The following is a 144,179-nucleotide window of genomic DNA, read 5'->3' as shown; positions in this document are numbered from 1 at the left end:
ATAGTTGACCTAAAGAAAACCTTAGCCTAGTTATAAAAAGAAACATCTGGTCAACTACCCAGTTCTTTGCTTGAAATACGATAGATGGATGGATGGATGGAAGGATAGATAGATAGATAGATAGATAGACAGACAAATAGAAAAGGATAGATCGATAACAAAAATAGATAGATAGCAACATTATCCATAGTTCTTATCGTTCTGATATGGTGAACAAACAATGTGAGAGTCTATTTTTCTGATAGAGGTCCAGAACCCAGTGAGTGTTTTTCCAGAATATGTATCTTCCTCTTCCTGCAAATAATCTCCCCTTTCTCTTCAGCAATTGTTTTTAAGTCTCTGCAGAAGATGACAATAGTGCCATTCACAACTCTATATGATTTCCCTCCTTTTCTGCTTGAAAGCACTTCCTACTGAAGGGAAGACTTTGAAGTATTCCCTTTGTTCCTCTGGGCTGGTTATTTTTAGTCTAAAAAGCTTGAAAGTCACACTTTAATATATGCAAAAGGACAAAAAAAAATGCATAGTTGAAAAGGGCACCATCAAAAAATAATATATAGGAAACAATTATTCCATTTGGTTGGATATAAAGAGATGGATATTATTCAACATTTCCAGTTGGCATATTTTCATTTTTGGTGTTCAGCAAGTAAATCCAAGCAAGTTTATATTTATCCCCTTTTGTGAGCTGTACAGAAAAATAAGAAAGCCTGGACTTTTATCTCCTTTTGACAATAGCCTCCTTCATAAATTGATCAAATGAAGAAGCCTCTGCATAATCATTTGAAAGTGGAGTCATACCCTTGACTCTACAGCCTGGTTTTGGACATACTACTGACTCCATAGACTGGACATCCATATTTTCAGGATGATATCTGAAAATGAAATTATGTGAGTGAGGAGCTGATTGTGCATATGCTTGCAATGGCTGCAAACATAATACTGGATCTGAGGAATCTATAAACATTTTGTCTAGGGCTTCTGCTCAAAGCAATGTCATATCAAGAAAAAAGAACTGTTCAGAGTCAGATGATTCCACATCTGGTAATTGACTAGGGCAGAATGTTTAGTTCAGTCAGACCACAGACACCAGCAAATCATCAAAAGTTCTTCCTGTGGTTTGATGCTAATCCTTTAATGAAATATTACTGCATTAGCCATGTTTTTTATTTATTTTTTTCCACCGATTAATATTCCTTCTCACTAGGCTGCAATTGAAGAAGTTAATGGCCTTAAATTATTGTTATACCCCAATAAGAATTCCTCTGCCTGAATTTGAGCATGTGAAAAAGCAAATATAAATATCACATTGATACCTCATCCTGAGTCCAACCAAGTCACCCCAAAGAAAACCTAACCTCTTTCTTTCACACACAAACATGTAAACAGGCTTTAGTTAAATGATTTTAAAGACAAAGATAAACATAAATGATGTGGATTTTTTTTCAACTCTTAGTTTTCAACTCTTGCTCAGATCAAGATTTTGTTGCACAATTTACATGCTTGGGTTAGGATTCTTAGGTGAGAACATAATTGTGTGTCCTATTTTGTAAATTATAACAAGTCTCAGGTATGGGGAAAGGTTCTGATATAAATACAATTAAACATAATACAGTATTTTTATATTTGTATTTCTTCATGGCATGCTTTTCAGCCATGTAGTTTAATGGACAGTAACACATGATACTGTTTTAACTACAGTTTCTCCAGCTACTGGTCCATTACCATGCATAAATCAAATGCTAAAGTCATGACCCATAAAACATTAGATGTACAAGGGAACTCTAAAATGTGATGCCCACAAAATACACATTGCCAAATGCACAATGCAGCACAGATTTAAGAGTATACCACACATTAAAGAAAGTGGCAGGAAATTCTGAATGCAGCCTTTTAATGCATTGCACTAGATTCCAGTGTATCCCAGATCCCAGGGTGAAACTGGCTCCACATTGCATTGTAGACATTCACCTCTACTGAAGCATTTTGCAGAATTCAGAATGAGGGGGCAAAGAGCCTGCTGAAAGAAGCCCCAATGGCATGGCTGACTAGCAGGCTGCTAATTGACCGTAACTGATGATTGCCACTTCTGTCACACTTACTCCCTATGTCTCTGGAGCACTGATGTGCCTCTCTCTTGGAAGTGGTTGAAAAATCCTTGCAGAGTAGTTTGAGGCCAGGTTCCATGGTTATCACCTACCTGGCCTCAAAGCAGCCCCAGACCTATCAGTGAAATTCTGTCCTATCTGCTTGAAAGACATCTAAACCCATTGCAAAAGGCCTTCTTGGGGGTTGCTCTAAACTGTGGACTCCCTCCCATAAGAGACTAGCCTGGTGTCACCTCTCCTCCCCTTCTGCCTACACAAAAAAATCTCCACCTTTTTATTTATATAGGCTTTACCTGTTAATTGGTTGCTGAGTAAAGCAACCGGTTTTAATGCTACATGCTGTACTTTCTTTTAATGACACATGCTGTAGTTTTTTAATGTATGTCTCATGTTTGAATGTGATTTTCTTGCTTATTGGCAGGGGGTTGGACTGGATGGCCTGTGAGGTCTCTTCCAACTCTATGATTCTATGAAATGCCTTTAAATTGTTTCTAGTTCAGTACATTTTTAAGATAATAGCTGAGATTGTAAATCATGCTTTCATGATGTATAGATTCAAATAGTTAAGTGATAGTGGGGCTACACTCTCCTTCTGTCACTGACTATGCAACCAACTGTATGTATATGCAGTTTTCATGTGGACTGGGGATTGAATAGGGGTGTTGCAACATAGAAATAATAATAATAATAATAATAATAATAATAATAATAATAATAACAATTATTATTATTATTATTATTATTTTGATACAAAATCCAGCATATAGATCTCATTTTCTGTAACATACTGTGTTTTTGTGTCAGCAAAATACTAATAATAATAATTCCTCTGGGACTTCCAAGTTCAGACAGACAGAGTTTTGGAGCACAATACTCCTGACCTCATAATTGTGTTAAAAAACAAAGTAAGGATTGTTGATGTTGCAATGCCAGGTGACAGCAGGATTGAAGAGAAACAGAAGGAAAAGCTTACACTATATGAGGATTTAAAGATTGAACTGCAAAGACTCTGGCACAAGCAAGTGAAGGTGGTCCCATGGTGATTGGCACATTGGGTGCAGTAACTAAAGACCTTGGCCTACACTTAAAAACAATCGGTGCTAACAAGATTACCATCTGCTAGCCACCTTACTGGGATCTGCACGCATTATTCACCGATAATCACACAGTCCTAGATGCCTGGGAAGTGTCCGACATGTGATCCAGTACAACAGCCAGCAGAGTGATCTTGTATGCTGTGGACTCAACCTAATGTGTTTCAAATAATAATAACATCAACAAACACAATTGCACGCACAATTGTGTTTCTCCGGCTTTATGAAAGGAGTGGTTTTGCCCTTTGTAAACCATTGACCAAATGTCATGCCAGGGTATACTGTTCCACTGCCATTGTACAGGACTGTGCTTCATTATTTAAAATGGCACTGCCATTGCTCCCTGCCTGTCCATCTCTATAATATCAGTGGCAGGCCCGTAGCCAGGATTTTTTTTTGGGGGGGGGGGGAGTCTGAGTAAAATAGGGTCTACTCTAGCAAACCTTTTGTATCATTACCCCAATACCCCCATGCATATGGGATATATTTAGCATGGTGATCAGATCATAATATGAATAAACATAACAGTTTAAATAATGTACCAGTAAGGCCTTCTCGTGGACCACCATGAGAATTTGGGGGGGGGGTGAAGCCCCCCAACCCCCCCTCCCTCCGGCTACATGCCTGATCAGTGTTTCTCCACCTCTGGGTCCCCAGATGTTTTAGCCTTCAACTCCCAGAAATCCCAACAGCTGGTAAAGTGGCTGGGATTTCTGGGAGTTGTAGGCCAAAACACCCGGGGGACCCACAGGTTGTGAACCACTGCTTTATATCACAGAAATTTCCAATCACATTTTTGGACCAGATTCGGAAATTTTCTGCTGAGCCTTGTTTGTTTGCTTCTATGGGTTTTTTTTAACTTGCACCATGCCATATAATGTTAGAGCCTATTGGCTACAGTTTGCAATTTGGCTAAATGGTTGAGTGTTGCTTATATGTCGCATCTGGTGGGCTGTGAGCATTTTTTTCCTATTGGCTCACTTTAAAGGCAATACAAAGAGAAAGAATTCACGCATTTCCCTATCTCTGCCCATCACCTAAAGGACAGATACATAGTGGGTTCATGTCCCCAGATGAATTTCATCTAGGCAAGTCTCTTGGAACTCTCTGATCTCTTCATGGGAGATCTTCATGTGGGCTCTACAACTTGGGTTTTGATCCCAGAAATCTCTGGGTGGGAGATGGAGTTCATACATCCCATTACTTGCAGCTTTGCAACTACTTAAAGTTAATAAAGTTGTCATCTTATTTCACCAGTTCTATGTCTGCCATTATTATTAGGATTGGGAGGGCAAGCAAACGTATGCTTGAGAAAAACACCAATAGGATGATTCTTTATCTAATTGCTTTAATTTTCACTTAGTGCTCTGATTTATAATTGTATTTTCTTTCAATCTAATCTCTGCCTTGCTTTTAATCTTGCCCTGGAAGAAAGGTGGAAAATAAATAAAGGCAGGTCTCTGCCTTAGGATACTAACACTAAGGGAATGTTATCCTATGGGAGGCAATTATCTTGGTTTTTGCTGAATCTTATTCTTTTGTAACAATACTTAGAATTTAATTTGATATTTGAAAATATATTTATGATTTCAGTACAAATCTTAAAAAAAAAACACCCACAAGTAAATCCCTGTGACTTCAGTTGTTTTGCAAGTATGTGCATTGAAAATCACACACAAGTTTGCTTTAGATGTTCCCATGAATGACTAATGGCCTGTAGAAGGACAAAGACCTGGAAAAAGAATATACATCTGTCTATTTGCATGTTGTTTTTAGGTAGCAGCAAAACTGCAACTTGGTTGGTATGGTAACAAAATGTTTTAAGAGTCAATCTATTTAAAGTTCAGAAGAATATTGGCTAATTTCTGTCTTTTGAATCTAAAAAAGAAGTTTCACTGACAAAGCTTTTTCTCTTTCCACTGTGCAGCAGACACAACTATTTACAAACTGTCATGGAAACTAACAGAAATCAAAAATATTTTAATAAATTGTAATGATTTCTTTTATCCTTGTAATTATTCTTTTAAAAAGGCAGTTACAAAAATCAACATTTCATAATTGTTTTTGCCAAAAAAACAACAACCCTGCAACACACTTCTGTTTTCAAAATTCTATCTGAAATGATGGGAGTCTAAAGCTTTTTATGAGATGAATGACTTAATTGTGCCCTCAAAATATATTATTCCCAAAGATCCACTTTTTAAATTTTTCAGATTTGTCAACACAATGAAAGGCAGTGCAGTGTGAACCTGTCACACTTGATCACATTCCAGTACCAAGTTTAGGAATTTCAGACCATTAGTTCGTATGCTGCAGGACTGCCCAACCTGAATGGTAGCAGTGAATTTCTGATGTTTGGGGCAAGAGTCTTCCCTAACGTTGCCTGGAGATTTTTCTTCCTAAGTACTGGAAAGACTCAACACTGCTCAGCTTCCAAAATCAAATGGGACTGGGAAAGGTTTATGCCTAGATAAAACTAGCTAGTCTTTAGTTAGAGTAGTCTACCCATAATGACACTAGCCATCATAATTCTTGGAAACACATTATTCAGTAGGTTCCATGTCCACCACCAGAAAGGAAATATGCTCTCAAACTAAGCAAAATGAGAATATATGTAATCAAAATGCACAAGATTACAAAGCAACATCAAGCTAAAATCCCAAATTAAAACCATTCTGAGTTGGGTCTCCCTCCCTTTATCTTTCTAGCATGGACATACACTTGTATTTCAAAGGACATATTTTAGAATACATACTTCAGATTATAGTTTTTTTCTTCAAAAATGCTTATTGTTTGTATCAAGTGGCTAAAATCTTTTTATGCAGATTTTGGACACATGCCCATGTTTCCAGCTAAACGTTTCAAAATGTGCACATCTTTTTGGAGTACTGTTCCATTATCTGAGTGAAAGCGAGCACTAGAGAGAGTAAGATAGTCCATTTCATGGGGGTGGAGGGGGGGGCAAAGGAGGAAAACCATTTCTCTGCGTTTTCCTTGTATATGAAATAGTAAGGGGGGGGGGGCACCGAAAATGGAGGAAATGGTTTTCCTCCTTCAACTCTCCCTCCTCCCCCCCAAAAAATAAAGTGGACTATCATTCTTTCTCTAGTGCCCCCTAGTTTCAATCATTTAAAAATCGTTATGTTGCAGGAAAACATCCTTAATTTAACATGGAAGATAAATGCACTCTATGTGGGGTTGCCTTTGAAGACTTCTCAGAAGCTTCAAATAGTCCAGCGAGAGGCAGCCAGGTTACTAACTGGAGCGGCATACAGGGAGCATACAACTCCCATGTTACACCAACTTCATCAGCTGACAGTTTGCTACTGAGCACAATTCAAAGTGTTGGCTTTGGCCTATAAAGCCCTAAACAGTCCTGACCCAATTTACCTGTCTGAACGCATCTTCCTCTATGAACAATCACAGAGATCAAGATCTTCTGGGGAGGCCCTGCTCTCTGTCTCACCACTTCCTCAGGTATGACTGGTAGGGACAAGAGAGAGGGCCTTCTCAGTGATTGCCCCTCGGCTATGGACCTCCCTTCCTAATGAGATTAGGTCAGCCCCCTCCTTCCTGTCCTTTAGAAGGACGACTGTGGAACCGAGCCTTTGGGACTGTGTAATGAGGCAGCGATAGGCACTCTTAGTATGCCAACCAGATTCGATATGGTTGTTTGAGACAGTTCTAAACAGAGGATTTTAACATCAAGATAAGTGATTTTAATGTTTTTGTATGTGTATAGTCTAGTATGTTTCGGCATTGAATGTTTGCCATTTATATGTTGTGCTCTGCCTTGAGTCCCCTTCGAGATGAGAAGAGTGGACTATAAATGCTTTAAATAAATAAATAAATAAATAAATAGATAGATAGATTATGGTACCTATGGATGGGAGTGACTTGTGATATTCTGGGAAATGGGGCATTTGTTCTAGGGTTCTAAGCACCCCATATTTTGAATTCATAGAAAAAGCAGAATGAAGTGTTCTTTGCAATGCAGATTTTTGGCAGATGACTTACATGATCAGAGCATGCGATTATATGTCACATTCCTGTACCTGCTGCACAGAGTTTGGAAAGGTTCCTTTCTTGAATTTCTTAGCCAGCATGCTAGTGCAGGGATTCCAATGCCTGTCATGCAAAAAGGACCTTTTCCAAATTCTACCATTCCATTTAATACATCCATACTGAGGCCTATGCAAAATTAAATGTCTGGCTACTATTTGCCTGACTGCTTCATTTGCTTGTCTGCTATAGATTTTGTGCTGTCCTTTTTTTCCTCTACAAGAAACGATTGCTGTGTGTGAAGAATGGTCCAAATCAAACCTGGGCTCACAAACATGTCAGTGTTTTTACTTGGCTCATGGCATAAACTTAAAAAATTCTGTTAGCATAGGGTTTAGGTTTGTTTATTTTTTTGCCAGCTGCAACATGCTACCCTCTTAGGGGATCACCTAAAACCATGAAGGATTTAGGCTGGAGTGGCACGTCAAACCCAAGCTGTGGTCTCAGCCCCTTGCCATGAATTACGACCTTGTCAGAAACCAAGATTTTTCTAAAAAAAACAAAATCAAGGCAAGTTTTCTATCAAATCAAATGTGTGCACACTAAATTATATTTCTGGTGCCAGTCTGACACACATACACATAAAGTAACTCCCTCTCTCTCCCTCACACATACCTCTACCTCTTCATATTTTCCTCTCTTTCTTCCGTGTTATAAGGCAGACCACTTTTGTTCCTGGGAAGCTAATTTCAAATAAAAATTCCAATTGAGTTATATAATAAAAACAATAATAACACTATTTATATTCCATCCTATCTCCCTGAGGAGATTATTTTGTTTCCGTGCTTCCTTGACATGTTAGGCACAGGCACAGAGATACAAATAGATCTTTATCAAATAGGGCATAAGAGCTGGGTATGGAAGAAAGCAGAATGAAACAGTATGTTAGTGCATCGACAGGACTGGAATATTTAGGACAAATGATTTAGGTCAGAGGATATGACTGTGGAGACTCTGTGGGCACTCTAGTTCAATTCCTTTATACATTTTTCCTGGTTTTGGGAAGCCACTTATCTTTGTTTTCTTATTTTGTGGTTCCTTACCTTGCAAAAATATTGCAAGAAAAAAGGTAATGTTTTGGAAGAAATGATGTGTAGATGAAGGAAAATGCTTATACAGGCAGTTCCAGAGTTACTAACGACACATAGTTAAGAATGGAGGTGAGACAACAGAAAGTCAGAGACAGCTACTCCTCAGAAGGGAGATTCACTCTTGGAAGAGTTATCATTGGGGGAAGGTGTCTCCACTGAAGCTTTCTCGCTTATCCTTGTTTCCACAACAGGCCACATTTTTCAAAATCCAATTATCACATTAGAATGAGGTGAAATCTTCTGGGCAGGGGCACAGACAGTAAAACTAAGACCACGAGGGTGTTAACCCTTCCCTATGCTATCAATAATAATAATAATAATAATAATAATAATAATAATAATAATAGGCTGGAGTTACACTTTAAAAAATGTACCTGTTCCTACTTATATGCAAATTTAATTTTAGAACAAACCTACAGAGCCTATCTTGTGCGTAACTTGGGGACTGCCTGTATAGAGAAATAAATTTCATTCAGATTTTGGATCAGTCATGAGGTTGCAGAGCCTGAGGTTAAATCTACACTGGGCAGGTTAGTTGAGTGTAAATCTGGCATGGAACAGCCTTGGATCTAATATGTATGTTCAGACCTGTCAGAACCATATTAAAGCTTCTTGGCTGTTACCTTGTCCTTTGTGTCACAATCACCACTTTCCATTAGCCATGGAGCTCACTGTGAGTACCTGGCAATTGGTTTTTACATCTTCTGAAGTCAGAACAAGGCACTAGAAAGAAGTGAGGGGGGGGGGTAATCTATACAGAGGAAAAGTGACAGTAATTATGGCTGTCTGGATGGGGATAGGTACATATAAAATGGACACAGTCCAGCTGTCCAAGTTGCTGTGGATGCTCTATTGTTTCCACAAATTCTGGAGTATTTAATCAACTTTGCTTGAAATGAAGCAAAGCTGAATTAAAGCAAACACACACAAACCCTAGGATACTCACTGGAAATCACTGTGTGTTTTGGCAAAAGAGAACAGTGGATTCACAGTGAATCCAGTGTGGATGAGCCCAGGGACACTACAAATCTTCCACAACTTGTGTTCACATTCACATGCCTCCCCTTTTTTGATGATTAAACAGTACAGCAAAATGCTTAATAGAGTTTTAAAGTATTGCAATGCTAGAAATTTATAGGGGGCAGAAGTATTTTTTGGTGGGGCAATGCCACATTTTGCCCAAAGATTGGTTGTTTGATGAGGCATTTGGCAGAGAGGACTATAAACCTTGTAAAATACAACTCCCATGATCCTGGAGCTTTAAGCCTCGGTGGTTAAAGTGGTATCAAACTGAATTAATTATACAGTGTAGGTGCACCTTGTATTAATCTTCGAGTGGAAGAGTAATTTCTTAAAAACAGTGGCTCAGGTTATCCCATGCAGTATGCATTTTAAATTTGGCCTGAAATTTAGGGGACTGGTTCTCCCAGAATTTAAGGCACTTCTAAAAATGCTTTTAGTCCTTGCCAACTGACCACTACAAAAAAATCCTAAGTTGCCTGTGCTTGATATGGTAACAGGAGCAGTAATATCCTGACTGAGGTTCTGGGAGGGCATTTGGCATGGCTGACTGATGTTTGAATCACTTCGGCTCATATCTTAGGATTCTGGCCTTATTTCTATAATGTTTTAAAGATGTGTATATGAGGAACACACGCTTTGCCCTCAGTATTATTCCATTAAAGCCGACATTAATATGAGCCAATATGTTTCCCCTTATAATGCTCCCCCCATCCCTTAGAAGTGAACAATAGAGCAACTATATAAGCAGCTAGCTTAAACAGAAATATAAAATCCTCAAAACAACTAAATAGGATTTGTAAGTAAAAGCACTTTGTAAAGAAAGAAAAGTTTAGGAATCAGTGTTTATAGAAACAGTAAATAAAAATAGCTGAGTGGAAATGTGAAAAGGAGCATTTTCATTCTGTAACATTATTCCACATGGCTGATAAGGACCCTTGAGTTGGAAGGAACTATTTTAGACCTAAAGTATCTTGAACTCAAAGCAAACTGAAAAGACAAACCTATACACACACATAAACGCACACATAGTTTCCATGCTGGGGAAGGCGACATATTGGCTTGCCAAAAATCTGAACATAGTGAGCAATTTGCATAATCAGGTACATAAATTTACATAACATCCACATCAAAAAATAAAAACCAGGCCAACTCAGTGTTTTGCTCTACCTTTATTTAATAAAGGGATATAATACAATTAAGCATAATGTGTACAATGGTCTCTATTTTCAAACTACATTTCAGTAACAAATGATGAGTCTGGAGGGGTCCATCTAACCCACAACAGTAAATGTGTATTTTTATGTGTATGCATGCTTTTAAAGTGAAAGGTCAAATTTCCTATCAGATATTATTCCATTGTTTTGTGTTTTCAGTTCCAGAAGTGGGGGAATCCTGTGAGATTTAATATTTCTTAAAGAAGATCTCTTTTTAATAGCTATCACTCACCTGCTGATCTACTAATAATAATAAATTAACTTGGAAGGGTGCAGTCAGCATACGGACCTTAGTTTGGGGTCCTCTGATCTACTATCTATCTTAAAATCTTTTAATCATGGTTTCATATGAAATGCAATTCCTAAATCCATCTAGACTATTCCAGTTGAATCAATGGCACTTAAATGAGTTCCCAGTTGCATTTGGAATTAACAGTAAGATTCAGAACATCGAATTGGGTGATCCAAGTGAATCTTCGGGGTATTTGGATTTTTTCGCACAAAAACCTGAGGCTATTACATTCATTTGAAAATTATAGTACATGTGGATTCACAAATTCATATTATAGTAGATCTATTCATTTTATAAAGGTGCCACAAGACACATTTTTAAAGTGGCTGAGGTCACCCAATCAGCCTGGTCCTCCCTAGTCCTAATCCAATTCTCCTCCTCCTCCTTTTTATTTATATCTCACTTTTATATCTTTGATTGAGATGCAAAGTGGCTCACAGCATTAAGAAACTTGTAATAATTCTCTTTTGCAAAGTTGTGCTATTTCCACATTAACTTGCATTATGTGTGCAACACAGATTGAAAGATTATTAGATTGAGAATGAAATGTAACCTCGTTTCATTCAATTTATTAATGTTATGAATGCTCTATTTCTTTGTACCTCATTTTCTTCAGGAACTCATCTTTGTTCCTTGAACTGAAGAGAATAAAAGAATACATTCCTCTTTCAGATTTTTTGGGGTGATTTTGCATAACAAAGAGTCAGCCTTGGCTTCATCTTTGATTTTCCTTCTGGGACTACAAGACAAGTAAAGTTTAGAAAGGTATGGGAGTGTACCTTGTTAGGAATACTGTTGACCTGACACTTGAAATTACTTTATCTGTCATTTCTTTTTTCTTTATGAATTATGGGAGTAAAAACATGGACTAAAAAGTTTGTATCATTAGCTAGAATGCAGCTTAGATCTCTCATTAACAGATTAATGATTCAAGCCCCTTGCACAATGGTTGATAATTATTTTCTCACACAACATCATAAAAATATGGAGTAATATTGACCCGAGCATACATTTAACTGATTTCAGTCCTTTGAATTATTTCTGCACAGGGATAGACGGCTTGAGATAAAACATCTGGATCTCAATTGTGCCCCAGTGGACAAGGAGTTATAGTTCTATAGAATATATATTGTGTATAATGCATGCTTGCTATTCTTACCTTAGCATTGCTTCTGCAAGAGCTGGCTGTTAGCATGTCATTCTCTTGACACATCATTAATAAACAGGTAATTTCATAGCTGATTTCCACCGAGCATAATGCTGAAAACCACCTGGGTTTCAGTTTTCATCAACATAGAAAAAAGACACAGACTGAAAGTGTGGTGGTTGTTATTGAGCCAGGACTGGCTTAATTGAATAATGGATCAATCAAGCTGAGACAAGCACATATGGAAAGAAGAAATAAAAGAAACCCACAAACCATCTCTCTGAACCCACTTTTTGCTACAGGAGAGCAACATAATGACGATAAATAGGGCATTGACACCATGGCTGGAGAAAATAGGCCCACTCATGGTACTAATGGTACCAATTTTCTAGTCCATGATTTCACTCCCATGATTCATAAAGAGTGCAGAAGGTTCTAGATGCTGTTTAGCATAACAAACACAGCGGCCAGCAGGATTTTCTGAGCAAACCATATCATATAGGAACTGAGGCTTATGTTCAAAATCTTCCCAACTTGCCAATGCTCCCTCACCAATTGCCCTAAGTCTATGGGTTTGTCATAGCACTACTAGGGCAAATCAAGTTCCTATCAATGTCTTTCTGTTTTGCTCCTATGTGCATATTAGGGCTGTCCAACCACGGAAAAATTTGTTTCTAAACTCGATTCGTTTTTAGGGGGTTTTTGCGTTTCGTTTTTTAAAAGAATTCCGAAATTTTTCTTTAAAAAAGTTTGATATTTACAAAATTTTGGAAATTACGAAACAATTTCGAAACAATAACAAATCGATTCGTTAATGGCGGACGCGATTGCGTAATACGCTAAAAAAAAACCTCCAAATGGGACAGGGGGAACTTCTGAAGCTTCCCTCTCCCTCTGTTGTTGACTGTTGGTGTGATAATTTATTTTTTTCACTGATAAAACAAACAACAACCATAAAACTTGCACCAGACATATGGAAATAATAACGAAATAATAACGAAACAATTTTGAAACAATTATGAAACAATTACGAAACAATTACGAAATAAATTTTAAAAATTCGTTTTGATTTTTAGTTGCTCCTGAATGGTTCAATATCGCTTCGTTATCAAAAAATAACGAATTAATAACGAATTACGAAATTAACGAACGAAACCACCCAGCCCTAGTGCATATATATTTCAAAGTAAGTTCCACTGAAAACCAATGACTGTTTTTGAAAGATCTGACCAGGGCTGTTCACAACAGTCTCCTGGAAGTCATTCATTCACATCGCCTTTATCAGTTGAAGCTGATGACTGCACACAACAGCTCAATACTTCTCAGTACTTCTGAAGAAACCCACACAAGATAGTTCTGTATCTCCTCTCCTCTATTTCACATTTGCAGGCTATAATTTTTGGGTAACGCATAATACTTAAGAGTTGGGCCTATCCCTGAAGAAACATAGAATGGAAAGAAAAAGTATTGTGATGTTTTCATCCACAGCAGTGATGTTAAATGAGACAATGGGGATTTCAGGAGAGGGAGTGAGGAGAGGAGGAGGTGATCCCCCCTTTCCTCTTCCCCAGTCACCCCATCACCCAGCCAACATCACTGCAGGCAACGGTAGACAGATAAAACCCATGCTGTGGCTTGAGAACTTCACAGCATTTTTCCCTTTCCATTCCATGTTTCCTCAGACACTGGCTGAACTCTTAGGTGTTCTGCTTTACCCAAAATTTATGGCACATGGATGTAAAATAGAGGAAAGGAGATGTAGAACAAACTTGTCTGGGTTTCTTTTAGTCCTTGCCAACTGACCACTACAAAAAAAGTTGTCTGTGTTTGATATGGTAACTGGTTCCTTGCACCTTCTCCTTCTTACTCCCTTTCATTTTTGCCTTTATTTCAACTCCTTCTGAGCACAGAATAACTCTCAGTCAAACAAATTGCAGTGTTTTAAACTGCAGCTACAGGGCTGGGAATGCAGGCAGGGAGAGGAAATCACAGCCATCCACCCTGTAGTAGAATAACCATGGTAATGGTAATATGAGCAGCAATATCCTGACTGAGGGCCTGTCCAGACAGTACCTTTATCCCAGGAGCTTCCACAGCAAACAAGAGAGTGGACAGACGTCATGCCCTGTAAAGGTGAAAGCAATAACTACAAAAGGCAAAAAACACGAACTTCCTGGTGGAGGAATATCATGGTTTTGAGCCAAATATGCGGATCTTCACATGTCTGTATGTCCCTACAATCAGATATCACAGAATTTTTAATCTGGGTTTGTTCCCAGGTTTTAGATGTGTGTTCCTGATTGGTCAGTTCATAAAAAGAAAATGACACATCAGCAAAAGGCAAAAACTTTGTTTGTGTGCCAGAAATTTCATGAAACTTATGGAGGGCACGTTTTCTCTGACCAGGACAAAGTTGTAGTTCCCTATTCAATTGTATCATAGATATCTGGAGAGCCTCCAAATCTCACAACAAAGCATCAAGTCTGGACAATGGAGGCAGAAATCCCGGGACCAACAGATCTGTATGTGGACCTCTTCTGAAGTCTCGGGATTTTTGCCACACATGATTTAGTGCTGTCTGGAAGTACCCTGAGGTTCTGGGAGGGCATTTGGCACAACTGACTTATGTTTGATTCACTTCAGCTCATACCTTAGGATTCTGGGGACAGTAAGGATTTCTGTCCAGTGGTCCAGTGGTTGCATACCATGCTTCTGGAACATGGCCACACAGCCTAGAAAATGCATAACAACCCAGAATGCATACCATGTTCATTCAGTGCTTCTGAGCAGTGAGAACTATCTCCTGACCCTACAGCAGCCAGAGGAGTGCCTATCTGACCAATACCCGAGCCAACCTGGTGTATGTGATCCTGAATCAGCTCCTGTATATCAGTAATTTTAGGTTCATCACAGGTCTACTTCCTCAGATGCATGGAACGAAGTGCCTATGAACAGAGCTTTATACGCAGAATGTGTATGTGACCAGTTTTAGCAATGGTAATCGAGGAGAAAAGATAGGAAGAAATATACTCCTTAATACACTTAGGAGATTCATATTTACTCCAGAAGTTGCCTTTCCTAGGAAGGGACATTGCTGCTGTGGACACTATATGATAGGTATGTGAAATATATTTTCAGATTTCCTCATTATGCTTCTGATGATGTTTCTTTCTACCCTGCTTTTTCTCTCTCCAAAGGAGACTCAAAGAGGCTTAATAATAAAGTGAGAGTTGATATATCATGAAATGTTATGATACTTTTTGCATAACTGCAGCTATAATATTAAAATTATGATATGAAAATAAAATTAAGCAAATCACAATTTTCTAATACAGTTGACTTAATAAGCAGAGTATTAGACTTATATAGATGTGCAATCTCAGAGAACAGATTAGGTTAGGAATTTTCTCTGATCAGTGGTAGGAACAATAAGCTAAGAAACTGAGACCCTTAATGTGATTGATTTTTTTCTTTTAATGTTGTGATGCAGCAAAAAAAAATCACATGGATGCCTCTGGCTACATTGGCTCATGCAATAAAGCATGAGCAGACATTGCAATTATTGTATAATGAAATATTGTGTAAATGCCACAAAAGCATAACAGACAAGAAAATCCTTGATTTATAAAATCCATGCTTGACTACCAAGTATGGTGAAACATTGTTCTGTTGTGTAGATAATGGTCAGCTAATGACCCATTGTCAAAGCTTTTACTTAAATGTGAGCTTTTTATTGCACCCTCTGCGAAAGCTTCAAATTTGTATTGCTTTAAATTTCCAAGGAAGTGATATCCCTAAAGCATTGGATGAAATGTAAATTTCTTAAAATATTTATCCATCCATAAGTGGCTACATTTTTGACATTATTATAGAGTTTCTCGGTGTTCCATTTTATTAAAAAATATTTATTTGGTTTCTAAGATTACTGCTTCTCTAACCACAGAAAATTCAATTACCGAAAACTGCAGCTATCAAATTGGTCAAAATAAATAGCCTTTTATCCAAACCTGGCAGAAGCAGGTTTACTTTTAATACATAGCCATAAAAAAGAAGCCCTTTCCACAGAGCACTGCTTGGTTACAGTACAAGAAGCCAAGGTATACTTTGCATCATCAGCTTTTATTTTTTTTAAAAAAGGTAGGAAGGAGGTTTTCAAAAAGGAATCATTATGAGACTAATTAACTCTTGTTTTTGTTCTTTTGTTTTAACAAGCGATAACATATTACCCAGCTTTGTGCCAAGGAAATTCTGCCTCTTACTGCAGTTAGGAAGACACAATGAATGTAATGTACACAGGTAGAAAATCCAATGGCTATAGCCAAGCTGTATTAATATTCCACAATACAATGGTGCTATGCATCATTTGATATCTGCACTTGCCATGTACAAACAAAGAGCCGAACTAACTTAATACGGCTGCCAAACAGGATTTTTTAGGTCAAGGAAGTTTGTCCTTATCTAATTTGTTCCAAACTATGAAAGGAAGAATGGAATAAAAATGTTGTAAATTGTGCATAGGGTAATAGAGGAAAGGCAGCAGATTTCATCTACAGGCACAATTTGGCTACTCATTATCTTCCTGCAGTCCTGTAGCTACTAGGCATGGATAGAGCTGCATTGGATTACTCGTTACTCGTAATCATTTCATTAAGTTACCTTTTTGAAGCAATTTCAAAGCATTTTCAAAACCTGGAAATCCCTTGGCCCTTCCGAAGCTTTCTCCGCCATGTTTGTTATGGCTCAGGAAGTGAGTCGGAAATGATTCTGTGTATTTCCAGCCATCTAGTCTGCTGGGAGGCTGGGAGGCTCCTTGCCTCCCTTCCCAATCAATCAGGGGAGAGGTTTTGGGGAGGGGAGGGGTGTCGGCACTGGCTGCCATTGCTGTATATAAAGGGGAGCACATGGCTCAAAGGCTCATTCGGAGCCGGGAAGGGAAGGGGGAAGGGGGGAAGGGAAAGGGGAAGGGGAGAAGACAAAGACAAAGATTAAGGGAAGGGAGGTTGGAAGAAGAGCACAGTGGGCAAGCAAGCAAGCAGAAAGGAAGAAGGGCTGGAAGAAGGGCTGTTGCCAGCCATGCCTGGCTGCCTGCCTGTTTCTTTTTTTCTATGTTTGTTTGCTGTGAGTTACCTAAGAAGACACTATGAATCCCATAGTTTCTTTCCTGCTTATACTTCCCTAACTGGCAAAATCTGTTCAAAAGCCCCATAAAGCTCTCAGGACTGTTCTTTTTTTTCTTTGTTTGTTTGCTGTGAGTTACCTAAGAAGACACTAGAAATCCCATAGTTTCCTGCCTAGTGCCTATACTTCCCTAGCTGGTGAAATCCGATCAAAAGGCCCATAAAGCTCTCGGGGCTTTTTATTTAATCACCATTAATGAAGCGATTGGGAAATTTTGGAAAGTTCCAAAAAATTTTTTGGAAAAATTCACAATTCAATTCCAAATCGAACCACCAGTACCCACTACATCCAAAACGAGTTTTGAACCCCCCCTTTTTTTGAACCCCTCCCAGGATCTGATTCCAGGTTTTCTGCTTTAATTGTATGTGTCTCCATTGCCAGATAATCTGGGATAACAGAAAACTTGGGATCAAAACCTGCGTTATAGGGACTGTCTGGAAGGCCCCATGGTGATGTGACACAACAGCCAGTTTATATATTTGTATTTGACTAAATGCCATTATAAACCAAAAACAATTATTATAAAATAAATATGGCGAATCCCTTGCACAGTCTGCTGCAATCATATCCAAAGGCATTGAACAAATGTTTTTTGTTTAACAAACAGAGCTGCTAAGTATGAATCACAATCCAACAATAATCAACATGCCTTCACAAGAGTATCTCAAGATATGGCTCAGAGATCTCTTCCTGGGATTTTAATATAGATAACAATATAGCAAGTGATCTGAGATAACTCCTACCTCCCCCACACCACAAATACATAACCATAAATTTCATGCAATATGTCTATAACTTCACCTAGACATTATTTTGGCATAGCTGAAAATTTTAATTCTAAAAAGGTTTGCAAGTACTGATATTATTTTTTTTTGTGATTTATGTTTGGCATGCTAAACCAGGTCAGAGAAAGATTTAATTAGTTCTAAACCCAGATCCATTGTGAATATCTAATCTATCGATTTGTTTGTGTTGTGGCACTAGCCAATGGTATCTCTGCAAGGGGGGGCAACAATGGCCAACATTAGTCAGCGGTGAGGAAAGGGTTTAGGAACAGGGTTGTTGCTATTGTTATTGTTATGAGCCTTCAAGGTGCTTCTGATTTAAGGTGACTTTAAGGGAAACCTGTCACAAGATTTTCTGGGGTTAGTGTGTGTAAGTTACCCAAAGTCACCTAGTGAGTTTTCACAGATGACTGAAAAATTGAACCACATTCTCCAGAGATGTAGTCCAAGGTTCTAACCAATACGCCATATTAACTCCCTAGGAAGAGGTCAGACAAGTTATAATCTTATAGATTGAAGTTGAGAAAGGAGGCCTGTTTATTTAATTACTTCATTTATATACCGCTTTTCTCAGCCCTTAGGTGACTCAAAGCGGTTAACAACAGCAAAACTTCAATGCTAAACATCATAAAAACAATTCAGGGACAGTTAAAACAGTAGCATAATAAACAATTAAGCATCAATATAACAAATCATTAGCGTCTCATCAGTAGAATCAAAATCCAATCTCATCATCCATTATTCCGTGTTCCTATATTCATTACACTGCCTAATCAAATGCCTGCTCGAACAACCAGGTCTTCACTTTCCTCCGAAATGCCAGTAGGGAGGGGGCCGATCTAATATCTGTAGGAAGGGCGTTCCACAGCCGAGGGGCCACCACTGAGAAGGCCCTGTGATGCAGGCGGAACCGAGAGCAGGGCCTCCCCGGATGATCTTAATGTCCTAGCTGGTTCATAGGAGGAGATGCGTCCCGACAGGTAAGTTAGGCCAGAACCATTTAGGGCTTTATAGGCTAATGCCAGCACTTTGAATTGTGCCCGGTAGCAAACTGGCAGCCAGTGGAGCTGGCGCAACAGAGGAGTTGTACGCTCCCTGAGTGCCACTCCTGTTAGCATCCTGGCTGCCGAGTGTTGGACCATTTGAAGCTTCCAAGCAGTCTTCAAAGGCAACCCCATGTAGAGAGCATTGCAGTAGTCTATATGGGATGTAGCCAGAGCTTGGACTACCATGGCCAAGTCAGACTTCCCAAGGTATGGGCGCAGCTGGTGCACAAGTTTAACTGTGAGAATGCTCCCCTGGTCACCACTGAAACCTGAGGTTCCAGGCTCAGCGATGAGTCCAAGATCACACCCAAGCTGCGAACCTGCGTCTTCAGGGGGAGTGTGACCCCGTCCAACACAGGCTGTAACCCTATACCCTGTTTGGCCTTGCAACTGACCAGGAGTACCTCTGTCTTGTCTGGATTCAATTTCAATTTGTTCGCCCTTATCCAGACCATTACAGCGGCCAAGCACCGGTTCAGGACCTGAACAGCCTCCTTAGTAGCAGGTGGAAAGGAGTGACAGAGTTGGACATCATCCGCGTACAGATGACATTGTACCCCGAAACTCCGGATGATCTCCCCCAGCGGCTTCATGTAGATGTTAAACAACATGGGAGGCATATTGAGCCCTGAGGAACCCCACAAGACAATGGTTGTGGAGTTGAACAGGTGTCTCCCAATAACACTTTCTGAGAACGGCCCTCCAGGAAGGACTGGAGCCACTGCAAAACAGTACCTCCAAGGCCCATTCCCGTGAGGCGTCCCAGAAGGATACTGTGGTCGATGGCATTGAAGGCCACTGAGAGGTCCAGCAGAACCAACAGGTACACACTCCCCCTGTCTAGCTCCCAGCATAGATCATCCACTAAGGCGACCAAGACTGTCTCAGTTCCATGTCCCGGTATAAAACCAGACTGTGCCAAATCCAGATAATCCGTGTCTTCCAAGAATACCTGGGGTTGTGAAGCAACCACGCATTCCAATACTTTGCCCAAAAAGGGGAGATTGGAAACTGCCTGATAGTTGTCGAATTGAGTGGGGTCCACTGATGGTTTTTTCAACAGCGGTTTTATTATAGCTTGTTTTAAGCTCGCTGGAATAATGGCTTCCTGAAGGGAGGCATTAACCACCATCTTTACCCACTCGGCCAATCCCCCTCTGGCTTCCTTTAAAAGCCAGGATGGGCAGGAGTCTAGGATGCATGTGGTAGGCCTCATTCCTCCAAGTATCTTGTCCACATCCTCGGGTTTCACCAATTGAAATGAATCCATCAAAACCGGACAAGCAGATGCTCCAGTTACATCCTCAGAGACTGCTGTTAATATCAGTGATGAGAAAATGGGAGGGCAAGATCACCTAAGGATCCAGCAGATGGCAGCACCCTGCTTAGATGTAAACAGCAAACAAAACACACTTCCAAATCCTACCATAACATGGAAGATGGGAAAGAGGGCAAAAGTAATTCCAGACCTTAGAAATGGTAGATTGCACATGGTATAAGAAGGAAATCCTGATAGAAGAGTCCAAACCAATAGGTCGCCTGCCTCTTACAATGCTGAGATATTTCCCCATTTTTTCTCAAGTATGATCCCAAGGAAAGGCAATATTTGGGTAGTTTCCTTATGTGCTTTGTTGTAACACATCATGCAAGTCCAGCACACAATGAATAAAACTAACTCCAAACATCACCATTGTGTGTCAACTATCTTTCCCAGGGAGTACCAGTGGATGTGCTGTACCTCCCTAGTAAGGAGATACACACACACACACATTCACACATGCACATTAAGTAATAATTTTAATTATGTTCTGGGCAGGCTATTTACAAGAATTTAAGAAGAAATTTGGATTATTTATTTCTCTTTGTATTAATAATTTTTAAAAGGAATAAAATATGACTATTTTGAAAAACATGCTTAAAGACAGTTTAAAATATTTAAAGTAGTTTCTCATATAGTTTTATTATTTGTTTTTTTTTCTCATAATTGTGTAAAAAAATGAAAAATATATTCCATTCGTCTACCTCAGTTTTGTTTTGCAGTGCTTTTCACCCTATTACAAATAATCTCTGGGTGACAAAGAAGTGACAATTTCTTTTATCTGAAGACCCCTAGAATATCAAAGGCAGGAATGTTGAACATCTTTACCATCCAGCACACCTACAGTTTATTGTTAACAGGTTCTGTTAGCAGACCTACTGAATTAGAGCCCTCTGCCTGGATAGATCAAGGGCTTGTGTTGAGAGATGATTTGATGGGGAATGTTTGGTTCCCAGAAGGCAATGATGGGCCTTTTCCAACTGGCAGAGGGATGAATAGCTTGGAGATCAAAGCTAAGAACTGCACAAGATAAGGGTGCAACACTGTTGACAAGGTAGGAACTCTTAAGGGGAAATCATTCCATTTGCTTGGCAGCAGTTGAATATCAAAGATGGAGACAAAATCTGAAATCCAAGGTAATGTACATGAAGTAGCTGTTCACAACAATAACTATTTGCTAATGAAATAAAGATATTTCAGAAATATCAATCCAAAGAATGATGCTATTGGACCATCTGTGTGATCCCCTAACTAAATCAAATTTGATTCAGGTGAAAAGTTGTCAGATGCTTTTCTCCCAATCCCACAGATATTCTTGTCCTGCCCATGTCCCAGTTTAATACAACATTGTAAGCCTTCTCTGCTTCTTGTATGAATATTTGTGTGTATTTAGCTACAAATTTCTCCTAGAATATGTGTTTGTTTGCAATTTTCCACATGAACAAAGTATATTTATGTGACCCCCTCCCCCCTAAGTATTTTATTTATTTATTTACAGTATTTCTATACCGCTTTTCTCACCCCTAGGGGGACTCAAAGAGGTTTATGCATAACTGGCAAAGCTTCAATGCCATACATTGGACATTGACATGATGCCAATCCATAACAACCACAATAATAAAACCACAGTTAAACATAAATCATAATTAGACAGTACATAAGCAATCATTAAAACAATAAATAATAAAAACAGTCTCACCATTTGTGGGCATGCACAGGTTTGTGTGCATTTTTCTATGCTGAAATTTCTATAGGTCCTGGGAATATGCTGATTTCTGAGGTGAGACACAATTTGCCTAATTTTCAGTCTCAGGAGATGTGAAATTGATACTTTTGAAATAAAATGTGAACCCAATGCATTTCATTTCTATCCCAGTTTAAAGCAATATAAATTTGCTTTGATCTCTCAACCTGGAACTCACTTTTCTTTCAGATTTATAATTATGGGTTATCTTCGCAGTAGCGTTCACAGAGACAATGATGGAGCATTACAGTTGCCATTTAATTTCAGTTGAATATTGAAGCAAAAATGAAAGTACCTGATAGTTTGCCAACCTATTTAAAGAAATCAGAAGAAAACCAAAAAGTGTACCTAGCAGCATAGAAATGTATTGATGCAGGAGCAGTAAATTTTGACATACCCCTGTTTTCTCAGTCATATAATAAAATAAAATAGGCTGTTTAGACTGGTGAAGAAAAGACTAAGGATTGAACACATTCTATAAATATCTAAAGGTTTATCGCAGTGAGTGGAGTATAGGTTTTTTGTGCTCCCCAGATGATAGGACCAGGTCTTTAAATAATAAGAAGGTAGATTCTGATAGAACAGTGGTTCTCAACCTGTGGGTCCCCAGATGCTTTGGCCTTCAAATCCCAGAAATCCTAACAGCTGGTAAACTGGCTGGGATTTCTGGGATTTGTAGACCAAAACACCTGGAGACCCACAGGTTGAGAACCACTGCGATAGAACATTTGAAGTGACTTCTTAACAGTAAGATGGAGGAGGCAGTGTAGTAGGGTAGATAAACTCCCAAGCCATTTAGACAATGGCCCTGGATCCAGCATGAACAGTGTCAGTGGGATGTTGGGAGGAAGTATTTTCAAAAACTTTGTATCCTCCCACTATGTCCACTAAAGAAATTACAAGGTAATTCAACCACCTTCACCTCGCTTTACACCTCTCCATTAAGATATATATTTTGAAGACAGTTATGTTTAATTTAAACAATCACCTCATGGAATTGATGTCCCAGCACATTGCATCTCACCCCGACTATTGTTATGACTAGACAGAAGATCATGCTGAATACATTAGCCAGCCAATGACTCTGGACACCTACTGCTTGGAATGTCATTGCATTCTGAAAGGAGAGGAATAAAAATGTCTCCCCTCTAGCGCTCAGTCCCCAAGTATACAGTAATATTTCTGACTCAAAAAATACTTTGCTGTCAATTCCAGCAAAGCAGGGCTGGAAAACGGTGGTGGTTTGTTGTCAAAATGAAAAATGGTTCAGTGCAAAAGGTCTCATGGTTGGGATGCTAACAATCAAGGAGCACTAACTCAAGCATTTGACAAGGAACTTTGGTCTTGCTGTTAAATACCACTTAATATTGTCCTGCCTGATAATCCCCGCTGTTTAACAACTGTGCAATCCGAGGCTCAGCCATGGCTTTATGTTTTCTTCTAAAGGGAAAACCTGGACCATATGTCATATGTTTGCCTCTATCAAGAAAGGAAAATAAGGGGCCCTTTTAACTTGCAGGGGAAAATAGAAATCATGAAAAGTATGTTTTAAGTGAATTGCAGACATATTTGCAAATTAATTTGTCCATAATGTCCATGGCAAGGATTAGGTTTCTAGGAATGTCACATGCAAGGACTTTTAGGGCCAAACATACTTTCATTCAGTATATTATAGTCATGATATGCTAAAATCTTTCCATTATATATTGTGAGAGTGGGGTCTTTTAGGCAGCTGATTGGGTGATCTTATGTTAAATCTTTGGAAGTGACAGCAAAGCAATGAATCAGAATCTACTCTGATGTATTATAAACTGTCTTTGAATTAAATCCTGTCATGGGACAAAGAAGGATATGCTTTGGGTGGTGATGGCATGACAGATAGTATCTGAGTGCTCCTAACCCATTATGTTTCACCATGTCCTGAAAAAGAATGATATCTGGCCCTATGAAAAGACATAGCTACATCTCCTAAGCAACTCATCTTACTAGCCATTACCTACATGCCAACATAACACATACAAGTGGGTATTCAGTAGCATATATAATTTGTTAGTCACATATGAATTGGATCTTTGAACTTGGAGGATGTAAGCCATGTCATAATTTCTTGTGCTGTGGTTGTATATCTTCAAGTTATTTCCAACACAAAAGTGAAACTATTATTGGGTAGGATTTATTTAGAGCCAGTTTCCCTTTGACTTCTTCTGAGGCTCAGAGAGTATGACCTGCTTGGTAGAGCAGAGATTCAAACCCTGGTTTCAAGAGTTATAGTTCAACACTCAAACTACTACATCATGCTGACTTTCTATGGTATAGGTTAGGGAGGGCATTTAAGACTGTCAGAAAACTCCTCTAGTCGTAGGTTCTATAATTATGTAATGGAAATGGCTCTTGGTGTGCTGAATTTATTACTTGCATGACAAATATCTACAGTACAAGTTATCTCAAGTATGTGAACATGGCATTGACTCATTGCTTACAGCTAGTAAGCCGCCTTGAGTCCCCTGTGGGGTTGAGAAAGGCAGGGTATAAATAGGGTAAATAAACAAGTAAATACTACAAAAAACAAAGATACCATATCTCAAATTTTGAATATTCAGTTTGTCACACTGCTTCCCACAATAGCTCAGAAAAGGGGGGGGGGGAGTGATGGTGGCATATCATCAGCTGTCAGCCTAGCCTTTTACCCAAGTTGACACTTCGTCATTGCCATATTCTGCAGGTGATTCATGTAATTCAGATCATAGAATGTCATTCCTAGATTGGGGATCAGGCAGTCATACTACAATTCAACTTCAACATTCACCAGAACATAGATGTCTGGTAAGGGACACAATAATGAAAGAATAAGTGTGTGAGAAAGAGGGAGGGGGTAGAGGGAGGGAGAGATTAGAATGGGAAAAAACTTATGAAGCTCTGATTTATTTAACCATTTTTTGTCGTGTCATGAGCGACAAGGAACTGCAAGTCACTTCTGGTGTGAGAGAATTGGCCGTCTGCAAGGACGTTGCCCAGGGGACGCCTGGATGATTTGATGTTTTATCATCCTTGTAGAAGGCTTCTCTCATGTCCCCACATGAGGAACTGGAGCTGATAGAGAGAGCTCATCCATGCTCTCCCCAGATTTGAACCTGCGACCTGTTGGTCTTCAGTCTTGCCGGCACAGGGGTTTAACCCACTGTGCCACCGTTAACCATTGATCTATATGAAAACCTGTATAGTTATTATTATTTTTTTAAAAAAAATTACATTGCCTAATATATAATGTTCTGAATAATATCAAAGGACAATCTTTGATAACACCAATCAATGGTTTTTTATGATGCTTCAATTCAGATCAAGAAAAATATTCTCAAATAAAATTTTAAATAAATCAAAATAGCAACATTTTTACTGCTCACTCAGTTCTAAGTGGCCTTTCTTAATTCTGTTTGGAAAAAAAAAAATGAAATGAAACTATTTTCCCCTTGAAAGAGAAACTCATTTTAAAGCTGAAGCTCAATTGTATTAGGCATTCAATAAAAGATTATAAATGGATTTTGAAAGCAAACCTTTAAAAAGAATTCTTGAAGCCCTCCCTGGTAACCTTCAGTTTCATGTGGTGAGCGTCTTATTTCAGAAAGGTATCGAATAATGCTGGAGAGAGGATGATGTGCAATTGGATGATTCTGTCAAACATAGCCCTCCTCTCCCTTCCCCCCCCCCCTCATTCTTCCAGAATTTGAGTCTACTGACTTCAGCCAGCTCTTGTTTCTGTTTCAAGCGTGCACCCCTTGATGAGCAAATCATCATTTTGGTCGTCCAATAGCCCCAGTGGGAATTACTTAAAATGGTCCTACAGATTTATTACCGAACTACGCAGAGAAGTGATATCTTCCAGACTGGACAAAAGAGCAAGATGTCAAATGCCACAACTACTAGAGGGATGTGTTTCTTTACTGTGGATATAGAATGATTGTTGGTTCATATTCTACTTCAGATGGAATAAAAGAAATGGAAAAAACATTGTCTAGCAATTTTCCTGTTAAGTAGCAATCTCTACTCTCTCATTTGTGTGTCAAAGCAGCCATTTTCTGGGAGGCTAGAATCCCATTTTGTAAATACTAATTCCGTTCTGAGATACCTACCTTGACTTAATAATTTGAATTATACATAAAACTCCTCCTGCCCATGCCTTCTGACTTTGAATCACTCTTTCTCTTCTTTCTGTACACATTGCCTTTATACTGTTTGGCCTATCTGTCATGCTCTCGAAATTCTCTTTGTGCGTTTTGTGAGAAACTACATAATGACAGGCCATGGAACCAAGAAATAATATGTGGACATGATTTGCTGGTTAAATATGTAAAAGCATTCAGTGTAAATGCCGCTGTTGTTTTAACTGCTGATATTCTGGTATAGTGAAAGGAAATATGTTTAAGTAATTCTATAGCTACACTGATAATCACACTGCGTGCCTGAAGATATAAATATAGAGACCAGGTACAGCTATCTGAGCCAACATTCTAACAATAAATTGTTCAGGGATTACTCCACTGGATATTCTCATTGCTAATTACAGTCCACTAAGGACTTCTGTATATACTAGAGGAGACCTCCAATAAAGCAACAAACAAAATGATTAATTAATAGAATCTGGCATCTTACCAAAGTAAACTGCATCAGCCTGATGAATATGAGGTTTGGAAATTCAGCATAGTGGCTTATGGAGGAAGACATCACTCAAGATGAATCTTTTTGCAGAAAGTCAGGGCAGAGGTTAAGAAAGAGCCAAGTCAAAGATCTGAGGGACTGAGGAGGGCTATGGTGTTATTTCTATTTAACAGAGCTGCAAGCCAGAGCTTGATGATAGGAACATGGCTACTGAAAGGAAATCATCTGTGGAAAAGCTTGACTCTGGCTCTGGAGTGGAAGCAAGTAACTTAATTTTTAAGAAGAGCTTGGACATGCCCATGAAGGTGCTCTTGAATCCTGCTCTTGGGCCTATCCCTGGGAATTTGGTTTGAGACATCCTCATTCACCATGCATTTGATAGTACAGTAGGCAAAGGTGAAGGTTTCCCCTGACATTAAGTCTAGTCGTATCCAACTCTGGAGGGTGGTGCTCATCTCCATTTCTAGGCCAAAGAGCTGGCGTTGTCCGTAGACACCTCCAAGGTCATGTGGCCAGCGTGAGTGCATGGAGTGACATTACCTTCCCACCAAGGCGGTACCCATTGATCTATTCACATTTGCATGTCTTCAAACCGCTAGGTTGGCAGAAGCTGGGGCTAATAGAGGGGGCTAATAGTGGGAGCTCACCCCACTCCCCAAATTCAAATCACCAACCCTTCAATCAGCAAGTTCAGCAGCTCAGCAGTTTAACCCACTGCACAACCAAGGGTCCTTTTTGGTAGTGCAAGGTGCTCACAAATTTCTCCAGCATTTTGTTAGGCAACAGAATCCCTGTCTATTCTTACCTTTAGGAATCTATTGACAGCCAAAAAACATGTAGATCTATGCAGTGTAAGTGGAAAAGAAACACTCCTGTCCTATGCCCAGCCTTTAAAGCAGTTTCCCACTTTACCCTTTTAGCAGTCATAGCATTTGTCCATCTGACCCAGTTCTTTCACTTTCATAGATTGAACATAGATTTATTTATGTATCTATTACATATATTTCTATCCCACCCTTCTCCCCACAAGGGGACTCAGAGTGGCCTTACATAAGCATGCAATGGTGCAATCTACATATACAATAAATACAATTAAAACACTAAAATACATTTAAAAACATTATCCAGTTTCAACAATCAATTCATCAACAACAAATTACCAAAACCAATCTGGAAAAATCAATATCGGGATGTCCAAAGGCCAAAGAATGATAAAGATGTTGTGATCACTGGGACAGATTATAAACAATTCTGTATTTTAAAGTACCACGAGTTCAACAAAGAGCCAGAAGTATAGGTTGTATGGCAAAAGCTTTTTTCTCTTAGTGGTGTTGGTCTTTTTAGCGGCAGCAGGAAGATGCCTTCTTCCCTCCGCTCGCTAGGTGGCGATGTGAAGCGATGCCACGACGTTTTTCTTGGCAGCCACTCTGGCCTGAGCCGATTTCTAGCTTCGTTCCTGGCATCCTTTGCAAATTTCTTACTAATTCATGAAACTCAACAAAGCATGACTTGCCTCAATGGTTTGTAGTAGTGATGTTATTGATTAGCCTTTAGGCCATATCACAATATCAAACAAAACAACAAGGCTTGATAAGACTTGATTGCACTCTATGCAGTAAGTTAAAATAAGACATTTGTAACAATACAGTAAATAAATATAAGATGTGATAAAACTGATAAAACTGAGTATGTACATCATATTTCCTTATCACCCCTACAATTTACCCTGAACAACCCCACATATGTGGTTCTCAGATGTATTATTTTGCTTAAATATAGAGCTGTTTTATATGTTATTTTTGGGTCTTGGCCACACACAAAATATGTTGTTCAGATGTGAGATTCCCAATACATTGTCCATTTGATATATGGACCAAGGTAGAAGTCTCTTACCTTCTGATACAATTTACAATCAAATAATATGTTTGCTATGTCCTCAATTTCAGGTGTCCCACAAATACAACTCTGCTCATTATAAGGGATGCTGTTAAGAATGGTTTGTTGTAATAATAAAAAAAATACTCAAGGTACCATGTGTTACTCTCATTCTGTCCATTTTATTATTACAATGGTTTGTTGTAATAATAAAATGGACAGGATGAGAGTAACACATGGTACCTTGAGTTCTTTGAAGCATAGGCAGGATACAGACTAATTTAGAAAGAAATGAACCAGCAGACGTATTTGGTACACATACACTCCTCAGGAAATATTTTTCATCTCCCTGAAAGTTAGAAATCACCTCTTTTCACCCACTGAAACATTACTTCCCTTTGCCTTACATGGGTTTATCACTACAGTTAGCTCCTTGTTTATCATCCTTTCATTTATCTGAAACCTCATGTTATCTGATGTTGCTGTAATCCCGATGCAATTTCTGCCATATTAAAGTAGAAGAGCTCACCTAGATAAATGATAGCGGTGTAGATCCAAACCTCTGATTATCTGCAAGCATTTTTTTTTCTACTATCTTTACAGGCACAAATAACACAGTATTAAGTTAATGAAATTTGACTGAGTGAAGCAACTGACATACTGAGTTAGAAATTGATGTAATCTAAGGTCACATAAAGTTAGAACTGATTTCTTGGTTTCTTATCATGGATCTTACATCCAAACTAATGAGTAGAGATGGAAACATTACTGGTTCTTTTGTTTGGCAATACCAAGGATGTGGAACTCCTTGGCTCTTTCCTCATGTAAGCTTCCTGGTAGCCTTTCTTCTGTCATGAAACTGCAGCTGAAATTTAATATTACTACTGTATCAGAACACTTCCTATGTTCTCACATAATTGTACAGTTTTATGCAAAATTGCCATATTTTTATAGTTGTATCCCAGTGAAAACTGCTTTGGATAGGTTTAAGATGTTCATACATTTGTCCCATCACTACCATCATTTCCTTCTACAAGTTCAGTATCCTATATCTGAAATTCTTAGGACCAGAAGCATTTTGGATTTCAGATTTTGTTGGAATTTAGAATACTTGTATTTGAACATCAATCCATGATGATATATTTTGGAGATGGGACTCAAGTCTAAATATGTTCTTTTACTGTATTTTCCATTTACAACTATTATACATAGCCATAATTTTATATACAATATTTCAAATTGTTGTATGCAATCTTTTTGGTGTCAGAAGCAACTTGAGCAACTACGAGTCACTTCTGGTGTGAGAGAATTGGCCATCTGCAAGGGCCTTGTTTTGTTCATGAATCAACATTTGAGCATACTGAACCATTAAAAAGCAAATTTCAGCCACCCATGTGAACAATTTTTCAGTATTTTATATTTCAGCCTGTGTTGGATATCAACATTTCTGAGAAAGTAATTTTTGAGAAAAATCATCTTCAATTTGTCTTCATTTAAGGACTCTGAATCACAAGGGGATTTCAGTTCCCCACTCCTGGAGAATATTTGGCATGAGAAATAATGGGAAACAGGACCACCATATTCTTGGCTTAAAAATTAGCTCCTTTCAGTTATCATCTGGTGATAGACATGGTTTAGAAAAAGTGAGTTATAGCAGTTTGATGCCAATTTTAACTGCCATGATTCCATCCTATGGATTCTTGAGGTAAATATTTTGTTGAAGTAATTACTTAACTGTGGCAGAAGGTGGCTTTCATGTTAATGGAGCTGTGAATTTTTAGGGAATTTATTATCCAATTCAAAGGAACTATCCCCAGTGTTAAGTGTGCTTTGTGGCAGGGATAACCTCTGAATAATTCTTCTATGATTAAAACTGAAACCTGGAGCATAGTCACCCACAGAACAGATATGGAAATCACCTACTAGTTAGAATTTTCTGCTAGTGAGTTCTGACCAAACGTCTCTTAAAAATACAGGAGATAATTTCAAATTCCTCACCAAATCACAGGTTTTCCTAGGACTGAGATGTAAGAGTTAAAGGAGTATCAACATGCTACGACAGACATTCCTGGGAACTCCAAGGCAGCAAAGCCAGTGGTAAAAAATTGAGCTGCATATTGCATCCTGAAAGGAAAAAAAGAGAAGGAAAGCCAGCCCACATTGTGAACTCAACTAAGAAACTAGCAGTTTTTGGCTCATTCTTTCTTAAAGTTTTGTTTTCCTATTCCACTTGCCATGTCCAAGTGGAATTCTAGCCTAAATAAATATACCATTCTGTTTAATATTTCTTTTCTCCAAATCCTGAATTCTAAGAGTAATATGATAAAACAAGATCTTTGTCATTCTTTTCTATACATATAAAGAGAAAAAGGAAAGTACATGACAACTGATGTTGGAATAGTTATTTTTCTGCCAAATATTTTACAGTATATACTCATGTATAAGTCAACCTCAGAAGTCAAGGACAGCCCTTGGAGCTAAAAGTATGGATTTTTATGTGACTCATGGATAAATTAGGGGTCATTCTGTGAGGAGGGAAGTCGACAATGTTGCCTTGGGGATCATCTGAGCCTGTCCACTAGGCATGGATAGAGTCATGTCAGATAAACCGTTGCTCGTAATAATTTCATTAAAATTACCTTTTTGAAGCGATATTGAAGCTTTTTAAAAAAACCAGAAGTCCATTTGCCCTTCCAAAGCTTTTTCTACCATTTTTGTTATGACTCAGAAAGTGAGTCGGAAATTATTCAGCTTTTCCTGCTTCTGGTCCCTGGTCTTAGCTCAAGCCAGAGAAGCCAGTTTTAAACCAGAGAAGGAAGGAATTACCTCCGCTTGCTTTTCCTCGCTTCTGGAGTAAAACAACTACTTTCAAAGTAAAGACCACCCAATGAAACAGGAAATAACACTTTCAAATAATTAACAAAAGGATTTGGAAGTCTTGGAAGTTTTGAAAAGTTTTGAAAATTCTTTTCTGTGAAAATCAGAATTGACTTTGAAATTGAACCACCAGTGCCCCCTACAGCCGAAATCTTTTTTTGATCAACCAACCCTACTGTCCTCTGCTGCCATTTTCCCATCTAGGCATTCGAAAAGCCAGGAGCATCACCATAGCAGAGAAAGTTGAGGGGATCATTACTTTTTTTAGGTTCTCCTGGGATCAGCTAAGGTCTCACTTTTGATCTTTCTACACTTTTTAATATCAAAGTTAAGGTACAGCATTTACACTGATTCAAGGATAAGTCAACCCAGGGTTTTGAGGTGAAATACCTGTTTGTACATTTGAAATAGAATTTGACAAATAACCCAAGGTTCCAACTCAGTGTAGTGAACCTAATACTTGCTGAAATTTGGAATGACCTTGTCCTTGTTCAACATACTTTATGAATGTGATAACTGGGTGTTTCTACACCAAGTTGACCCTCATGGTATTATCACACCATACAGACACAAGACATTCTCACAATATATGACAGAACTAATAAACTTATTTTTTCTACCTTGAATATAATATTTCACAATCAATTAGACATCCCAGAATCCAAAGGATGGCAAGGTTGAAGAGAGTGTCGGACATTTAGTAGGCATTAAAAATGATCATTCCTCTGAATTTCTTCTGTGGCAGAATTAAGTTGTTCTGGCCACCTTCATCTCTCTTTTGTACCTCCTCTGAGTAAGCCTTGTTTAAACAGCTGTTCTTCAAATGTTTGTTTTGCTGGTAAGGTAGATATAAATAAGCATCTTGTAACTTCCTGTGTTGATGGCTACTGTCTCTTTTTGTGGCCAACCATTATTAGTGTGATACATTTTTTTTTCTTTTGAGGAAATTATATTTCTGAGATTGTGGTCCATTCATGTTAGGAAAGTTTGGGTTTTAACTTTTAACTTAACTATTTATTTATCGTGTCAGAAGCAAATTGAAAATACATAATGTATAAAAAAAACACAAGCAAAGTTAAAAACTTGGCATTATGCCAAAATTTCCTTTGACCAGAAGTTGGCCACTTGAAGTGCCTCTGGTGTCGCTGTATGAAGATCCTCCATTTTTTCATGTGGAAGAGCTCAGACTGCATTGTAGTAGGTGGTTTGTGGTTTGCTCTTCTCCACACTTGCATGTTGTAGACACAACTTTGTTGCCCCATTTCTTAAGATTGGCTCTGCATTTCGTGATGCCAGAGTGCAGTTTGTCCAGCACCTTCCAAGTCATCCAGCCTTCTGTGTGGAGGGAATTTCTCATCTGGTATCAGTCATGGATTGAGGTTCTGGGTTTCAGCCTGCCACTTTTGGACTCTTGCTTGCTCAGGTATTCCTGCGAGCATCTCTGTCGATCTCCTTCAAATGACTATGCATTCATATTACTGTTTGGGATTTGTTTTGTATTGATGCTATTTAAAACTGAAGTGAGCATGTTGTGATAAAAGGAGAATCAGAAAATAGTAATGGTTTCTTTTTCATTTTGATATACATAGGAGCTCCCGGTGGTGCAATGAGATAAACCCATGTGCTGGCAGGACTGAAGACCGACCGGTCAGAGGTTCGAATCCAGGGAGAGCATGGATGAGCTCCCTCTGTCAGCTCTGGCTCCCCATGCAGGGACATGAGAGAAGCCTCCCATAAGAATGGTAAAACATCAAAACATCAGGGCATCCCCAGGCAATGTCCTTGCAGACAGTGAATCCTCCCACACCATAAGCAACCTGCAGTTTCTCAAGTTGTGCCTGGCATGAAAAAAAGCTGATATCCAATATAATCGCCATATATGTGGGGGTATATTCCTGGATTTTACCCAAATACCCACACAGGTGGCTAAATAGAAGCACAAATGGAAAGCAATTTCCATGAGAATGCTCTGCAAGCATTTCTTTGTTCTCATGTTTATGAAATTAAGCAGAGCTTGAATTTGCACAGTAGGTACCAACAAAGCAGGCAAGTGAACTCCGTTTCCAAAGGGAAACGGGAAATGGGGTTCAAAGGGAGGGGGAAAGGAAAGGCAGCAGAAGCGTGAGGAGAGACAATGACAAGAAATCTGCTTGTTTGTACATTTGTATATCCACATCAGCACTTATGAGGTCCAGCATATCTCAGAGAGTAAATAACAAAATTAAAAGTAAACTTCTGATGGATGTCTTGCAACCATCTTTCAGATTTCTAAAATCTGTTACAACACAACCTGTCAGGATGCCGGGGGAGCATCCTGACAGATTCTGACAACTCCGGGACTGACAACTCTGTGTATGGACTCTCCTTCAAGTCCCATGATTTTCCCCCACTTTTTGCATTTTGATGCTGTATGGAAGGGTCCTTAGATAGGTTGATTCAAGAAAACACAGACATTCTTGTATTTTTACATACACATAAACACACATGCATGTATGCATAATTTTGTTATCTATGTCTCACACTACACAACAATCCTTCTATGCCACTTTCACAGTCATGGCTGTGTCCTACAGAATCCTGGATTTTGTGAATCACCTGACTTTTCTGTATTATAATTGTGTGATGTATGAATCTGCGTTTGTGTCTCTATGTCTCGAGAAATATCCTGCCTACCGGGGGCAAAAATACACCATATCACTCAGAGGCTCACCAGGCTCCTCAAGCCCTATCACCGTCCTCCCCTCATGTTGATTCATGTAGGAACCAATGATACTGCAAGGCATACGTTTCAAAAGATCACAAATGATTTTCGAGTTCTAGGAGCAATGCTAAAAGAATGTAATGTACAGGTGGTCTTTTCATCCCTCCTCCCTGTTGTAAGACACGGACCCACAAGAGCCAGAAAAATAGTACAGGTCAATGACTGGCTTAGAAAATGGTGTCAGGAGGAACGCTTTGGCTTCCTCGACCATGGCCTGCTTTTCCAGGAGGATGGCCTACTGGCAAGGGATGGGGTGCATCTCACACAAGTAGGAAAACACCTTTTTGCTCACAGACTCGCAAACCTTATTAGACGCACTTTAAACTAGGTCCACCGGGGGAGGGGGACAACAGCCTTGCGAACACTACTTTACCCATAATGTCTGGGAATCGCCAGAAGGCTAAACAGAGGGCTGCACAAACACAACAAGGACCAAGTACCAAAAGCACAATAATCCCAATTAAACAGCTCAAGGGAAGATCCCAGGGGCTCACATGTCTTTACACTAATGCACAGAGCATGGGAAATAAACAAGACGAACTCCAACTTCTAGCACAACACCACAAATATGATATCATAGCCATCACTGAAACCTGGTGGGATGACTCCTATCGCTGGAATGTAGATATCGAGGGGTATAACCTCTTTCACAGAAACCGAACAAAGGGGAGAGGAAGCGGAGTAGCCTTATATGTCAAAAACTCTTATGCTGCAGAAGAAATTCAAGACAGCAATCTGGGAAACCAGCTTGAAATCATCTGGATAAGAATCAAGGGAACTGGGACTCAAAAAGATGTCGTTGTAGGCGTCTACTACAGACCCCCAAGCCAGGAGGAAGATCTTGATGAAGTCTTCTGCCAACAGTTGACCAAACAGGCACAGAAAAGAGATGTAGTAGTCATGGGCGATTTCAACTATCCCGATATTTGCTGGAAAACAAACTCGGCCAAGAGTACAAGGTCCAACAAATTCCTCGCTTGCCTTGCAGACAATTTCATGGTCCAGAAGGTAGAAGAGGCAACAAGGGGATTGGCTACTCTTGATCTCATCCTAACAAATGCGGAGGACCTGATCGATGCGGTCGAAGTGGTAGGATCCTTAGGGGCAAGTGACCATGTGCTCCTGCAATTTGAGGTACAAAGGAAGGCCGAAACTAAGACAAGTCAAACCCGCATTTTGGACTTTTGGAGAGCTGATTTCCAAAAAATGAAGGAAACGCTGAGCAGCATTCCGTGGACACAGATACTAAAAGACAAGGGAACTACGGATGGATGGGAATTTCTCAAGAGTGAAATACTCAAAGCGCAATTGCAAACCGTGCCAACAAAGAGAAAAATAGGACAAGTACAAAGAAGCCAGAATGGATGTCCAAAGAACTTCTAACTGTGCTAAGACACAAAAGAGACATGCACAAGAAGTGGAAAAAGGGAGAAATCACCAAAGAAGAATTCAAACAAATAGCCAACACCTGTAGGGAAAAGGTCCGCAAAGCTAAAGCAAAAAACGAGCTCAGACTTGCCAGGGACATTAAAAACAATAAAAAGGGCTTCTTTTCTTATGTCAGTAGAAAAAGGAAAAACAAGGAGGCGATAGGACCTCTTCGAGGAGAAGATGGGGCAATGCTGACAGGGGATAGGGAAAAGGCAGAACTACTTAATGCCTTCTTTGCCTCGGTCTTCTCACAAAAAGAGAGTCTTCAACCTCAGCAAGATGGAGTGGATGAGGGATTGGAGGACATCCAACCCCAAATTGGGAAAGAAGTCATCCAGGAATACCCGGCCGCTCTTAATGAGTTCAAGTCCCCAGGGCCAGATCAACTACACCCCAGAGTATTGAAGGAACTAGCGGAAGTCATTTCGGAACCATTGGCAACCATCTTTGAGAGTTCTTGGAGAACGGGAGAAGTTCCAGCAGATTGGAGGAGGGCCAATGTGGTCCCAATCTTCAAGAAGGGAAAAAAGGATGACCCAAACAACTACCGTCCGGTCAGCCTCACGTCGATACCGGGCAAGATTCTGGAAAAGATTGTTAAGGAAGCTGTCTGCAAACACTTAGAAACAAATGCAGTCATCGCTAATAGTCAACATGGATTTATCAAAAACAAGTCATGCCAGACTAATCTGATCTCTTTATTCGATAGAGCTACAAGCTGGGTAGATGCGGGGAATGCCATGGATGTAGCGTACCTGGATTTCAGTAAGGCCTTCGACAAGGTCCCCCATGACCTTCTGGCAAGGAAACTAGTCCAATGTGGGCTAGGCAAAACTATTGTGAGGTGGATCTGTAATTGGTTAAGTGGACGAACACAGAGAGTGCTCACTAATGCTTCCTCTTCATCTTGGAAAGAAGTGACGAGCGGAGTGCCGCAGGGTTCCGTCCTGGGCCCGGTCCTGTTCAACATCTTTATTAATGACTTAGATGAAGGGCTAGAAGGCATGATCATCAAGTTTGCAGACGACACCAAATTGGGTGGGATAGCCAATAGTCCAGAGGACAGGAGCAGAATTCAAAACGATCTTGACAGATTAGAGAGATGGGCCAAAACTAACAAAATGAAGTTCAACAGTGACAAATGCAAGATACTCCACTTTGGCAGAAAAAAATGAAATGCAAAGATACAGAATGGGGGACGCCTGGCTCGAGAGCAGTACGTGTGAAAAAGATCTTGGAGTCCTCGTGGACAACAAGTTAAACATGAGCCAACAATGTGATGTGGCAGCAAAAAAAGCCAATGGGATTTTGGCCTGCATCAATAGGAGCATAGTGTCTAGATCTAAGGAAGTAATGCTTTGGTTAGACCACAGCTGGAATATTGTGTCCAATTCTGGGCACCACAATTCAAGAGAGATATTGACAAGCTGGAATGTGTCCAGAGGAGGGCGACTAAAATGATCAAGGGTCTGGAGAACAAGCCCTATGAGGAGCGGCTTAGGGAACTGGGCATGTTTAGCCTGAAGAAGAGAAGGCTGAGAGGAGATATGATAGCCATGTATAAATATGTGAGAGGAAGCCACAGGGAGGAGGGAGCAAGCTTGTTTTCTGCTTCCTTGGAGACTAGGACGCGGAACAATGGCTTCAAACTACAAGAGAGGAGATTCCATCTGAACATGAGGAAGAACTTCCTGACTGTGAGAGCCGTTCAGCAGTGGAACTCTCTGCCCCGGAGTGTGGTGGAGGCTCCTTCTTTGGAAGCTTTTAAGCAGAGGCTGGATGGCCATTTGTCAGGGGTGATTTGAATGCAATATTCCTGCTTCTTGGCAGGGGGTTGGACTGGATGGCCCATGAGGTCTCTTCCAACTCTTTGATTCTATGATTCTATGATTCTATGTTTGTTTTCTGTGTGTCTGTTGCAGGATTCCATAGCATGGACTCATGGAAGTTAAAGTAGTATCAAACTGCATTAATTCTACAGCATTGATGCACCCTTGGTACATTCATTCTTTAGTGAGGAAAGGGGATTTTTTTGTCCTGGATTTACCTTAACAATTTTCTCACAATCATTAACACCGCAGCTATTGATTAATGAAGCTCTTCACTTTTAATTGTACCATCCTAACTATGAGTATATTTCAGGTGGTTTTTGAATTTTCTGGCATTGGTCTTTGTTCCAATGAGATATGACATCATTCAAAACAGCTTACTGGGAATTTCCCATGGATATGTCTAATAGATGGTTTGGGATAAAAGTTAGCATTAAATCACCCAGTTAGTTTACTTTCCATATCACTGTTAAGTACTTGTGCTTTCCAAGGGGGAAACTGAAGGTAAAGATAAATGGTCTGAAAGTTAGAAAGCGATATAAAACAAAACCAGAGGGCAAGTGTTAAAGCTAGGTTAGAGTTCAAAGCCAGGTCAAATAGAAAATACCATTTGACCAATTTCCATAATATAAAAAACTAAGGACAGCAGGGGTCACTTGACACTACTCAGTTGTAGTCCTTTATAGCACTTTAACTGTCATTGCTTTATCCTATGGGATTCTGGGTTTTATAGTTTAGTCTGTGACAGTAGAGAAGCTCCTTGGGTGAGGATTCCAAATGACTCCCTCCCCAAATTCATATTCTAAGATTCTAATGGACAGAACCATGCCAGTTAAAATAAATTAATAGTGTTATAATTATGTAGAGTGAAAGGGTCCTTGTTGTACTTAGTGCAGTGATTAATTTAACCTGATAACCTGGTCTGGCTTACTGATTATGCAAAACATAAATGTACGCAAAGAGGGAGGGAGGAGAGAGGAAGAGATTAATTTAGATCTTCAGACAAAATCTCTTTAGAACCTCACTAAAATGGGAAGCCTTTCTGTAACATCCAATATAATTAATATTTCACCCAATCTTGCACCCATGCCTTATCAAGAAATTTTCAGAAAGAATGTGCTTATTGACACAAACTCTTAAATTAGTGCTAATCCAGCATTTAGCACAGAGAAAAATCTGCACAGGAACTACCTCAGTTTCTGGGGAGGATCCCTACCACCCATAGGTGCATAACATGCCAAGGGCACAGGGAGATATGCAAATTCCCCTCCTCCCCCTTGCACCCTAGCACGCCCCATTGGTTTGGCTGACAACAGAGCAAGTGATGGGAAAAAGGTTGGTGTCAGGTCACCACCTAAGACAACAATGATACAGGGGGTGAGGGGAAAAGAAGATTGCAACTGAGTCCAGAGAATACAGGATGACAGGACAGTTATGGTCAATTCTGGTTGGAACCCAGCCCTACTGTCCTCACTGTCCTCACTGTCCCTAAGCCAGGGTAAAGTCTAAATTCTGGATCAGGATTTTGGCTTTCATCCAACTTTGGGTAACATGGGACAAGGCTGCATTAAGATGGCCTTGTCCTGCATTATGGTGGATCGCCCCTTTTCGGCATGTAGCCACTGCTGGGGCTGATCCCAGTCTACACTGACCTATGTTCTACAGACATCACACCCAACTTCTGGAACGATTACATCACTGTTGCCTCAAAAAAAAAATCCTGCAAATCTCTTGGGAAGAAGACAGACAGACAAATGCTAGCATTCTGGAAGAAGCAAAGACCACTAACGTTGAAGCGATGATCCTCCACCATCAACTTTGCTGGACTAGCCACATTGTCCAAATGCCCAATCACCATCTCCCAAAACAGTTACTATACTCTCAACTCAAGAATGGAAAACAGAATGTTGGTGGACAGGAAAAGAGATTTAAAGATGGGCTTAACTCCAACCCTAAAAACTGTGGCATAGCCACCAAGAACTGTGAAGCACAGGCCCTCAAGCATTGTAACTGAAGATCAGCTGCATCCAGCAGTGCTGTGGAATTTGAAAAGGCACAAATGGAGGGCAAAAAGGAGAAATGTGTCAAGAGGAAAGCACATCAGGCCAACCCTTGTTGGGACTGCCTTCCACCTGGAAATCAATGTCCTCCCTACGTAAGACCATGCAGATCAAAAATCGGTCTCTAAAGTCACCTACGGATCCACTGCCAAAACCCTAAACTTGGAAAGCAATCATACTCAGCCAAGAGTGATAGCCGATGATGATAATGATGATGATAGATTGGGCCCATCACTACTGCTTGAAAGCGTCAATGTTTCTTCTATCCGACTTCCCTTTGTCAACTATTCTAAGGAACAATGCAATACTTGCCTATCTATCTGAATGTATCTCTCCTTACGAACCATCTAGGAATTTAAGATATTCTGAGAAGGCCCTGCTCTCGGTCCTGCCATCTTCAAAGGTTCGGTTGGAAGGGACGAGAGACAGGGCCTTCTCAGCATGGTCCCTCGGCTGTGGAATGCCCTCCCCAGGGACATTAGATCAGTCCCCACCCTCTTAACATTTTGTAAAAGAGTGAAAACCTGGCTATTTGAGCAAGCTTTCCCAAATGCAGTGTAGCAGATAAACTCTGTTCTCGGAATAACTGGACGTGACTGGATAATGATTTGGTAAGGAAATGCGGAGGATTTGTGGTTTTATGATGGTTTTATTGATATTATTATGTAGTGAATTTTTATCTATGTTTAAATGTTTTAGCTGTTTTTATATTGTTATGGGCATCAAATTGAGCCATTCTGTAAACTGCCATGAGTTGCCCCCGGGCTGAGAATGGTGTTATAGAAATATAGTAAATAAATAAATAAATAAATAAATACTTCAAAATCGCAAACAATATCCAGCATGCATTAAACTGGTCAAAAGTGTTTCACTTCAAAAACATTGAGTGATAGAATACTGTAATACAAATGTCTAATGTTGCATTTTGGAATGACAAACTTGGGAAGTAAGCATTCATGAAACCGAGCCAATGTGACAACATACAGGTTGTATCAGTTCATTTTGACTTTCTACAGATATGGTCAGGTAATTGTATGTTCTTAGAGCTGCATTTTCAATATGTGTCAAGGATTTACTGTACACAACTTGCTGTTGGCAGCATTTGTGGTGATATAATAAAATCAGTTGACAGAGTTAGAAAAAGCAAAAGTAAGCTTCCTCTGGGAAACAGATGAAGGTTGTCCAGAAGCAGTATCACATGAGTCCAGTTCTCTTGAGTCCACATTCCACACTCTGCGAGAACAAGAGTGTTTAGTGTTCACATGTTATGACCTGCTACTTCCAATATTCCTCACCACTGGGCAAGTTGGCTGGTAATTGTGGGAACTAGAAGATGGCAAATCCAAAGTATAGCAAATCTCCCAGGCCTGTTCTAGACTATTCTCAGATGTCTTCCACAGCTATTTCTCCTTGCTTTCCTTCTCATATTTTGCAGCTGCCCCCAAATGCTCTGATTCATTTATTTATATCATTATGGCCCCAGCACCTGCTATTTTTGATGAAACATCCATGCTTGAAGACGTGATGTAATGTTTGCTAAGAAATGAGAACAGCATAGGCTATTCAGTTGGACTATTGTTTAAATGTCAAATACGCATGGAGGTACAATCTATAGGAAAGTAGGTTTCATTCAACCTGGGGGATGTGGAGGAGGATTTCATGTATCTCACATAATTTTCCATACTATACCTTGAGGTATGGAATAAATATATTACCAGATTAAGGAAGGGCTTGTATCAGAAACCAGCATTGTGATATGCAGCATATGCTAACAGACTGCTACTGCTGGTATCTTGGGAATCTTGGGAATCTTGGGAATGTTGGTTGTGGGTGGGAGAGCCTTAGGATACAATGTGTGTGCTGCTCTCTTTCTCTGTTTGTCTCTATATACAAGCTCCAACAAGGTGTTTTATGAGAAGTCCCAACAGAACACTGGAAATCCCCATACCAAATACATTTTCTTGTTAACCTAGCCAATGAAGTTATATGGAACATGTGACAAAAGGCTTTTCCTCTTGCAAATATTTTTACATGAAATCAGATAATCCAGATGATTCTTGGTAAACCCATTAATGGCCTACCTAAGAAGAAAAGTGTAGCTAGGTCAGACCAAGGATTAATCTAGTCCATCAATCCTTCTTCCAGCCATGGTCAGCTGAACCATAGATAGGTCAAGAAGCCTACAACTTCCTATGAGTTTGTCTCCAATGCTTGATATTTAGAATAAACTGTATCTCTCCAGATCTTTCTCTAAGAAGACTTGCCTCAATTATTTTTCCTGACCCCTTTCCACTGCAGATAGAAGAATGATTCATCAGTCACTACTGATGAAATATTTCCATACTATCTGCCTTTCTAGTTTTTAAAAAAAGTTTATCACATAAACTCATGCACAAGTTGAGCTAATATAAGCTGAGGATGATTTGGGTACCAAAATTATGGATTTTTGTAGGATTCATTGAAAAGTCTAAGGTAAACATTAGGGGCATGTAACAAAAAATGTAAAGAACCGTTGGCTTACACTTTGATGGACTTTCTTTCTAGAGAAGATTAACATCTGCTAATGGAGGTAATATATGGATTCAAAATTAGCCCTGCTACTATTGAGGGTAAGGTACAGCAATAATGGAAGAGTTCATAGATATATTCACTTTATTACTTCTGAACTAGTATACAGTGACAAGGACTTGCATTTGTGGAGGTGTGGTACATCACAAAATGGAATTGCTTGCTGCCACTGTCATTTTACCCAACTAAACCAGAGGTTGCCCCATAGTAAGGAGAGTAGAAGGTTTAGTGATTTTGTCTATTTCCCCCCAGAATGAGATAAAATAAACACCAGTGGACCCCCCTCCCCCATGCACACACAGAGTTCCCAGTGCAGCAAAGAATTGCTGAAAAATTGCTTCCTCTCCCCCCCCCCCCCCCCTTAGGCCACAAGTGATTACATGGCAGGAGAGAAGAAAGACATGCTATTTCCCTAATGCATTTACCCATCACTATTGTCTATGTATTCTTCTTTCCTGCATACATACTAATGGATGGATCCCACTCAAATACTTGCAAATCAAGCGTGCTAATTGCACCCTTCACACTTGGTTCTTTCTCACCCTGGAAATTCTACTGGTATATATCACCCCAGTGATTAGGGCTGTGAAAGCCTTTGATAATACAACTATTCTCTCATTCAGTTGTAATTATGCAAATGGAAAGTGATTGAAACAGGTGCTATCTGTATCAGTGTGAGGACCTCTTTAACACAGCCCTTTCAGGCTATGCCACTGCGCCGGCAATTGCCGGTGAAATGAACATGCGCAGGGCAGTTCATAGTGCCCCACATACCCTTCTTCCTTCCCTCATCAAATGGGGAAAAGGGCAGCAACATTTCCCCACCCTTTCCCCCATCATATGAGGAAAAGGAGAGAAAAATGTGGAAACTGCACTGTCTTCCCCGTAGTGATTGAGGAAGCACCTTTCAGCACTTCCACCCCACTTTGGGAGGAATGTGGGTGGGGCCTATCATGTATTATGTGATGATGAATGGCAGACCCCAACAAAGCAGAAAAACGGGGCAAAAATGCTCCTTGTGAAGAGTTGTAAGTTAATAAAAAATAATTATTAAAAAAACCTCATAGTTTTCAGTTCTTTCCCACCCCTCAGTTTTCCCTGCACCAATTAGGGTTTTTTTTTCAGCTGACAAGAAATTATGATGCATTCATGGAAACAAATAGTCATGCTCTCCTCTAGAGAGAATAGAATAAATTTAATGAGTGAACTGGAATTTTAATGTTCGTGAGTTTTTCCCATATCCTATTACTTTATTTTCTTCAATATAGACATTAAAAAATACACATTATCCTCCCCTTCATTGGTGCATTGTATCAATTTATGGCATGCTGGGTCAACAAAGCAAACAATATACAATAATTTGGTAATGTTATGTTTCACTCTCCTATTTTCTGATAAATATTGATGTAACTAAACCGAGGGACTGTATTTCTGCTCTAAATTGTCCTCGGAGCAAAACACATTTTGCCCCAAGCAATATTCTAAATCTGTTGTATTCTATCTAATTTATTAACTTTGACATGGCATTAGGAATTTTGGAAAGGAAGTTGATGTTGTTATGTTGTTGCTCTTGCTACAAGTTGATAATCCCTTATAGAAAATGTTTGTGGCTAGAAGAGTACTATATTTTGGAATCCATTTATTTATTCAATTTAGATTTTGGAATATTGTATTTACATAAGGAGATATCTGGGAGATGGAACCCAAGTGTAACACATGAGATTTATTTTGTTTCATATATACTTTGTACCTATAACCTGAAAGTAATTTTATACATGTTTTTAGTCATTTTGTGCATGAAACAATGTTTGGATACATCAAATCATCAGAAAACAAGATGTCACTATCTCAGTCACATGTGTGTGCAATTTTGGATCTTGGAATTTGGGATTTCAAAATTCTGGATAAGGGATACCCAACCTGTATTACCATTTTCTGCTTTTTTCACTGAAGGACTCAAGGGAGCTTTGAAAAGTCACAATAGATATAGTTAAACATTGAAATGTGTAAAACAGAATCATCATCCACTCTGGGCCTCACCCTTATTTGGCCCACATCCTATTCCCTGGTTAAGTCCCAACCACTGTTTCTGTCTCTGGTATTATATTGGCCGCAGTTACTGTACAATGGTGTAGGGAAGCATCTGCCAATCATTCCCCTAGTCTCTGATGCCTCCAGGTACCACTTATAAATTGTGCAGTCCGAAGACCCAAAGACCTCAACGGCGGAGCAGGCGGAGGATAACATGGCACATGTTACAACGGCTGCGAAGGCGGAAGAAGGCTGCAACAGACTGAGAAGCCACAGTCATTGTGTTAAACTACATCACCAGTGGAACCTCACTCTGTGAAGTCTGTGTGTTGATCAGTTGTGCACTGACCTCCACACATTAAAAAAAACTCATGCACAGGAGTCTTCCAAAGAAAATAAAAACAAACCAACCAAAGCCCCATGGCGATCAGCGAGTGGCGACGGGGGCAGGACTGTGAAATCTGGAAGCCCCTAGTCACAGACTGGCACATGGGCGGTGGATATGGACTCAGTCGTTCTACCTCAAGGTCCGAGGCAGTTGAGTAGTTCGGCAGCTGTATCCGCGACTGAGCAGCCCTTTTTAGGACCCACTCTGCTCACCCCACATGGGGAGGGGGCTAGAAAAGGTGCCCTAAACATAGTCTGCCTCACTTATCCCTGACTGGACTGCCGCGTCCAGTGGGGTCACCACCCTGCGGCCAAAAAAGAAAAATGAACTTCGGTACGTGGAACGTACGGACTCTGATGGACAACAGCGGCAGTGAACGCCCCGAACACAGAACTGCCATCATTGCAAGGGAGCTGGGACGCTTCAACATCGACATAGCAGCCCTTCAGGAGAACCGGAGAGCAGGAGAGGGACAGCTGAAGGAAGAAAAAGGAGGCTACACCTTCTTCTGGAAGGGACTGCCCGAAAAAGACCAAAGAATGCACGGAGTTAGCTTCGCCATCAGAAATGATCTGATGAAACATCTGTCCGAAGCACCCACTGGCATCAACAAACGACTCTCAACCCTCCGAATCGATCTTGCCAAAAACCAACGGGCAACCATCATAAGTGCCTTTGCACCAACACTAGATGCTGACGAAGACATCAAGGAGAAATTCTACTGTCAGCTGGACACCGTCCTATCGGAGATACCTAAGGAGGACAAAATCATCCTCCTGGGGGACTTCAATGCAAGAGTTGGGCGAGACTTCGACCTGTGGCCAGGGACCATCGGAAAAGACGGGGTTGGAAACAGCATCCTGCTTCTCACCAAATGTGCGGAGCACAACCTTGTCATCACCAACACGCTCTTCCGCCAGAAAAACAAGTTCAAGACATCATGGAAGCACCCCCGGTCAAAGCATTGGCACCTCTTAGACTATGTAATCACACGCGCCAGAGACCGCCGTGACGTGCTCCTCACAAGAGCCATGACAGGTGCTGACGACTGCTGGACTGACCACAGGCTAATTCGATCCTCGATGGCTATCAAGATCGCTCCCAAGCGCAGACTCCAAGGAAGGAAGACTAGGCGCAAAATGAACACCCAAGCCCTTCAGGTGCCCTCCAGACGAGCCCATCTCCAAACAGCACTCAAGAACCATCTACCCACAGTACACCCCGAAAATGTTGAGGAACATTGGAACAAACTGAGGACCTCCATCATCCAAGCCTACGAAGAAACTATTGGATACCAAGCCAAGAAACATCAAGACTGGTTTGATGAAAATGACATCAAGATCCAACAGCTAATTGACAAGAAAAGGAAAGCCTTCCAAGCATGGCAGAGAGACATCAACTGTGCTGCTAAGAAAAAGATCTATGACAGTGCAAAAGCTGAGGTCCAAAGAAGGACAAGAGAGCTCAAGAACATCTGGTGGACAAAGAAGGCCGAAGAAATCCAACACCTGGCAGATACCCATAATGCTCAGGGATTTTTCAAAGCCACAAAGGTCATCTACGGACCAAGAAACCATGGCATACAGCCTCTACGCTCATCAGATGGAACCAAACTCCTGAAGGACCAAAACTCAATTGCACTATGTTGGAAAGAACACTACCAAAGCCTCCTGAACCGCAGCTCCAATGTGGCCGAAGAGGTCCTCTCACAAATCCCACAACAACAAACCAGGGATGAGCTTGCAGCACTGCCCAGTTTGGAAGAAGTCAGCAATGCCATCAGCCAACAGAAGAATAACAAAGCCAGTGGACCAGACGGGATCCCTGCTGAAATCTTTAAAGAGGGAGGACCTGAGCTGACACACCAACTCCACCAGCTCATAGAAAAGTGTGGGTGACCGAGAAAATCCCAGCAGACTTCAAGGATGCCACCATCATCACCCTCTTCAAAAAAGGGGAAAGAACAGACTGCGGAAACTATCGAGGTATCTCCCTTCTAACCTCTGCTGGGAAAATCCTCGCAAGAATCCTTGCAAACCGCCTTCTGCCCCTCTCAGAAGACACCCTCCCAGAATCCCAGAACGGCTTCCGCCCCTCCAGAGGAACCGTGGACATGATCTTCACTGCACGACAGCTCCAAGAAAAATGCAGGGAACAAAACCAACCTCTGTACATGGCATTCATCGACCTTGCAAAGGCATTCGACACAGTGAATCGCAGCGCTCTCTGGACCATCCTCCACAAAATCGGGTGCCCAAGCAAATTTGTGAACATCCTGCAGCTCCTCCACGATGACATGATGGCAACAGTCTTGGACAGCAGTGGCTCCCAAAGTGACCCATTTAAAGTGGAATCCGGTGTCAAACAGGGATGTGTTATTGCCCCAACTCTATTCTCCATCTTCATCGCTATGATACTTCACCTTATTGATGGGAAGCTTCCCACTGGAGTGGAAATAATCTATCGGACAGATGGCAAGCTATTCAACCTCAGCAGACTGAAAGCCAAAACCAAGGTTACAACAACATCTGTTATAGAACTCCAGTATGCTGATGACAATGTCGTCTGTGCACATTCAGAAGAAGATCTACAAGCCACTCTAAACACCTTCGCAGAAGCATACGAGAAGCTCGGCCTGTCATTGAACATTGAAAAAACCAAGGTGCTTTTCCAGCAGGCACCAGCCAACCCCTCTCCAATGCCAGTGATACAGCTTAATGGTGTAACATTAGAAAATGTTGATAATTTCCGCTACCTTGGCAGCCACCTCTCCACCAAAGTCAACATCGACGCCGAAATACAACACCGCCTGAGCTCTGCAAGTGCAGCATTTTCCAGAATGAAGCAGAGAGTGTTTGAGGACCGGGACATCCATAGGGAGACCAAGGTGCTTGTCTATAAAGCTATTGTCCTCCCAACCCTGCTCTATGCTTGTGAGACGTGGACTGTCTACAGACGTCACATGCAGCTTCTGGAACGTTTCCATCAGCGCTGCCTCCGGAAAATCCTGCAAATCTCCTGGGAAGACAAGCGGACAAACATCAGTGTGCTGGAAGAAGCAAAGACCACCAGCATTGAAGCGATGGTCCTCCAACATCAACTCTACTGGGCTGGCCACGTTGTCCGGATGCCTGACCACCGTCTCCCAAAACAGTTGCTCTACTCCGAACTTAAGAACGGAAAACGGAACGTTGGTGGACAGGAAAAGAGATTTAAAGATGGGCTTAAAGCCAACCTTAAAAACTCTGGCATAGACACTGAGAACTGGGAAGCCCTGGCCCTTGAGCGCTCCAGCTGGAGGACAGCTGTGACCAGCAGTGCTGCAGAATTTGAGGAGGCACGAGTGGAGGGTGAAAGAGTGAAACGTGCCAGGAGGAAGGCGCGTCAAGCCAACCCCGACCGCGACCGCCTTCCACCTGGAAACCAATGCCCTCACTGCGGAAGAAGATGCAGAGCAAGAATAGGGCTCCACAGCCACATACGGACCCACAAGGAAATCCATAATGGAAGACCATCTTACTCGTCCAACGAGGGATCGCCTAAGTAAGTAAGTAAGTAAGTAAGTAAAGTAATAGATTGTGACAGCATTTGCTTTCTCATCCTCTAAGAAAAGCCACAGCAGAGATAGGAAATGTTGAGTCCAAAAGCGAACAGCAGAAGATAGGGAAAGACAGCAATGTAAAAACAAGCTTTTAAAAAAAGGAATAATAAATCCTATCCTGTGGCATTCTTCCATTCTTCTAGTATCCATTTCCATTCTCAAAGTTAATTGGAAACGGAAATGTGGTGGTATGTGACAAATACACACATGTGCCCATGCTTGACTTCATTTCTCTCTAACCTGGAATGGCAGCTCTTGGAAGCACTGAAGTTGCATCTTCCTTTCTTCCTTTGCATAGAAGTGAAATAAATAGCTCCTATATCACAGACTGATCACAAAGGATGCCAATAGATGGCAATAGTTTATCATATTTGCACAACATTAGGTCATTTGCTCCCATGGCTCCTTGAGAAATTTGCATCTTGTTCTTCATTGTGTTGGAAAAATAATAATGGATTCTATTTTCATCTGAAATGCCTCTTTGATGTAATTTTTCTCCCCCTTCGATGTAGGAAGAACATATATTGCTGCATATGTCACATTGGTAACTGCTCTAACAGTCCCTTAGGGAAACAGCATGTTGAATATTATGAGTCCTATAAGAGTATGCTCATGGAAAAATAAGCACTAGATCTCTAGAAAAATACTGTAAATTCACAGGGAAAGGTTTTAATGCAATGCACTGTCTTAGTTTTGATGGCTTTAAAAAAACAACTGTATTTAATTTTTTTTAAAAAAACTCAATGTTGTTATTGATAAAACTATTAGCTTTATTTTTCTTCCCATTAGAACTTAATCCAGTACTATCAATAAAGTTCATGTGTTTCACTTTGCTTCACTGCCTTTATTACATCCATCATTTAGATTTGTATATTTATTATTCTCATGTCCCACTTTGCTCTGATGCCCTTACACAGAGCTCCCATAGCGTTTCCCAGCTTATGCAGTCAGTCTGCTTAGTTAGTGTGAATTCAGGCTACTTTCTTAGGCATTATGTCTCCTATCTCAACAGGAGCACTTGGCACTGACATGCATCTTTCTATTTGATCCATTTGCATACTTGCCTACAAATACCATTGCTAGTCTGGGGTCCACAAAGTCTCTCAGATGTTTATGGGTATTTTAGTCAAATGCGTTTGGTGTACAATAAATTGGGGAAGACTGGAGTAGAACATCAAAACATCTAGTTTCATCACTCACATAACAGGCCGTCTAGAAACTTTGCAGTTCTATAGATATAAAATGTGATTTTGGAGAACTACTGTTATGAATACAGTATTGGGGAAATATAAGTAGCATATGACTTGTGTATAAGTCAACCTTCTATATCAGTCAAGGACAGGTTTTGGGGCCAAAAATATGGATTTTGATATCACTCATGGATAAGTTGAGGGTCATTCCAGACAGGGGAAAACACCAGCACCCCTCCCAACTTTCACTAAGGCATTCAAAAAAGCCAGAAATGGCACCAATTGCAGAGGAAGAAGAACAGCTCAGTGCTTCTTTGAGGTTTTCCTAAGATGGACTAAGCTCTCTTCTTTCACCACTCTACTCAGAGAGGGGGTTATTCCTTTACATATAAAGGTGAGGCCCAGTATTTAAACTGACTCATGGATAAGTCGATACAGGTTTTAGAGTTATTTTTGACTGAATTTTCTAAACCTATAAATGGGTATATACAACAATCAAACTACAATGTAATGAAATTTGCAAATATAATTTTCCAGACTATTGTGAGAAAATGCAGAGTCCCATAGTATTATAGAAGTATAATGGATTTAACACTCTTAAACATTGTTATTTGTATGTTTAGATTGTTTTCAGCCAATATTTACTGAGTATTTATATGGTCTGATAAAAACATCCATAGAAATTCTGAATTTCTGTGCCAAGTAAAACATTTTGAGGCTGTGTCAAAGTGATGTGGTTTTGATAAACAGTGTGCAACATTTGTATTATATATCTAACAATAAATGATATATCTTTCTTATACAAACAAACTGTACATTCACTCTCTCCTCCTCTCTTCCACCATTCCAACAACAATGAGCTAAATACAATTGGTAATCCAAACTGATATAATTCCATTGAATGAATGGAAGTTTAATAAATGTTGTCTAAATTCCCATTGATTGAAAGGGTCTAGACAACATGATCAATTAATTAGATTTATTTTAATTTCAGTGTAAAGTCAATGATTTGGTAGAAAGAAGATGTGTTTCTTATTTGCATTTAAACATTCCAATTTTTAAATATTTTATTTACTTTATTTTTTTCAAATTATATACTTTTTCCCTTTGAAAACAAACACAAGGTGGATCACAAATAGATTCAAAACATATATTTTAAAAGAAAACAAAAGTACATGATAACTACGAAATGAAAAACCATGTGAGAATGAAAACAAAAACAGCAAGGGGACATAACAATGTTTAATACTACATAGAAGCAAATATATGAATAACAGATATGAATTTTAAAACATTGATGTGCATGCATATGGATAATCTGTACAAACAGTTAGACAACATGTTCCCTGGGTGTAGATATTTATTTATAACATTTTGATGGCCTTAATTTTAAGGTGGCACTTAAAATAAGGAGAAATTCTCCAGATGAATTTGAAGCTGAGTTTCACATTTCGAAAACCACCCTTTAGTCATGACAACATGTGAAAGATCCAGAGATTTCTTTAAGGAACCAGAACTGTCCAGAAAGTTCATTGTGGCCCTTGATAAATGGGCAAAAGCTTAGTAAATCACTTGCATGTTTGTCTCTTTATCTTTATGCTAATATCGTAAAACTTGTTGAGAGCAAGAAAAAAACTTTTAGGAAGCTTACATCCTGTCATGCCTCTGGAAAACAATTTTATGAATTGACTTCCACCTCTTGCCAAGACTTAGATCTCCCCAAGATTCCACAGTATCACCCGATTGCCAATCCCCTCCATCAGAAAACCCTGCAAATGTGTCACTAGACGTTGGTTGAGTACACAAATCACGAACCTCTTGCACTTTGGTCCAATCCAGTGATTCATCCTCATCCCCATCACTCCCGGACCCAGCATTCCCAGAAAAACCCATAAAACCCTCTTCTTCTGTGGGAGCAGTAAGTATATCCCGAATCCTCTTCCTCTGTCACTCCTCATCCGATTCCTGCTCCCGAGTAATCCTCTTAGTCCCCTATTCACATCCACTGTATCTCCTTCCTCCTCCTCATTCATTTCACTCTCAGAAAACCCTTCGAAGGAATCTTCATCAGTGGGTGACATAAGTATCCCCCAGATCCTCTTTCTCTGTTGATCCTCATCTAACTCTTGAGCACCCCTCTTCCCACTTCTGACACCCTTACTACTAGTTGCAGTGTTGCAACAGAATCTACTACAACAGGATCACAGTTTACCTGGATTGCAAAATCCTAATCTCTACTCTCCAGATGACTTTCCTGACATCATCAAAGGTACCAAGTGATAGCCACTGCTATGGCAATAAAAATAGGTAGGTGTCATTCCTTTTTCCCCCATGCCTCAGAGGGTGGAGAAAGTAGGATGGTGCATATGAACAGAACCAACCTGCTGTTCACATGCAGTCTAAAGTGTGGATCTGTTCCAGAACTTCAGAGCATTCCATCAATTTTACCTAATGAGAGGCAAAACCATATTATGCAGTTTTATCCTGTTCTGCAGTGAGAAGGCTCCATGTGTCATGTGGACGCCACAAAGCAACTTCTTAGCCACTTTGGATATATAGGCAATGTAGACTTACTCCAGCTCGCTCAGCTATTCCTCATAGCCTTCTAGAACCTTTACCATCAGGTGTTTTAGAGCTTTGCCAAAGTGAACCCACAATTAAAGTGGCACCAAACTGGTATAATGCTGCAATGTGGATGCTATATTGCTTTCAGGTAAGTGAGTAGGAGAACCACTTTACTCAAATGGTTAAAATCTTTAACTCTTCACATGCATACTCTTTTCTTCATATTGTCAAAACATTTATGTTTATTTAAAACACCAAAGATTTTGGTTAATCTTATCCCCTTTCCACTGCTGACAATTTATGGTGATTTAATGAACGCCCTGTGTGCTGCAACAATACACATCAGAAAAAGAATGAATTGAAGAAGCAGCAGCAACTCACCATTAAAAAAACCCACAGGCCACAAATTCAGGACCACCAGAAAATTGACTGCCTTTCTCCCCTTTTAATCATATTTTCTTTCTTTAGTTTCCTCACCTCACCCCCTCTTTCTCGACCATTTTGTAAAGATCTTTTGGTCAAAGCTCAGCAGGAAAGGTTGTCAAAAGCTTTGATAGTCAGTGAAGTAGAACATAACTACACAAAGCAGTAGCATGCACCAGTGGAGTCACCTTGCTGGATGGACCTCCCTCCAAGAACAACTGCTGATCATTATTCATCTAGACCCCCCTCTGGTCCCTTGTACCATTGGCTCCAACAGCGCCTGATCCCCTGGTTGCCCTTTCCACAGGTATTGCTAAAGCAAATAGCACAGGGTATTTACTAGGTGTGCAGTGCTCTAAATCATATTAATCTATCCAATAAAGCATTTACAGCCAGTAAAAATTCCACAGTGGTGCAGCCGATCCGTAAGAAGGATGAATGGTGGAAAACAAAGTCAGGGCTGGCCCAGCCTCAGCCCCAGACAGATTGTCTGAAGTCCTGGGAAAGGAATAGAGGGAATGGGGAGAGGAAGCAGCAAGCACCTGGACTTCATCTGGGCAACAGAAAACACTGTTTCACATAAGATGCCAAGGAAGCATGAGACAGAAGAACCACGGATAATGGGACAGTGAGCCTAGAAGAAACCTCAGGAGGTAAGGAGAGCTACTTGCTGTGCTCAGTAAACACAAACATGAAAATATACATTCAAGGGATTAGACAGATGATGTTACTTTTCTTGCAGAGATTGACCGTATAGCAAAGCTTAAGACTGATTTTTTTTCTCTGTTGTTATATCCTCTGTCTCATGGTTTCCTTGTATAGATTTCTAGGCTGTGGTTCCTGTCTTGGCTGCTTAGCTCTGCTCACATTTGCCAAAGTTGCCTGATTCCTTGAAGGTTTGTCCACATGGTCTTAGGGTACAGTAACACTGTAGAATTAATGCAACTTGATACCACTTTAATTGTAGCTCAATGCTATGGAATCTTGAGATTTATAATTTGGTGAGATAGCAACATTATTTTGCAGAGAAGGCTAAAGACCTTTCAAAACTTCAACTCCCATAATTCCACAGCACTGAGCAGTGGTAGATAAAGTTTTGTCAAACTGCATTAATTATACAGTGTAGATGCACACAAATGCCATATCTGATCAGAAAGACTCACTGTTTCAGAATTTCATTTGAATATGGACTCAGCCCTTACATGCCTGGGCCCAGCAGTGGAAGATAAAATGTCTTAAAACATGGTTCATATGAATATCACTTTCCTTAGCTACTGAGTACAGGTGGGAAAGTATGGTTCGATTCTTTTTTGGGGGTGAGAATTAATCAAAGCCAGAATGGAGTTAGACTGGGTGGCCTTTGGGGTCTCTTCCAGTTCTATGATTCCCAGAAGGGTCAGGCAAAAGCAAACTGCCACAGCCTTTCCTAACTTGTATGTTTTTTCTCAATAATTTTGGCATCCTCACCACACTCTGATGTAATTTGGTCGCATACATACCAATTTTCATCTGTGAAATGCTAAAGGTATACAATGTTGTGTGTTAACAGTTTTGATTGACTGGGTCATGTAACATTCTTACAGATTTGGCATGAAGGGGAGAGGGAGTATCCTGCTTCTGAACAGGTTTCATGAGGCCATCACCTAACCGGTTTTGATTTACCAGGTAGTAGTATGATTCCAATACCCTGGGTTATATGAGTCCCACTTAATTGTAGTCATTTAGTAATCAAGATCTATAGTCTAGTCATGCCCATACTTCCACAGATTTTGTAGCCACAAATTCGACAATTCATAACTTTAAAATATTTTACAAGTATCCAAAAATACAAATTTTGGTCCTGTTATTCTATATAAAGGATGACATTTTTCTATGGCATTTTATATAATAAGAATTGAGCATCCATGGGTTTTTGTATCCATGGGGTCCTAAAAACAACCCTCCATGGATAGCAAGAGCCTACTGTACTGTCTGAGCAATGGATGATTATACAGCAAAGAATATGTATTATATCTATACTTATTAGACCTGATGCAGATATAGGTTCATCTGTGAGCACTCAGCTAATCCTTTATAACTGATACTGTAGCCTTGTTTTATCCCCATGTCCCCTTTATTGTTTTTTTTCTCTTTTAAATGATTCACTTAACTGGATTTTTATTTATATCAGTTACATTGATATGCATGATAGTTGGGACAATTAATTATTTGTTCTGGGTCAACCAGCATGAAATAATAAGAAAGGAAATATTCCAATATAAACCAAAGAGTTTTAAAAGGGCCATGTATATCTAAGATTATCTCGGATTAAGACGGAAGATATTTAAGATCAAGGGATATGAGCTTTCAAATATGTTTATTGATTTAAGACATGATTATGTCCCACTTCTACAAATTAAAAATTCCTCCAAGTAGTGTAACAAATTTGTTTTAAAATCCTACTCTTTCTCCTTCTCCATTTACTTGCACTTACACTTTTCTGGAGCATCCCTGGTTTAGAAGCTGAGCACAGGTCTTGCATGTGAACCTTGTAAATGAAGATGCTTTGGTTAGATCCATGTCAAACATATCATAAAAGTGGATAGGTGTGGAGAAGATCATGCAGACAGCACTTTGAAGCAACACAACACTTGCCAGCAATTCCATTCTAGAGGCAGAGTTTGATGAGCTATAAGGAGATTTTACTCACATCCAGGAGGGAGATGACTAAGCTGACAGTTTTAAAAAAAATCAGTTCCTCTACTTCCCAAACCAAGGCATTTGCCACATAATCTGTTTGCTTCCAAAAGCCCATGTGATTCCACTGCATCTCCTCCGGTAGGGCAGAGATGACTCAGATCTTTCTAAATACTGCTTAGACCACACATGACACCTAAGTAGGAGAGGCTTTTATTTATTTATTTGCCTTGGAAAGAAGCATGCTGAAGTCAGTGGAGTAGCGCTTTCTGTTGTTGAGTGGGAGTAGTTCTGGCTTTTCTTCCTTTTCACTGTTATTTGATCAAACCTTTTTAGAGCAAGGGTGGGATTTGTGCTACCCTCCAAATGGCATTGTACTGCATGTCCCAGTAGCCCCACAACCAGCATAACCAACAGGGGGGAATTCTGGGAGGTACGGTCCAACATTAGCAGAAAGGCTGCATAATGTAAACTCCCTGTTTAGAGGAGCATCCACTGTTTGGAGGGGAAGCTTAGCATGAAAGCAGGACAAGTGTGGAACAATGGAGCATAGGAGGCCGAAATCATAATGTAATTTGAAAGACAGCTGGGAAAAACAAGCAGTCAGTTCAGACCACTGCTAAAATTAAAATAATCTGTCCCCTTCTCAGCAATTTTAGAGAGAAGAAGAGGTAGAAAAAGAGATGAATTTGGCCTCCATCCAATTATAGCCTCACTTATTGCTGCCATGAAGCCCTCGGCTTCTTACTCAAGTCTAGACATTGTGCAGCCCTCCTGATGTTCTTACTATTGGACTCCCATCAGCCCTGGCCAGCATAGTGAATAATCAAGAATGATGGAAGTTACAATCTAACCACATCTAAATGATTCTGCATCTCACATACTTCAGAAAAGAAAGATGGATTCTTTACCCTGAGAATATTTTTCCAAGCCCCCCTTTTCCGAATACAGTTTTTCCAAAGGCCCATTACAACAGACTCTCTGAAACTCTTTTTAAAGATTTTACCTCCTAACCACAAGTTGTGGAAGGAGATAGTCATGTATCTTTATATCACAAACGAAGATGGGATAGCTTGGTACTTTCTAGGTTCTAGGAATACAGTCGAAAGGGTTGATTTGGTGCTTTCATCTTTCTAGAACCTGATGTGGTGGCAAAATGGAATCTTGACAAGTATGGCAATAGGATCACCAAGGAAAGACCCTTCCACACTGCCATATAGAATCCAGATTATCTGCTTTGAACTGGATTATATGGCTGTGTAGACTCAGATAATCCAGTTCAAAGCAGATAATGTGGATTATCTGATTTGATAATCTGGATTATATTGCAGTGTAGAAGGGGCTATATATAGCATCCCTATTGTCACAGATATTTGCAGTATAAACAGCTTAGGCCCATTCTAGTTCAGAACCAGGTTTCCTTGTATAGATTTTAAGGTTTCCTTGTATAGATTTCTAGGCTGTGGTCCCTATCTTGGCTGCTTAGCCAAGAAAGGGCTAAGCAGCCAAGATAGCACCCTATTTCCATGACCCCCAAGTGTTTATGGTCTCTCTTGGGACTGAGTTCTACAGGCCTTCTCCCATATTCCCAACAAACATACTTTAGTTGGTACTGAGACAGAGAGAAGGCCTTCCCCAGTAGATCAGAGGGGTCTGACAGGCTCATAAATACAGCCCTTCAAATAACCTGGACCGGAGCTATACAGGGATTTGTATGCCAAATATATGGATTTGTACTTTGAATTGTGCCTGGAAACATCTTGGCAGCCTATAGAAAACCTCAGTGAACATTCTAGTTACTGCTGTTTGGACTGACTGCAGTTTCTGATCACTTTTTGAAGGCAGCCCCACATAAAGTGCATTACAGTAGTCCAACTGGGTGTAACAAAGGAATGTACCACTGTGGATAGATCTGACTTCTCCAGGAGTGGATGCAATTGGTACACTAGCTTTAATTGTGCAAAAACTGCTGATACCTGGGCCTCCAGGTTCAGAGGCAAATCCAGGAGTGCACCCAAATGGCAAACCTGTGTTTTCATGGGGAGTGTGACCATATCTAACATAGGCTGAATCCCTATTCCTAGATCTGTCTTACGACTGACCAGGAGCACCTCTGTCTTGTTTGGATTTGCTCTCATTCAGACCATTACAGCTGCTAGGTACTGGTTTAGCACAGGAACCGCTTCTTTGGAATTAGGTGGAAAGGAATAATAGAGTTGGGAGATCTAGAGGTCTATAGAAGGTTATTTTTTCTTACCACAGCCTCCTTGTATGCTGGACAATTTCAGGAGAGATGATGGAAAAGGATAAAGCCACTCTTTCACTCCCTTTCTGCTTACCTACCCCTATTTTTTAAAAAAAGAGAGAAAAATATCTTTTTCCCCCCTGCTTTTAAAAAAAAGGAAATAGGAAAGTGTGGGTCTTCCTCTAGCTTTTCATACTTTTGGGGGGAGTAGGCAAAAACCCATCCTGTCCCAGAAGAAAAGATGCAGCTGTGTACCTCTGGACTTTAAAAATGCATTTTAAAAAATCAGAAGATATAAATGGAAATTTCAGCTACTGCTGAGATCTGACAGCAAAAAGTCTGAGATAAGAGGGGGGAATTATTTTGGATATTTAACTCCCCCTCCCAAAGAACTAAGGCTACCAGCCCTAGAACCTCAGGTGAAGTGTGCCCATCCTGTCTTCTCTCCATATATCTTAACTGATGCCGTTTATGTTGATTTGCTTTATTTTTTGTGCCACTGGGTTTTTTTTAATGGTTTTAGTATTCTTATGAGTCACACTGATTGCACTTTCTGTTGAAAGATGAGAGGGAAATGTTGTAAGAAATTAAAGTAAATAAGCTTGCAGTGGGATTTCAGAAACACCAATCAAGGATTTGGCTTCTGTCAAAGACTTCTAGAAGTTCATCCAGACTAGCAGGGATGCTTTTAAAAAAATAATAGGCAACCACATTGAGTTTGCTCACTGCTTCTTGGGAACTGGATTCCCACAATGCAGAAGATACATCTCTATTGAAAGAAGTTAGGAAAGAGTCTTGTTGCATTGAAGATGGAAGGCTTCAATAGGTTTCTCCCTTTAGCAGTTTTCTTCCAAATATGAATAAGTCTGAAAACTGCACTTTTCCAAGTTTATTTGCAATTCAGGGCTTATTCTGTGTGATTGCTTTTTCACAAAATAGCCCTTTACACATAGAATAGAATATCCACAGACATGTATAAAATTATAAATTGTGCTGCTTTCCGCACAAAGCAGCCACATGAAAATTTAGCACAAAATTAATCAGATTTTTTTCATCAGGAATTTTGAACACTCAAAAAACATGTTTCACTGCCACTTTTTGAATATTTTAAAAAAATTCATTCCACTCTTGCCATATATACATTAGATACAGTGGAGTAGTGCCCATGAAAGCCAAGTAAAACTTGTTAATTTTTATGTTTCTAAGGTGCTACAAGACTTTTTTTGCTGTTTTAGCTGTAATAGATTAATATAGATCCAACCCACCCTGTAAATTTCTAATTTTAAAATAACGCTTTCCTCCAAAGTCTATAACTTTGACCATCTGTCAGTAAAGTACTTTAAGAGTGACATTACGAAGCAATGCTATCTAGGTTTAAAACACCACTGCGCCCCAGAATGGCAATGGCTTATTTTTAAATGTCACTGAGGGGGAAAAGAGCGATGGAACAAGACATGAAATCATGGAATGGTTTATGCACAAGTCTGCTGCATTACGTTGTTGATTTGAAGACCAAATCATTATTTTCTATTTTTTTTAAAAAAAAAATCCATAGGTGGGCAGCACTTTCCCATGTTACCACCTAATATTCTGCAACCATTTTGTTGCCAAAGAGTTTAAGCAAATCCTCCATAGTGAATAATGTCAGGACTTTGGGAATGAAGCATAAACTCTGGAAATTCAGAAATATAAGGCATTTCTGTTTTGTGCTTGGGTTGTTATTGGCTCTCTCTTCATTCCCCCATTCCAGCCTCCAATTCACTGATTCTGAGGCATGATACCTGGCCTCTAAATGCAGTCCTGAAGGGCAATCACCTCAAATGACGCTTGTACCTATAACATGCCCCCACCCCTTAAAACAACAAGTCCCTCCGTCTCTGTGTTATTATTTTTTACAAGCCTGACATGGAATGGCATAGAAAAGATCAGAGCCAACACCCAAACTGAGCAAGGCAACCTTTGCAAACTGTGTCCAGAGTCAGTCAAGGAGAAAAATAAACATTCATGGCATAATTGGAGTGTGGATTTGCACCAGCTGAAAACAAACCCTCCTGTTAATTAGCTACGCCAACCTCAGTTTCTACATTTCCAAGAGAATCAGTGAAGTCAGGAACACATTTCTAAATTGCCATCCCCAAGACAGTTACCAGAGACCCATGATGTTGCAAACCAGCCTTCCTGACTGACCTCCAGAAGTCCATCTACATTGTAAAATTAATGTAGTTTGACACCACCTTAACTGCCAAGGATCAATGCTATGGAATCCTAGTAGTTATAGTTTTACAAGGGCTTTTGCTTTCTCTGCCAAAGAGTGCTGATGCGTCAATGAACTAGACCTCCCAGGATTCCATACCATTGAGCCATAATAATTGAAGTAGTATCAAAGCACATTAATTTTACACTGTAGATGCACATGAAATCTCATCTCATATTTAATGTTTCTTTGTAACAATGAGAGCAGCATTTTGAGAGATAGAAACATATCTTTAGTGTTTTGGATTAGGACTAAAGACCAGTTCATTCTGGGTGCATTTCTTTCTTTCATACAGAGCTCTTTATTTAGCAAATGTCTGGGAGAGACATGTTCTCTCAAGGGCAACTGAGGCTGCTGTGCTGTGAGAGATGTCTGAACACCAGAAGAGACAGGTAGTAGTCTTTCAGAGCAATTAAAATGAATAATATTTAATAAAGGTTAATGATTTCTCCAAACAGTCATGGGTACTGTAGTTAGTACATAAATATATTTGCATTTCAACTTCAGTAAACTGTTCTTTCAAATGTACCCACTTTAATAAAAGGAATGAGTTGCTTATGTTTTTTGAGGACTTTACTTGGCAATCCGAGTTGCTTTCTTAAAAGATCAGGAAAAACAAAGTATTTTCTTTTTCTTCTTTTTCATCTTCATTTTTGCTTTTGCCTAATCCTTCTCCTTTTATCCTATCCTTCCAGTGATATTCAAGGCACTTAACACATTAAAAAGTTTGTAATCATTATTTACAACAATGCATCAACAATGCAGCACTTATAATCCTGTGTTAAAGCCTTCCTGAATAAGCCTCTCTATATCAAAAGAAAAAATAAAGTAAATAAAATAAATAAAAAGTCTTCACCTGATACAAGAAGGACGATAAAGAACAGACATTCTAGCTTCCTTTGGAAGAGTGCTCCAAACTATTCAGGTATACATTGAGAAGGCCCTCTTTCACATTCCCTCCAAACATACGAGTGTAAGTGGTGAGACAGGGAGGATCTGTGGATCTGAAGCCCATATTGGAAGATGAAATTTGTCAGATAGTTCGGTTATGAAATCTTGGGGTTTTTTTTCCTGATTATGACAAAAATGCCAAGACAACTGATTTTAAAGAACCCTGGCAGCCTCTAACATTCAAATGCATCCATAGATGTTGGGTTGCACCACCAAACCTTGGTCCTAAGCACATGCATTTTTCCCCTTTCATTTAACTCAGGGGATGTCCCTCAGGCTATGTCCCCATCTACACAAGAACTTTAATAAAGCTTGCATTCAGCTTGATTTTGAGGTGCCTATGAAGCATTTCCCACAATGCAACCTCCAATGTGCATCCAGGCAAAAAAAAAAACATGTTTAAAAAGCTCACTGGAAGGTCTGATATCAGTTACAAATCCTCTGCATCAGTGTATTACCACTGCAGAACAGGAATTCAGGACCAAAATGTAGTGCATACATGTGGACAAGGCTAGTGCTTCATTTGAATACAGGGACCATATACACAGCTCAGCTGGAAAGTAAACAAACACACATCACTTTTCCTTTCCTGCACTGTCTTAAAAAGCTACAACATTGATCCTTATCAGATAGGCTGCTTTTGTGCAGTGCATATCACCAGAGGAGGTAAAGAAGAATATTGTATCAGGCTAATCCATAATGCACAGATCTGTGTGAACTCTGTCCCAGTTTTCAATCAATTCCTGGAGTGCCTGTGTAGGCACTCCACAGCAGAACTGATATTTTTGATCCACATCCTGGATCAGATTAAATGGCTGTGTGGAAGCACCCTATATCATCTAACAGAGCAGGAGGTTCCCCTCCTTTTTCATCTGTTCCTTTCCTGACCATGTCCTAATGCTTGGCATGATAGGAAAGATTCCAGGGAATCTTAAAATTCCAGTGCTAGAATGGGTGGTCATATCTTTGCTGATGCTTCCAACACTCATCCAGTCTAGGACATATGAGGATGGAATGGATGACTGTGCAGAGCCAAGGAACTCTTCTCTGATTTTGGTGATCATTTGTCCTTTGTTGGAAGTAAAGTTCAGTGTGTTAAGAATAAATATTAGGGATGTGCATTTTTTCATTAGTCCTAGTAAGTCAGATCAAATTTCTTAAACTGGTACTTGCAATGCAATACCCAACATGTTGGGATGGCTCACACCAAAAACGTAAGAATTGAAAGTTATCCAATACTTTTTGTTTGCATTTTGTAAATCTCTGAAGCCTTCCAAAGTCAGTTATATTTTGAGTGCAAGCAAACAAAGCAAAGCCTTTTCTCTTTAGATTAATATCCTCTCACCATTAAGAACAGAGAAAGGAAGGAGCAGAGTTCATTGGGAAAGAAAGCACATAATTCTGGGAAATGTAGTTTGGGAAGGTGAGGAGCTCTATGCCAGAGAATTCAAAAGGCCCTGCTCTAAACTACATTTCACAGAATTCTGCTCACATCAAAAAGCCCCTATTAGGCTGGCTGCTCCATAGCAGCAGCCAGCTAGAGTTCAAATAAATTGTTGAATCTGCAAAGAGGAGGACTGACTGATAATTCTAGTAAGTAAATCTCTGTTCTGGGCTGGGAAGAAATCCTTGGGGGTCCCTTCCAACTCAATAGGGGAAGCATATTAATTAGTTTAGAGACTCAATGGCCATCTGTCAGGAGAGTTTTTATGGTGCCCTTTGGCCTTGAAGAAGAAGATTGGATTAGATGGCCCTTGGGGGTCCCCTCCAATTCTAGGATTCTATGAATATGTAGAATTGATTATTATTGGTTTCTATTGGCAAATATGAGAGGCATTCAATGAGGCAGCAGTTGTGAGTTTTTAAAAAAATTTTTTTTCTCAAAACTTAAAAAACCCCTAAAATCAGTAGATGTATGCATATTTCTGAAAGTTGGGGGGAATGATCCGCTGTTATCTGGTCTCATTACACAGAGATAGGTCTTTTATTTTATTTTTTAATGTTGTTTATAAAACCTTGAAAATTCCCCCAAATTTGTAGACGAGCAAAACATTCTGAAACTTGATGGGCTAACAGTGGTGAATGTGTTCTGCCATTGTAGCAAGTTTCACCCCAGTACCTGTAAAAATGAGGGAAAATGAACTCCTGAAGTTTTCCCAATTATGGTAATTTTTTGAAATTACTATAATGAAACTTCATTACTCTTATTATAGTAATGAAATGTTCACTAACTATACTTTAGAACGATTTTTGAAACTTTTTTATCAATTGCACATGCCTAGTGTATCCCCTCATCCATACACCCAGTGTTTGTTCCATGCCCAACACATGAATCAACGTTCAGCAGCATTTTTAATTTTCTTAAATGGCTTGCAATTACAACGGCACAAATTCAGTTCAGTGTTTCATATCAACACATGGAAGATGGATGTGTGAGCAGTAGATGCCTGTTCAATCTTCTTATCCATTCACTGACATGTCAAAATAATTTGCATGAATAACGGGGAAAGGTAAAGGTGTCTACAATGTTGGAGTGAAAAGTATATAGCACACTGTTTGCTCAAATAAGACATGTTGCAGGCTACAGTGAAAGAAAAAGCAAATAACCCCCTCAAGGGGGGGAAGAGGGAGGGGTGAATTCTTCATGATGGAGACTATTTTCCCAGAAGTCCAGATAAACTTAACCGCCATTGCTGTATCCTACAGAGACCATCCTATGTTTGGTACACACTTACAACCTTGTCACATGTACCACCAAAGGAGTCCTGGATTGTTTTGTCCTACTGGTGGTTTTTGCATGGGGCTCCACCTCCTTATGTTTCATTCCATCGCAGTTTCATCACATGGAGGGAAGCCCTTTTTTGACAGCTTGACTCATCTTTCCTTATGGGGAGCCTGCTGTTCTCTGATGTTGCTATTTTTTCAGCGCAGCAGCACTCCAGCTACAGGGCCGCCCTGGAAATAGTTGGCTGGAGTGTGATGGGAGCCATTGGGCTGCATGTCTGAAGTCCAAAAATGCCACCAAATGCCGCAAAATAAGGTACATGTGAAGAAGTTATAAGATTTTTCTAACTGAAAGCTCAACCACAGTCTCCTGAACTATAGCTCTAAAATTTCTAGAAGATAATGTATATGCCTTTCAAAACTACAAGACTCAGGATTCTATAGAAGATGACCATAGCACTTTTAAAATGGTATGGAAACAGTATAACTGTGCAGTGGAGACATGTTTTAATATACTGGCTTATACAGTCTGTTAAAGATAAGAAAGTGTTTGTGATTTTTTTAAAAAACATGATACTAGTGCTTTATTAGGGAAGAAAAGTAAGATACATTTGTGACCCAGTAGGAAATAAAAGCAATTAAGATTTTTGAAAAGAATAGAATAGTTTTAATGGAGGAAAGGGGAGGAGGTCAGATCATCAGGCCGGTATGCATTCCCATAGTCTGGTAGTGTTTATATGCTTTCCTCCCCCCCCCCCCCCCCCCCAGTGTTGCAAGGGAGAAAGAGAACAATGAGTTGTAAATGGTAAGTTTGCTGGTAATTATGTTAGAGAAAGAAGAAAAGGTGGATAACGTGGGCCAGGCTGACTGGACAATGTGCAGGGAATGGTGGAGGTGGGACAGAGGACAGTGGAAAGCACCTTATACCTGCTCCCCCATCGCTAATAGCATTTTAGGATCCACATAACTAAAAAACAAACAAATTTGTGGTGCTTTATTTCTTAACTATTGAGTCTCTAAGGTTTAATTATAGCATTATTTCCTAGCTAAATGTTTTCATTCAGCATCTTAAACTTTCCTCACTTTAGAAGAAAGGCAGAATCTCAATGAAAGTTCACTTTTTAAAATCTAGCTTCCAGCCTCAAACTTATTTCTCCAGCAGGTATTGATGAATAAATAATAGTTTAATGTTTGAACAGATGCAATTGAAATATCGTACATACTATTAAAAGTGTCATGATGTGGTACTATATGTGTAATGACTACAGAAGTCATTCTTTGCTCATTTCATTCTCAAGGATAGCATCAAGTAATTTTAGCAGTTTTCTTCCTGCTCCAGGAAGGTCTTCAAAATGCACCATTTTCAAAAATGATTCACAGTTCAAGACTTAACTATAAAAATATTTTTTTTCTGAAGAGGCCAAAATTCAATGTATACAAAAATGTAAAATTGCCAATTCTAAACAAAATCAGGATAAGTTTTTACTCACAACCAGCATTTTCTTCAGAGTGAATGACATCATTCACAAAACTACAATATGTGGATTTAGTGCAGAAAAAGTTTTGAATTGTGAATATTCTCAAAGCAGGACTTTCTTTGCCAGGTTTTTCTGACACTCAACAAAACGGTTTTCCAGAAATTTGTAAAATTATTTTCAAATATTATTTTCATTCATTTCTAGTGATATTTGCACACTGATACCATCATTAGAAGTGAACATATATGAGTGCATCAGTCACTTGTGCATCATTAAAGAAAGGAGTCAGGTTACCTCCCCCTCAATACAAAGGAATTCCATTTCATATATAATAATATAATTTGAAAATAATTAGTTGATTCTCTTTGTGATATAATCTCAATTAAGGAACCATCCACAGACTCCTACTTATTAAAATACTTTTTTTATCTTTTATATCAGTCAGATATTCTGTTTATAGGTATTGTAGGTTCTTATATAGCATGATGTGATGGAAATTAACATCTTAATACACATATACACACGAAAAACAGTTCCAATTTATTACTTTTTAAAGAGAGCTTCCGTTCCTGCTGCTTATGACTAAGCGTGGGTAATTAAGCCGGGATCACTTTTTCCACTCCACCCATACTTAGCAAAAACCTGTTACAAGTTTTCTCAACATGCCTACCTCCACCCCCCAAATAATGAAAAGGTTTCCAAATTGGCAAACACAACAGTGACTTATGACTCCTAAGTCTAGGCAGAAATAAGGGGGGGGGGGGGGGGATCTATGAAATACTTTGATGACCTAAACACCTTGCTTTGTTTATATGTAACATCTACAAGGAACATGAAGTGTACAAGGACATTCTCATGGCTAGACAAATTTCTCCAGAAAATACTAGTTTTAAGAACTTCAACAAACTGGCAATATAACATTTGTTATTTCTTTCAATTTGCTCTGTCATTTCTGGGATACAACATGTTGGGAAAGCATAGGACTCTTTTTATTTATTAAAATCAAAGTAGATGTGAAATAAAATATGTTATACGGTAGTGTCTGGTGAGAGGGGGAGGGGAGAAAGGAAAAATAGAAAGGTCAGCAGTTCAAATCTGGGGAGCGGGGTGAGCTCGTCTGTCAGCTTCAGCTTCTCATGTGGGGACATGAGAGAAGCCTCCTATGTGATGGTAAAACATCCAGGCATCCCTGCAGACGGCCAATTCTCTTACACCAGAAGTGACTTGCAGTTTCTCAAGTCACTCCTGACATGAAAAAAGCTATCTTTCTTTTTGAAGGTAACAGCAATTTGGCTAAAAGAAATTTCAATGAGATCAATATTTATTTCGCTGTGATTGTGCCTCTGATACTTCAATTTCACTTTCCCAAAAGCTACTTTTCTTTAGGAGATAAAATAGCCAATAACATAAAGACATTGATGTGCATTGGGGAAATAAATTGTTAGAGACAGACACTCCAGCCATTCCACAAGATGGCATATTCATATAGAGAACTTGCAGCCATTTGCATTTAAATTTGGATCTTGTACATTATTGAATTCAAGGATGTTAATAAGCTCTAGCCCAGATTCTGTTCCGATTCACTTTTCCACTGTTTCACTAGTCTTCATCTCACTTGCTTCATCACTATCAACTATCTGGAAAACCAGGGGATTGGTTTAACTCCACTCCATAAGTGGGGACAGGTGTGATCATGTCCACTACCCTGGTCATTTCTCCATTCAGCCAGAGCTTCAAAAGAATCCCCAAAAGAATCTATCTGGATCTATCAGCCTCCTTAATTTATCCCCCACACCAGTGGAGGATTTGAATTCCAGTGTGTCTGAACTGGACCGGGTAATGACTGGTCCATGACAACAGAACTGTAAAGAGTTTTCTCACACTACAATAATCACCATCCCATCCCACATAGAAAAACAAGGTCCAGAGTATACCCAGCAACATGAGTAGGAGCAGATATGACTTGGGACAGACCCATGGTAGTCACAGAGGCCATCACAGCCTGAGCCAACCCTGATGAGATAGTTTCAGCATGGATGTTGAGGTCTTCCAGCACTATTAGCCACTTAAAACTCCAACCCAATGCCTTACTTAGCATAGGACCAGTCTCTATATTGAAAAATCCAATGCATCAGTTAGATAATGTATCAGTGAATGGATTGGATTTATGTAATTAGCAGACAATTTGAATAACAGACCAATATTTGGGGATAGTGCTTATTTTTACCCTTACCAATGCTGATTCCTACAACTTCATTCTGTCCTTGTATAAACATGTAACTGTATTTGGCTTTCTGTTCCATTCCTTTTGCCTAGTCATGATGGGCATGGTGTAATGCAGATCAAAGGCTTGATATCAGGATGGAAGTAAGCCGATACATGGGGTCATAGGCAGCTGGTAGACAGTGGGAATAGAGGAAAACCACATTACTAGTGTAAAGACACAATCAGGGAACCTTAAGTCTCCAAGACCTGAAAAGGGTTGCTGACAACAAGGTGACTTCAAGGACTCTCATACATAGGGTCATCATAAGACAAAATCAACTTGACAACAATTAGTAAGAACAACCCAGTGCAGAGACATGGGCTGAGGAAGTCTTTAAAACCTACTTCCTTTAACATATTTGAAATTGTTTATATCCATCCTAGGACATAAACACTATCTATGCTGTCATATAATGCAGTTTGAAACTGCATTGTATGGTCAATGTAGACTCATATAATGTAGTTGGATGAAGTTAATCTGTGTTATATAAGTCTACACTGACTAATATAATGCAAACTGTAGATGGGGCCACAGTGTAACAATAATTTTTTTCGTTGTTAATTTGTTTGTATGTTGGCCTCCTGTGTAATGCTCACAATGAAATGACCAGCAGTTAGAACAGGTCATGGTGCCCTAAGTAGTCAAACAATTTGTTCCAGTAGAAGAATGGTAGGAGGAAGGTAACTACAAAGCATACACCTTATGTGCATCTACACTGTAGAATTATTGCAATTTAGCACTTCTTTAACTGCCATAGTTCAATCCTATGGTATCATGGGAGTATTTCAAGTTCTTTGGTCTCTTTCAAAGAGGACAGTTGCTTCTCCAAAGTACACATTTCATTATTCCATAGCACAGAAACATGGCAGTTAAATGATGTCGAGCTGAATTAATTCTTTAGTGTAGATGTACATTTTGATTTGCATCTGGAGGCACCAAGATGATGCAAGTGAATTCAGTATGGATTTGTCAAATAAATAAATTCATATTTTGTGAAAAAGAAGTTGGGTTTCTTGTCTTGGATGAATACGTATGTAAATGTTATTATTCATTGCAGATTGAATGTTAAAAGTGATGTGGTCTAAACTCAAGCATATCACAAAGCCCGGTGCTTGTGATTCTTTTTATTCTTTGTATGAATGCAAAAAGGTTTTTGAAATCATAAAGATAGTTCCGTTAACTTCTTGAGACAGAAGTTAGAAGTAATTTTTATATGAGTTGAAGTCCAAAAGTTAGTCAAGGTAGCAGATTGCTACTAGTTTTGGCACATTTTGGATTATATCCACACATATCTTTCTATCTTTTTGTGCTTCATATCATGCCTTCGATACTAATGTAATTTCTGGGAAGAAAAAGTAGACTTTCATTACATTGGAAGGGAATGCTGAGGCTTTTCAAAAACTGGCATGCTTTTTTCAAGGCAGGTTTAGGATCGTCATTAGCTGTACTTTTTAAGCTTAATATGGGTAACGGAGATATTAAATAGGTAGTGGCAAATTAAGTTAGAAGAAAAATTGATATCAAATCTGCCATCATTTCCATTTAGTGGTAGCTTTTGGCAGGAAAACAAGAAGGCAGTTGGAAGAACAAAGCGGGAACTTCCACAGTCAGCAGTCACGCTCCAAAACATTTCTACTGGTTTCTCTCTCTCTCTCTCTTTCCCCTGCTGTTTTGACTGTTGTTGTTTTTAGAGTTTATGGCTATGAAAATGATCTGCTGTTCTTCAATTGATTTCAGTGTAATTTCTCAGTAGTTAGTGAAAAAAGTCAGACAAGAAAGCATGGACAAATGCAGTGGTAAATTAGCAAATGAGACACAGCATTCATATAATATTTCACACATAAGGATTGTATATATAACTGGCCTCCATGGACAAATTAGTCAGTCTCTCATACATCATTTCTCAGACCACCTCAAGACTCATAAAACTTCCATTTCCCTTTTACAAAGCTCCCAGAATCTGACCAGATAGCTTGAATTCTGTCTTTTCCAAAGCTTGGGAAACAAATCTTTTGGACTGCAGTTCCCAGAATTTTGTCATGCTGGAATGGGGTTCTGGTGGTTTTAGTCCAAATAACTAATATTTCCAAACACTGTGTAAAAAAAAAAACCCTTGTAGCATCTCTGAGATTCAGCAAGAGGAAGTTTTTCGTAGCATAACCTTTTATAAACTTAAACCTAGTCCATCAGATGCATTTCAAAATTGCTAGAAGCATTTCATATAATGATCCCAGAGTAACATGGCCATGACTCTGAATTCTTTTTCCAAGCTCTGCTCTTCTTTGAGGGCTATATTTGTTTAGTAACTATTAAAATGATTTTAATATATTCAGCATCAAGGCTGACATTTAGTATTGCAGTTAGGATTCATAATCTAGAGTTACTGATCTGTATTCTGGTATGGCAGCAGGAGATGGAGTTATTCTTTTCCTTCTGACCCATCCTCCAACTGAACGGACCTCCTTCATTGAATCTGGCTACTTGTTTGGAAAGCAAATGGACAAGAGATGTTATTTTAGTTAAACTAAGTAATCAATGTATTACGTTACTAGAAATGCTTAAAATGTGCTGTATTTTGATGCACAACCAAAGGATGCCCTGGAAAGCAATGGTTTTAACGAGGATTACTATCTCTTGTATCCTTTGGGATGCCATGCAGATCAATAGGATCCCATGGAAAGCATTGCTTCTAACCTGGCTCACTGTCTCTTGTATCCTCTGAGGTTGCATGCAGATCAATAGGATCCCATAAGAAGATGAGGTTTGAAATTGTGCCAGTCTCCTTTAATGTAGGGGCCTTTGAGCAGGGCAAGGATCTTTTGGTTTTTTAGATATTGTTGTTTCTCCTTATTTTTTTTAAAAAAGTAATATTGACCTTGTGGTGGATTTAAGAGATGAATGTATTGCCAGCTCTTAAGTTTCCATGTGTGAGTCTGATGAGGAGGCAGAACTTGAAACAGGGTGATTATCTCCCTTAAAGGGATGATTATCTCCCTTAAAGAGATGGTTGCTCATGCTTTCCCCTCTAAATATGGTGAGGTAGTTAAACAGCATCACTGAAATTAGTGAAGAATACTAAACTTGTTGTTCTTTCTACTAGAGCTAGAAGGCTGGATTGGTGTATAACTAGTGATTTTTTACCAGTTTCCCAATGTAATTGTTCTGCTGGAGAGAGCCACCACTATCTTTCACATTTCCTAACACCAATTGTTTATATCAGATCTCCAGTCTGAAGCAGGTATGCTCTGTCCCCTTTTAGGAGAAATGCAGAGTTGTACTTGTCAGTCAGTTGATATGTTGAGGTGTTTAGGAGTCTTATACAAATGTTTATCTTTGACCGACAGTTGGCTGCATTTTCTGAATTCTGTTTTGGACGGTGGTGCATTAACAACCCTGGGGGAATGTTTTGTGGTCAAAAAGGTTGGATCACAAAATAATAGAAAAACAAACACACAAAAGCCCTTCACATTATAATTTTTTGCTGAAGTATTCACTAACCCTTGACTTTTCTCCATTTTGTTCATTTGCAATATGGAATGTTGAAGTGTTGAATTGATAGAGGGTACAGTAGAAATGACACTCACAAGACCTCTCCATGCAGAGAAGAATGGCTGAAAAGAAAAGTTCAGACAAATAACAGCAAACCAAGGAGTTGAGTTGATGCAGGAAAGAAAATGACTACAACTCTCAACAAATTTCCAATACTGTTGGCTTGTCTGTAGGACATCTTATCTGTGGATTTTAAGGAGGAATGTAAAAGCCTAGGTGCTAACCTAGATAGTGGTCACTTCACTCATTATTCCTCTGAGTTCTACAAAAGTAGCTTGTGGTAAGTGCCCTGTATGGCAAATGTTGTTGCACTGCAACTCCCAGTATTCCTCACTGCTTCTTATGCTAGTTAAGATGGTTAAGAGTTGTAGTTAAACACCATCGGGATAGGCAAAGGATGCCCTGCTATAAACAGATCTTTATCAGATACAGAAATGAAGTGCGTAGGATGCTGTTGCTCAATAATGGGAAACCCCATTAGGACATTTTTTTTTCTGGGCATTTTTTTTCTTTTCCATGCTTTGAAATTTCCCAAACACTGAAGACTAGGAATTTCTGTAACCACAATCATCCTCAACTGAAGGTAAGTCATGCCTTTTTGTGACACTCAGGCCTGAATATCTCTTTTACAGTACTTGACTGAGCATGCTGGTTTTCCTAAAGTACGTTTTGCCGTGAGCTCTTTCATCTCTGTCAAATTTGACATGTTCTTTCCTGCCATGCACTATAATAATTCCCACAGACTGAACAACATGAGGGAAAAGAAGGGGGAAATCAAGTTCAAGGATAGGTTATAGACTTTTACTCAACCAGAAATGATCAGAGAGCTGTTTAGCAACATTGACTTTACTCTTACTCTATCTAAATTACTTAGGCAAAAAAGAAACAGCTTTCTAGCATAGTTCTTATTAATAGTCCTCTAGTGGAGTAATGAAACCATTATACCAATTCACTTCTGATGTCCAGATTTCAAAGAATGGGCTATGAGTCTAGAGATCAGAGTTAAATTTTTGCTCAGTCATGAAGACTCACTGCATAACTTTAGGCAAATCCTATTCTCTCACCCTCAGAGAAAGCCAAAGGCACTCCCTCCCCCCCTCCCCCTAACAAATCTTACCAAGAAATCCAAATGATAGGTTCACCTTGTGGCTTGGAAGCATGCAACAAAACAAGTAACCTTTTACAAAATCTAGGAAGATGAAATTTGGGACTTTGTCATATATCTACAGGCAGTAGGTGAGAAATGAAATAATGGGGTTTTTTTAGCAGAAGTTTTGAATATTGGGTATTAAGAACATGAAATCTTTTCTGGTTTTGTGGAACAGGCTACAATGTGTCTACATGGCCAAAATAAAGTGGAGTCACCACTCAGCTGCTGCGGAGAGTCCATATGACGCATGGCTTGCAGTTAATCCCTGTCTACAGAACATGGGATTTATTCCAGAACTTCTGGAAAGCTCAGGAGACATCCCACAGTTTCAGAAGTGTGGACAATTGAATTGGGTTGGATCTGGTCCAATCCACTGTCCACATTCCTAACCAATCTGCCACTCTCTGAGATGCTTGCTGGTGAAAACACATTTCTGATAATGCCACTTCTGGTACTGAGTCATGTGAACAGGAACATGACATCACCAGCCAACACTAGGGGATAGGGAACAGCTGTCTGTATGTGTGGTTAAATGTTCACGGCCAGGCAAAAGTCAATCACAAGCAATATAGATACTTATCTCTCTGCATGGCTGATGCCTGGTAAGTATACGTTGGGGAGTTGGTCTCAGAAATGCTCTACATAAGTAAGCAATGTAAATACAATTCTGTTTATTGTTTCCAGTGCCAAAAAATACCATTTTCTGAGCAACCCCCCCCCCCCCCCCAATATTTTCACAGACTAGAATGACAATGCCTTGTAGTTATTTTATAAGGAAAAGTGGGCAATACATGTTGGCCTGAATCCGACCAGTATTCCCTGCTAGAACAGACCAGTGAATCAGTTGTAATTGTTGATTTACCACATCCCTGATAATTCTATGGGTCTTCTCTAGCTGAAACTTACAATTGGAGCTGCATTCCTTTGATGATGATGATGATGATGATATTTAAAAATGTGTTGATATGCCAATGGTAGAAGCCAATATAGATTAATAATCAAAGTTCCTGGTGTTAAAGAATATATAGATCTAATGGAAATAAAAGTAAATTTGGTGAATCTGTAATCATCCGAGAGATGCTGTTCTCATGAGATATAAAATCATCAGTAAGAAAAGAATGGATTGCAATGTGGTTCACTGGGCCAACAATCTGACTCAGGATAAGACAGCATCTTCTAAGTAAAGTGAAGGAAGGAAAGAAGAATTGTAGCTACAACTGCTAAAGCCATAGAAAGGTAACCATTTTTTAAAATACACCAGGACTGTGAAACCCAGCCATGGAGACTACTAGGGAGAGTAAAAATTTTAGAAGATATGAAGGGACAGCTTGAAAAGAATAGGGTGATGACAGACAAACTCAACGCATTATTTGCATTTGTCTTCATTCCACAATATCTTGGACCCATGTAACCCCAAGCAGCTAAAATATGCAACACCAATCAGCTCTTCAAGAATGAGAGCAGCATGAAGACTGGAAGTCAACAAATCCCCCCATCTCCCCCCCCATTCCCCTCCCTAATTCATATGCCTAGAAGTAATATATTTAGAACCCCATTAATGATATCAGTTCCCCATTCTATTCCCAACTCTCTTTGCTCTCCTTCCCAATTTTTATCAAGTGTAATAAAAAAAATCTTAACAATAAAATTGTTTATAAAAACGACAATGGAAATGTGAGTGACAACTCCAACTGAGAGAGGCTTGTGCCATTCAAAAAGGTAGAGCTGTTATTTTCAATCTTTCTTCAATTTGCTGTTGCATTTGGAGGATGAGTCCACTGTTTACATTCCTGTCAATTCTGCTTGGTTAAGAAAACAATATCATGCAACAGAATTAAAAGAGGCTATTGTTGCATGACTTACAGGATATAACCATTTTTGCAATAGCAAAAGCTTTATCCAAACAGTAATATCATCAGAAATTGTTGTCATGTTTCCACAGGTCTAAGACTGAATACCTGAATAAACTATTCTGGGATAGACTATATGATTTTACTTTAGCTTCTCCAGCTTGTCATGAGCAAATTTATCTCTTATGGGGAGGAAATCTCAAATTAAGAGAATATAATATTGATTTATTTGTCTGTTTGCTATATTCAACTAGTCCTCAGAAGAGCCTCAAATGCAAGACTCTTCATCCCATTTTTTTTTTTAAAATAGCAAGACATCTGTGGGATAAGTCAGGCTGGAAGAGAGAAGTGACAGACTTGAAATCATCCAGTCAGCTTCAGAGTTCATGGGGATGTGAATTCAGATTTCTCAGCTTTCATTGTAATCCTCTTTAGGGCTACACACGGTGCTGGAAATAAAGCTGTGTCCAAGCCTTAAACCTTAACAATATGCAGCTCCTACTTGTTTCCATATATACATAGAATCATAGAATCATAGAGTTGGAAGAGACCACATGGGCTATCTAGTCTAACCCCCTACCATGCAGAAAAAGCAAAATCAAAGCACCCCCAACAGATGGCCATCCAGCCTTTGTTAAAAGCTTCCAAGAAATGAGCTTCAACCACACTCAGAGGCAGAGAGTTCCACTGCTGAACAGCTCTTACAGTCAGGAAGTTCTTTCTCAAGTTCAGGTAGAATCTCCTCTCCTGTCATTTACTCTGAGTCCTAGTCTCCAGGGCAGCAGAAAACAACCCTGTTCCCCCTTTCTTATGACATCATTTCACATATTTATACATGACTATTATGTCTCAGTCTTCTCTTCTGCAGGCTAAACACCCCCTGTTCTTTAAGACACTCCTCATAGGGCCTGGTCTCCAGACCTTTGATCATTTTAGTTGCCCCTCTCTGGACACCTTCCAGTTTGCCAATATCTTTTTTAAACTGTGGTGCCCAGAATTTGACACAGCATTCCAGGTGAGTAGAATAGAGAGGCTCCACGACGTCCCTTGATCTAGACACTATACTCCTTTTGTTGCAACCCAAAATCCCATTGGCTTTTAAAGCTGCTGCTTCATCACACTGCTGGCTCTTGTTCAACATGTTGTCCAGTAAGACTCCAACATCTTTTTCATATGGACTATTGTCAAGCCTGGCATCACCCATCTTATATCTTTGCATTTCATTTTTCTGCCAAAATGTAGTACCTAACATTTGTCCTTGTTGAAATTCATTTTAATAATAAACTTATTAATTTTGTTAGTATTAGACCAGCTATCTAATTTGTTAAGGTCATTTTGAATTCTGATGCTGTCCTCTGGAGCATTAGCTATCTTTCCTAATTTGTTGTTATCTACAAACTTGATAAGTATTCCCTCTAAACCTTCATCCAAGTCATTAATAAAGCTGTTGTACAGTTCTAGGCCCAGGACTGAACCCTGCAGCACTCCACTAGTTGCTTCTTTCCAGGATGAAGTGGAACCATTGCTGAGCACCCTTTGAGTTCGGTTGCTTAACCAAATACAGATCCACTTAATAATAGTATTGCCAAGTCCTCATTTGACTAGCTGGTTTGCAAGAAGGGCATGGGGGACCTTGTTGAAGGCCTTACTAAACTCCAGATAGAAGTAGTGATGGTGGTGATGGCATGGAAGAGATGGCACCCCAGCAATGCAGATGTATCCGTGAAGCATCTGAATCTAGAGTTTTGAGGGAATTTTTTTCACAGAGCTAAGATGCCCATTGTAGATGTTTTTAAAATCAAGATTTTGTTCCAGAAATGATCTTAATATGCCCTAATCAGGAAATAGTTATATGTTCTTCTGAAAGGCCATATGACTAGTGGCTCTATCACACTATACATCATAGCAATATTACAACCCTTATTGAAAATGCTTAGGGCCAGGGGTTTTTGTAATTTTGAATTTTATTTTATTTTATTTTGGAATTATTGTATTTGTATATACATGCATAATAACATAGTTTGGAGATAAGACCCAAATCTAAATATGAAATGTATGATTATTATGAAACTTCCACATAGGAGGTAATTTTATACACTATTTTTTAATATTGTTGTGCATAAAACAAAATGTATGTATATTGGGCCATAAGAAAGCAAAGATGTTGTTATGTTAGCCACCCATTGAGGAACATTTTTAATTCTGGAGTATTCTGGAGTTTGAAATTCTAGATAAAGGATACTCAGACTGTATTTTGGTTTAATTGCTATGGCTGCCTCCTATGAAATCCTGAGGTTTGTAGTTCTGGGGAGACATGTAGAATTCTCAATGAGTGTGCTGTTTGGTTTACTAACTTATAAATGACAAACCCCGCAATTTCAAAGGATTCAGACTAAGCAGTTGATGTGGAATAATGACATAATAACAATGCAAAACAGAAAAACTGTAAACTTAATTTGTTATTCAACTTGTGGGGATTTTGCAAGGACACATCCAAAACTGACAGTGTTTAGAGTAGAAAGTGAAGGATTGTTCCTCTATCCCCAACTTTTTATATCAAAACTATAGCATCTTAGCAGAATGGAGAAAAATCTGGACCTTAAAAAACAAGAACAGAAAGAAGTGGCCCGTCCTATGTTTGGCTCTAGCAGCATTCATCAGGTTACTCTTAATTCTCTAGAAAATATGGCTCTTGAGAAGGAAAGTGTTCCTCTATTCATAAACATAGGTCTCTTTATGAACCTTCAAGTTGTTACTGGCTCACGACAACCACAAGGCAAACCTATCATGTGGTTTTCGTGGCAAAATGTGTTTATGTTTGCTATTGTTTTTCTCTGAGGCTGAGACAAAAACGAGACTCTCCCAAGGTATGGGTTTCCATGTCTGAGCAAAGATTTTAACTGTGGTCTCCAAGAGTCTTCATTAACATTCAAACACTGCACCTTGCTGGTTCTAAACATAGATGACAAATGGGAAAATGTATGAGTGTCACATGCTTCTACTTTCATGTTTTTGTTCTGTTTCTTTGTGTGTGTGTGTGTGTGTGTGTGTGTGTTGTATTTTGGAAATTCTGACTAGAAAAAATAATACCAAAGTAGATTTCTTCCCATTTCCTAGAAGATGGAAAAATCTGTCACGTGTTTTTAGCATATAAAATCTGTCAAATCTTAGTGAGCTTTGCTCAAAGATGAACTGAAACAAAATTCTCCCCAATCCCAAATGTTGACCTGTAGCATTCCAAATCTGTCCCAAGGCTTCATCATTATCTTGTGCTTCCCAGGGGTTGTGCCCCAGCAATCTAAGCCAGCTGGAAACATTTCATGGTTTAGGGATGGGATTAGTTTATTACAACTCAATCAAATCTCTTTAATTTGACTCTCTTGGCTTTGTTCCTTTCCACATGCAGGCCAAATGTATAACTCACCATAGAAAGGTGTTTATCATTGGTTGATCAATACATGAATCTACAAGGTGGTAACTGAAGTTATTAATTTCATCGTATGTGTTGTTCAAACCTGTTCTTGCCAACTGATAAGGAGATAAATGTCAAATGATTTTGTGATAGAGAAAGAGAATACAAGCTCCTACTATGATTATTCCAGAATGAGTGTTAACACCAAGTTTAAAAACTTGTTCATAATTAGTTCCTGCTACACTTTTGGCTTACTAGTTGTGTGCACTAGGTTTGTGTGATAATTTTTTTTCAGTAGTCATTACTAAATGAGTGGTGGTGGGGGTGGTGAATTATTTCTAAAGTATTTCTAAAATATCATAAGGGATCCGTATTGTAACTATAAGGATATAACAAAAAAATGTTTCTTTTTCATAATGTAATTGTACAAGAGGCAGAAGCTTCAAGGACTCATTTTTTCCTTATTTTTAGAGCTATCAGGATGAAACCTGCTACGATGATAGAACACATTTACCACTCCACCCCCCCCCCCCCCCCCAAGTTCCAGAACGTTTTACTCATCCACTAATTTTTTTGGAATTTTTTAAAAGTTTCTATGAAAAACACTTTTTTAAAAAAAAACTTACAACAGCTATCTTATTTAATTTGTATTTTCAATGATGCAACATAACCAGGGCATAATTCTCCCCTGGTTATATAATATAATAATAACAACAACAACAGGAATATAACAACAACAACAACAACAACAACAACAACAACAGGAAAACTACTGGGTAAATTTTGGAGTTACTGCCTCTCAACTGCCCACCTCACAGGGTTGAATCAACTCCCAACAATCCCCTTTTATCTTGAAATAGTGAACACAGGTTTTCCCCCCACCAAAACATTCAGGAAGGAGGAGGAGAAGGTGGCACAAGGCCAGAGGGGCTTCTTTCTTGCCCAGCCATTTCATCAGGTATCCCTCCCTCCCACTCCCCTTGGAGGGGTCCCATGCCACCCCCTTTGGGGAAAGAGCAGGGTTTCCCCCTCGACTCCAGGCCTCACCATCTTCCTCAGGGCCCTTTGGGGGAACCAAACCAAGCCCTTTTTGGGGAGAAGTGGCACCCACAATGGAGACCTGGAGCCATTTTCAAGATCTACATAACTCTTCCAGAAGTCACAGGTCAGTGTTTCGGGCGGACACCCATTGCATTTTTAATATCACATGGTCCATACAACTCTTACAAAACAGGTATGACAAATGAGGCACAAATTAAGGTTTGCACAGCCCTAGTGTGCACTACAATGTCCTTGTTAATTGTGTCTTACATTTCAACCAAGACTGTAAAGAGTTCTTACAATTGAAAATCTGGTAACACTATGTATCTTTTCACAAAACAATGATCTAGTTCAGCATCAACTGCACATCAGTTCAACAACTTAGGGTGCTTCCACAATGCTGAAAATGTGCAGTGAACCAGAATTTAAATATCTGGTTCTCTGTGCATTTGCTGCCCACACAGGGAGCCACAACCTTACTTTTTTGTGATGGGACAGTCACATGCCTACCTGTGCCAATTTGCAATTGGCATGGGGGTATATGGCATTGGCTCCCTACTCTTCATCACTTCCTTTTTAGTCTTTTAATTGTAAAAAATAACCTCCTTACCAAGACTGCTGGCTCTTTTTTGCTCCCTGGCACCTCTTAAAGACCAACAGAACTTTCAACCCTCCTCTCTCTGATACTTCATTTAGAAAATAGAGCAAAGGACACCCTCCAGCCTTAGTGAGGAGGCTATTCTTCTTATTTTAAAGGCTTAAGGAGAATGAGGGAGGAGAGGATGGCACTACCATTCCTCCTCCATGTGCAGCTTCAGCTTGCAAAGGCAGAATGTCTGTGTAGACTGCCCTCAGGGTCATGGATGGCAATCCTGAGGGCAGTCTCCACACCTTACTGAAATTCTGGATCTTTTTAGGTGTTTCTTTAACCCGGAATAACCCTCAGTTTCCAGATTTATTCCAGACTAATGTGCATTATCATGAAACATTCTTTGGATGCCTCATGATAATGTGCCCCTTGCACTGCATTATCATGCAGTGTAAATGGGGCCCCAGATATCTCGTGGTTAAAAATTGGCAAAAAAATGTAATGTATTTACTAGGCCTGGGTAACAACGCAAAAAATTGTTTCTAAAATCGATTTGTATTTGGGGGGTTTTTGCGTTTCGATATTTAAAATAATTACAAAACTTTCCTTTAAAAAATTTCAGTATTTACGAAATTTCGTTAATATTAACGAATCGATTCGTTAAGATGGCGGACCCCCCGCGCATGCGCAAATCACCTCTGAAACTTCGTTATGAAGACGGGGATCGATTCGTTAAGGTGGCAACGAATCGATTCGTTAAAAAAGAAATATTTATCAGAAATATTTAAAAATTAACAATGCTTGCCCTGTTGTGGAGCGAACACAGCCACAGGACAGGGACAAACTCACACACACAGGCACACAAGGGTCTTTTCTTTTTTTAGAATATTTTTTGATTTTTTTTAAGAATAAAAGAAAGATATTTTTCAGAAATATTTAAAAATGGAAAATTAACAATGCTTGCCCTGTTGTGGAGCGAACACAGCCACAGGCACACAAGGGTCTTTTCTTTTTTTAGAATATTTTTTTGATTTTTTTTAAGAATAAAAGAAATATATTTTTCAGAAATATTTAAAAATAGAAAATTAACAATGCTTGCCCTGTTGTGGAGCGAACACAGCCACAAGACAGGGACAAACTCACACACACAGGCACACAAGGGTCTTTTCTTTTTTTTAGAATATTTTTTGAATTTTTTTAAGAATAAAAGAAAGATATTTTTCAGAAATATTTAAAAATGCTTGCCCTGTTGTGGAGCGAACGGCAAAGCCTCCCCACTGCTCCCAGCCCAGGGAATGAATGAATGCAAGCAATGAATGAATGCAAGCCAAGCCTCCCTCCCGAACCTCCCGTCTCCTCGCCTTCCCCAGCAATGAGCAATGCGGCCACGCGGAGCCGCTTTTAAAGGGCAGCCCGCCCAATCACAATCAGCCATGGTGCTTGGGAGCGCAGGATTGGCTCCCAGCGCACCCAGCATCCTCCATCCCTAAAACGTCATTTCCGAAACGGGCGGAAGCCCGTAAAAAAGATGGAGGATGCCGTTTTGATATTTAAAAACACTTCCAGGTTTGAAAATATGTTTTGTAATCGTTTTGTAATTGCTAAAAATAACGAATATTTAACGAATTACAAAATTAACGAACGAAACCGCCCAGGCCTAGTATTTACTATTGGAAAAGAAACATTAGGGTCAATATTAATTTTAAGAAATTGCAACATGCTTGGATGGCATTAGCTAACATACTACTCAGTAAAGTTATATTATATCCCAGAGTGGTGTGTGTATGGGTGCCTTCAAGTCATTTTTCAACTTATAGCAAACTTCAATAATTTTATAGAGTTTGATAAAGGAATACTTAGAGGTAATTCTGCCTGTTCCTTCCTCCGTACATTCCTTTAAAATCATTTCTGTTTCCATATTTTAGAAAAAGAAAGTGTGTAAAGGGTCTGTTTGTTAAATTGCTTCCTAAGATTACAAGTCCCTTAACTACAGCCTAATGTAACTTGCCAGAGATGTTTATTTTTTCTTCCTAGAAGTTGAAGGAACCATCAATGAAATTGGTTTTTCCTTTAGTGGAGAGTGGCAGAAGAGACACTTGTAGCAATCACCATCTAGGAAATTTGGAGAACAAACCTATATACTAGAATAATAATTATTTAACTCTTTAGCAAGCCCAGCTCCAGCCAGGTTCAAGCCAAGCAGTTTTCCAAAGATAAATGATGACAATTGGTTTCTGTCCTGTATCATCTGTGTGCCAGAATATCATTACACATCTCTAACGTGAAGATACAATTTGGAAAGCGGTCATAGAAAATGTAAATTCAGTTTCTTCCCTCTGTCTGTTGATAGTACATTATTCATGTTCTTCCTGTCCTTTCACTTTACATTTCAATTTGATTCCACTGATCTGTCCATATTGAATATGAAGAACAAATTTAAAATTGGAACACTATTTTTTTCTACATCTTTTTGGAAGAAACTATTCCATGTTCCTTTGTTTTAAATTTGGAGAAGGAAATGGAGCGAGAAAATCACGCTGACACTTTCTTGGCTCTTTTGATTTTTTTTCGTCAACACCCTCAGAATGTCTCTACCTCTACCCTTAGAAAAACAAGTATTAAATAACCATAGACTGACACACTTAAGTGCTTAATTAATAGGAAGTATGATGTTTAGGGCCTACACATTATACAATAAAGCCTAATGTATGCAGTTGTTCATTCAAAAGATACAAAACATAGTTTAGGAACAAGGTGCTACCATTTAGGCTATCCAAACTGCAAAATTCCCCTGCACTATCAATTAGGTCTCTGTTCCACCAGTTTGGAAATAATAAAAATCTAGCCATCAGTATAGTTGAATCTTTTGAAAACTGTGATAAGAACAGTTGGGATCTCACCCTCCTTACAGCTTCAGGGTTTTGTTGTGGTTGTTGTATGCTAGATTATTTGGAATCTGGTAACAGCAAGAAGCTTCAGGTTAAATAAGCTGTAGAAGAGCAGCATTCCCCTTTAAATATTGCTGGAGGGAGCCTAAGGACATGTGAAATAGCAGGTATAGTGCTCAGTATAGTGCTCACCATGCCACAAATCAGGGTTTGCCTTTTGGACATTATTAGAACAATGATTAACTGAATCCATGGATGCAGAACCATGAAGGGTCTTTGAACTGGTTGTTTATTGGTTGTTTTCTGAACATGCTGACTGTTCAAACAGAGATTTCTATGTAATTCTACAGTGTAAATGCACTCTTAGAATTGAATTCCTATAATAATGCTTTCATTTGATCTCTCTAAGCCAAGGGTTCTTAAACTTTTTCAGTCGTGGAACCCTTTTGAAAGCAAAAGTTTCTTGTGGGGCCCCAAGAAATGTTATTATATTACATTACATTACATTATATATCATACATCTATATATAACGTATATATATCAGGCATGGTCAAACTTTTTGACACAGGGGCTGCATTGTGTTTTAAAATTTGACAGATGGGTCCAGCCACAATTTTAACCAACATACATTTTTCAGTGGAAGACTCCTTGGGCCATCCAGTCCAACCCCCTTCTGCCATGCAGGAAAAGCACAATAGAGGCATCCCCAATAGCCGGGTATTTATCCCTAATAATAATAATAATAATAATAATAATAATAATAATAATGTCGAAGGCTTTCATGGCTGGAATCACTCAGTTCTTGTGGGTTTTTTTGGGCTATATGGCCATGTTCTAGAGGCATTTCTCCTGACGTTTCGCCTGCATCTATGGCAAGCATCCTCAGTGGGTGAGGTCTCTGAGGGTCTCATCCTCACCCTCTGAGGATGCTTGCCATAGATGCAGGCGAAACGTCAGGAGAAATGCCTCTAGAACATGGCCATATAGCCCGAAAAAACCCACAAGAACTGAATAATAATAATAATAATAATAATAATAATAATAATAATAATAGGTGCAATCCCAAGGGCCAACCAGTTAGCCCCCTTATGCCATGCAGGAAGAGCACAAAGCACCCCTGGCAGATGGCAATCCAGTCTCTGTAGTAACAGTGCTATGGAATTCTCCCCAAAATAGCAGAGCATCCAAACTTACACCAGGATACTTAACTGAGCAGTCAGTTCACAGCAAGCGGAGAGGTGAATAGTTGTTTGGCTGCAAAAGAATTTTTGAGCTTAGCAGGCAAAGATGCAGAGTTCAATCTCTTAAGTCATAAACAGGTTTATTTAAAAATAAGAACTACATTTCTTGATAGAAATGCATTGGGTCTGAGTTTCCCTCTAACTCCATAACTTCTAAGGTCCAAAACAAGAGGAAAAGCCTCAAAATACTACATTTCTTCAAACACACAGAGTTGAGAGAGGTCTGAATGCAAACAAAGAAAAGAAGAGTATCCATTCTACACCACCAATCAGGATGGGAGCAGAAAGAGAGAGAGAGAACAAATAGATACATTTCAAGTGACATTCAGGAGTTAGGAAAAAGAGATTCCCTCAACCTATTCTAAAGCTAACTGACTTTTGCTCATTGAGGAATGCAGACTTGGGCAGTGTGGATTTGAATTCCAAAAAGTAGTAGTAGTAGTAGTAGTAGTAGTAGTAGTAGTAGTAAAAATAATAGGAGCAACCCCAGAGTCCATCCAGTTCAACTCCGTTCTGCCATGCAGGAAAAGCACAATCAAAGCACCCCCAAGTGGTGAGAAGGAAATACAGTTTTGGAAAAAAGAAGGCGGGGGGGGGGTCTGGCTGGCAAGGAAAAGAGTGTGGGCATCAAGAGAGGCGGCAGAGAAAGGGTCTGTGCCCCAGGACAACACTGCTGCTGTTTTGGCAGCTCCAAACTTTAATTTCCCTTCATTTCTCAGGAGGAGGAGGAGGAGGAAAGAGGAGGGTGAAGGAAGCAGCATGGTACCATGGAGCCCCTGACTATCACTCGTGGAATCCCAAGGGCTCCACGGAACAAAGTTTGAGAACCCCTACTTTAAGCCATTGCTGCCTATAAGGATCCCGAACTACTGCATACGGAGCCCCCGTTGGCGCATTGAATTAAACCCTTTGCCGGCAGGACTCCTGATCACTGACTGAAAGGTTGGCATTTTAAATCTGGGGACTGGGGTGAGCTCCCATCTGTCAGCTCCAGCTTTTCATGTGGGAACATGAGAAAAGTCTCCCACAGGATGGTAAAACATCTGGGCATCCCCTGGACAATGTCCTTGTAGATAGCCAATTATCTCACACCAGAAGCATGTTCCTGACATGAAAAAAATCAAGACTACCAAGAAATAGTAGAGATCCTCTGACACCATTATTGATCGTTGAAAATTTGCAGAACCATTGCTGCTGGTCTGATGGGGTAAAACAGGGTAAAATGGATGGATATGCAAGGCAGTTTTCTGAGCTTCCATGATTCACTTAAGCAGGCTCAAATACCTCTGCCAATGCCAGGCCGATTTAAATAAATGAATCATGTCTTTCCACTCTGGATCCAGGCTTGCCTACCCTAAAGGCTTGCTGCTTGAAATATGTTGCTTTTAGTATCAGCTAATACTTCTCACCTGTTTGCAGTTGTTACAAGAGAATGTAGAAACCAGAGGAAATTACATAGACACTGTCCGCCCCCAGATCTAATATTCCCCTTCCATGCGGTTTTGGGATACATGCAGGTTTTGAGTTGTGCTTGGAAAACCTAATGCATGTACTGACATCTGGAAGTATCATAACGATTGCTGTAAGAATTATTGCCATAGCTGGAGATGAATCCACAGCTCTGCAGCCCAGTTGGTCTAGCAACAGCTTGCTTTGGTTATTGGAAACATACTCTAGAGCAGATTTTACTGAAAGAAAAAGAAAATAGAACCTAATCTAAAGATTAGTGTAATAAACTGGGCAGCAAATTTTTAAACTGATGACTGGTTTGAATTTGTTTGCCTGCTTTATTCGTGAATTGCAAGGCAAAAGAAGAGGGCTTTCTTTTAGAATGGGTTAGAAATGGGGATGAAAAGGTAACTCTCATTAGAAAAAAACAAATGAGGGTTTTTTAAAAAATAAATTCTTGAAACTTTCCTTTATAGAGATCCAATTTCATTTAGAAAATCTTAAGACCCGGCTACAAAAAGTCATGGTATGGAGAAAACTTCTGACTTGACCTCCAAATACAGAGGAATGTGTGGTCTTTCAGATTGTGCTGAAGTGCAAATCCCACCAGCCTAACCAGCATCATCACTGATAAGGAATAATACATAGGAATAACTGTCCAGCAACAATTGCATAACTATATAATCCTCATCCCTGCTATAATGAAGCTGAGATGGTTTGAGCATCTGGGATCAGAACAAACAATCATGGGAGCACTGAAATTGGAACATGTTGATAGTGACTTCACTGGACTTCAGTGCTGATCACTCAGAAACCAGCAGAAACTAGCAGAGATGCCAGTTTCCCTTCCTTGAGCCTTCTAGTACATTCTGGAGATAGACTGCATGCCCTTCAGAGACATGAAGCTTTATGATTCAGATGAAACCTGTTGACAAAGCTTCATATTGCCTCACTCCTGGACAGATGCCACTCCAAACATGCTTCAGGCTAAGGAAGGTGGGTGTTATTGGTTATCTGAGACACTCTGCATTTCATAATAACAGCCTTTCAGGAAGAACTCTAATTAAAATTATTCCCAGCGTCATGTTTTCAAAACAGAGAGTGCAATGAGGCAGATTTTGAAAATGGCAAGAGGGTGATAAAAACGCTTTGCTCAAGCCATACAGAGTGAAGAACAGGAAGCAGGCCTTGAGGTATTTCTTTTCCAGTTCCAGAGATACTGTGAGCTGACATGGTGTTATCTCTTGATTAGTTCAACCCAATAATATGTCTCAAACTAAGTTCAGGTGCATTCGTTCTAATCTTCTACACACTTTATGTTGTATGTCAAAACAGTATATTTGTAGTCAACTGCAAGTACATCTGTATGATTTTTCTGGGTGTGCTACATTGTTCTTAATGCTAACACACACACACAAATATAAAAGCTAATTGTGTGTTTCTCTAATTTCTCTTATATCGTTTTTCAAGTCTAAGAGAAATAGAAGGAATTGTCCATGAAGGAATTGTCTTTCAGATCTCTTTGGGCATGAATCTTATTGCATCAGATCTCTCTGGTGCTGCAGATAGTTTTGCCTTCTATCTCTCCATTGACATTACATGTCACTTCAAAAAGTGCATTATGAGGACATCATTCCAACTAATAAGTTACTTCTAAGCTTTGATTATGGAAGAAGGTAGGAAAAAAGGTCAGAAGCCTCTTTTGGTTCCATTATGATTTTTATCCATAGAATTCCACATTAAGAATGGATTTTACCTTTTTTCGAGAGTGGCAGAATTTTCTACACAATTTTTTTTTGCATTCTTTATACTTTAGGTTTTAAATGTCAACCATCTGCATTTCTTTTCTTCATCTGTACTACATCTCCACTGTTTAACAGTATAGGAAAACATCTAGTTCTCAAGTAACACTGCACTATACTTTTGATGTACATGTTTCTCCCATCGAATTTAGTGTTTTTATGTATGTTTTTATAACTATAAATAATATTAGTTTCCAATGTCATAAATCTTAGTGATACCATTTTCCCTGTTACATGGGAATTTCTATCACAAGTATACCTCAGTAAACAAAGTAAATATGTTTCTAGTAATTACTTATTTAATAGAAACTTAGGAACCATAAGCAGAAATAACATGAAAATAAAATAAAACAAGTTTTCACACAACAACAACAACAACAACAAGAGGAGGTCAACTTATTTCAATAAACTTTTTATTCATTAGACAAACAGATGTAAAATGAAACAATCAGGTAAGGTAAGCACTGCGTGAACAAACCAGAAACACTTGCACTCTTCTAGAGACCATTGACCTTATCAGATGGGTTTAAAATTGGCAGCATACTCCAGAGTCCCACAGAGACTGCAGGCTCCCATTCCATGACATAGAACTACTTCCAGCAAGGCTCCATGATGCAAATGGAGAGGAACCAGCATAGGATGCTACAGTGGCAACATGGGACACTTCCTGCCTTGCATAGGTATCAACAGAGGGAAGCCAGTTGGTGGACACTCCTCCCCCCCCCCCCATGGAATGGGATTTGGGGTAAGTTGGATAATGCAAAGCATGGGGCAACGGGTTTACCACAGTCCGTGGTGATTCCGGCAAGCAATGTGATAAGGTGTGTTCAATGCTTCTTCCAAATTTCATCCAGCCACCAGTTTTCTTGTAATGTCTCTTGTGATGACCAAACTTGTGGGTCTATGATTTGTAACATTCTGGAGAGAGGTAGATGGAAGTTGCTGAAGCTAATCTGCTCCCCTTTCTTTTTTCTTTTGTTGCTCACTCATGTTTGGCAAGGGATGAAATAAATATACATTGAATTAATCTATGCCAGAAATGCGAAAAGTGCAGCACTCCATATGTAGTTGGTATGAAACTCCCAATAGCTCTTTCTGGCCAATCAGACAGTGAACAAAACCAATAAGTAATAAAAGAGTGGAAAGTGCAAAGAGAAAGAGCAAGTGAAAAGTGAAAAAGAAGAGGAGAAAGTCTAATGTAGGCAAATCTGAGCTGAAGCTACATCAGGTGAAATATTCCAAAGTACTGTGCTCTGGAGCCGGACATTCCACAGGAATATCATAAAGTCATTTTGCTGTCCAGACAGTTGGCCAGGCATTAAGCAAACCGTTATTATTATGCTGTCCTCCTGGGGACTTCTACTACTATTGTTTCACCAGCCACAAGCAACTCCCTAGCAGATCCTTGCTGGTGACATTGCTTCTAATGAGGTTACAAGAGGGTACACAGCTATGTGACCACTGGAAGTGGCATTGCCAGCAAAGCTCTGGTGGAGAGCTGCTTCTGGCCAGCTAAATAGTAGTGGATCTTTTTGACATGTGAACTTAAGACCACGCCAGATCCAACCCAGTCCAGCTCCCCACACATCAAAAACACCACAGGTCACTCAGGAGTTTCCTGGAAGCTCCAGAGTAACTTGTGGTTCTTTTTGTGCCATATTAATGGTTGGAAGAATCTCTTCTCCTACCATAAAGCATGTAGACTGCTCACAGTAGGTTCAAGGTAAGTGCATTTTATTTGGTCCATGTAGATATGTTTCTGATACATATGGTAGTTAATGAAACAACAGAGATTTTTCATAATAACAGCAAAAAAGTATAATAAATTGTTTTCTTCCTTTCTTGTGCATTCTAATTACTTACCTTCTCATAAAGGAACCTCTGATCACCACGTGAAACTATCCTAGAACACCACTCTGAGGCATATTGATCAAATTAGTTAAGAATAACAATGAATGCTACCAGAATTGTGCTTTATTTTGTGTTTGTTCATCAAAGTGCATTTGAGTACATGATGAATATACCGGAGAATTTTTGGGTATCAGAACTCAATGCTACATCCTCTATCCATAAATCTGTAGCCCAGGCTAGTTTGTTAGCCTGATGTATGTGCACATAGTCCTTGAACTAATTTTAACAGAAATCAATTTATAACTCAAATTCTCCAAACTGCAGTATGAAAAAAGATTATAATGTTCAGCAGACTGCTTGACAAAAAGCTTATTTTGGTTATAATTCCCTGAAGTAGAAAAAAAGATATTTGCCTTGAAGCTTTGTTTGTCCATTAATCCTATAGACATATATTTCTTCATCAGCATCTAGTGAACAGACGAAGGAGCAAGTTTTGACTTCCATGTGAAACCTGAACGTAAAAGAAAAGACAAAGAAAGGTTAAATAAACAAAACATTATAAATGGTGTCTGAAGGGCACACGTGCCTGAACACTCGGTTCATCCACTCGCTGCTAATATAGGCAGGAAAATATTGCTTTTCATAATTTGACATAACTTCTCATTTCCTGCTGCCTCCCAACATCAATCTCTTGTGTGTATCTCTCCCTAGATCAGTACTCCTTTAGAAATATCAAACCTGGCTACCCTGAATTCCCAATGGAAAGTTATTAGAGGAACATACAAACAGTTCACTATTTATTAATCTACCTTCTCTCTTCCCAACAATCTTTTCTGTTATCCCATTTTCTATAATGAGAGTTCCTAGGGTTTGTTTCATTGTCAAGGCAGGATGCAGCCTTTTGGAAATAGGCTGCATTGAGACTAGGGCTGTGTCTACACCAAGCAGGTTACTCTAGTGCAGGGGTCCTCATACTCAGGCCCGGGAGCCGGATACAGCCCTCCAAAGTCATTTACCTGGCACTCGCTCAAGGTCAACCTAAGTCTGAAACGACTTGAAAGCACACAACAATAACAACAATCCTATCTCATCAGCCAAAAGCAGGCCCACACTTCCGATTGAAATACTAATAAGTTTATATTTGTTAAAATTGTTCTTTATTTTAATTATTGTATTGTTTTAAAGTGTTTTTTGCATGACAAATAAGATATGTGCAGTGTGCATAGGAATTCATTCATGGTTTTTTTTTTTCAAATTATAATCCGGCCCTCTAACAGTTTGAGGGACTGTGACCTGGCTCTCTGTTTAAAAAGTTTGAGGACCCCTGCTTAAGTGTATATTTGCCCTGGAGCAGTCTCAGATCCAGCAAATACCTGTTGAATCATGGGCCATGGTCAGACACTCTAGCCAATATCTAGCTGGGCTGTCCCATTTTGTCTGTGTCATCCCTACCACTTTTTGATTACTATGAAGCACCTGGCCACCACCAATTGAGTGCTGATGTCAGAATGGGGAGCCTACATGATCAGGAATGCTGGACAAGAGTACACCAGCTGATACAACCAGGGTGGCCAGGGACTTGCAGCATGCTCTGTGGTCTACAGGGAATAGTGGCAGCAACATGGGAAAGAACCACCTATTTCCCTCCACTGATCACAGCACAGAGAAAGGGTGGTGGTCGTAGTGTCCATTGAGCCAAAATGGACCTGATTTGGCTGCTCAGTCTGCCATGAAACCTAGGACACTCAGAGTTTCTTGCAAACTCTGGGACATTCCTGAACTTTGCCTAAAGCAGAGTAAGATCAAATTATAGACAGAAAATCCCAGTCCCTGTGTATTGTGGAGACAGGCATTGATGAACAGCATTTTGGCAGGTCCTGAGATCTAGAGATGATCCCTTGCAATATTATCTGAGCAAGGTAAATTAGCAAAATGATTTTGTGATAAACATTCCAATCCCAAGCGATCACAACAACTAAGGATGTATCAACTCTTAACCACTTAATCAGGTAAACTACTCCATGGGTGCCCTGATACAACCCAGTAGTCTTCAGATGGCTGTCTGGATTGAGAGTGCATTGGAATCACCACTGCAGTCACTTCATCACTAGGTACAAGGAACTTTTTGGCAGAATCTTGCAAGCATCATCACCTTTTCCTGGGTACAAGACTGGGCGCCATGATGTGACCTCACCCAGAAATGATGTTGTCCGCATGCCTCTGTGAGAGACATACTAATACAATGGTGTGTCTGTTGGACATATGGACAGTTATCCACACCTCCAAATTTCCAGGATCACTCTGGAACTTCCATTGTAAATCTTGATTCCCTTTGAACCAAATAAACAGATGGATACAGTGCTTCTGCTGTGAGTCCAGTTATGTCCATGTGAATTTCCCACAGCATCTGAGAGGTGCACTCATATTTTACCCATTAAGCAAAGCCAAAGTAGGAATTAGTGTAATGTAGCACAGTGAATTACACAGTATACTAATTAAATAGTATATACAGTCAGCCCTCTATATCCATGGTTTCTGTATCTATGGATTCAACCAACCATGGCTCCTAAATATTTGGGGGAAAACATTTCCAAAAAGCAAATCTTGTTCTTGCTGCGTGTCAAGCACTATGCTGATGTTAGGCATACCCTGCTGTAGCCTCTTGCCATTAAACAAATCTCCAGGCTCCCTCCAGCACTCATTTATATAAGGGACTTCATTTTTCCATAACTCTGTATATATTGCAAGTTGAGCAATCAAATATTTTTGTTATTACTGTTATGTGCCTTCAAGTGAATCTGATTTATGGCAGCCTTCTTCTGTGGGTGGTTTATCATTACTTACCTCTGAGGCTGAGGCTGTGACTTGTGCAAGATCACCCAGTAGATTTCGATAGCTGAACAGAAATTCAAATATAGGCCTACTGGCCCAAAACTTAAACCATACACTACACTCTTTCCCTGTATGTTTGTCTATAGATTAACATTGTACATTTATGAACATTGTTTTAATACAGACTGGTGGTGAAACCACATGGGACATATTTAGATTTTTTTTCTTATATAGTAATTTTAATATCAAATTTGAACGTGGTTGAATGTCATGGCTTGGATTTTGCTTTTCATTACCTAGGATGTTATTTTGGAATTTAGTTGAAGTTGTAACTAGGAAATGGGGGAAAATAAACAAATAATGGTATTCTCAGGTAAGAGCAGCAAATTAAGGACAAATGCAGGTACAAGAACTCACAATTTGAAATGAGGGTTGTGATTTCCCAGTTTGATCTGAAGGATTAAATTATTTCCCAGTGCTGCAGCTCTGCTTTGTATTGCTGAGTTCTAGGGACAATTCTCCTTTTTGAAAATATGGAAAGATGCTTAGTAATCTCACACCTCTGACACTAGATCAAAAGTAACTTTGTCCTCCCTTGCCACATGTGCATGAAAGAGTAGTGGGTTCCATATAAAGACATGAACTTCAACATGCTGAGCAGTCCCATAGTCTCCTCTCCCTCTCTAAGAAATCTTTTCAGTATTTTTATCACACTCTAATTGATCATGAACACATTTTGACCACTTCTTGGTATACTTCAATTTGTTGCTTTTGCTATTTACCACTCTACTGTCTTATAATTGGAAAATGGGCACTCAAGTGAATCATTGGTGGCTCTGTGATCTTCCTGAAGCATCAGCTGTTGAAAGAGCCCAGTCCCCATACCTCTCATTGCTGACAGGATCTAGAAAAAAAAAGATCCTTTGTCTCAAGAGGCATATGGATCTTAATAATGCTAACCAGCACTCTTCAGTGAATAACAGAGAGTGATGAACCAGATTACAAAGGCTGTCATGATTGGGAGCTGGAAAGTCATTGTCTGATACCAAGGTTGTCTTGATCACAGGTCCCATTTGCTGTCTTATTGCTGAGTTGGATTTAAGAAAGTTGTTATCTTTACTCTCCAATATTGTTGTCTGGCATCCTTATTCATTGAAGAAGGGTAATGAAACTCCCCACAACTCCTGATGTACAATGGGTGCTTGGTTTCAACTGGGGTATGGTTCCAGGATACAAAAATTAATGAATGCTCATATTCCACAGTGTAGTAAAATGTTGTGTCTTACATAAAATGGCAAAATTGGGATTTGCTGTTTGGATAAATTTATTTTTTATCTTTTGGAATATTTTCAGACTATGGATGGTTAAATCAATAGATATGGAAGGCCAACAGCACCATAATTTTATATCATGAGACAGTCATTAAAATATATTCTGTGCAGTATTTTTAATTAAAAATCATGAGAAAAGTTGGTTGTTCACCTTCAGCAACATTGATGTCAACATTGAAAGACATAACCGTGTTTGTCTTGAACAATATGCAAAGGGATCTTGGAGCACCTTTGAGACATTATCTTTGTTGATGCTGTTTGATTTGTGCATTGGGAAATGGATCTTTTTGACCATTTTGATTCATGAAATGAATATTGAATGCTTTGGTCAATAGTTTCGCTTTCCAGTTTTAGTAGGTACAATGTTGGGTGGTTTTTCGCCCAGGCTTTATGATCACATCATCATGGAGGAATATCTTCTCCATAAATTATGACTCACCAGCCTTCTCCTCTTTCTTCTCTGCAGGGAAAGGAGCACTAGGCAACATGTACGCCAGCCATCACAAATGTACTACCAGATGCTTTGAAAACCAGGGTTTAATTGGAAAGGAGGGAAGTGCAGATCTGCCCACATTATTCTTTTCTGTGCCAGGGATCACAGACGTTTTGAGTTAAAGCAAGAAAGAGCCAGAAGGGGGGAAATGCGCAGATGCCTAATTCTCTGCAGGATTTATATTATTATACGGTAAGCATTTGCACTCTATACAATAAAAAACCAAGTTGGCTTTTACTTACATAGAAAGGAAACACAACAAAACCAAAAAATCGCAGGCTTGATAGTAATTACAGTGCATAGACATTTATTTTATCCTTTTACTAGCAGGACCAATTGTGATTTTTATGCTCCGAGAAAGCTCACTCTTAAATTTTATGTCTTCTACTGCCTTGCCAAATCTAAGCCGAATGCTGTTGCATTAAATGGATGGCAAAAAGGTGTTTCTAAAATGCCATCCTGGAAGGAGAGGGTTCTGGAAATACTGGCTAATCAGACGTGGGAAGAAGGCAATATGGGCGGGTTTAGAAACTCTCAATTGAATTTTATTTTTTCTCACATACCACTTCATCACATGGAAGTTGGGAAGCATCCTAGCATGGTGCTGAGATGCTTCCTCAACAGAGCCCGACGGACACCATGACATGGCATAAAGCTACTTCTGATGGGGCTTTGTAAGTGAAACATCCAGGCAGATTGTTAGGGTGCTTCCCTGAGAAAACAGGAGGCTTCCCACATCCCAAAGCAGCTCCCAATCATGATGGATACTGATAGCTGTACTCTAAATTACTTCCAAATTGCTATTGGGAGTTTTGAACTGAAATGACAATTTCAAGGCAACCATCCACTTATTTTGGTCAACAAGCCAAGGGCAGCATTCTTAAAACAAACAAAACTTTTTTATTCCTACCAATTGCTTTATTAACTCAACACTTTTGATGGACCTGGTGGTTTATAAAGGGTTGTAAATGAATTAAAGCAATAAAGATTCCCATGACTCAATAAAAACCAAAGCATTTAGTCCAGCATGAACTTTTTTAGACTATGGTCCGTTTCATAAGATTAATGAAGTATTATTCCAATGGTCAATACATAGAGTTGGGGACATATGGATTGTAGATGGGGCTTGTCGTATTGGAAGGGGCCCTTAAACTGCTCATCCATAGAAGCCTCCCCCCCCCCCCCACACACCAAGCTACAAACCCCAGAATTCTCCAGGAGGCAGTCACAGCATTTAAAGTGTATTGACGTGGAAAAATGCTCAAGTGTGATGAGGTCAGTCCTGTGTTCAGTTGCTCCCACTTAAATGCATCAGTTGAATTTATGGAACCACTTGAATTACCAACTTCCCATGGATCCAATAGGTCTTGTTTAGATGAGATGATTAATTGGACTGAAGATACTGAGGCCAGGGAAAAATTAAATGCAACAGGGACTAACAAAGATAATTACCATATTAACACTGATGGTTCACAGAACAGTTACTGACAACCCAAGCATTTTAGTATTTGGTAAGCCAGTATGCACATGTAGTGGCAAAGTAGATCATATGCTTAGCATGCATTTCACAAAGGTTCCTCTTGATAAGTTCAAGATTTTTGTATACCACATCAACAAGTATGTGGCAAGAATGATATGTTGGGAAAACCAATCAAAATGGTCAGCCCCCATAGTTAGGTGGGGTAGGGGTCTATCGTGAAATCTTTTACAAGCATTGCAATATCATGTGCACAAAATTACACCAGCATTCAAAGTGCTGTGAGGAAATGATTCATTAACGGTGAGGAAAGTTCTTTGAATATTCAAGTGACTTCTCAGATATGTGAGTGGCAACCTTTGCATACAGATGTTTAAGCCAATCTATCCATAAGGGAGGATAACATTGAAAGTAAAAACAATCTTCTTCATCATTTTAAATTAAAAGCAATTATCTATCAACATACGAATGTTCCTCATTAAGGAGCCAGTTTAGACTCATCTTTCTTCATAGTTGTGCAAGCAGATACCTGATTAAACTGTAAAATTAGCATATCTTGTTGGTGCAAATGAGCATCTCTTCAGCACCTAATATTGTCCAAGATTATCTTGAATCTCATCAAATTTACTCAGGAATGGGACGGTGCCAAGGCATTTTGATGCCTTGGGTGAAGGACACAATAGTTCTCCTCATCCCATTTACACATACTGACCAGATTGGCAGATTGGATGATTCAACACTAGTGATGGGACATGTTCTTCATGACATCTGAGGCTGTAGTTAAACTTAGCAGGCCCAGGAAAGTTGCATTTTGTCCTCCTAAATCCTAGCAGCTGATTCCTGCCTCTAGCATCTGCTGCTTAAGGTGTCCACCTCTGTTTGTCTAACAATATGGGTAGAAGTAACTGTGAGGTCAAGTGTATTTTAGTCAAGTGAGGTTTCCTAAGCAACTGTTAAGTTTCCAAACAATCTCAATTAAGTTAACTTGACATGTTTTGCAGATTCTTCTATAAGTTCATTAAAGCCTCCAGCCATCTTTACTTGGAATAAGCCACCAGATGTGGACTTTCAAAACCCCTCAGCATTATTTCATCTCAATGTCTGCTAAATTCAGAAGAACCTCTGAGGATATGTTGATTCCAAAGATCTTTGAAATGAAGTATCGTGCTCCTAAAGATTTTTTAAAAAATCAGTTCCAGTGTGCATTACGTGAAAAAGACAAAAATAATTTGTGTTTCTTAAGCAAAGAACAATGAAACTACTAATACCAGGCTCTGCTTTAAGATTTGAATGCCAGGATATATTGAACAAGAGTCCATATTAATCCAGTCCTGGCAGATGATAGGGAAGGTTTTATATACTTGCCTGCATTAAATGTCACTTTAGCCCAATGGGTTTTGAAATCTCCATACCAAACAGGTTTGGTAGTTGCTTCTGAAGAATAATGAACCAGTTCCCAGGGTTACAAATCATACCCTCACATGATCACCAACCTATAAGTTAGGGTGTGGTATTCTTCCCACATACACACCCAGTGCGTTGAACTTCACACTCCTTAATGAGATGAGGAAGTAACAAAAAAAGCTTAAGCAGGGATAATTACTGAGGAAATATATGTCCAAACAGAAGGTTGGATATTGCCTTAAGACAGCTGGGTGAATTTTACAGATGCCAGAAAAGCTTAAGAGTTTGGTTCATAGCGCATTCCCTAATAGGATTAGCATACTATCATCTATATTACAGCATCCTTGCAGGTCAAACAAAGGTCATACAAATTTGGAAATAGGCCTCAAATTGCTGGGCTAAGCTTGGACATGCCCCCATGGTAAAGTTGCTTCAATCTCATAGAATCCCAGCACAAACTGACTGGGCTTACACCTACACAGAGTCATGAATGGACTGGAAAAATGACTACTACCTGTGCCAGTTTTCCTTGAATGATGTGACATAGATTTCAGCTCAGAAAACATATCAAAAGTCAATATATGAGTTGAGAGAAAATGAGTTCAGAAACATACATGATGAAATAAAAGATTTAAAAATTCTACCTAGATGCATATTTCAATGTTACAATTCATACAGAATCCAATGAGTGAATGCAGAAAGGAGACAAGAAATCTATGTGACTAAATGGGAAAAGGACATGAACTTGAAATATACTTGTTTGCCTATTCATAATCCCAGGTTGTTGCAATTGATAAAATTAAGATGTACATAACAGACTGGAACATTACTTTTTTGCACAACTTTCAGAATCCCCCAGCCAGCCTTTTAGGATTTGCTGCCTCCAAACATAATTCTTCTAAGCTGGGATATAAGCAAAGGGAGCACTGCACTTTCATCCCATGCTCTTGTTTCTTGACTACAATTTGCACTATCCCATTCCCTTGTCTTGTTTACAGTTTGGCCATGTCTTACAGCACTTGTCACCATAGGTTATTGGGCATAAAATTGTTGTTTTATATGTTACTGGTTTTCTATTTTTTATTGTATTGTGTATTTATTATCTGCACTGTTTTGGGCACTTTGTGTCACGTGTAAGCTGCCCTAAGTCCCTTTGGGGAGATGGAGGTGGGTCACAAAAATAAAGTTATTGTTGTTGTTGTTAGCAGATAAGAATAGTTGGAGATCTTGTGTGCTATATCTTGGAAGGGAGCATTACTGATATAGTTTCAGATGTCAGTACCTGGCCTCGAGTTTCAGAATGTGGACCTTCTTTTCTGGCCCTCAGGGCACATGGGAGGAACCAGACATTCCAAATAAGGCCTAAAATCCACAGGGATATGTTCCTGCTTGAACTGTGGTTTCCTGAAACCATGGATAGTATTAAATTCCTAACTTCTAGTCCCAGCATAACATAGAATTGCCCTGAAGGTCCAATAAATTCCTAGAGAGGTATTGCGATAACTTTTGGGAGATTCAGAGCAACTTTGGCTAATGTTTATGTTTTAGGTGTCACACTTAATGATATAAGCAGAGGCTGCACCTTGAAGCTTCACTTTCTTAAACTCTCCAGAACCTGCCCCTTTGGGTATCATACGAGGTCATTCTTCAGATTGAGGTTTTGGCTATGAATTTCAATCCCTTGCATAATCTTGTCCTAACAACCCTAAGTTCACTGATGATTTGTCAATCAGATATGGTGGGGATCTATGCTTTTACTAGCCAAGGTAGTAAGAAACATTTGATCATCATCATGCCATAGGAGTGGCTGCTAATTCATTACCCATGCCATCTGGACCACTGAAAGCAGTGGGCCACACTTGTGCTGGGTATTCCTGGTCAGAAGTCACACATCTTTATGTTGCTGATTTAGTAACCTCATTCTTTTTGCACATGCACACATACACAAAAGCACACTTACATTCAACAAGAAAGCAATTGTGCATCTAGTGATGGATGGAAACAAATGCAACATGGCATTGTGGTAAATATCAGCAGGTGGTGCTATTGCACACATACTGTTTCATATTATTTTTTCCATGAGTGCTTGTTACACACATCATGATGGAAAGTGCCACCTTCAGTTAATGCAGGTTCTCTCCTGGCATTGCAACAGTATGGCCATATGTTCCCATGAGTTCTTTCCCACATTTGTTAGCTGCGTAATCCAAGCATGGATTTGCTCAGCTTCTGCTGTTTCATTTCCGTCAACATTTGCCAGATGCATTGAAACAATCAAAGTTGACTAAATTGCTATAACTCCTATGGGCAAGGGTTATGGAGGAAAATCTGAATGAAAAGCAAACATCCATGTGACTTAGAGTCATGTCCCGGGAGTCCTCAATCTAATTTGCAAATCCATGGGCTCAGGATTGCAAGCCCATGCACCCATCCCAGCATCCCTAAGTAAGAAGGAAAAAGGGAAAAGAGAAAGGTGAAACAGAACTATTCTCTTTTGTTTCTGAAACCATGAAAAAGTAACTACAGACCCCATCAACATGAAAGGGAAAATGGAAAATGTGACTCTTGACAGAAGCAAACGTTGCCCCTCCTGCCTTCATCTCATGTAAACAAACATATCTAGACTGCAAAATGAGAAGAGGGGCTATTTCAGGATCAGGGTTATTAATTTGGTCTTTTTTATTTTTCCCTACCCATCCAAATAGGTGTAAATTAGGACAACAGTTGGAAACTTTTAGCCCTTCCAAGCTACCAATCAAGTCCCATTAATGAAAGACTGTACATATGGCAAGCCAGGTTGTCACATTTTTGTTAGTAATCTTGCAGATGCAACCATTTTATCAGAGAGTTCTATGCCAGTACTAATCTATGTCATACTTAATCCCATTTATGGGCTGGAAATAGTATGGGAAAATACACTGATTTGGTATGATTTATTCTAAAGTAAAGTACCAAAGGCCACTTCAAACCAACTTTGGCCAACATTATTTCATCACAGATGCACTGAAATTATTTTTGCTTTCCCAGGGCCATGATCTGTATTTTACTTGCCTCGCAAACTGTTATTAAACAATTGTTTCTGACAGTTTAAATGCAAACAGCAAGGCTGTAGTAACCAGCAATGGTAAAATATATTACTAATGCAATGTCAAAAGCAAAGGGTTGACAGTATTTTATTGGAAACATAACTATCATTTAAGCAAGAAACATTTCAGTGGCAGAGGAAAAGACACAAGGGTTTCATCATGAGGCAAAGAAAATTCTTTTTATCCACATTCAACTGCTGATTCAGATTCACATGCATATGCACACACACATATACATCATGCTCTTTGTGGGGCGGGGGGCAGGGGGAAGAAGTGGAAAGAAAAGACACTGCTGATGTGATATTGCACTTTAGAGTCTGTCGGGGTAGTTATGTGCCATAGAATCATAGAATTACAGAATCAAATAATTGGAAGAGACCTCATGGGCCATCCAGTCCAACCCCCTGCCAAGAAGCAGGAATATTGCATTCAAATCACCCCTGACAGATGGCCATCCAGCCTCTGTTTAAAAGCTTCCAAAGAACGAGCCTCCACCACACTCCGGGGCAGAGAGTTCCACTGCTGAACGGCTCTCACAGTCAGGAAGTTCTTCCTCATGTTCAGATGGAATCTCCTCTCTTGTAGTTTGTAGCCATCTTGTAGCCATCTGTATACTAGCAATGTATCCATGTCAAGCTGTAGTTAAAGCCACTTGATAAAGCTGTAGATAACCTGGTCTTCCTATCTCAGCAAGTATTCAAAAGATTACACTTTGCTTCCAATTATGTATATGTCAACAGAGAATCAAGGACAATATGAACAACAAGGGAGGAATCAGAAAGAATGCCCCTACATGTCAATACTTTAATGCACAAAGCTCAATATATAAACAAGATGAACTTGAACTTCTAACACAAGAAGCCTTACTGAATCCTTGGTTGGATGAGTCTCAGGATTTGAACAGATGATAGATGAGTATAACCTATTCTAAAGTAAGATACAAAATAAGGAAAGAAGGGACAATGGCATTTTATTAGGATGTGCAAAATTCCGTTGGTCAATTCAGATTTCGGATAATTTCAGAGAACCGGCAGCTGAGCCACCAGAAACGGACAGGGAAAGACTCCTTTAGAACCTACGCTGAACAAAAAATGGGCCGCCTAATCTTTCTTATAAAAATTCAGGAAGGATTTGTTGATTTTGAGTTATTTTTCAAATTAGTATTTTGACTGTTTGTTTTGCAAGCACAAGCAGCAATCTCTCCATAGTGGGGGCAATGGGGCTGAGTGGCGAGCACAGCCACACTTGCTGCATCACATTCCTCAGACAATCACAGGCCTGATTCAGTCAATTGTCCTACAAGTGTAGTAAGTTTCATCTTGATATCCATAAACATGAAGAAAAAATGACCACCACCACCCCCCCCCCCCCCGGAATGTTCCTGAACACAGGCAGGTGCACCATGTTTCCCAGCCAATCACAACCCTGGTTCTATCAATTCTCCTCCCCTCTTGTGGTGCGAGCTAATTTAGACTTCAAATCCAGAAACTACTCTTATGTTTTTAAAAAAATGTTACTTGTAAAAACATTTTTTAATCCCCAAAATCAGTGGATTAGTCAAAGTTTTGAAACCTGGCAGGCTTGCATTTGTAAATGTGGCATACAAGTGTGGGAAGTTTCCTTCTGATAGCCAGAAAAAAATCAAGTATCTAAGGATGGGACAAGGTGCTTAAATTGGAAAATTTCCCCCCAAATCAGTGGACGAGTAGATCTTTTGGACACTTGGCAGGAAGTATGCTCTACTCCTGTTCCGTTGCTGTGGAAAACTTCTAGGGGGTAGAAAAAAATGGTTATTTGTAAAAAGAAATAATAACATTTCCCCCAAATCTTTGAATTAGTGAATAGGGGTGTGCAAAATTTTTGTGCACTGGATTTGAATGTTTAGGTGGATTGGGTTGCCAAATGCATGAAAATTAGCTTGGCGTGGGGCAGCTGAATCTTTTTGGCTAATGGGGCCTAATAATGAGGACCAATGGAGCTGAGCGGCATTCTCCCTGAGGTGGCAGCATGTGGGCAAGGCAACATCATTAATCAGGAGAGCTGCTCCTCCCTCCATACGTTCCCGAAGGTCCTCCTCCTATTCCCGCTTGAAGCAAATGGGAACTCGTATTAAGCATGGCATAAGCATTGAAGGAGTCTTGCGCTCTCTTCCAGGGCATGATGGGAATTGAGGTTTCTCTCTATCTGTGTTTCTCACTTTCTTTCTCAGCCAATCAGAGGACTGTTTGACTATGTCTATCCATTTTCCTCCCCTCTTGTGGCGTGTGATAGGGACTTCAATTCCCAGAACCCCTCTTGTGGGTTTTTTAAAAAATGTTATGGTAAAAACTTTAAAAATATCAGAAAACTACTGGATGGGCGAAATGCCCTGAAATTAGGAAGGCTTGCAGTAGAAGATGTGGCCTATACATGAGGTGAGTTTCATTCTAATAGTCCCAAAAATGATGGAGACATGAGCCTCTAACTTTTCTTCATTGGCGCCAATTGATCGAATTTTTCCAGCATGAAAAGAGAAACCCCTCCTGAATTTGGGAAGTACCCTAAAAATGGAATGGGGGGGGGGGAGGGGCTGAAAACCGGACACCAAGAACAGCATGTATTTTTTACCAATCGGCACATCCCTATTAGGGAAGTGATTTGACACTTGGCAGGCTTGCAACCATAAAGGTGTCCTGGCAAGTTTTCATCTTGATAGACATAAAAAATGACAGAAAGTTGAGTCTCGCAAGTTCCCCCTTTGAAAGACGAGTTTTGCAAGTTCCTTCTTTGGACCAAATTTTACCAAAATGAAAATGGAACTTTGGGTTCTGAATTACGAGTCTGAAACCCCTCTCCTGAATCTCCTGAATTGTCCCAAAATCAGAACTGGAGGGGGGAGGGGATATCCAAAAACAGTTCTAAAAACAGAATGGATTTCTGCCATTTTGCACACCCCTACATTATATGTCAAGGATGTGCTTACCTGTGAGAAGATCAATGATTTAGATCATGTGAAACATACTGAGAACATCTAGGTAAATGACAATGAAAGCAGCTAGGGGAACAACAATTGCACTGCTGTGGAAATCAACTAAAACTGAAGTTTTGGATGTGGTCTTCCTACAACAAATGATCAAACATTCAAAAAGGATAAAAAAGTAGCAATAGGAGATATCAGAAATGTAAAGGCCAAATAATTTCTTATTAGCTTTGCAAACATTTTCATTATCCAGAATCTGGAGGAGGGATCAATTGTCATAGAACCATAGTGCTGGAGGAGAGAACAAGGGCTATCCTACCCTCAACCATGCAGAAATATACAATCAAAGCATTCCCAACCGATGGCCATTCAGCCTGTTTGGGATTCGATCCTAATGAAAGAGAGGAATTGGCTAAAGGAGTGGAAGCAGAGAATCTTTGGGTATGAGTAATGGTGTTCTCCTGGAATTTGTTATACAGAAGAAAAGGGAAAGTCACAAATAGATATATACTTGAGACTTCAAGCAAACTGATTTCTGTGAAATTAGAGATTGTACCATGGCCAGAAAAAGGAAGTGCACGGTTTGTGTCCTTTCTTAGGGCATATGCCGCGGCAATAAAGGCCGCAAAGAAAACTTTCTTTGCGGCCACTATTGCGTCTGCAAAGAACCGTCCGGCGGAGTTGTTTCGGATTGTCAGAGGTCTTTTAACTCCCACCACTGCAGGTGGGAGCCCTGACAATTCGGTCGCGCGCTGTGAAGCATTTGCTCGGTTCTTCGCAGACAAAGTCGCCTTGATCCGTTCTGGGCTGGACGCCGCGTTAGATGCAGTCTCCGAGAATGTAACAAGAGCACCTGCTTGTCCTATTTTGATGGATTCTTTTCAGTTTGTGAAACCCGAGGATGTGGACAAGATACCTGGAGGAATGAGGCCCACCACGTCCATCCTAGACCCCTGCCCATCCTGGCTTCTGAGGGAGGCCAGAGGGGGATTGGCTGAGTGGGTAACAGTGGTGGTGAATGCCTCCCTTCGGGAAGGCAAGATTCCAGCGAGCCTAAAACAGGCTATTATAAAGCCGCTGTTGAAGAAGCCATCACTGGACCCCACTAAATTGGACAACTTTCGGCCTGTTTCCAATCTCCCCTTTTTGGGCAAAGTCATGGAAAGCGTGGTGGCCTCACAACTCCAGGTATTCTTGAGAGACACGGATTATCTGGATCCGGCACAGTCCGGTTTCAGACCGGGGCATGGTACCGAGACGGTCTTGGTCGCCTTAGTGGATGATCTGCGCCGGGAGCTAGACAGGGGGAGTGTGTCCCTGTTGGTGCTCCTGGACCTCTCAGCGGCCTTCGATACCGTCGACCACGGTATCCTTCTGGGGCGCCTTGCGGAAATGGGTCTTGGGGGCATTGCTTTGCAGTGGCTCCAGTCATTTCTGGAGGGTCGCACCCAGAAGGTGTCATTGGGGGACTCCTGTTCCACACCACAACCTTTGACTTGTGGGGTGCCACAGGGTTCTATACTGTCCCCCATGCTGTTTAATATCTACATGAAGCCGCTGGGTGAGATCATCCGGAGTTTCGGGGTGAGGTGTCATCTGTACGCAGATGATGTCCAACTCTGTCACTCCTTCCCTCCTGCTACTAAGGAGGCTGTCGAGGTCCTGAACCGGTGCCTGGCCGCTGTAATGGTCTGGATGAGGGCGAACAAACTGAAATTAAATCCAGACAAGACAGAGGTACTCCTGGTCAGTCGCAAGGCCGAACGGGGTATAGGGTTACAGCCTGTGCTGGACGGGGTCGCACTCCCCTTGAAGGCGCAGGTTCGCAGCTTGGGTGTGACCCTGGATTCATCGTTGAGCCTGGACCCCCAGGTTTCAGCGGTGACCAGGGGAGCATTTGCACAGCTTAGGCTCGTGCGCCAGCTGCGCCCATATCTCGGGAAGTCTGACTTGGCCACGGTGGTACACGCTCTTGTCACATCCTGCCTGGACTACTGCAACGCTCTCTACGTGGGGCTGCCCTTGAAGACGGCCCGGAAGCTTCAGCTGGTTCAGCGCGCGGCAGCCATGTTACTAACTGGAGCGGGTGGCAGGGAGCACACAACGCCCTTGTTGTCCCAGCTCCACTGGCTGCCGATTTGCTACCGGACCCAATTCAAGGTGCTGGTTTTGGCCTACAAAGCCCTAAACGGTTCCGGCCCAAAATACCCACGAAGGACCTTGAGATCGTCTGGGGAGGCCCTTCTCTCGATCCCGCCTGCCTCACAGGCACGGCTGGCGGGGACGAGGGAGAGGGCCTTCTCGGTGGTGGCCCCCTGGCTGTGGAACACTCTCCCTGCACACATCAGACAGGCGCCCTCCCTCATGTCCTTTCGAAAAAGCCTTAAGACATGGCTGTTCGAGAGGGCATTTAATTAAGTGCTAACATTACGGTAAAGAGAACTGGAATGGAACAAGGAATATGAGACTGGTTATGATTCCACTATGAGACGAAGCGGATTCTTAGTGTAGTCTGTAATTGTTGTTAGTTTATATGTTGTTGAAACTGGCTTTTTTGTAATTGTCTTTTATATGTACTGTACACCGCCATGAGTCGCCCTTATGGGCTGAGAATGGCGGTTAATAAGTGCATCAAATAAATAAATAAATAAATAAATAAGTGCAGATTGCTGACAGCTCTGGGCTAATCATCAGATATCATGTCTAAGAAAAACAAAATCCTCAACCATCAGTACAAACCAGTATCTTCACTTTTCTTTATTAAGAACTCCCTCTAGAACATGGCCATATAGCCCGAAAAAACCCACAAGAACTGAGTGATTCCGGCCATGAAAGCCTTCGACAATACATTGAACATCTCTACGGGGAGAAACTGTTCCAAGACACACGGAAATTGGAGAAACTAAGGACCAGGAAAGCACATCTACTGTGCTCCCTGACTTTCCTTCTACGCTGCAGAGACACAGATACCATCCCACAATTTCTCGCAGCCAAAAGGACTTTCAAAACACCACAGGCTCACCGGATCTATGACCGCGTGGAACGCAACCTCTTAAGAGAGAGAATCCACACCATCCGCAAAGAACTCGCAAACACAGACAAGGAACTGCTGCATCTCCATATCAATATCAGCCAGAAGATGAATTCCCAGGACTGGGACAAAATAGACAATCTCACTTACAGGAAAATGGAGAAAAACATGGTTGTCCACACCAACAGACAAAAACAAAAATTCCACAAACGACAAAAGCAACAGCCGAAACCAGAACTGGATACATCACGGACCATCATCAACCTGACAGACAGACAACTCTCTGAAGACCAAGTATCCATACTAGCGAAAGGAGGAAACTTTGCTGTAACCGCCACCAGGATCCCAGTAGAAAACATCATTGCCAATGTCGAATCAGCAATTTACCGCCTCCCAGAGGAGGAAGCAGAAGAAGTACGAGCAGAAGCAGCAAGGATCCTGAAAAAGGCAAAACTCCCCTCCAGTAACATTACCAGAAAGGAGAGAGAAGCCATTAGAGACCTAAATTCAGATCCTGATATCCTCATTCTGCCAGCAGACAAGGGGAATGCCACAGTCATCATGCATACAGAGCAATACAAGGAGAAGATCAGAAAACTCCTGGACCCTACTATATACAGAAAACTTAAGCAAGACCCAACTTCCAAAATAACCAGAAAAACCAACACTCTAATTAAAAACTCCTCAATCAACTTCGACATACGACAGCAGCTATGTAAATCGGAAGCCCTTCCACCCAGGCTTTATGGACTCCCCAAAATCCATAAGGACTCCACCCCACTCAGACCAATCGTGAGTGCCATTGGGTCCCCCACATATGACTTAGCCAAATTTCTTGCTGCACAGTTACAAAGCCACATTGGGCTCACAATACACTACATCAAGGACTCAGCCCACTTCATTGAAAAAATCAGCAATCTCAAGCTAAATACAAATGACAAACTGATCAGCTTTGATGTGGTGTCTCTATTTACCATGGTCCCAGTTGCAGACACCATGGCACTCATCAACCAGAGGTTCCCAGAAGACATCACGGCGCTGTTTCACCATTGCCTCACCACCAGCTATTTTCAGTGGGACAATGAATTCTATGAACAGAAAGATGGAGTAGCTATGGGGAGCCCTCTCAGCCCAGTCATAGCTAACTTCTACATGGAAAAATTTGAAAAACAAGCTCTTGAAACAGCAACCAAAAAGCCCACGATATGGTTCAGATATGTGGATGACACTTTCACCATTTGGAGCCATGGAGAAGAAGAACTCAACAGGTTCCTGGAACATCTTAACAGCATCCACCCTAACATCCAGTTTACTATGGAAAAAGAAAAGGAAGGAAGACTGCCTTTTCTAGATGTCCTAGTCATCCGCAAACCAGATCAACAATTGGGTCACACCGTTTACAGAAAACCCACACATACAGATAGATATCTACATAAAAACTCCAACCATCACCCAAGTCAAAAAAGAAGCACCATTAAAGCCTTGGCAGACCGTGCAAAAAGAATCTGCGAACCCCACCTCCTCCAAGATGAACTGAACCACCTCAACTGGGCTCTCCAGGCCAATGGATACTCCACCTCAGACATCAGAAGAGCTGCAAGACCAAGAACAAGCCACGAGAGTAAAGATGAAGGTCCACCCAGAGGAAAAGTGTTCCTGCCATACATCAAGGGAACCACTGATCGCATAGGGAAGCTGATGAGGAAACACAACATACAAACAATCTACAAACCCACCAAGAAAATCCAACAAATGCTACGATCAGCAAAGGACAAGAGGGATCCTCTCACCTCTGCAGGAGTCTACCGTATACCATGCAGCTGTGGACAAGTCTACATAGGGACCACCAAACGCAGCGCCCAAACAAGCATCCAGGAACATGAAAGGCACTGCAGACTACTCCAACCAGAGAAATCAGCCATAGCAGAGCACCTGATGAACCAACCTGGACACAGCATTTTATTTGAGAACACAAAAATGCTGGACCACTCTCACAACCACCATGTCAGACTACACAGAGAAGCCATTGAAATCCACAAACATGTGGACAATTTCAACAGAAAGGAAGAAACCATGAAAATGAACAAAATCTGGCTACCAGTATTAAAAAATTCTAAAATTAAAACAGCAGAGAGAAAAACAGGCAGGGACATTTAATCACCTTTCAAGAAGAGTTTGCTCCAGGCACAGTCAGCCCATTGTATGCTAATCAAGGTGGTCAGTTGAAAAGATTCACACCTAGCCCACTTACAAAAGCCTTTTGTCTCACCCTGGTCATTCCACAGATATATAAACCCCCTTTTTTCCCAGCTCCAGCAGACCTCACCTCTGAGGAAGCTTGCCATAGATGCAGGCGAAACGTCAGGAGAAATGCCTCTAGAACATGGCCATATAGCCCGAAAAAACCCACAAAAACTGAACTCCCTGATATTTCTTTGGGATTTTCAAAATCACAAGTGGGGAGAAAGCAAAAGTGATAGATTTCTCCATCCCTTCCCTGAGATATGCAGGGCTGTGTGATAGGGTGACTGAGAAATAAAATTTATTCTAAACTTAATAATTACATTCCTTTGTGATTTAAGCACTAATTGATCTAGTCCATAACCCTCCTCCCCGCCTTCACGTCTTCCATGTATAGCAGTTGCTAATTTGCAGATAGGGAAGGATACTAAATAAACCCATTGTTTTACATCTGTGGTCTTTCACTTTAACCAAAAGGAGTCACTGGCAAAAGTGAGCTGGCTGCAAAGGACTATTAATATTATAACAAAACATTAAGACAGTGGCATAAGCTTCTTATTTTCAGTAACCACTCTTAAAGGTCATTAGACAGATTTTGCTTCCCAGATTCAGTCTTTCCAATTTCATTTACTGGCTGGTTATTAGGTCATTGGACCATTTTTCCTTGGAGAATGACCAGTAAAGCCTAAGAGCTCTAAAAATAGACAGTCTTTTAAAAAAGTCATTGTCAGCTGCTTTTCTCCCACACCTTTTTATTATTTCTTTTTTATTTGATGTCTATTTGGAACAGTCTACTAGCAAGGGAAACTAAATTGACATCAACAGCCAGGTTCTACCCAAAGTGTCAAGAAATTAGCTTGAGCTGGACCAAAAAAATATTCAAAGTCAGCTGTTCTTGGCAGTGTGCATGTGTGCAAGGAATACATAACAAAGACACACCCCAAGGTTTAGGGCTGGAACAATCAAGAGATATTCTTAGATGATTTTTGAAGGGTTTGGCTGCTCTCCTTTAACAGGAACAAGAGGGACAAGAAGCCTTTTTGAAAAGACTATATAACTCCCAGTCTCTTCAGTCAGGGGTGGCTCAACCCATTACGCAAAGTAAGCATTTGCAGTATAGTTGATTTTGTCCAGGGGCGCTCTTGAGGAGCTCTTGGGGGAAAATAGATCTTGACATATGAGAGTTGTAGTTATATGGATGTATAGTTCACCTACAATCAAAGAGCATTCTGAACTCCACAATGATGAAATTGAACCAAATATGTCACACAGAACTAACATGACGAACAGAAAATATATATCAGCGATTAGTGGGGGGGGGGGGGGGGGGGCAAAATATTGTTTGCTTACCGTTGAAAATTACTTAGGGCCGCCTCTGTCTCCAGTAGTAGTTATGGTAGCTGGGAGATTCTGGGAGCTACAGTCCAAAAAAATAATATTTCAAAGTGTCTGCTTTATGGAGGAAACTATTGCTGTGCAAAAGAGCAAGGCATTGTAGTCCTGTTTCTAAAACTGGTAGGTAATAGCTATTTGCTTGTGCTTATTTATTACTACTGTATATACCCAGCACTACCCAGGTTTGCATTTTCTTCACAGTTCCTTCTTTCCTGCCCCTCCCCCCTTTTCCTCATATACATTCTCCTTCTTTCCTTTCCTTCCTTCTGTTGTTGAGCCATGATACCCTCTTGGAAGACTTATAGTTCACCAAGGGCTCTATAATAAATATATGTTTTATTTTTCTTTTTTAAAACCTTTTCTAGACTTTCACATGTTTGAAGCATCAGGAGATCAGAAGCAAACCGGCAGCAGCATCACCCCCCCCCCCCCCGCCCAAAAAAAGACTATCGTTTCTAATCCTTCAATATATTGTATCCATTTTTCTTGACTTTCTGTGTAACTTGTATATTCTGTGTATTGTGTCTAACTCTTATATAAACATGTATAAAGTTTGCTTATAAAATGTATCAATATTTTATATTGGTAAGAAGATGTTTATGATAATATTTTTTGGCCTTGTACTGTTTTTTATACTATATGCTAAATGTTTTTAATAGTATTTATGACTGTTTTAATTGTCTTTTAATTGTTGTGGCATCAAATTGTCGCTGACTGTGAATTGCCTTGAGTCGCCTCCAGGCTGAGAAAGGCAGTATACAAGTATGGTAAATAAATTAATAAATATATAGCCCAGAGATGGTCGACTCTCCGTGAACTGTCAAAATAGTCCCCTGGAAATAGAAGGGTGGGCAAGCCCCTCTGTCCGTTTCCCAGATAATAACCAAGTCCATTGTTTGTGTGTATGCAGAGATAGGTAACTTTCAGTGTCAGCCCAGATACAGTAAACCCACAATTGTTTGTATAGTTATATGGTTCACTTGAAGCTGAGAGATTGCTGCCCTTGGAAACAGAAGCTCAGAGTATACGCATTTGTTAAACCTTTTTATTGACATCCAAGCCACTGATTGCCCAAGATCATCACCTTTGTTCCAAGAGCCTCACACTTTTGTCTTCGGAAGCACTTATCTTTGATCTACATAGAATTGGACAGTTCAACCAATCAAAAGCTAATTATTTCACTGACATTTTATCTCTGGATTACTCCTCTGCCCAGGGGGGGGGCATCACATCAACTGATTTTTCCCACAGCCGGCCAATCCCTAGCTGTCATTTCCCCGCCAAAGGGTGACATCAACAGAACTCCCAGCCAATCAGGGCACAGATCCTGACTGACTCCTCCCTCAATTAATCGGGGAGGGAGTGGAAGTTTTGAATAGCTGTCAAACTATAAGACATCTTGCTTTTATCTATGTGTTTATTTTTGTACACTTTGAAGCATCCTGCTTGTTCTTGCATTTCTTTTGGCCTAATTAAATTAAACTTCTGCTGTTTGTGTTCAACCTGGTTAGCTGTTTCTCTGCCCTAGCCCATTTGGTTTAACATACATTTGCCAGACATGAATCCTCTTATCCATAGTCCTAGTGTACCCAATACATTTCTTTCCTTCCTCCCTTCTTCTCTTAATTTCCTCATACACCTATACACCTTTAACCTTCCTCTGTCTCTCTCTCTCTTGCTTTTTTCCTCCTCTTCCCTTATTTGCTTTCTTTCCATCTTTCTCCTCATAACTTTTCCACTTCCTTTTTCCTTCATTCCTTCTTTTCCTTTCTTTCTTCTCTTCCCTCCCTTCCTCCTCTTTACCTTACTTTTTCTTCTTTTACTCTTTTTCTTTCTTTCTTTCTTTCTCTTTCTTTCTTTCTTTCTTTCTTTCTTTCTTTCCTTCCTTCCTTCCTTCCTTCCTTCCTTCCTTCCTTCCTTCTTTCTTTCTTTCTTTCTTTCTTTCTTTCTTTCCTTCCTTCCTTCCTTCCTTCCTTCCTTCTTTCTTTCTTTCTTTCTTTCTTTCTTTCCTCCCGCCCTTCCTTTTTGATCATACACCTACCATGCTTTTCTTCCTTCCCCTTCCTTTTTGTTCTCTATCTTTTCTGTCTTTTGTCATTTCCCCCCTTCTTTCCTTCCTTTCTTTTTCCTTTCTTGCTTTCTTCACCTACCTTTCCCCTTCTCCCCTTCCTTCCTTCATCTCTGCCTTCCTTCCTCTTCCTTTGTTTCCCTCGGCACTGGCCCTGAAATGGATAGATTAGATAGATAGATAAGTAGGAAAGCAGGGCAGTGGCGGCTGAGATGGCCTGTCACTTGCTTCTGGGCATGATACAGCTACATCTACCTTCCTCCAAGTCCAGGGCAGTGGTAGTGGAGAAGGGCCTTTTTGTTAGTGCACTTTTATGTGTAGTGTACTTATGTACTGTTCTCAAGTACCTACTTTGGCATATATATTTTTGGTTAATGCCTGTATAATACCACCAAAAGAACTGCTATAGTTGACATGGAATGTTAAATGTTATGCAAGTAACTTGCCTCCTGCTTCTAGATTCCCACTTCTTTTAGTGTTCAGTCCTCTTCTGAACTGGAGTCAAATGCCATGTTCTAAAAAAGTCTGATCTGGATCTATATACTACAGAATAACTTTTAACTTACATGTCATTTATGATCTTGGACTATGTGGTTTTAATTATTTATTTTAATGTTGATTTTTTTAACTTTTTGAATTTTAATATACTTTAAAAAAAATATTTGCATGTATGTGTGCCGTATCAAATTGTTGCCTATTGTAAGGCCATTCTGAGTCCACTTCGGGGTGAGAAGTGTGGGTATAAATGTAGTAAATAAGTAAATAAATAAATAAAATTGTCCAGATGTTGTGGGATTTCAGTTATCACCAAACATAGCCACTAAAGTCAATTGTGAGGAGTAATGGGAACTTTAGTCCAGTATCATCTGGTGAGGCACAGGACGTTTGTCACTCTGCGTTGCCTAATACTGTTCATTCTAGACACTTAAAGACTGTTGGCATTCATTGAAGGGGGAAGGGGGGAAATAAATGATATTTTAAACCACAAATGGAGCAATAAACTGCCTCCAGAAGCTAATTGTCTTGAAACTTGATCTTATATAACATGTTACTGCTGCAACGGGACTAGTCAACATGACTGCACTGGGGTTTGTTACACCACAACTTGAACACTATGTACACACATACATTATTTCCCCCTTCCCTGAAATGGAGATCAGACAGCTTGGTTCCTACTGTAGACTGAAGGAGTTCTTAGTGCAATTTAGTTTTGCTAACTTAATAATGGCTGGCAATTGCCCCACATCATGTTTAATGGCTTTCTCTGGGGTTTGCTTCCTACTGACTTGGCTCCACCCAAGAAGGCCCTCCTGTCAGGAGAAATGAATCATTACCAGAAGCCTGCCAGGCCAGAGGTGATTTGAAAGAGGCACCATGGGAACACTGGCACTACAATGTTATTATTTTCTTTTTACGCCCGCATTAAATAATATTTGAGCTTGGGGTGGCCCAGGACAGCAGGATGCTTAGCAGTCTTATGTACTTGGAAGAGGGGCCCCATCCATCCAATCTTCATTTCATGTCTTTAAAACCGGTTCAGTAGCATTTCCTCATTATGTAATTCTTAATGAAAGTTAAACATGGGGAGGAGGATATCTTTGTTTCTTGTCCAAATTAAACAGAATATAAGTTATGACTGAGCATAAAACCCCCTTCCCCTTTCATTGTTCATTGGAAACAAGCTGAATCTGTTAAATAAAACCCAATACAGGCCGGGGCCCTTTAAGGAGAGATGTAAATATTAAAGTAAATATTAGATATTTGTTCTGTGACTGTTTCAATGTGGAAAATGTTTCATAGGCATGAGTCCTACCTTAATATTGCTCACAACAGTCCTATAAACTTTAACTAATTTATTGTCTTAAATCAATTCATCTGTGTAAATAAACTGTGCATCCTACCAACAAATAGTGGTTTAATGACCACTACAAAGGTAATTATCTGTGTTTGTACGTTTTAGTTTTCTCTGAGCCCATTGGTTACAATCCCTTACCTAGTCAGCAATGCAACTATGCCAATACATGAGTTGCCAGCCAGAAACTACTAATGGGGGCTTTGCCCCATCCTTGTTCCTTCCAAATTTTCAGCTGCTGCAGAGAATGGTAGCACAATCAGTTTTTTCTTTCCTTGCACACACATAGGGTGCACTTCATTTTTGAAGGATATTGTACTTCCAGCAACTTCCAGGAGATACACCTCTTATAAAAAACAAATTGAAAACAAGTTGAAAAATGATTTCAATTTTTCCCCCACTGTAAGTGACTTTTAGTGTTAGCACCTTTTGAATGATTGTATTGACAATACTGGACCGTTGGTATCTGCTGTGGTTTGACTTTAGGATCTCCTGTGGATACCAAAACCCACAGTCCAATTATATATCATAGAGTAGTAAAATGATGTTTCCCCATATAAAAGGCAACCTCAAAGTTTATTTTTTGGATTTTTAAAAATATTTTCAAGCTATGGATGGTTGAATTCATAGATTAAAAAAAAATGTATATCTCTTCTCTCCTAGACCCTACGTGGGTGAATGGGCATGGAAATGGTTATACATCAGCTTGTGCCTTGTCAGTTTGATTAATCCGACTGAAAGCTCTATTGGCATCTTTCAAGCACAGAATTGGTAGGAGAAGACCTGCACGTTCTGTTCATCTTCTAATGCATTCAACGAAGAGGAGGATTAGGTCATTGTAAGAACAATCTTCTGGGAGTTGGCAATTGTATCTTGACCCTGCAGGCTGCTATAAACCATTTTAAATTATTTACCCATATGATGCACTTTGGTATTGTTGGTTTTTATGGAGCTTATGTGTTTGTTTAGATAATCATACTTATTTAATTATTAGTTTTATTTTCTTGTTTAGTAATTTACGAGTTTAAAATGATGTTACCTTACACTGTTTTTGATTTATGTGTTTGTTTATCACCAAGGCATTGAATGTTTAACTTTTTGCTTGGAAGCCACCCTAGTCCCCCTGGAGAGATAGGGCGGCCTATAGAGAAAGTTTTATTATTGTATTTTATTGGTTAGCAGCTTTGTCATTGATTCAGTTGGCTCACATTTTCTAAGTACTATAACAAGAAGCCAGCAGCTCCCAGAATTTTCATATGGTGAATGGCAGACTTAAAATCCTGAGGTTCCTTTTGAGATATTTGGACTCAGATTCAATATGAAAATACCATTTATGTCTTGTGACTACATATCGAAGCAATGGGTGTTTTAGGGTGTTTTTTTAAGAGGAAGGTGCATCAAGTCAACCCCAACCGAGACTGCCTTTCACCTGGAAAGCAATGCCCTCACTGTGGGAGAAGATGCAGATTAAGAATAGGCCTCCACGGTCACCTATGGACTCACCGCCAGGACATCGATCTTGGAGGACCATCATCCTCAGATAACGAGGGATCGCCTAAGTAAGTAAGTAAGTAAGTTTTAAGTTTTTTCTAGCAATACACTAACCAAAGTGAGAGATACTCTTATTAGTCTATACCTAACAAATGATAAATTAGTGGCATTAAATCTTTACTAGGTAATAAAAAATCACAAGGTAATAAAAAAGAATTTGTTTGTATCCATCTCCATGTCTAGTATCCCCAGTAAAAAAAACTGGTTTCATTTATTTAAGTATTTTCTGGGATATTTCTTGAATTTCTTTCCAGTATTTTTTAGCTTCTTTGCACATACACCACATGTGGTAGAAAGTGCCTTCTTTTTCTCACATTAATGTACATTTTTATATACCTTACCCAACCAGAGTAATATACCACTGGTTCAACAATTTATACCAATTTTCTTTAAGGTTGTATGCACAAGTAAATTTCAGCTTATGGTTTCATATACATTCCCATTCCTCTAGTTTTACTGTCGAGACTATATAGGAGGCCCATCTGACCATGCATTCTTTAATTTGTTCTTGTTCCATAGCCCATTCTAATAATTTCTTGTAAATTTTGGAGATTATTTTCTTCTCTGTTCTTATTATTTGTGTAAGCATTTTTGATAGATTTCAGCTTACCATATATTTTCTGGAAAATGTGTCTAATTGGTCTGTGCTCTGCTCTTTCCCCAAAGGGGGTGGTGAGGGGGCCCCAGACTTGCAGGAGGGAGGGATGCCTGGCTGGATGGCAAGGCAAAGAAGAAGTCCCTCCAGCACATGGCCAGCCCAGAGAGAGACAGGCAGACACCACACTTACATTGAGGCTTTAACAAAGTAAGACCTGGTATTCTGAAGTAAGCAGAATTCTGGGAAATGCAGTTTAGGGTGAGGCCTTTTGAATTTTCTGGCACAGGGAGTTTTTGCCTTTCCAAACTACATTTCCAAAAATTCCTCCCTGAAAGGTTTGGTGTTCATTCTCTAAAGGGATTTTGAGATAAAAGGGAATTTTTGGGAGTTGAATCAACCTTGTGAGGTAGACAAAGTTGAGAGGCAATAACTCGAAAGTTAACCTAATGGGCTTCCTATTATTATTATTATTATTATTTATTATTATTATTATTATTATTATTATTATTATTATTATTATTTCAAAGGCTGGATGGGCATCCATTGGGGGAGCTTTGACTGTGTTTTCTTGCCTGGCAGAAGGGTGATGGACTGGATGGCTCCTGGGGTCTTCCAGCGAAATAGTACTGTTAAGTTTATGTTGGCTAAAATTCCCTAAATATCAGTGAATGTGCAAATCTTTCTGAAACTTGGGGGGATTATGCCCTGGTTATGTTGTATCATTAAAAATACAAATTCAAGGAAATAGCTCTTGTAAGGTTTTTTTTTTTAAAAAAAATGTTGTTCATAAAGTTTTTTAAAAATTCCCCAAAATTACTGGATAAGTAAAACGTTCTGAAACTTGGGTGGGGGGATAACAATGGTAAACATGCTCTACCATTGTAGCTGGTTTCATCCCTATAACTCTAAAAATTAGGGGGAAAGAAGTCTCAGAATCTTCCCCCCTTGCACAATTACATAATGAAAATGTAATGAAAATTGTGTTATATCATTATATTTATGATATTGACCTCTTACAATATTTTAGAAACACCTTAGAAATTATTTGCTGTCCTCCCCTCATTTTAATAATGAATATTGAAAAAAAATCATTGATCGCACAGGGCTAGTGTCTAAGCATTGGATCATTTTTATATTTCAGTTGTCTTGCAATCATTGAAGTTTAGTTTTTCTTTGTGTCATTATGCTTTCATTCTTATCTGCCTGCATTCATTTGTTCCTGCACCTATTTTTCTTACTTATCCTAATTTTAAATTCCAGAGAAAAACATAGTAGTCTTCTTCTTTCTCTCCTCCATTCATTATTGTCTCACACAATAAATTGTAATCTTTGACATATTTTTTACCAGTTAGCTTATAGAAAAAACTAAAGTGGAGATTGCCCAATAGATTTTCGTCTACTTCTGCCTCTTAATTCACTTCTCTATGGCCAAAACAGTTATATATTTTAGATTTAATCCTTCTGCAAAACAAAATAAAGTCTCTTGCCATCCAGAGGGATCTCCATCAAATCTAAATAGAAGGAATTTAGAATGCTCTTATTTTGGTCTAATTACTTTGGCTCCAGGGAAACATTTATTGGTGTGAAATTTTAAGCTAAAGTTTAATAACAATTGCATCCATTTTGGGGAAGGAGACATTACAGGGTGTAAATAACATCTTTCATTTTTGATTTTCAACTATTTTTGCCAGATGACAAATTCTATACATTTCTTTTTTTCCAAAATGCATTAATTTCTAACACTGCTATATAAAAGGTTTAAAACTGAGAAGGAACAGACTTCTAGTATTGTTGCTACTTTTATTTTATTGTCTTGAAAGCACTTTTCCTAAAATGCTTTTTTTGCTTCTTCTTTTAAAAATCTGTGTACATGTGTGTGTTTATGTGCCTAAGACTAAAATAAAAAAAAATTCAAAACATTGTTAAGCATGTATTTACCTGTCTGTAGTAGTACAACTACATTTTCAATGTTGAGCAGAAAAATGGGATTACTTTTGGGAAATCATTTTCATCTCTTGACTGAAGAACAAGGGAATCTCTCCCTATTCTAGTTAACTATTCAAAAGAACCGATGTGATAGAAATGAAGGAAGAGTAGTGTTATATGTCAAAGACAAATTCACTCACCTAAGGATGCAAGTAGCAGTAGTTATAAGAGAGCTCAATGACCCTGATATTTGCTGAAAGAGAGAAAATGCATCTACACTGTACAATTAATGCAGTTTGATTCCATTTTAATGACCTTGGCTCAATCTTATGGAATCCTGGGTTTTGTAGTTTGATGAAGCACCAGCTGTCTTTGTTAGACAAGGCTAAAAACCTTGTAAATCTACAAATTTCGTGATGCTATAGCATTGAATCGTGGCAGTTAAAGTGGTGTCAAACTACATTAATTCTATAATGTATATGCACACTAACTCTGCAAGCCACAGCCTGTTTGAGAAATTGTGCCTTGCAGATGATTTTCTATTGCAAAAAATGAGGGAAGGAAACCAGAATATAATCTTAATCCATAGGAAGGAATTGGTTACTGAAATTAAAGTAGTCAACACTTTATCACGAAATGACCATGTAATAGTAGAATTCACAACTGTGGGATAGTACAAAGAAGAGTGGTGAAACAAAGACACTGGGTTTTAGGAAAGTTGATTTTAGCAAGTCCAAGGAAATATTGAGTAGAATCTCATTGCTAGATATGGTAATGGAAAAAGACACTTAGCAAGGGTGATAGTTCTTGAAGACAGGGTTTTAAAAAGCACCATCACAAACAGTCTCACAAAAGAATAACAGTGGGAAATATCTGAAAAAAGTAATGTGATTGCACAGCCAACTCAAGGAGGAAGAGAACAGAAAAAGAATGGGTATAAAAAATAGAAAGATAAATTGTCAAGAAAGAGTACAGATGCGTAGCCCAAACTTGCAGGATAAACAAACTGTAATATGAGCTGAGACTGGCTAAGCAAGCAAGGAGCAACAAAAGGAATTTTTGAAATACATTTGAGGCATGAGAATGACCAAGGAAACAGGAAGTCATTTGTTCAATAATAATGGTAAAACACAAACAGATCACAATAAAACTACAGAATAAATGAATGTCCATTTTGCTTCGGTTTACACCCAAAAAGAGAAGTGTCTGCTTCAATGCAGAAGTGAACTTACAAGGGTACTGGATTGCAAGTCAAGATTGATATTGTATTTTGTCCCCCATATTACTTTGATTAGCACATTGATTGAATGTGGAATAGATGAAAACACTGCTCGATGGGTTTATAATTGATTTGGAAAACCATGCTCAGAGGTATCATCAATGGCTGCTCTTCAAACTGGAAGGAGATCTTGAAGAAAAAGGAGCACAAAATCTCCCCCTTGTGTGAAAAGAGAAAAATCTCATGGGGTTGTTGATACTTAACAGAATGTATATTACTGTATGAAAACATTATGTCTCACTGAGAATAAGATTTTGAATTAACTGGATCAACATCTTTGTTCCCCATGTCTTTGTTTGATTTTTAAATGCCATTTTAGTGTATTTACTGTATTTTAATTCTGTTGTTACTGCACTATTATTTAATAGTTTTTTAAAACTTTTGTATTGTACCTTTTAAACTTGTTTAGTGAGAAGTGTTATTAGCTGCCTTGAGACCCCATGGGGAGAAAGACAGGGTATAAAGATGAGAAGAAGAAGAAGAGGAGGAGGAGGAGGAGGAGGAGGAGGAAGAGGAGGAGGAGGCGGCAGCAGCAGAAGTAGAAGAAACAGCACCAGCAGCTATTCCAGGCATTTGGACCTTTCTTAAAATTACATTGGTGCCAAATTTCACAGCAAGAATTGTCCAGAGTCCATTGCCTTCTTCTCATGCTGACAGTGTGAGACTTGCCCAAGGTTATCCTGTAGATTTCCATCACAAAGCAGAGATTTTGATCCTAGTTTGCTGGAATCCTAAAGCAGCACTCAAACAACTATGCCAGTCTGACTCCCCCGTATGCAAATGTCTACTGTTAACTTTGATGTAATGCTCTTCGTTAATATAGTTTGTTTTCTGCACATTAGATAATGTCTGTAACCAGTCTAAGATTATTGTATATTATGTTTATATAGACTGAAGACTGCATGTTATCGTTTGCCGTTACCTTTCTGCAACTGTTGTGCTGTGGAGAATATTGTCCCATTGCAAAAGGATACGAGAAACCTTCAAGAAAAAGAGGTAGAAAGTTATACACTATGTTAGGTAATTTTGGTTAGAATCATGCTCCACTAAAACAATCTTATGGCTTTTGTACTAGAAGTTCTCTGTGTTAGCTCCATCATGGACAGAAGTTCAGAACGCACTCTTCATAATGACCAAAAATGAATTGTTTGGCATTTGTGACACAAGATCTAAGTGAAGTAAAACATTAAAGCCTCCCCTATCTACACCACTGATGATTGTCACAGTATTTGGTAATTTCTGTTTCTATATAGCAGTGATTTGAAAAAGCTTCCTTCACCTCCATGACAGCAATCACTAGTTGTAAAATAATAGACCATCCGCCAGCAATAATTTGCAATCCAAACAGACTTGACGTTCCCTGACATTTATTGAAACCTCAGCTCTTGTCCACCAGTTTCAGTTTTCCTCCCTTTGCTCTGTTTTTACAGACAGACAAGTGCTTAGACTTGGGTTTAATAATGAGGAGAAATTTTCAATTGGCCTAGCTTTGCTTGTGTTGGCTAAGACTGGGGTCTGCAGCAGACAGGCAGTTGGAGTTAATTACACTAAATGGTGAGAACATTATTTGACCCCACCGATTTTAACACCAGATGGTATAGCTTGTTTCTGAGTAACCAGCATGGGCACAATGCATCCTGCATGGGCAAAATGGTGAAAAGAACTGACTTGGGGCAGTGTCACATTGCGTGAGCTTCCCCACATGACAAATAACTGCAGTGCCAAGATATAGAAGGTATAAACCAGTAGTTGTTTAAAATAGGGTGCAAATGAAACCACAGTTGGATGGATGTGTCAGATAGCAGCAATGGAACAAATATTTCAAAGGTGTCTCATCTTCAATAAGAAAGCATGTCTTGACAGAATGCCACACCATGGGGAGAAAAATCTCACATATCACAACTACTAGTTTTTGGTATTCACATTTTGGAAATGATGATTTTGCAAAACACACACACACACACACACACACACACACAACCATTGCTTTGAAAGAAAGGAAACTTTCAACATGTTTCATCCTTTACATCTCCATCTGAAAGTGAGCCATAGTTGAGCCAATCAGTGAACATTTTCAAAAATGTAATTGATTACTAAGGTCTTCACTCATTGGGTTAAGGCAAACATTTGTTTTTCTGGAAAAAAAACAAGTTCATGCTTTTACAAAAGTCTTGCAATGTCTTTGCAAAGTACTTCCAAAAAAAGGCCTTCAACAATTTGAATACCTGACTTTATTAATCCTTGCTGAACATAAGCCTAATTCTTAAAACTGGACAGGGCTTATCTCATGATGGGAGAAACCTGAGCTGTGCCTCCCACTTATATTTTCAGCACCACTACCAACTTTACTGTGGGACTACAAAGTTCTAGCAGCACTGTAAGATGCTGGTGGAATTGGAAGGTTTATCCATATGTGGTGGGACTGCAAAACACTACAAAATTATTTTAAAAACCAAGAATGTGATGGAGGAAATATTATAGATAAAATAGAATTGAATAAAAAACAATTATCTAAGAAAATAAAAGGTAAAGGTGGGAATAAAAATGGGTTGAAATAGTAAAGTATATGATAGCAGCTATCCAAGTATTGACAGCCTTAGATTGGAAAGAGCACAGGAAATGGAAACTTTAAAATGGTATGATTACTTATCAGATTATACACTCCAAAATTACATCACTGAAAGGAGAATTAAATATATGAATGGACATCCTAAGGAGAACTGGAAGTTGAAATGGAAAGGGCTTATATAAGTCAGAGTAAAAGGGAAAGGAAAATGCAAGGAATTGAGTCAGACAGTCATCATGATCTAACTAATAAAATAATACATAGGGTAGAGGTGCAACTGTTCCCAGAAGGAGGGGGAGGGAGGAAGAGGGAAGGGGGAAATTGGATAGGTAAAAGTTGTAGATAAGTATATAATTGTAAAGGATAGAAAAACATTTTTACAGCTGTGGGGGTGAAACTTGCTACATGGTAGAACACATTTATCACTGTCAATCCATCAAGTTTCAGAACATTTCACTCATCTACAGATTTTTGGGGAATTTTCAAAGTTTTTATAAACAACTTTTAAAAACTACAAGTGTTATCTCCTTGAATTTTCTATACAATAGCACAAGATAAGAGGGGATAACCCCCCCCCCAACTTTCAAAAATATTTATACATCTAGTGATTTTAGGGAACTTTAAAAATTTTGACAAAAAATGATAGAAGACATAATGTCCAAAGGTATAGCTCATCACAGTTAAATTTAGGATTTCCAAAGTATGAATTCCTACAAGAGATATGTAATGAACAAATGGAAATCAGTGTTGGATGGAAATATTTCATAATATATAACTTTGATTGGAAGACTGTTCTGAATATAAGATATAGTTCAACAATGTGGGCTTTGCCTTTAAACAGAAGAAACTGAAATAGGAAGTAATCCTTGGAGGGCTCATTGGGTGGAAAAACCTTTTACAATCTTAATAGGTTGGAGGAGTCTAATTTCAGAGAATATTTAGACCCAACTTTGACATTGTCCATAATTTATTTTGAAGCATGAAAGACATTAGCTTGAATTTTCAGAAGCAGATTAGGTTGAAAAGATTTATAATAGCATTTAGGAGTGTTAGGATTACGACAGCATGTCACAACATGACAAAGTAGTAGGCAACTACAAATTTCATTAGAGCGTGTTTATTTAAATTGAATATTATCCCATCAGAGTTGTTTTCACTGCTATAAAGGTCTTATTTCTATAGCAATGGAACTGGTTGAAATACAGCCACCTAAACGGGTCTTGAAACAAATAGTAGATCTTTATTTTAGCATGCTTGTAAGCCTTTAAAAATGAACCAATTGTTAGTATAATCTGGGCAAAAGTTAGTGTCACTACTATCTTTACACTCTACATGCAAAGTGAGTCCACAATATCAACAATACTCAATCATATTGGTTTCAGTGATGAAAACATAGATATAAACTATTTTGTAGTCTAAGACAGGGACGGCCCATTAGAACAGTGCACATTTGGTGAGTGAGCACTTAATTTATTGGTTTAATGAGTTTGCCAAAGTTAGAGTAAACAACTGGATATGTGTCCCAATTTTCCCATGGAATATATTTGGCCTTAAGCACATACCTTAATTTCAATCCATCTAGGGTTGTATGTGTATGAACATATAAGTATCTAAGTGAGAAATTGTCAGCACAAGTGTAATGCTTTCATTCAGCACATGAACTCTATCAGGAAATGTTATCTGTGCAATTTGTGGTTAGTCCCTTTCTAGAATCTGAGGACTTAAAAAATGGTAGGGCATGTGCTGGGAACCTCAATGTTGTACTTCTGCAATGCATAATTCATTAGGTTACCTCTGTAAAGAGGTTCAAAACATGGCAGCAAGATTGTTTACAAGAACATCTAAGAGTGGGCATATCGTGCCCATACTAAAGTCACTCCACTGGCTGCCAATTAGTTTCTGGGCAAAGTGTTGGTTTTGATCTTTAAAGCCATACATGGTTTGGGTCCAGGTTACCTACTGGATCGCTTTCTCCTGCACAACCCACCCTTTAGGACACTTAGATCCTGTGGGGGATGCTTACTCGGATCAGTCTGAACCCGACTGGCAACTGTCACCCTGAAGACCTTTTCATCGGTGGCCCCAAGATTGTGGAACAAACTGCCGGAACAGCTCCGACAGTTAAATGAGCTGTTGGAATTTAAAACACAATTGGATACCCATCTCTTCTGGCAGATCTACCCAGTCAAGTTTCAATCATGAGTTTTGATTTACATTGTATTGTAACAATATGTTAACTTTGTATCTGTGTTTGGTCCATGTTTTTTTTATATATTATTTCTTTTTTACCTGTGTAATTTATTGTATAAATTTTATTGTATAAATTTATTGTATAAATTTAAATAAATAAAATTTATTTATTATCTATTTAAATGTAGCAGTCAAGGCTTCAAGAACATGTAATGACAGGAAGGAAGCTTCCTTATGCTACATCACACCATTCATTCAAATCAGTGGTGCTAACTGTCTGGCAGTGATTGCATTGGTGTCATCCTACTAAATTGTGAGATGGAAATTTTGGGGCTCTTCCATCTCTACATGTGCCACAAACAGGACTTTGTGAAATAAAGTGATTGGCATTGATCTCTATATATACAACTTAGTTTTGACAGCCAAGTAAATCAAACAACAACACTTTGTAGCACAGCAAATCTCCTACGAGCTTGTAGGCATTTCAGTGGCTATTTCCCTCCCCGGCTTCCCGCTGCTTCTGCGTCAACATGAATTCCTAATTCCCTAAGCTGTTATTAGCTGCACGGAGATCAAGAAGTAGAGTACATACTGTATGTATGTGGGAGGTGAATGTGAAATTATTCAAGTGGTATCACACATGCCTGAAGCAATTCAAGACTTGGGGCTGAGATCACTGCCATGGCTTCAGAAGGTCAGTGCTGGAGGCCTACGGAAAACCTGAGGTGGAAATTTGGGTTTGTGGTGCTGCTTTTTAACCCTGAGCTGGGCACTGTGGAAAAAATGCCAAGCCAGCAAAGTCAAGCTGTGGTTTAAACATTTCTAACTGCTGTGTTGTTTTGCTGAAGGAAAAAAAAAGGAAAAGAAACATCTGTGTTATTTCTTGCTAAATATCACATTGTGGTTTCACCTAGTGCTGCAAGACCCATCTTTTAATCTGGGGAAAATGGGAGGGGGGAATTTTGATAAAGAGATTGCACTCTACTGCTAATGAAGTTGTATCTTGCATTGGTTGACTTGGCTGTTACAATATTGTCTAATGTTTGAAAGGGAAAGAAATGTTGTCAGTTTGACTGTAATTGCAAAATCACATAGGAAATGCTAGGGGTGGGGAATTGGTTTCAACGCTAAGGGAAGCTAAAGAACAAAAAACCCAGTGGCATCATTGTGGTCGGTGTCACCTCACACAGTGTCTGATAGTGCCATTTCATGGACCTCCTCCCACCACAATATTGTAGCAAAAACACCAAAACAAGTTTACAAAACCAGTGAGAGAGAGAGGGAAAAGGAGGAAGTGAGGGAGAGGGAGGGAGAGAGAGAATATATATATAGACAACAGTGCATGTGGGTAGTGCATACAGATGAGATGACATGATTTGAACCATCATAGCAATTAAGTAATAATGGCAACACTGAATGCATGCACATTTGGAAGTTCAAAAAGTAAAGAAGAAGCCACTGAAGAACCCAAAAGCAGCACATGAACAGGGAAAGACTTCAATAATACACAGAAAGGAACTGGGCAAGAAGAAGCTAATCATGAATGGAGTGAAGTACTAAGAGCAGGTTCCATGGAAACACTAGATTGGCAGTTTGAGAACCTAATCATTGACAGAAGAATTGTGCTTATTTTGGTTCTCATGACCACTACAACACTGGTGCTCCTTCAGTATTTTAGTGCTCACTTTAAGGGGATGAGTGGATGGGCTACTGTATAGACTACAGCAAAACGAATAAGAGTCAGCAACTGGAAAAGCTACAAAGAGTCTGCAGCCAGAAGATATGGTGGCCACCAGCAATCAATATAACAGGAAAGTGATGTTAATTGCAAATATAACATATAATTGCTAAGATTTTTTAAAAGTCTTTTGTTAATCTGATTCTAACTCCCAATTTTTTGTCCCACTGAACAAAGTCTGAGCAAAATCTGTTGCAAAAATCCTGGTGCATTGTGCCCGTGTTTCTTGTGGCTGACCACACTGGTGTTTTCTTTTATGTGCTCTAATTTCCAAAAGACTGTTATAAACAACATGAGGATTTATTTTTTCAAAATATCAGAAGCACTTAGCCTGAGACACAGGATAGATTTTCAAAAAAGATAATTTCCTTCTAATAGATTTTAGCTTAACAAGATAGAAATGGCTATGAAAATGATGATGTGCTGACTGAGGGAAACCTGGTTTGACTTTCCCCCTATTTATTTTACTAGGAAAGTTTTCAAATAACTAGCAAGGGAAAAATGTTTAAAGTGTTTGCACATGGTTCCTCTCTCCTGCACATTCTCTCCCTTTGCATTATATAAGATTGACCCAGAGGAAATTCAATGGATCTTTTTATTATAGGCTGATGTATTGGGCAAAGGAGTCATTCTAGGATCCTTCACATAATATAGGTTTCATGTAATCTGGAACCCTATTTTTCATATTTGAAATGAACAGTGTTTTGGATTTCCATTTAAAGCATGCCAGAGAATTGTTCTCTAGGCTCTAGCAATGCTTAGGGAAGTGTTCTCTTTGGTATTCCAGTGTGACTTCTAGTTGAACTTTTGGTGAAAGATGGCAATAGAATCACATTGGAGGCCAAGGGGGAACACTTCTCTAAGCATCGCTAGATCCTCCAGTGTGATTATTTGGTATCTAATACTCTCAGAGTATAAATAAAACTGTGTTCAATAAGCTTGTGAACCAACTGTATTCCAATTGTCAGTTTTAAACAGGACCTTGAATTGCTTTCTGAGAAGATCCACTGCCTTATCCACAGGTTTTGTGCTGCATATGAACAATGGTAGAACATCGGCACAAGAGGTCTAACTAAGTATGAGTGGTGCCATCATGGATAAGCCAAGCAAATAATTTGTGCTGGTACTTGGAGATAAACTGAAACGAATGAGAAAACATTTAAAATACTGATAAAAACAATTAAGTACAGAATAGCACAACTGTGTTAAAGGACTTTAATTTAAATATATGGTCCTGATTTTGATTTTATTTCAAAGTCTAACATCTCCAGGAAGAGAGTTCTAAATCCTGGGAGCAATCAACAGGTAGGCTTACCATCACACCACAATCAAAAGTGGCTGTGAGGCTGGGCAGACTGAGAGAGGCCTCCTTCCTCTTAGATCAGAGCCCAGAATCTCCTGTGCAGGAAAATACAGATAGACTAGAAATTAATGATGATCTCTAAAAAAAATCCTTTAAAACCCCAATTGTAACATTTTGTGTAGGCATTTTCTTTCGGCCAGTACAGCTCCCTTTTAAAAATGTTTTATCATATGCAAGGACTTCTGAGGAAGGGAAGTTATTTTTGGAACCGAATAAATATATTGATGGGATTTTCTAAAACAGATGTTCATGTGTCCTCAAAAACTGAATAAATGGGAGCTGATTAGTATGTACTTGGAATGGATTCTTGAGGTTGTTAAAGACTTTGATGTTGACGTTAGCAAAACAGTTTAGAAAAGATGTTGATAATCTCCCCACACAAACATACACATAGAGATATATGCATCCACACTGTTTCAGTGAATGCATCTTGATTATTTTTGCACTGACTTTTGCTTTCTTTTTAAATGCAGGTTGTGACTTATCTGAAAAACTTGGGACTGGAAGTATTTTGGCATTTGCATGTGTGTATTATTTTGGAATAGCTGTATTTGTGTATACGTACAGAATGAGATATCCTGGAGATGGGACACATGTCTAAACACACAATGCATTATTGTTTCACATACAATTTCAGATTTTGGAGTATTTTAGAATGCTGAGTAAGAGATGCTCAACCTGTAAGACTGTGCAACATTATAATACTTAATTACTATGCTATAAAATAATGTTATGCTACACTAATTTATTTATTTATTTACTGTATTTGTATACTGCTCTTCTCAGCCTATCAGCAACTCAGTCTATCAGCGATCCATTTGCCTATGATAGAAGGCACTGTACAGTTCTTCCAAATGAAGGTTTCTGCTGCAGCACTGCCTCATGTATGTGAGGTATCTGAGATCTTAATGAAATTGTTTTCTGTTTGAAGTCTTCTTTTTAATTATGCCTTTTAACTATGAGCAATAGAAACCCTCTGTTGAAAGCACTTGCTGCCAATCCTATTGCAAGGATAGCAGTCATTTATTCCTGCTGCAGAGTAGCTGAGCATGTTGCCCATAACACTAAGTATTTCATTCAATTCTACTTTGTTCATAACCCAAGCATAATGTTCACCAAGACTTACTGAATCAGGCCACCACTTCTTTCATCCTGAAACCTTCTCAATGTACAATTTTCCCACATACATCAGATTACAGGTAGAATCCTATCCATTCACAGAAACATTTCTTTTTGCTCAGTTGGCAATTCTGGACTGTATTCAAAAACATGTCCATCAGGAGCGGATGCTTCTGGAACATGGCCATACAGCCCAGAAAACTCACAACAGCCCATTGATTCTGGTCATGAAAGCTTTCAACAACACATGTCCTTGAAGATGGTGGAAACGTAATACTAATGTATCTCAGGCATTCCTGAAAAGAAAACAAGTGCAGAAGACCGGAGAAGGACTTTTATGGATGTTGATTTGGTTTCATTTTGGTTGGAACCACTAATGTGATCATTCTGAGTTAAAGAAATGACTGAAATAATGGTGTCAAAACAACAGCATGTTGGAGAAATAATAGCGGTACCAAGGAATGCAAAAATATTCTCCTCAATTTGGTTAGGCACTTGGTTAAAGAAATGGTTTTGTGTTGCTGGAAGCATAATTTTTGCCTTCAAACATAAAATGGGAGCATTCATCACAGATGCATTCAAATAGGGAACAATTCCAAATTCCATTGTCATAAACAACTGGGCACATAGGTTAACTACATGAATACATACTGACTTTACCACATTTGCTTCTGTTCTCTATATCTACCCTCCTTGTTGCATTTTTCTGTCTAGTCATCTGTATAACCGTAATACAAAGTGCTGTGTCAACAGGGGAAAAAACCCTCACTAACTCCCATGCATTGTATAATACTTAAACATCCCCTTCAAATGTAGATTTTGACTTTTTGCCCAGTGCTGCACTGAACGTTTTCTCATCAAACCCCTAATTGCTAAGTAAATCTTTGCTCAATATATCTCCACAGAGAACAGGCAGGGAGGGATTTAGAGTCTAGTATTAGTCTCCTTTCTGCTTTGAGGTTAATCTATTCCCTTTATTTATATGACATTCTTTGAGTTGCAAGTTACTAATGTTCCTTCTTGGAAGAGATTACTTCTCTCTAAATAAAAGTAATGGTGCTCTGTTTCCAAGAACTAGTCTTTGCCTACTAACTCCCCCCACCAACCCCACCTCTCAAATAAGAAAGGCAAATGTCTTTTTCCAGACATTTGGCACTGCCATTTTGTGACCAAATAGTCCTGACATGTTACAAATCACCACTTAGTTCATGATGGCTGATCATTTAATATCTTTTCCCCCGGCCTGTGTCATATAGATCAGGAAGCTCTTGACTTTATTCTTTTTATATGAGCCAATGCTGGAGTCCAAGAAACAGTCAGGGATCTTGGGAATTTATTCACTTAATAAGATCAAATCAAAATTGGACCAAAGCCATTTGTCCTGGTGTAGTTACTAAGCACCAGCTCCTACAATGTCCTATAAACAGAGTGATATAGCTTGCAGTGCTTCATGTTGTGTTTGTCTTTGCAAGTCCAAAAACACTCAGGATAGAAGCAAACTTGACCAAAACTACATGCACAAATCTACTTACCCATGTAAGAACTCCACAAAGCATCATCTCACAGAAGGCTTTCTGCAAATGCGATGGTCCATATATTCAGAGTGTGTGATTCTATTCAGATTAGAAATAACTGTTATGATAAAAGGGTTTTACTGAAACCCTTTCATAATTCCTATTAACAGCACAAGGCATATACAATTATCTACATGTGTAGAATAGCTCTTTGTCTACAATATGGTACTCTTCAAAATAGTCTCCACCAGTGGCAATTCATTTGGGCCACCTTTGAACGCACTTATCAAACTAAATTTGAAAAAATGCAGTCACTGGCTAGTACAGTAATGGATACAATCTTCCACTTTGTCTCCATCATTGAGGTGCCATCCTTAAAGGCTTTTCTTCCTGAATCTTGGAGGGCACCTCATCAGGGCTGTAAGGTCATCCTAGAAAACATTTACCATAATCTTCATTGCTGAGTACTAGTTTTTTTAAAAAATTTCTTTGGTGGAGGGAATGTGGAATGCTCCTACTACTGATTTTGGTCTCTCAGTCATACAGGTATGCTCAGGTCTCACCACCTATGCAAACATAACTGAAAAAATTATTCTTGTTGGCTTCAAATGCTCCCTATAGTTCCAAACACACATGCAATCTCTTGTCTTTCAAATCACCAGTTAATTGATTAGGAAGGCTCTTGCCATATGCTTTCCTACAGCAAAAGTTGTAGATAATCTGCTTGACAGCACTACCAAGTTCTACAATGTTCGCTCAGAAGATAATATCCCAGCTTGCATAAATCATGTCTTTCACTCTGTTTACTTTTTAACAATGACTTCTGTCTATAGTCTTCCAATACATGATTTGGCTTCATCACTGGTTTCACCTTCTTTAATTTTTTTCACCCATTTTCACACATTACTGCCATCAATTGTTGCCTCAACATACACATTTCTGAGCCCTCTGTGCATGTCAACATTAATGCATCCTTCTTTGGTCACGAACTCAATGACTACTGTTTTTTCTGCTTCATATCCATGGTTATGTAACACCCAGAAATACAGATGTTATGTCAGCCATGTAGTAAATATTACTAATGGTATAATAGCAAAGCATTTGTAGTAATAAAGTAAAGGTAAAGGTTGTACCCTGACATTAAGTCCAGCCATGTCTGACTCTGGGGGTTGATACTCATCTCCATTTCTAAGCCGAAGTCAGTGTTGTCCATAGACGCCTCCAAGGTCATGTGTTTGGCACACTGCATGGTTTCAGAGAAAATTGCACACAGGCATTCTTCAGTAGAACTACCACATCACATAAAAGCCTCGATTGGCTACTTGGCTGAGGAGAGATAAGTATATAAGATCTCCTGGTCTCACTCCATCTTATCAGTCAGCCATCCGATTAGGCAAAGGAAGTCAGTTCATCTGGCAGTTAAGTCTATCAAGTTAGAGATTTCAAGCTCCTTCCCACTAGTACATAATGGTGTGAAAGAGCTGGAAATCCTATCCTTGATTAACCAATACAGACTTATGACAGGGGTCCTGTTTCTAATTGTCTCAGCTTTGATTGTTGATAAGAGGGGAATCACATTATCCTGCTTGAAACCCAACTGCCTGCAAAACAGACTTCATCCACTCAAAGCGGCTGCTCGCTGGTCAAGTGGGATGGGGGCTGCTGGGTGTTAAGATGGGATGTACCAATGCAGGATTAGTGAACACAAAGAAGGAATTGTAGATTACATGTATATCTGCAATTTTAAATGCCAGCCAGAAATTAAAAGACTGGAACAGGGACAAAAATGTATTGTTTTGTGGGCTTTTTCTACATAGCATTGTCCTTTAAAAATGTGTTAGCCAGTATTCAAGGCTTTAAAACATTGGTTGTTTTATGGGACAGAAAGATGGCAGTAGAGAATTAGCCTGATATATACCTGATATATACCATGCCATGCAGCCTGATATATACCCCCCAAGCTAGCCAACTAACTTTGAATGCAGTGGAGGCACCATCCCATCACCGTTATTGAAGAAAATGCACCTACCTATGTGCATTGGTCTTTGGCATATGAAATGTGGAAGGGAGATCAATGTAATCTTCAGTGGTCACAAGACAATACTATAGTATGAGACAGCACCACCCTAGTATAAATTTCTAGTTGAATGCAACCCTCATTTAGAAGGAAAGCGTTGTTCATTCTATACCTTAACTCTTGATTCATCTAAAAACACAGGAAACCATGGAGCATGTAGAAAGCTATAAATAGACTTTAAAGGTAAGGTTGATTATATGGCACAGTGTTAGGGGTAGAGGGATAAAATGTTCCTTTGGGGAAAATGATCTCCCCTTCCCCATGTTTTAGTTGTCAGTTTTGACAGAAATGATAAAAGCTAATTAAATTTGTGTTAATTTATTTTGTCTGATTTAGTGACTGCTTGTCACACAAATCCTTCAGTAAGTCAGACTTTGCTTTGCTATCACCCTTTCCACTCTTCTCCATCCCAAAATTGTATTAGGTAAACGCTGGGAAAGTGGACTTGTTTAACTCAAATAAACATGGGGAGCACTTAAGCTCAATCTACCTTGCATACTTCATTCACATGTGTCTGCTTGGGAGAGAAGTTAACTTGTTCAAGGTTTATAAATCTCAAATTCTTAAGCCTTGTTTTACTTTCTAACTATTTTTTAAAATGATGCCAGCATACAAATAGGATTGAGAAGACAGCTGGTGGTGGAGAAAGGAGGGAGAAAGTAAACGATTAGCATCAGGATTGATACCAGTAAGACTCTAAATTACAGCACTACACCTTTGCATTTTTCTCTCTGGATATGTTTTTGTGGCAAATTCATGAAAATCCCAGGTGTTTGTTACAAATAATGTAGTTTATGAAGAACAAGTTTTTCTTTTTCTTTTTTAATGAACTGATAGTAAAGCCAGCCAGTTCCATAAGTTTTAACAGAGAGGCTTCATGATGTAGTGCTTTGAGCATAGGAATTTGCTACAACATTCAGATAAATTATGGGTAAAATTTAGCAGCATGTAACAAACAAATATTTTTCTCCTTTTAAAAATTCTTAGAGAGCACCACAGAAAAGATCTGTTTATTTGAGAAATTACAGTGTGTGTATAAATTGCATCATTACTCTTAAAATGTCTACATTTATACAAATAATAAATAAAGAAATATAAATGAGGTTAAAAAATAGATATGCAGCCTGAAAAGGGGAAAGAAGAACAATGAAAGCAGTCTGCCATATAATCCAGTTTCTGAATCCAGGCTATCTGCTTTGAACTGGATTATATGGGTTTACACTGCCATATAATCCAGTTCAAATCACATAATCTGGGACCAGATATAGAAAGGTGAAGCGGGGGGGGGGGGGGGGGGGGGAGAGATAGCTGGCCAGCTCTTGTCTCTCTAACTGTCATCACTCTACTCCACCTCAAGAACCCAAATAATTGGGACAACAGATGCTGGCATTATATCTATCTAGCATTTACGCATGAATAAGTTGTCCCTGGTTTTAGACCAACATTTTAGATTAAAATTTCTTGAGTTACACATTTAATTGCACCAATGTCAATTGGAACTTTGCTGAAGCTTATACAGCAGGGGTCCTCAAACTAAGGCCCGGGAGCCGGATACAGCCCTCCAAAGTCATTTACCCAGCACTTGTTCAGGGTCAACCTAAGTCTGAAATGACTTGAAAGCACACAATAACAACAAAAATCCTATCTCATCAGCCAAAAGCAGGCCCACACTTTCCGTTGAAATACTAATAAGTTTATCTTTCTTAAAATTGTTCTTAATTTTAATTATTGTATTGTTGTTGTTTTTTTAAAAAAAATTGCACTACCTATAAGATATGTACAGTGTGCATAAGAATTCATTCTTGTTTGGGGTTTTTCCGAATTGTAATCCGGCCCACCAACAGTTTGAGGGACTGTGACCTGGCCCTCTATTTAAAAAGTTTGAGGACCACTGCTATACAGTGTCAAAGTCAGGTTGGCGTACTTTGAAATTTGGACCTAATGAAATCCTCACACCTCTTGTGATATTTCTGCTCCTTAGTTTCAGTATAAGTAACTTGTTGAAGCTTATCTGAAGGACCAGCAACCTGTGGCCAACTGATGATGAGCTCTCAAGAACTCAAAAGCTCCACGGACTTTGGCTCACAATACAAATACATAGAAGACCTCCCTCCCAGCTGCTGATCATTATCTTCCTCCTCCTCTTCCTGATTCAGCTTGCACACTAATCTCTGTAGTTGGTGGCATGTAGTAAAGATACAGTTTTTTTGCTAGAGCAAGATTCCCCAGAACCCCCTTGAAGGGCAGGTTTTCCTCTAACACACACAAAGTGGTGGTCCATGGACTGATGACAATACCACAGTCATTTGTGGTTCATTCATAAAAGCTGGTCAATGGGCCTAAATATTAGGGGTGTGCACGATTCTGTTTGGCAATTCCAAATTTGGAGAAAGTCAGAGATCCAGCTGCCAAATCACCAAAGTGGACTGGGCAGGATTCATCCGAAGGCTTAGCTGGGAATGGATCATGACAGTCACATCTTTCGGCTAATGAGGGCAAGGGGGCTGAGTGTTACTCTACCTGAAGCGGAGGCCGTGGCATGTGGACAGCCTCACAAATCAGGCAAGAGTGGGCAGCTGGTGGCTGCGGCTCCTCCTCTTCTCTCTTCCTCCTCAGCCTCCTCCATCCCTTCTCAAAGCCCCCCCCCCCACAAACAGCGGAGTGCCCCCTTGTGGCAAATAAGGCTGGAAAGAGAGAGGAAGAGAAAGGTAGGAAAGGCTTCCCTAGACCTCTCCTCCAGAGAAGCCCCCACCAGAAACTCACTTTCCCAGCAGTCCTTTGCACAGTGCAGGCATTGAAGAAGCCTCTGTGCTACCTCCTTGGGCATGATGGGAGTAGAGGTCTCTCTCTCTCTCTCTCTCTCTCTCTGTTTCTCACATTTCTTTCTCAGCCAATCAGAGGCCTGGTTAACTGAGTCCATTCTCCTCCCCTCTTGTAGCTGGTTGGGACTTCAATTCCCAGAACCCTCTCTTGTGTTTTTTGTAATGCTATGGTAAAACTTTTGTAAAAATGGCATTCATAATGATGTCATCTCCTTTTGACAAATGTGAATCTCCATGAACATCTGGAGACCACCTTTTGAAAACCACTAGTCAAGGAAACACATGACCTTGTTAGAAGACAACCCTTTGAAAAAGTGATGTTCACAAGCATTCATGTAATGGCACACAGGTAACACGCAGCTGTTAAACTGAAAAATCATGTCTTTGAACAGCCAGGGACAAAGACATGTGACTGCACAAAAAACATATACTTAGCTAGCAGAGTTTTGAAAATGTTTCTTTATGGTTAAAGGTGAAATTGAAGTTGCAGTTGCCCAAAAAATATACTCTTAGTTTAAAAATATGTGCTCACGACAAAAAAAAAAAACCCAAAATATTAGCGGAAGTGGAAGTGGTCTCTAATTCGGCCTTGGTCTCCCAGCGCCTGGTGGTGCTGGGAGACTTTAACATCCACGCCGAGACCACTTTATCTGGCGCAGCTCAGGACTTTATGGCCACCATGACGGCCATAGGACTGTCACAGATAATATCTGGTCCCACGCATCAAGCTGGGCAAACTCTCGACCTTATCTTTGTGGCGGACGATGAATTGATCAGAGTGGAAGTTCAAAACATCCTTCCAGTGTCATGGTCTGACCATCATCTGATCACATTTAGACTTACTGCGACCCTAAACCTCCGCAGGGGTGGAGGACAAATTAAGATGGTCCGCCCTAGGAGACTGATGGATCCGGACGGATTCCTGAGGAATCTTAGGGTTCTTCCTGCCTTGGAGCCTGGCGATTCTATCGACGCCTTGGTAACTCTCTATAACGGGGAGATGGCCAGGGCGTTAGATACGATCGCACCCGAACGCCCCATCTCGTTGCGTCGTGACAGGCCATCTCCTTGGTTTACCGAGGAGCTGGCTGTGATGAAGCATACGAGAAGGGGGCTAGAGCGCAAATGGAGGAAATCTCAGGATGTATCTGATCGAACACGGGCTAGAGCCTCTCTTAAGGCATACTCCGTGGCCATACGGGCGGCCAGGAAGTCATTCACGACCGCTCGTATAGCATCTGCAGCAAATAGATCATCGGAGCTGTTTCGGGTCGTGGGAGAACTCCTCCACCCACCTGTGGTGGAGGAGGTCCCTGACGACCCCGCAGTTCGGTGTCGCGATTTCGCACACCATTTTGCAGATAAAGTCGCCCAGATACGTCTCGAGCTCGACTCCAATTCCATCGCAGTGCCTGAAGAGGTGACGGAGGTACCTGCTTGTCCAATTTTGTGGGATTCTTTTAGGCTTGTTCTTCCTGAAACCGTGGAGGAGATTCTTGGGGCTGTGAGAGCGACCACCTCATCTCTAGACCCATGTCCATCTTGGCTCATTAAATCAGCCAGAGGGGGGTTGCTTGACTGGTTTGTACCGATTATTAATGCATCGTTGGAGCAAGGAATTTTTCCATCTAATTTGAAGCAGGCCGTGGTTCGCCCACTTATCAAAAAAGCTTCCCTTGACTCCACGGTGCTGAATAACTACAGGCCGATCTCCAACCTCCCCTTTTTGGGTAAGGTGATGGAAAGGGTGGTCGCCTCTCAGCTCCAGGGTTTCCTAGACGATACCAACTACCTAGATCAGTCACAGTCTGGTTTCAGGCTTGGTCATGGCACCGAGACAGCCTTGGTCGCCTTGGTGGATGACCTCCGCAGAGAGCTGGACAGGGGGAGTGTGACCCTACTGGTTCTCTTGGACATCTCAGCGGCTTTCGATACCATCGATCATGGTATCCTTCTGGGTCGTCTCTCCGGGATGGGCCTTGGGGGCACGGTTCTGTCGTGGCTCCGGTCCTTCCTGGAGGGACGCACCCAGATGGTGAAGCTGGGAGACGCCTGCTCGGACCCCTGGCCTTTGACCTGTGGGGTCCCGCAAGGATCTATCTTGTCGCCCATGCTCTTTAACATCTACATGAAACCGCTGGGAGAGGTCATCCGGAGTTTTGGAGTTGGGTGCCATCTCTACGCGGATGACACACAACTCTACTACTCTTTTCCACCTAATTCCAAGGAGGCTTCTCGGGTGCTAGATGAGTGCCTGGCCGCTGTGTCGATCTGGATGAGGAAGAACAAGCTGAAGATCAATCCCGACAAGACAGAGGTCCTCCTGGTCGATCGTAAACCGGATCGGGGTATAGGGTGGTTACCTGTGTTGGACGGGGTTACACTCCCCCTAAAGCCACAGGTCCGCAGCTTGGGTGTCCTCTTGGATTCTTCGCTTACACTTGAGGCTCAGGTGTCGGCGGTATCCGGGAGGGCCTTTGCGCAACTAAGACTTGTGCGCCAGCTGCGACCGTACCTCGTGAAGGCTGATCTGGCCGGGGTGGTCCACGCCTTGGTCACCTCTAGAATGGATTACTGCAATGCGCTCTACGTGGGGCTGCCCTTGAAGACGGCTCGGAAACTCCAATTGGTTCAGTGGGCAGCAGCCAGGATGCTAACCGGGGCTCATTATCAAGAGAGGTCTACCCCTCTGTTTAAGGAGCTCCACTGGCTGCCATTTATTTTCCGAGCCCAATTCAAGGTGCAGGTGCTCACCTACAAAGCCCTAAACGGTTTGGGACCACCCTACCTGCGTGACCGCATCACCATCTACGAACCCGCACGCTCGCTCCGGTCATCTGGAGAGGCCTTGCTCGTGATCCCACCCACGTCGCAAGCGCGCTTGGTGGGGACACGGGACAGGGCCTTTTCTGTGGCGGCCCCCCGACTTTGGAACGCCCTTCCAAAAGATCTCAGACAGGCCCCTACTCTAGCCGTTTTCAGAAGGAATTTAAAAACCTGGTTGTTCCGTTGTGCCTTCTCAGACTAGGAATCCCCACCCCAAGTCCCAGTAGCACTTTAGCTTAACAAACCGTTGCTGCACACCGCACTTTTAATCCTACGTGCCTCCTGCCACTTCAGCACTTTTAACCCTTGTACCCCAGTGCGCCGACCGAACCAGTTTTTAATAATGTCTTGATGTATTCCATTGTCGTTATCTTGCTTATTGTTTGATTTGCTTTGCTATTGTGTTGTTATGTTTTTATTGTATTGTGTTTTGAGGCTTCGGCCTGTGTAAGCCGCATCGAGTCCTTCGGGAGATGCTAGCGGGGTACAAATAAAGTTAATAATAATAATAATTATTATTATTATTATTATTTTAAAAGTAACTTACTTTGTTTACTCACAAACATCTTGTATCAATTCAGTATCCAAGCACATTTATAGATAGGATGTAGTTTCTCTGTGTTGAGAACACTGGGGATCATTCTTAATCCATAGTTCATAGTCCGAAGTCTTTAAATATACTTCTTATAAAAGTCAAAAACTGTATAATTGTACCCATTGGTTTTCAAAGCAAGAATATAGCAAACTGTCCTGCATAAGTCCAAATGCAAACTGCTTCCACTGAAGTCCAAAAGCATACTGTATCCACTCCACTGAGGGGACCGGGTTGTGGAGCAGCTGTTTGGGAGTCAGCCAAATTAAAAAATCACTACTGACCGAGAGGTCATGAGTTCGAAGCCAGCCCAGGTCGGAGTGAGCTTCCAGCCATTTGTCTAGCTTGCTGTCGACCTTTGAGGCCCGAAAGACAGTTGCATCTGTCAAGTAGGAAATGTAGGTGCCACTTATGCAGGGAAACTAATTTAACTAATTTATGACGCCATTTTAAAAAAAACTCTCCAGCAGCATGCAAAAGAATGAGGAAGCACTCCATTGGTGTCACAAGTGGATGGTGAAGCGACAGCTCCCCCGGTGGTCGGAATTCAAAAAGCATACCCTCATGAAGCTGGAAAGTTAAATAGCCTTCTGTGTCTCTTTCTATATATGTTGTGTTTTTATGGTATTGAATGTTTGCCATGTCTATGTGCATTGTGATTCGCCCTGAGTCCCCTGTGGGGGTGAGAAGGGCTGAATATAAATGCTGTAAATAAATAATAAATAAGAAAGAAAGCAAACTACTATCATTGAAGTCCAAAATCATACTGATAACAAAATGGAGTCTTGAGTCCTAACATGCTCAGCACACCTTCAGGAGGTGGGTGAAGACGTGGTTATGGGACCAGGCCTTTGGGCAATCTGGCAATTAAATAAGACAACCAGGCGAGTAAGACCAACAAGACTGTTGAAGTGGAACTGAAAACTAGAACTATGAGTTAGCGAACGCTGACCTTGTAAGAGGAGGAATTGGGTTTGTGTTGGGTTTGTATTGGTTTTATTGGTTTTATTGTTTTTATTGGTATAATGCATGAACTGTTGTTGAATTGATGTAATTCTGTGTTTTGATTGTTCTGTACTGCAGGCATCAAATTGTGCCTTTGCTCCTGTAAGCCACCCTGAGTCCCCTTCGGGGTGAGAAGGGCGGGGTAAAAGAACCCCAAATATATATGCAATACAGGTTAGCAAATATATACATTAACAAACAAATACTGAAGGTTTGGAAGGTTGCTATTTCCAACAAAAAAAAATTAGAAATTTCCCAAAAATTAGTGGATTGGTGAAACATTCTGAAACTTGGCAGGCTTTCAGTCATCATTGTGGCCTACAACTGAGACATGTTTCATAAGCCTACAATAATAGAGAAACAAACATCTAACATATCCCCATTGGCGTCAATGAACTGAATCTTACCAGTAAGAAAATGGCACCCCCCCTCCCGATTTTGGGAATTTCCCAGTAAATGGGATTGGGGCAGCCAAAAATGGGATTGAAAATGACATGGTTTTTTGCAAAGTCGCACAAGCTAATAAATATGGAACTTGTCACTGGAACACTGAAAAGAATTGGTGATCTTCCCAACATGTGATACCTTACGAAATACAAATCTAAAACACAGTAGGTTCTCCCTGGGCACTTTATGTGATTGCAGTGAGCATTTGGAGAAACTGAATGGAGTTATTTAATTTCTGGTTTCTGCCTTGTTCTTGTCTTTCACTGGCACATAGAGTGAACTGCAAATTGCAGCAGGATTGGAACAGAAATGACCTTTGGACCTGCTGAAGTGACCCACTTCTGGCTAACATAGAAGGACAGTCTAGAAGCTCTTTAAAACAGCATTAATCTGCATGCCTTTATACTCAGTTTACAAAAGACAAACATTCATTTTCCCTATGACAAAAAGTAGAGCTGTGTTCAAACAACATAAGAATATGTTACATAATTTGTCATGAGACACATTGAGAACACGTCACCAGAAAGGGGAAAATATTTTAAAAGCCAAGAAATAAAATGTGTAGAGACAAACCCTTCAGTCCAAAAGAGACAGTATTATTTGTAAATGTTTTCATGTTGTAACTTTTACAATAGAGGCATTTAAAGGGGGGAGGGGAAACCAAAAGCAAACCTTTAAACATGTGCCCAGAGACCAAGACTATAGTTTAACTGAATAACATTTTTGTCAAATATAAGAGTCAAGTGAGAGCATGTTTCATTGTTGTTGTTTTCAGGTTCATTGAGCTGTATGTCATTTCCATCACTCTGTGCTCTTGGCCATATGGCCTTAAGCCATTATCCCTGGAAACTACCAGCACAAGAAAATGAAAGCAATAAATAAACACATAGCCTGTCACTTTTGACCCCACTTTCTCAAAAATACCTTGTATAGTGCAGCGGGCAGGCCTGGTCTTATTTATAAACAACATAACATTAGATCAAGGCAAATCAAGGATTTGGTTTTGAGGGTGTTTCTTTCACTGGAGTATTAGTGTGCCATGTTTTTCAAGGAAGTGCTTTGCTTATTTACAGGATTCTCCCATCTCATTGGATTAAATCATTTTTTCTCTCTCTTTTTGGATTCCAGCTTGCAAGGTTCCCCCAATTTGTGTATGTATTCCTCATGCTGGCTGGGAAAATCGGGGAGCTGTAGTGCAAACAAGTATTTTTCCATCTCAAATGACTCCAAAGTGTTTAAGTGTAATTGAAAGACCTGGTCCCTTTAATGCTATGGTCCAGCTTAGCTAATACATATGTTAGTTCCTCTTGGTAGTTCCACTTGACTGTTCAATCCTGTTTTTAACAACAACACAAAATGAAGGCATGATTTCATTCTGCTTTAAGAAGAATAAGGAAAGTTCCTTATCCCTTATGAGTTGCTTCTGCAAAGTGGACCAATATAGGGCTAGCTGCATAACTCTGCCATTTGAAAATAATACTAGCATTTCTGTAGGGTGCAACTGCTCATTTTACATCCGAAGTGTCCCTTGATTCATAGGGTATAACGATCCAAGAGCCTGGAAACCACAGCACATTTATATTTCTGTTTTAAATAGTGAATTTCGTATGCTTCTATACATTTATTTATTTATTTATTTACAGTATTTATACACCGCCTTTCTCACCCCTGGGGGGACTCAAAGCGGTCTGCATTGCTCTTCTGGCACGCATTCCTTTAAGCTAAATTTTGAAGAACAATTACACTCTGTGGGATGCACAAATGTCCTTTTGAAAGATATTTGAAAAAAAGTGCATACTTTGGAGTTGAGAAGTAGAAATTTGAAAAGTTACTGTTTTGATCAGTGCTCCCCAAAAGTCCCTGTCATATGGCTTCACTATATTAGGTACAATACATAAAATAAATGGAACAAATTAAGGGGAAACTTCAGAATGGCAAGTACTAGGCATTAGTCTGTTAACTGACAAATCTATCAGTTATAAGTTTGGCTTCTTGTTACCCCACACATAAACACACCACCCATGTCCAGGTGTCTTTTCTGTAAAGGTAACTCCTACAAAGTCATTTGGAAATTGTTGCAAAGTTAAGCACAGAACAAGGCGTGTGGGGTGGGAGTGTGCAGCAACAACTTCTAAAATTTACTTCAGTTACAGATGGTTTCTTGTTGCAGAGTTTGCTCCTTTCATGGTAAAATGCCTACAAAGCATCTAGTTCAGATCCAAATAAGATCTAAAGTGATTAGGACAACATTAGTTGCCAAAGCACAGTACTAAAGCCAGTCATATTTAGTTCTTTCTTATGTGCACCATTGGCCGCAATTCACTGGATTGGATACTACTAAATACAGGGCTTCTATTGTTCCAGCAGAGTCACCTATCCATTTCTTCCACCTCCTCTCCATGGTGATACCACTTTCTATCTACAAAAAAAGAGGAAACACTGTTATTTAAATGATGCTGGTCTTTGATCTGCATCCAAGACCACAAATAGCTCCGGAAAAACTATGTTTAGAACAGGTTCGAGAGGCCAATGCTGATAAGCAAGTATCTGAATAATGGCCCCATTCTGCTTTCCCCAAGTTGTCTCACATTCCTCTGAGTTTTATTTTTGGAATGCATTTGAGAGAAGGAAACTGACATGTGAGGGGAGCATCCAAAACATATTTGTTTGTTTACAGGAAAGTGCATGGGACACAGCATGCTGGGATGCATTATTTATGCATTATGATAGCTTTCTGTGGCTGGCTAAAACAGCGGCAGACAGCAGACTTTTTTTTGCAGAGCAATGGCCTACGGAGGAAAGGCAATTGCCATTGCTGCCATATTTTTATTTTTATATCATTTAAAACTCAGACCTGGATACAAAGTTATGTGCAGAAATGAAGTAGAAATGTGGAATGGTTAAACTCCCCCAACCCTTTCCCGGTTCCTTTTTACACACACACACACCAATCTTTCAGGCTGATCTTTGGCCTCTCTGCCATGGTCAAGACCTCCCAGCTTGCTGCCTGGTGGCCCCCAAAGGAAAGTGTGAAGATTAACAATCCCAAGGATGTATTTAATGAATAGCAACAAGGAATTAGTGACACAGTGTCACCTTTCATGGCCCTCCTTAACAGGCAAGCCGACACTTGCCTTTATTTTTGTTTGCACTGTTGAGTAAACTTAGGGGAACTTAGCAGGATTTCTAATATCCCTTCTTCTCTGATAAGCAGGCCTCCTTCAATTGAGTTGCTTTTACATAGGTTATCAATTCCCTTCCTATGCATAAAACTGCATATATCCTATGGATATAAAACTGCAATTTCCATCTCTCCCTTGCTTCCTTCACTCCCTATTCCTCTGAAGAAAAAAAGGGGGTGGAGGAAAAGTAGTATTTAGGGGGAAATATTCCTTGGCACAGCTAAGGTCATACCATGTTCAACACTGGCTGTCTTACTTTCTGCTATTTTCCTGCTATTTTCCTTAATTAGTAGATCATTATATAACTTTTCACAGACATGTGAATTTCTGCACAATCTAAAATGGCAAAACATAGCATAAATATACACCATCATGGTCATACTATATATAGCAGCCAGCATAGCATGATGTTTTGAGCACTGAACTAAAACATGGTCTCAATCCTCACTCAGCCACAGAAAGCCACCCTGGGCAAAACACACTCCCTCAGCCTCAGAGGAAGCAACTCTCCATCCAGAACAAATCTTGCCAAGAAAACTCTATGACAGGTTCATCTTAAGGCAGTCATAGGTCTGAAAGCAGTTATGGTTATATTGGGGCTGTGCAATACATTCTGCAGCATGCAATCAGATCTTGACTTCATCCCATTATTCAAGGTTCAATTGAATGCACCAGAGACCTCATATACCCTTGAGACAGTCTAACTGCTTACACAACTATTTTTACACTAGCCATGCTGTCATAGTATCAAAATACGTTCAGTGTAACGTATGAAAACCTTTCTATCAATCTTTGTATGGATACATCCATACTCCATTACATATGAAAATTGTTGCCAAGATAATATCTTTTAAGAAAGAATTCTGCCCTCAAATGAAATTATCCTTTCCAACAACAATGTTCTATTGGAGAACCCTACACTAACATCTTTCCTAAATTGATCATGCAATTGATGGCAATGGAACCAAACAGTTATCTCTATCTCTTCTCTCACTTTTAATTTCCATTGATCTTTTTCTTTAATTACATTCACCCTGTAGGTTCTTATTTCCTCATTAATATGTTGGCCTAAGAACTGCATTCTTAAGAAGGGGTATAGAAATACTGTAAATAATAAGGGCTTGGTATCTAGATTATACAAATATATCATAGAGTACAATTTAGAGGATAATCAAATCAAAATTGCTATGCTGGCTCCATCAGAGAAATTATGTATAAAATGTTCTATAGACACTATTTAATGCCAGAGATAATAGCTAAAATGAATGAATCCAGTTGAGGGGAAAGCTAGAGGTGCAAGATGCAGAAAGGCACCCTTTTCCACGTTTGGCGGACCTGTAGGATGACACAAAATGTTTGGAAAAATGTGATTAAGGAACTAAAGTTATTACTAATAAGTTTAATAAAAATCCAGAAATGAGTCTTTTAGGAATATTTTGGGAGATAATTAGCTTTGTTGCAATCAGATTGACAATAGCGAAATCTTGGAAAGATTAAAAAAGAACTATCTAAAAAGGATTGGAGAGAAAAGTTATTAGACTATATTCAAATTGCCAAGCTATCTAATGGAAATAATGACGAGTTTGCCAAAAAACGGAGGCTGGCATTTGAATATTTGCAAGTCACTAGAGGAATTTAAGAGAGAGTTATAAGGTTCTCTTAGGTTCACAGTGAGTAGTAACAGAAGTCAAAGATGACGGGTTCACAGGTGAGAGGAAGGAGGGAAAGGATTTGTTAGAATGTCACAATACTGTTTTTCTAATTAATGTAATTTTTTGCTTTTCCTTGTCACTTGCATACAATAAAATTAAAAATTTGAACACAAAAGAAAGAAAGAAATGAAATGAAATTGTTCTTAAGTCCCCAAATTTCTAGCATTGCAGAGAGAGAGAGAGAGAGAAAGAGAGAGAGATCACTAATCTCTATAATTCATGTATTCTGTGTTCATGTTTCTTTGGGAACTTTGTCCCCTTTCTTTCAGTGCTCACTGTTTCTGTTTAACTTTCTACAATGCTAATGCCTTTTAAAATTTTCATGCATTTTAGAGCTGGGCACTTATTTGCACTTACATTTGCAATTGCACTCACATACACACCTATAGAACAGATCCTTTAGTATACAGATCAGTCATCTATCCGCTCTTTGCCCATGTTGAATGCTGAATAGCAATATAAGGACATATCATCTGCTTGCCTGATGGGTTCAATAAAATTTGGGTTCATGTCATTGAAATGGTAAAGTTCACATGATCTTCAAAAGTATCTCTCTAGGGTGCTGAATTAAAAACTGGAATGAGTATATTTACTGCTCCATAAGCATGAGAATCACCATGTGTCATTGCCCTTCAGACTTACCCCAAACTTCCTCTTCAAGGTAGTTGAGATGAGAAAAAGAAGTAAAACTTAACCCCTCTTTGGCTTTTCTTCAAAAGAAGGAGGAAATAAAAATGAAGTAGATAAGTAAAAAAGTTTTTTATTGCTTCTAACAATAAACCTCATACACTATTGACAGATAGATGTAAATAAATTTTTGAACTTGGGTTGGTTGTGACATTTTATGACAAGTTTTTCATTCATGCATAAAGAATTGCAAATAACTAATAATGTCTTATTCAAGAATACAAGTAGTTTAAAACAAAAAAAGAAAAATTCATGGCATGACTGAATAAACTTGCAAGTTTGGTTCTGAGAATTATTCGAAGTCAAATATTTGCACAACATGTCCGATTTACACATGTTGATAAGCCAGAAACCTATAGAAAGCCTGGCTTAGCAACTGCAAACAATGTTTGTCCATGTGGGCCAGTCACACTGTGATTTATTGATCAATGTAAACACAACAGGTCAAAGAAAGATATCCAAGTTTATTTCATGGTTTCTTTCTCCAGATTGCTGGAAAAGAGAGGTGATAAATCAGAGTCGGGCCATCATAAATCGCCAGATAACTTGAAAACATGCATGCCATACATTCTGTTTTGAACAACGCTTATATTTTTATTTTGGTAATCATTGTGTTTTTGCTCAAATTATTGTTTCTGCTGTTTCTTTATTCTAGGGCATTGTGTGTGTGTGTGTGTGTGTGTGTGTGTGTGTGTGACTTATGGTGACCCCATAAATTTCGTAGGGTTTTCTCAGGCAAATAATAGTCAGAAATTATTTGGATACCTATATCTGGTATCCATTAGTGGTTTCCCATTCAAGATCTAACCAGGTCTGAGACAGGATTTGGAGCATTTAGGGTATTCTTAGGGTTTGGAGCATTTAGGGTATTCTATATCTTAGGTATCCTCGATGGATACCTACATCGGGGATACCTAAGGAGGACAAAATCATCCTCCTGGGGGACTTCAATGCAAGAGTCGGGCGAGACTTCGACCTGTGGCCAGGGACCATCGGAAAAGACGGGGTTGGAAACAGCAACTCAAATGGCATCCTGCTTCTCACC

The 144,179-nt window shown here is 39.7% G+C and overlaps 1 long non-coding RNA gene across 3 annotated transcripts; it reads left to right on the top strand.

Annotated features, from left to right (window-relative positions):
- Window positions 1–52,796: 52,796 nt before the first annotated feature.
- On the top strand, window positions 52,797–108,449 carry LOC132766609 (uncharacterized). 3 transcript variants are annotated; one of them, XR_009630515.2, is made up of 4 exons: window positions 52,797–53,007; window positions 53,938–54,022; window positions 92,401–92,619; window positions 108,386–108,449. It is a non-coding gene; the product is annotated as an uncharacterized lncRNA (long non-coding RNA). The 3 variants fall into 3 exon arrangements; XR_009630514.2 differs by lacking the exon at window positions 108,386–108,449 and adding an exon at window positions 94,906–96,467 and having other exon boundaries at window positions 53,938–54,019; XR_009630513.2 differs by lacking the exon at window positions 108,386–108,449 and adding an exon at window positions 94,906–96,467.
- The last annotated feature ends 35,730 nt before the right edge of the window (window positions 108,450–144,179 follow it).

This window comes from Anolis sagrei, chromosome 2, assembly GCF_037176765.1.
Source record: "Anolis sagrei isolate rAnoSag1 chromosome 2, rAnoSag1.mat, whole genome shotgun sequence".
Lineage (NCBI taxonomy): Eukaryota > Metazoa > Chordata > Lepidosauria > Squamata > Dactyloidae > Anolis > Anolis sagrei.
This window is presented reverse-complemented; position numbering and strand designations above follow the sequence as displayed.